This window comes from Trifolium pratense, linkage group LG2 (assembly GCF_020283565.1).
Source record: "Trifolium pratense cultivar HEN17-A07 linkage group LG2, ARS_RC_1.1, whole genome shotgun sequence".
NCBI classification, from domain to species: domain Eukaryota; kingdom Viridiplantae; phylum Streptophyta; class Magnoliopsida; order Fabales; family Fabaceae; genus Trifolium; species Trifolium pratense.
Window position 1 is genome coordinate 44,948,687 of NC_060060.1, and position 144,179 is coordinate 45,092,865.

Genomic DNA, 144,179 nt, shown 5'->3' on the forward strand with positions numbered 1-144,179 from the left:
CTCTTACTTTTTTTTGAGTTAAAAATAATTTTTACTATAATAAAAATTAAATAATAAATGTAATATTTGCATAAAATTTATTTAAAAATAATGAATTCATCTTTGGATTGGGTTCATATTAGATATCCTCCATTTAATTTTCTATTTTGTTGGAAAATTACAAGAAAAAATCTCCAAACAAATAGAAAAACATGCAGAAAAGAAGCTAAAAAAAGAAAAAAATATAATTTACTAATTGATTGTGGTTAGGCACTTTATATCTACTCCACAATCTCTAAACAAAATATTTTATTATTCGATCTACGATTTTTATTAGGACAGAAATGACAAACATTTCAAACTTTCGCAAAATTGCAATTTTTACAAAAGACAAAAATACAAATCGTGCACCGCACTCAAAGACCACCTGTTGAATAAAGTGGTCAAATAGATTTTGAGATTCCACGACGTAAAGTCAATCCAAGATCGAATTAATGACTAAAGAGAAACAAAAGTACTGCATAGGAGAAATAAATGTTGAGCCGATTCGAAGCCTTCATATTCTGACACGCAAAAGTAAACTTCTGGTGAAATAATGCCTCGAGTTAAGTTTGCTTTCGTCGACAACCTGTAACACAAGAGTTTCCACACGAATATGGAAACTTCTAGTCATTTGGGTGTAATGAGGCTTGGATAGTTGAATGTAGCTTAAGAAGATTTTTTTTTAACAGCGAAAGGTATATATATATATATATATATAATGAAAGGATAAAGTACAAGTGGTACTATACACACAAATCGAGATTAAGTATAAGGGGTACTTGACCCGAAACGAAGAAGAAAAAAAACAGAGAGGAAAATAAACACAAAAAACCACTCAACAAAGAAGGTGCAAACAAGTTCAAACTTTACTCCTATTGATTGTTGAAGACGACGAATATTAATTTAGTTTTAAACTACCATTGTTGGTGGTTGATCCCGTTGTTTTGTTTGGGTACTGACTAATTTTGTTATTCATGGTGTTTCTCTGGTTGATTCTTATGTAAACTCTCGTAGTCTATCTAGGTTATAGGAACATCCGAGCGATTGCCTTCGCGGATCCAGATGCACTCACAAGGCGCACAATAAGATTAAGACCAATATATAGAGACTTCATAAGAGATCATTTGAGCTGCAGATCGTAATACCCCTAGAAAGGCTCGATTTCTTATATATATATATATATATATATATATATATATATATATATATATATATATAATCAAGCGTTTTTTTAAAAAATGATAATCAGAAATGAATGAACCATGTTTAATTTAACATATTTTTCTTTTTCAAAATAATTACCAAAGATAATTTTAACATAAAATAAGTTAACATTACTTTATATAATTTTTTTAATGCAAAATACTATATGTTATTTAAATTTTAAGTTGTTAATAGAGATAGGTCTTTTAAGTTTTTCAAATAATAAATAGGTCTTTTTATGTTTTACGTTTGTAACATATATGTTCTTTAAACTCTCTTGGGTTCGTCTTGTGGTATTGGCTTGGGACCTGAGAGTGTGCTCCTCCTTAAGATTTCAAGTTCGAATGTCTCTAGTGTCAATTTGGGTGGGTTAATTTAGCTTCTTAAAAAAAACATATATGTTCTTTAAGTTTTTTAAATAACATTTAGGTGCTTCAAGTTATCCTCTCTTACTTAAAAAATAGGACTTAAATGTTACAAACTTACAAACTTTTTTTTTTGGTACATACAAACTTACAAACTTAAAGGACTTATCTGTTATAACGTAAAACTTAAATGACATATTTGTTATTTAAAAAATTTAAATGATCTATATATTTCAAATGTAAAACTTAATTAAAGGATGTATAAATGCATTTTGGCTTTTTTTAACTATGTTATTGATGCAAAAAATTAATCGATTTTAAGCCACTAGGTTTGGTCTAGTAGTGAGGGGTTTGGGTAGTACGTTATAAGTCCTGAGTTCGATCCCCAGCTCATTATAAATAAATAAAAAATAATCGATTTTATAATTGATTAATTCCGGAAAGAAAATTTGACCGACCACTTTTAATGGAGTTTCTTTTTATAATTATATTTTTTATATCCACATTAATATTCGAACACAAAAAATTGTTGCTAAAAATATTGAATTTAAGTGATTAACGAGTTCCCGTTATGACGAATCATTTGAAATAACTACTCTTTTCCGAGGTCAAGTCTATGGTGCACAAATGAGATAAATCTTTCACCGTATTCAAATAATATGTGATGTTTCTAGCCGATAAAATCTTGTATCACTTGTGATTATTAGTTAGACAAAGCCATTCTTCAGATGTTTGTCTGTCCTTCTTACCACAAACAAACAAAAATTCCATTATTAGTTATTTGTCGTTCCTACTTCATTCCCATCAGTTTCACTTAAAGCAAACACGCTATTATTTGTGGCTCCTGCTTCTTTCACATCAATTTCCGTTAAATCAAACGCGTTATTTCTGAGAAAATTTATTCTTCCTTCCACTCGTTTTCTTTCCCAGCGCACGTAAGTTCTCAACCACCAAAATTTTTCAATTGTTTTTGTTTTATTCTTCTACTTTTTGTCCACGTCTACACAACACTTTTCACTTGAACACTTTCAGCTTTTACTATTCACACTTTCTTCTTCATTGTTCTGAATTGCCTTTTCAATTTCAACTTATATCTTAAAATTGAAAGTTGACTCCAACACAATCTTACAAAGTCGGCATGTAAAGTGGAGACATTTAAATCGTGTGTCGCCTGATTAGAAACTTGATAGTAGATAGCTCAACGGATCATGGAGAGACTCATAAAATTGATTTGTAAGGTGATGCTTGTCTTCACTTATCAACATATATTCAGGTCATCTCACAATCAATCTGGACTCTTAACACTATAAATGAAGACTCCATACTACTAATAAAAAGTTGTAGTACAAACAATTTCCATTCTACAATCCAAAAGTAATTCAAACCAAGCAGAACAAATTAAGAAATTCCATTATTCTTCCTAAAAAAATATTAAAAATTCCATAGTGATACCTCTTCATCTTGAAAGTCTTGTGTATTATCTTGATAATGATACTCAAAGCTATGTGTAGGAGACAGAAGCGCCATATTCCTCCACATCTCTTGCATGTTCATTTCTCCCACATCTTCCTCTTCCGGACAAAGCATACTCTGTTCCTCTGTGGCAGCGGCAGCAACTACCGCCATGTTATTGTTATTGTCATTGTCATTAGTCATTAAAGTCTTCTCTGGTCTGAATAGCTCGGCGGCTTCAGTAGCAGCCTTTTGTATATCTTTTACCTCATTGGTGACAGGTTTAGGGAGCCGCCACACTGAGTCTGCAAAATTGAGACAGGCGTAGCGGCCCCTTAATGCCATTGAGGCAACATCATGTGCCCGGGCTGCCATCTCGACCGTTGGAAAAGTGCCTAACCAAATCTTAGTCTTCTTGTTAGGCTCCCTCATTTCACAAACCCATTTATCATTGTTCCTCTTCCTCACACCCCTATAGATTGGGTGGCGAGTCTCCTTGAACTTCTTCCTCCCTGCACGCTTCTTCGGGGTAGTCGCAGCTAACTGCATCTCCTCATTAGGAACTGTCATCCAATGAGAGCCCTCGGAATTCGACAATGACATGTCTGAGGAAGAGGAAGAGTTGTTAGTTGGAAACATATCAATGTGGTAGAGAGAGTGAGAAATAGTTTTGAGAGAGTGAAAGGTGGAATTGAAGATAAAAGTTGGTTATGGAAGTTAAGAGGTTGGGATTTTGGTTTGTTAAGATTTAAAGAGTCAAAGAGTAAGATGTGTTATATATATAGTGAAGCATGGTTGAAGAAAGTGGTAACTTAACAGTGAGAGTGTGTGTTTTTGTAGTGTAGTGACTAGTGAGCCTGAGCCAGCTCGTTTGTCTAGTTGGAGACAAGAGTGAAAAAGTATGCGTTTTTCTAGAGGGACACCACACCACCAAAAAATAGTATCTTCTAAAAGATACTAAATAATATATGATAATGGGAATATAAGATTTACCTCTTTGTAATTAATTTTTAAGATAATTAATCACAATAAGTTGGTAAAATCAATCCATTTAGTTCCATAAGTCCTAGCTGGTAAAAAATGTGAACGTAATTTCAACATTAAATACAAAGGGTAACTTATACTAATATTCACACACATTTCAGATAAATTTATTACCTTGAATAAAGATTTATATATTAAAAGGAAGGAGGGCGTAGTTATTTTTGTGTGACAAGCACAACCAAAACAATATGCGCGCATAAGCAAATCGCAGCTTTGCAAAAGTAAGGCTTAAACTTAAGTAAATGTGTATAACTTAATAATATCGATATTACCAATCAAATTAATTCTATAGACTAGCTAACAAAAAAATAGTTAACATTATTTTAAACTTTTTTTGATAATATCAAATTAGTTCTATAGACTAGCTAACAAAAAAATAGTTAACATTATTTTAAACTTTTTTTTATAACGATATTATTGAATCAAAACAGAGATACAATTTTCCCGCTTAATCATATTATTTTTATCAACAATTCTCAAATTCAGAGTTTATTTAACATATTTGAAACTAAGTTCATGCGACAAAAAAATGGAGAATTATTCTATTTTTCATATATTCGTCGTTCCTACTTTTTTGAAAGAGTCTTGCTAACAAATATTTTCTTAAATTTTGTGTAATTAATTTGTGATCAAGTTTAAAAAATGAATTAGATACATAAATTATAATAAAACATTTCATTTTATGAATCACTGATATGTGCCTTTAGGACAAATAAAGGGGGTAAAAGTTAAAAAATGACATTCAGAAAATATTAGAAGCAATATTCCATTTTTCAATTATTTGTCACTCCTACTTCTTTCACGGCAGTTGCCTCTAAAACAAACGTGTTATTATGGAGAAAATATCTTATTCCTTCCACTCGTTTTCTTTCTTAGCGTGTAAGTTCTGAGCCCACCATAAAACAAACACGGCATTTATGAGAAAATATCCTATTCCTTCCACTCATTTTCATTAAACAAACACGTCTAAGCCCCACCAAATTTTCACATGAACCTTTTTCACTTTCCAGCTACTTTCCAAGTTTTCTTCTTACATATGTTCTAAAACCTTCCATTATCATACATTTTCCGACGGAACCAACCACCGTGGCGGAACTCTCCTTCCGCCGTAATCTTCTTCTCCTTCTCCTCTATTGCTTTATTATTTTGTTCATTTCATTCTTCAAAATTATCACCTTGCTTATAATTTTGTGTTACTTCAAAATCATCAAAGACTGGTTTTTATTTGATAATCCGAAAAAAATACCCTTGCCTTGTGTTGTGATATGATGAATGTTTTTCTTTCCTTGTATATAATTTTTATTTTAGAGTTATCATTTTTTTTCTCACATTTGTTCTATCATGTTCTCATTTTAATTTTTAGATCTTAGCATATTTGTTTTAACAGCATTCATGTTCAACTATTTGTTCATTTCTTTTATTATATTAAATTAATTTGGGTTAGCAAATATGTGATAAAATCTTTCAATTTTTTTTGAGGAAGTTGTTATTGTGGACTTTTGTTGCAAGCAGCTTTTAAATGTTTTCATGGCTAAAGCTTTAGACAACACACTCATGTGTTCTATACCTTCCTTTCATCAGCCCAAAGGTGTGGTGCGGATTGTTATGATGGCTAGGTGTGAAAGAGTGTTCTTTCTAATACAACACTCACTCCTGCGCGACAATTCAACGTGTTATTAGTTCGATTTTTGAAATATAGATCAAGGAGACGATCAAGGAGACACTCTCATGTGTAAAGAGTGCCCTGTCTAATACAATGTTCTCTCTTATCGAATAATTCAGCGGAGTACCATCTTTTGTTTTTCTTTTGAATAAGCAAATATATTATAGAATCAACAATTATAAGACATACAAATGACGTGAATGGGTACAAAACTGCAAATAAATGCAGCAGAACAACAACTCCAACTGACACAATTAAAATCAAGTACACAATAATGCCATACACAAACCAACTCCATCCCCTGCCCAAAACATTGCTGAGTTGAAGTAGAAACAAAAACTCTCCCACGAAAAAACACCCTTTCTTGATCAGATCCTTCCGGGCAAAGAGACAGCGCCGGCAACCAAACACACTCCATACAGATATGAGTAAACTGCAACCACACCACACCAAGACAACCGGCTCAATGAAGGCTGCCAGAAACCACTGGTCTAGGTAAAAGGTCTACGTTTGCAATCTGATTGTATGGCGACCGGGAAAGCCTCGAAAAGAAATCATTATGGAGGAAAGGATTTTGACTGAGAGATAACATTCTTGAACCACAACAAAACAGCAACCGAGTTGCTGCCAACAAACGGCTGCAGCGATTAATATTTTATCGGTTAATGAAGTACTATATATAAATGATTAATGACATAAGTTGATATCTGTGTTGCAAAAGTATCCCACTATATATAATTATCTTCTTGAGGAAAATAAAACCTCTAAGGTATTTATACAACACACCATGTGTCCCGTATTTGTGTCACATTTAAATGTCAAAACATTTATCGATACATAGAAATTTTGACATGGCAAAATTATATTCTTCTTTCATCTATACATCACAAATGAGAGATGCACTTTATGCTTGATATGTGACTACATTAAAAAAAAGTGTCTACATTAAGAGAAAAGAATACAAAAAGAATTTCCTTTTCAATTTCAATTTCAACCTATAAATTAATATGAATAATCCGTACTACTAATAAAAAGGGTTGTAGTACAAAGACAATTTCCATTCTACAATCCACAATTAAATAAATGTGAACAAAACAGATCAAATTAAAAAATTCTATTACTCCTAATGAAAATTAAAAATTCCATAGTGATATCTCAGCATCTTGAAAGTCTTCATTAACATATTCATAGTCATAATACTCCAAGCTATGTGTAGGGGACATTAGTGCCATATTTCTCCACAACTCTGCTTCTTCATAGAATGAGTTCTCCAAGCTATGCACAGAAGACATTAGTGCCATATTACTCATCAATTCTGGCATGTCGTCCCTACAAAGCATAGGTTGTTCTTCTGGGGCGGCGACAACTACAGTCATGTCGTTGTCATTAGTCAATAAAGTCTTCTTTGGCCTAAATGCCTCGGCGGCTAGTGTTGCTGCCTTTTGTATATCTTTTGCTTGAGCGGTGGCAGGTTTAGGGAGCCGCCACACTGAGTCAGCAAAGTTGAGACAGGCGTAGCAGCCCCTTAATGCCATTGCAGCAACATCATGGGCTCGAGCTGCCATCTCGACCGTTGGAAAAGTCCCTAGCCAAATCTTAGTCTTTTTGTTAGGCTCCCTCATTTCACACACCCATTTATCGTTGTTCCTCCTCCTCACACCCCTATACACCGGGTGGCGAGTCTCCTTGAACTTCTTCCTTCCCGCACGCTTCTTAGGAGTAGTCGCGGCCAACCGCATCTCCTCGTTAGAAACTGGCATCCAATGAGAGCCATCTGAATTCGACAATGACATGTCGGACGAAGAGTTGTTAGTTGCAAACATGTTTATGTGATGGTGAGAGTGGGAAATTAAAAGGTCTTTTTGATACTTGATGGTGAAAGTTGGAAATGAAGATAAGAGTTTATTATGAAGCAAAAGAGATTGTTGTTTTTTTGGTGTTAAGATTTAAGAGAGTGAAGATTATGGTGTTATATAGGGAAGCGAGGTAGAAGGAAAGAGGTAACAGTGAGACTGTCAGTGACGTTGGATATTTTATAAGTGTAGTGTGCCAGCTGTTTGCCTAGTTGGAGACTTTGTGATTAAGTGTACGTGTTTCTATTGGGATATATACAACACCATTAAACTACTCATGGGAACATGCTATTTGTTTTTCATCTCTAAACTCTATAATTTTTATAAAATGGTTAAAGCTATACGGTGAACCAATTTAATAAGTTAGACCGTGGATCAATGATTAAAATCAAAAATTTTAATGATTGTTGATAATATTTTTTAAAAATAAAAATTACGACTCTTTTCATTTTTACAGTTAAAAAAATAATATTATTAACGTCAATTCAGTACGAGTCTTATTTTTATTATATGTTATTTTAATTAAATTGGTGTCAATTAAGTCATTATTTTAATTATTTAAATTAAAATAACCATTTTTTATCCCTAAATTAAAATAACCATTAAATTATATTTTTAAATATCAACATATAATATCGATAATATTTTAAATATTTTTTAGATACTGATCCACCATGGACCATTAATTTATTATTAGCTCAATTGAGAACGTTGATATTATTAAATTAAACTTCAGAGTTATATGTGTAAATTTTATGTGGTCTTTGTCACTTCCTTTTACCAACCATAAAAAAAAAAAAGTAGTGTTGGTATTATTTAAAGGCAAAATTATACCAATTCCTTATGTTTGACCATTTTTCTGCATCGATCTTTAAAAGAAAATAAAATTTTCTGTAAATTTAATCTAGTTGGTAGAAATATCACATTTTACATGTAGGAGTTTAAGTTTGAACGGAAGACACTCCACTTATTCATCTTAAAAGTGGAATTTCAGTCGTTAGACTACTTAACAACAAAAATCTATCTATATCTATCTATCTATATCTATCTATCTGATAACATGCGTCATTACATGAAAATAAGACCATTTTCAAGTGTTTTTAGAAGAATTGTAACCTATTTCATGGAGGAATAATGCACTAGTTTGAAGATATTTGCAAAGGAAGTAAGTAGCTGAAGAATGCAGAAAAATCAGCCAATATCTTGTTTTCACGCGTCAGGCGAAAATTTTGTGCCTGGGGCGAAAATTTTCCTGCGAAAATCTGCCTGTCTATTGTTTTGCCGCCCCAGGTGGAAGTTTCAGTTCCTGGGGCGAAAATTTTACTCAAAAAGTCTTCCTGCTGCTGTTTTGCCGCCTGGGGCGGAATTATTGGTGCCCGGGGCGAAATTCCTGCAACCTGGGGCGAAAATGTTCGTGCCTAGGGCGAAAATCTCATTTATTGACCCCAGTTATAAAAGGAAGTTGCAGATCTGAGATTAGGGATCGAAAAAATAGCATTGGAAACATCAATTTGAAGAACTTTTGAAGATCTAGGAGCTTGGAGGCAAGAACTGAAGTGTGGAAACACATCAAGATCATCTTGTAATCATACTTTCTTTCATTTCTTTGATTGTAATGTCTTTTTATACTATGTGTAACTAAACTACCATGATTGGTCCTTAGGGGATTTTGATTATTATATCTCTAGAACTATGTGATTATAATATGTTATGATTAATGAATTACGAAGTTAGTTTATTCAATTATTCCTTGTGCTTAATGTTTTGCATGACTTGATCAATTGTGTAATGATTTCAATTGTTTGTTTTACTATGACGATAGGAATGAATGATCTATCTAGGATTGATTGATCAATTAACTTTCACTTAAGACATTTCGGATTGTTAATTGAGATTAAAAGATTCAAGGTTGTAAACCTCAATTGATCATAGATTACCTAAGACATTAGGAATCGATGATCAAAGGAGATGATTATGTTGCCAAGACATTGGGCATAATCATTTTTGATTTAATCTAATCGTGAAACTAAATTGAGTAATTTGTAATCATAGATGAAATTACAAAGAAAAGTAGTAATTAAATGAACCAAAAGGATCAATCGTTTTTCTTCTATTGATTTTAATCTTAAGTTATTTCCAATTCTTATGATTGAAATTTGAACCAAACAAATTACCCCCCCCCCCCCCCTTTACATTTAAATTTATGTGTTAAGTATGAATTCAATTCGTGTTTGAATTACAACAATCCCTGAGGATCGATAATTTTACTACTTGACAGCTATAATTGTATACTTGCAAAATACTCATCACTATCTATATCTATACATGTCACGGGTCTTCGGCAAAAAATAAATAAATTTTATACATGTCACGGGTCTTGAAAGCTCCACTATAAAATTCAGTGTGAAACTTTGATTAATTTGTTTTATTATGGCGCTCCCCAATTAGCCTCCAATCAAATATTCAGAGCATCCTAACACTAATATGTTTTAACAAATGAGTGGAATGTGATAGTTAAAATTAGGAATTGATAGTGTAAAAAAAAATTAGGAATTGCACTTTTGTCAAAAAAAATTAAAATAGGAATCAAACTCTCACACTTACAAGAATTTGTAAAATCATGCTATATTAATTCTCTCTTGATAAACCCATACCAATTACTCAAATATTATTGATAAAAATTTATAATTCATGATATTGAAAAATATTATAAAGCACGGGGAGATGACCATTTTCACCGTTCATAGTCATTTTATAATCACAATTACAAATTATTACTGATAAAAAAATTATAATTCAACGGGAGATGATAATTTTTATCGTTAACAAAAAACATTTAAATTACTATTACAAGTTTTTTTTTAAGGGTTTGTCTAACATGTGCAACATTGCACATGTTAAGTTAACTAAAAGTAGTAACTTTTTATTAAAAAACAATAATTATTTATTAAAATATTATACATTTAATATAAAATGCACAAGTTTCAATACAAATTTACTAATTTTAAATTTATTAACATGTGCAAATTTGCAAATTTGCACATGATAGAAAAATCTTTTTTTTAATAATACTATTACAAGTCATTACTACTAAAAATTTATAATTTATCGAGGAGATGACAATTTTGATCGCTGATAAAACTTTGAAGATCACTATTACAAGTTATTGCTGATTAAAAATTATCATTCACGGGAAAATGACAATTTTGATAGCTGATAAAAGTTTTAAAATCACTATTACAAATTATTACTGATAAAAAGTTATAGTTCACCGGGAGATGACAATTTTTAGCACTTATAAAAGTTTTAAAATAACTATTATAAATTAAAAGTAACTTATGTTTTAATAATAGGTTCTGCCTTTTTAAGGTAATCGTTAAAACTACGGGTTTAATAGAGATGTTTGAAGTATATATGGGGTGGGAAGATTAAATATCATATCTCTAATCCTCTTGATTGTGACGCATAATAATTCCAATTTATGTAATTATCTTAATGAAGTTTTCTTTTTAATCCGTTGATATTTGTCTTTTATAACCATATTAATTGCGCAAAAAAAATGGTAAAAAATAAATTTTATATATGTCACGGGTCTTTAAAGGCTTAACTATAAAAATCCAACATCATAGAAAATTTGACCAACTTAGTTTATATTATTTGAGATGCACACTTAATTTCGTTGTGCTTATGTCTAACCCGATTGATTGACAACATCCATGATTGACATATATATTTTGATGCTTAATCCATTTGATTAACAACTAGCATACATGATTGAAATATATTTGGCGTTCCTCCAAATCCGTAGGTGGTTGTTTTAATTTACCATGGTCAACAACATTCATGATTGATAACATCCATGATTGATATATAAATGGTGTTCCGCCGAACCCGTGCAACGCACGGGCAGCCGACTAGTCGTGAATAAAAGAATATTCTATTTTTAAGTAATATGTCACTCCTACTTCTTTCTTGGCAGTTTATATAAAACCAAACGCGTTATTTACGAGAAAATATCCTATTCCTTCCACTCGTTTTCTTTCTTAGCGTGTAAGTTCTGAGCCCACTTTACAGTTATTTATCACTCTGCTTCTTTCGCCGCAATTTCGCTAGAAACAAACACGGAATAACTAGAATATTCTATTCCTTCCACTCGTTTTCTTTAAACAAACACGGAATTTACGAGAAAATATCCTATTCCTTCCACTCGTTTTCTTTAAACAAACACGTGCTAAACTCCACCAACTTTTCACATGAACACTTTCACTTTCCACTTGCTTTTCACATTTTCTTCTTTCATGTTCTGAAATCTTCCATTTTCTTACATTTAACTCCGAACCAGAATTTTTTCATGACGGAACCACCGTGCCGGAACTCTTCTTCCGCCGTCATCTTCTTCTCCTTCTGATGTGAGTCTCCTATTAATTTTCTTTGTTCAATTCATGCTTCAAAACTATAAATTTTCAACAAAAATTTTATAGTGTAATTGTTAAATCTGAAAATTTGTTGTGTTGTTTGAAATTATCACCTTACTCAGTTTGTGTTACAAAATCAAGAGACCATTTGAAAATTCTCCACTTCCGTTTTCTATTTTTAATCTATGAAGCACAAATACCGGATACGACACAGACACTTACATGTCGATGCCAATAATATTTTAAGAAAATGACATAATTTGATGTAATTATATGTGCAGGTGTCAATGTGCAGGTGTGCGCGTGTTCGACACACGTAATCCAAGGAGTGTCCGTGTTTCATGGTTTGAGATGTATTTAATTTTTCCAAGCTATTCATTTTGATTTTGATATGGTCTCAATTCTGATTTTGGGATAGATTGAGTAAACTTTAATCTATATAAATTTAAGATAATTACACATAAAGACAAGTGGGCAACAAGCTCCGCTAATGTTGTGATTAATTTTTGGTTAAATCTGAAACTTAGCTCAATTTTGTTAAATATTGGTTAAATAATGTGATTAATTTCTGGTTTGGGTATATATGTTTGCTGTTGTTGGATTGTTATGTCATTTTTTGGACTGCTGATCATCCTCCCGTGCTGTTAGTCGGGAGCTTCACTACCTTAGGGAAGCTTTTTCGCGGTAGTTAGTCCTTCGCGGTTGTAAAGTGTGTTCTTGCAAACGCCGTTTTAGGTTAACACTTGATCAAAAATGCTCTGAAGTCAAGTCTTAGAGGTATAATGAATATGTAAAAAGTGGTGATCTGACCTAATGGCACTAGGGTCCTATATATAGGCCTTCATCTAACGGATATGGCTATCATTTTGCCTAATGGGTGAGGAGCGGTTATGATATGCTACTGTTTATTTGCAATTTAATTTATGCTATTATGATATGCTACTGTTTATTTGCAATTGTACATTTGTAAATAAACAGTAGCATATCAAAATAAGATGCAGTTTTTGTGGTCATTCTATTAATCTCAATCTCGATAAGAAAGAGCTTTCTCCTGTGATCACAAGGACCATATATCATTGTAAACGTCGGTAATGTGATTGTGAAGTGTATTTATTAATATGCTCTATGCTCTAAGTATAGCCCTTAAATCCGAGTTGTCTAATCCTACGTTTTTTCTGCAGTGTGATGGCATTAAACAATAGCCCAACTAAGCTTCAATTTCTAGCTTCTGTATTTTCACGGTGGGAGTGCCTTGGAACACGAGAAATAATTGGTACATGCTAAACCAAACATACATTAAGTAGTTAAGAACTTTTGTGTTATATGCATCTGTTTTCGGACTTTGATCCAAAAGTGTTGGAATTAGATTTCTAAAATTGGTATCAATTATATTCTCATGTTGGATCCAAGAAATTGTGAACTAATGGTTATTCCTTTATATATTCTAAATTTGTTTGTGAATTGAGTGTTAGATAATACACATTAGCAAGTCCTTTTGATAGAAATGATGACTAGGTTGCTTAACCTTGGTGATTTGATACTATTTGTGTAGTCTTTTGTTGATTTACATTTGTTTATTTGTATCCATGTTTTCTTTTCTTTATGCTATCTTTTCTTTATAATAATAATGAATGGAAATATAACCATGTTTGGTCTTACAACTCTGTCAGGTTCAACCTTCTACAATACATGAATTTATTTTGCTTCCTTTCAATTAAGAACAAATGAACTACTGATCATTTGATGACAGTAGCCATTTAACCTACCTGTTATTCATACTTTAGAGTTTGCAACAATATAGCACCCTTGAATTTCTTAGATACCATAGTGTTCGGTTTTAAGTGTGGCTGGTTAAGTGTGACAACGACTATAATGAGTAGAATGTTGAATGTATAAGATAAGTGATATCCATTAATCTAATGTATTAAGGTTTTGAGTAAAGATGTGGTGTCTCTCTCGTGGTCTTGGAGCATTTGGGCCTGTTGTTTCTCTCGTGCCCCCGCACTGTCCAACAAATAGATTCAGGAAAACATGTATATATACCCTATACTATCTTGACAAATCCCTTCAAGCACACCTATCTCACTGTAAACACTCCATCAAATTCAATAAAGGGCCTTAAGTAAATGATTGGCATACCATATAAAGAACAACATATGCACTTTTATACAAGGTAAGTATGACAACTTTTTGGATTCCATTGTATATGAAGTGCCTAAAATAAACACTCTTAATCCGTTTTAGTTTTTGAAGTTTGTATTTTCACTCATCTTTGCTAGGTTTCCTTTCTTTTTTTGTTTTCCAAACACAGCATCAAGATCCAAAGAGAAAAGAGTAGAGAAAAACACAACAAACCAAATCATACTAATATTTAAATAGATCTAAGATAGTAAATTGAAGCCAAATCATTAGTACGAGGTCTGATGCCGCCGCACACCCTACACACGGGTGTGGGCCGGGTCTGCATTCCATGAGTATTTTTGGCCCAAGATGAAGGCTAAATACATCTGGACTTCTCAAACAAGGTTCTTTAACCACTCCTAGCATATGCGGCATAAAAAATACCAGCTGTGAAATACCAACAGTGAAATCACCACATCATTTGCATGCATAATTTCTTGAACAAGCAGAAATCAAGATTGGCAGCTCATGTCATTGATTTGCCATAAAAACAACACTTAAACACAAGGGGAGCTAGAAGACAAGCTAGGAAATTAATTATACTACTCTTTATTTTTATTGTGACAGTTCAATTCATGGATTTGCAAAAAAAAAAAAAAAAAAAACAACACTTAACAAGCAAACACTTATGTATTTTGATGTTGTTGTTACATGAAATGAAAAGAAAATTAATAAACATCATTTGTACTTTGTGAACGTTGACGGAAGCGATTGAAACAACAGCGAACAGCGGCAGAGAGGATGGCGGCGCGGAGAGACACGGTGGAGCAGAGATAGACACGGTGGCGATTTGTTGAGAACGGGTCGGGCCCAAAGAAGGTATGGGTCGGGCACAAAAGAAGGCGGTGAACCAATATCTAGGAAGCACCGACAGTCCTCAGATTAGGCGTGTCTGTAGTGAGGTGTCCGTGTCCGACATCGATACCGACACTTATGATTACACTAAATTATGTTATTTTTCCAAATTTTTATCGGTGTCGACGTGTCAGTGTTCGTGTCGTATCCAGTGTCCGTGTCTGTGTCCGTGCTTCATAGACCAATATACATATACCCTGAATCCTGATTTTATTTTATAATAATTTTTTAAAGAAAATAAAAAAAGAACACTTGGCATGATCTGGAACCCACGATTGATCGGACGGCCTTAGATGGAGCAAAGTCAGGCTGCAGTTCCCGTGTAATTGTCCCATTGATACATATTATTGCAGAAGTTAAAATGGACAGATTTTGGGCTTAGGCTCCTTTTGTACCCAAAAAAAAAAAAAAATGGACAGATTTTATCTTAACTTTATATTATTAATAATTAGAGATTTTATTTTGCCACCCTGCTCATTCTGGAGCACGCCCTATGAATTTATTAAAATACCCCGTATGTTATTTAAGTAGTGGACACCCCCCAAAACACCCTACCTTTATAACGTCCGTCACTTAAATAGCAGACGACGTGTTTTAAAAATTCTTATTTTTATAATGTCTGTTACTTAAATAGCAAAAAGGTAAAAAGGGAATGACTTAGGAAGGACACGTGAGTAATCGGTAGGGTTGCAAAATAAATCCCTAATAATTACATGTGCAAAAGATTGTAAGAGGAGTCTACATATACGATAAGATCCTAGGTGTAGTACATTGTCTAGTCGGGACACCTGGTTTACCCTAGTTGGAGGCTTTGTGTTTTGGTAATTGGTTGGTTATAGTTGGAGAGAGAAAAATTGGAATAGGTTTTTATAGTAGTAGGACACCACACCACTAGGCTAAAAACGAATAATGATAATATCAAAATGTTTTTTTTTATTTGATGGTATTTATCCAACAATTAATAATGATAAATATAAATTACTTTTCATATGAAATAAAAATTAGTTTGTAGAAATTATTATATACAAATTTACTTATATGACTTATTTTCATTGAATATTGAATATATACATTCAACTCTTTAAAGAATAATGTATGTCTCACGTATCAAAATATTTCTTTTGTGATAAAATATAATCAAAATTTATCATTTTAGATAGATTAATATAGAATTTTTATAGTTCCCGCGAGCTTAGCTCAGTTGGTAGGGACATCGATTATATGTGCAGGAATTCGGGTTCGAACCCGAGACACTCCACTTATTCATCTTTATAATGAATTTTCTAGTCACTAAACTACTTAAACAAAACAAAAAAATAGAATTTTTACATAATTGATGTATTTGATCCATAATACTCCCTCCGTCTCAATATATAATTGACGGATGAAATATAAATTAGATATATTAATTATCCTATAAAAATAAAAAGATAATTTTTATTTATAGTTTATCTCATTAAGAGTATCTTCTAGAACACTCAATGATGCTTTTTATTCTCGACATAGTAGACTAAATAAGGTAATTAAAGCATTCAAAATAATATGCTATTTTTAGCTCTTTTTTCCTTAATTTGTTTAAAAAAAGCACTTTTATTTTAACAACTTATTGCGATTATATTTTTTTTCCTTTATTTGGTAGATATGTGACTGTGGAATTGTGTATGTACTAGGAGGAGCAGATAACTCACTGCAATTATTGTTATGTTATGGCTGTTTGTTGAGTTGAACTCGGGCGCGTAAGGAAAGCGATGCTTCTTGGATAATGTACTACATGACAGTTAAGTTGTTCCTCTCTTACAACCACATGTTTTTTCTTAATGTACTACTACTCCGTCCCAAAATATAAATAAAAGGAGGTCAACAAAAGTGAATGTATCTGGACTAAATTTTAAACCAAATACATCAATTTTTATTGACCAATTTTTGCTTATATTTTGGGACGGAGGGAGCCACATGTATGCCTTGCTTTTTAGAAATTAATTAACTTTTTGTTTATTTAATGGATTGATTTACACATTTTAAATATAAAAAATTGTTTCGAAAAAATAAATATAAAAAACTGTGAAATCTTAAATTCATTAAACTTGTATCTTTGTAAATTAACGTTCATGCAATTTTCGACTGAATTATACTTACGCTTAATTTATTTGTTGAATATCTAGTTAATAGGGTAAATTATGTTCATGTTTTGAGTTGGATTCCAAATGAATTGTAGACGGTTGCAGATCCACTGCCCAACCAGCCCGAATACTTATTCAGACTCTGGTCAATATTTTATTTAAAACTAATATTTTATCTAGACTTTATAAATTTTTTGTCTCAGTTACCGATTATAGACTCTTTTAATCAATACCATGTATGTTTTTTATTTTTTATTTCGGTTTTCATATAGGTTCTTTAATTAGAGAGTTAATCTATATTTGTGGTGTGTAAGATATTGACTAATGTCTATATATGTTGATTATAATTTATACACCGTTATGAATATATTAGTAGATGTCCATTAGTCTTGACCCATATTCATTGGCCCATATATTATCCTATAAATAGAGCATATGATACAATGTGTCATACACCTTGAATAGAACAATACAATAGTCTATTCCTTTCTCTTCTCTCTTTCTCTCCTTCTTCTCTATTCTAGTTATTCTCTAGAAATAGTTCATAACACGTTATCAGCACGATAGTCTCTCTCCCCTCTCTAGAAAGGTATAGCAACCATGAGAGGTGATAATTTTATTTCTTGTATTTTTTATTCTATTTTTTTTGTTTTTTTTTCATATTGATTCACAGCCTACGATCCAGAAGTATCGTAGTGAAATTTTTAAAATATGAATCCTGAAGATTCATAGGATGATGAAATTTTAAAATATGAATCCTGAAGATTCATAAACCTACGCTTCTAAAATATCAATCCCTGAAGGATTGAAAAAAATAATTGTTTTGATCTATTATATAGTTCTTAAAGAACTTAAAAATCCAAATTTTGTTCTCCATGAAATCTTGATGAATTCAATTTTGTTCTCCCTGAAGGATGTACAAAATAATTGATAAGATCTATTATATTTATAGAGTTTTTGAAGAACTCATGAATAATTCAATATATTTATGCATCCCTGAAGGATTGCACCAATATATGTATTCCTATTACATTATAATATATGTTATACAGTTCCTGAAGAACTCGATGTTGTATGCATTCCTGAAGAATTGCATAAATGATTAATTTTACATTATAATGATGTTATATAGTTCTTGAAGAACTTCTTATAAATTATTTCTTATGAATTCCAGAAGAATTCAAAATACATATACATGCATCCCTGAAGGATAGCTTTATCAATTTTTTTTAGAGTTTTGGCTATTTATAATTTTTATTGAATTTATTTTATTTATTGTTATAATAATAATAATTATAATAATAATAATAATAGTGTATAATCTATGCATATCATGCTGATTAAAAATAAATAATAATAATAATAATAATAATTTAATATGTATCATCATATTGTAAAGCTAAAACATAAAAATATTCCAATTTATTTTCAATAAGTTACTAATTAATCTCATTCATAGCATATGTTACATTATAATTATTATTAATTTCATTATGTTACTATTTAATTTGCATTATAAAATTTTAGTATGTTACATTATATTAGTATTAATAAAAAATAATTGGAATTATCTTTTATTAGACTGTGTTTAGTATGTTTATCTAATTATTTGCTTAATTTTATTATTTGATGATAGTATATATCAATGATAAATAAATGAAAAATCATTCCCAGAAGTGAATGAAATCTAACCCACTGATGTTACTCAATTCCCAGAAGTGAATGTAGTAACACACGATTACCATGAAAAAAAATTTGTGGTCATGGTCGTGGTAATAGTCATGACTTTGTTAATTTTAAAATTTCGGCTTCTCACTAGAAGTGAAAAAAAATAATGAAAAAAAGAGTAAAAAATGGGCAAATTAGTTCCTGAAGAACTAAAGAAGAAAAAGGGAAAATCCAATTGAATGCACAAGGAATAAATTATTCTTAATCATTATGAAGATCACTTGTGATATAGTTCTTGAAGAACTAATGCTTTAATAATAATGATCTCCGATGGATTACTCAAAGAATATGAATTTACCGAACCATTGTTAATGAAAAATTATTTGTATAGTTCTTGAAGAACTTAAAATTCAATATTAAAGCATTTCTTGTAGTATCGCTCAAGAACAATTTTTCATAATCAATGTTTATAAATATTGGTGGTATAATTCTTGAAGAATTAATATTTTAATTTCCCTAAAGATATGGTTCTTGAATAAGCAAAAGTTTAATATCAAGTATTCCAGAAGGATTGGAAAATTGTAATTTTCCATAGCCATTGTTGATAGAGATATATTGTTAAGTTCCTGAAGAACTTACAAAATTTTACAACATGATTACAATCTATATGATATATTTGATCTTGGTATAAGGTGAACCAAAATTAAAAGGAAATCAATAGAAGAATTATTTATGTCTCTTGAATATGCTCTTGAAGTAGCAACTTTGAAGAAAAAAAAAGTTCAAGAATATTTTGTATATCCATTGTTGTACATACATTGGATGGATATTATTGATATATTAAACTCGTGATTGAATGCATGGTTCAAACGTTTTTTTCTTCCTCTCATAATAATGATTATTCTTTGCTCTTAAAAAAAAAAAAACAAATTATTCCTTGCAAACATAAATTGATTTTAATTATTCGGTTACATATTTAAATCAATTGATTGATTTTAATTTTAAAATCTTTTAATTGTTACTATATTTTAATTTCTAATTCTACTGAAATCCACATAAACATTATTTTGTTATACTTTATTTTTACTCTTTTAATTCTCATACAAATAAATTATTACTATTTTTTTATTGAGTTCCACCGAAAAGATTTTTTTTGTAGAAACATATTTTTTTAGCTTGAAAATATTCATTGATACTACTATTCATGAAAAATTAAATTTTATATTTGGTAGTACGAAAATTATTGAAGGCTCCGGAAGAGACAATGCGTTATTATATCGAGAAGCAAAGTTGCACTTTGCTAATATATTTTATATTTTAAGTCTTAAAGAAATTTGTTACCGAAAGATATTCACATAAATGAATATCATATTGAAACAAGAAACGACGGAAATATTTTATCTCTATATTACGAGACATATTATCAACTTTTGTCTCTAGTTTGTGGTGTACTTATGATATTAGTGCAATTTAAGCACATGTTCAAGTAAACCAGAAGTTTACAAATAAATCATATTAATTTTATCATTGGCAAGATCAGTTGGGTCATTTCTGGTCTATTATGAAGCGAAAAATTTCTATGAATATGTATTGAATGGCCAGAAGTTCATTCAATCTAACACTTTTTGTGTATTACTAGTTCCTGAAGAAAATTGATAAATTTAGTAAACGAGCGTCTCTTATTTTATATATAAGGTGATATTTATAAATCAATACACCGATCATGTGGACCAATTAAATTTCTATAATTTAATTGATGCATCAACTAAATGGTCACATGTATGTTAGTTATCAACTCACAACCAAAAGTTTGTGAGATTATTTTTGAGAGCTCATTATGTATATATTATTCTAGAAAGTATTTGATAAGTATCATATGTTAATTGAAATTTATACCGAACATCTTGTAGAATATGTTCATACAAACAAAAATAATAATGGACTTGAAGATCCATTCTTTAGACGTCTAAAGTTAATTACATGATCGATACTTATGAGATCAATACTTCTATGTTCTATTTTATATTTTGGGAACATTTAAATATATATGTTGAGATATTGATTCGCTCAAGCCAATAAGTTATTATACGAAAGTCTTCCCCCTAACTTGCAATTAAGTTTAGTTTTATACTCTAATATTTTTCATATAAGCATTTTTGGATGTGTTGGTATGTTCCAATTGCTCCAATATAATGCAATACGATGAATTATTAAAGAATATTGAGAAAATATATTTGATACAACTCTTCATCCCTTATAAATTATATTGAGCCAATATGGACTTGTTTATAGCCCAGAAGGATAATTTTCAAGTGATGATGAATTAGTTTTCCCAATATTAGGGGGAGGGAATAAGCAGCTGAAAAATATGAACCTGAAGTTCAAATGAATCACTTGAAATAAATAGTTATTATTATCTCATCTTGATCCTCATATAAAATAGATTGAACCAGATGTTCAAAAGATGTATCATTTGCAAAGTTTATGAAATCAACTATCAGCTGCTAATGCTCCAATCAAAATGGATGTCCCTGTTGGACAATCTTATATTGCAAATGAATTTTAACCACCCTGTAGCGTGGTAGGTCAGTCGGTTCCAAAGATTAAAATCCTCAAATAAGAAAAGGAGCTAAAAAAAAAGATGACCCAAGTGAGAATATGAAAAGATTATTTGACATAATTAATTTTCTAGTTCCAGAAGAACTTATCAGGTACCTGAAATTTATGAAAATAAAGAGATCTCGACAAATTATGTCATGAATGGAATCCGATGAAACCGAAAGAAAATCAACGTTGACGGTGTTTATTTATATAATATAGCGCTATATATGATAAGAAATAACGAGGATCATAAATCAAAGTCTATTAAGGATTATAGACAATGAAATGATTGACTAAATAGATAGACGTAATTGATACAAAATTAAACTAGCTTTGCAAAGCAGAACGTTTTTGGACCAATAGTCCAATCCATCTGCAGATGGAAATAATTCGATATGAATAAATTTTCAAGAGAAAAATAATGAAAATAAAATATTTAGAGTTTGAATTGTTATTCAAGTATATTGATAAATGTCTATCATTGATTTTCAATAAGCATATTCACCTAAAGTGAATTCCAAAACTTCTTTGTAATTAATTAAGTTGAGTAGCATATGAAATACTCAATTTATGTGAAATATGTGTTTTAACGTATTTGACTGGCTCACTGGATAATGATGATTATATGAAAATCCCAGAAGAATTTAATTTTCGTAAGACACATATATATATTGGAGAGGTGACTTAATAAACATGAATAAGTCTCCTTATATACTCGAGCAACATCTATATGCATGTTGTATACTATTCTTGTTGCATTTTGGTTCTAATGGGGACAAATACATTGCTAACCTATTATTTGTTGTCAATATATCATCAAGTATATATTTTTGGTTTAGATATGCAGGTTATTTGTCTAATCCTTATAAGGGTACCGATCACAAACAAGTTGTTTGGTCATTACATGAGGAAGTACAATCACCCATGGAGATATGTGAACCAAACTATAATAACAATCTCATGAAATAAAATGATGCGGAAAGTTTAACACTATATGAAATAGATCAAGAATGTGATTTGTTTGAAGTACGCTATTCAACAGATACAAAGGGTTGTGATTTTTCTTACCGTTTTAATCTTTTTTCTGCTCTAATTTATCAATCAACAACTTTTTTTTTTTAAAAGGTGAAAATGAAATATATATATATATATATATATATATATATATATATATATATATATATATATATATATATATATATATATATAAGAACCAATCCAAGCCCGAACCATCGACCAGAGAGAACCAAAAAAACTGCAAGTGAGAAATAAGTGATATGCCGATTTGGCCTCTCCACATCCAGACACGCAATAGCGTGCATCCGCTGAAATAATACCTCGAGTAACCAAGTTTGTCTTCATTGGCAACCTATCCCTCAAAAGTCTCCATGCAAGAATCGACACATTCAAAGGAATTTGTCTAGGCTATATAAGATCGTGACCATCATCCAAATCAACCATGTCCTGAGAAGTCAATAACTGATATGCACCACGAACAGAGTAACCATGATAAGGATCTGGCAACCACTGTCATCTGTGTAAAGTACGTGTCTGCAAAGATATAGTAAGTAGTAAGGTCTGACACTCCCCCAACATCTCCTCCTCCCACACCCACAACCGCCTTCTCCAAGCCCACTCTTGTCCGCCAACCCCCCAACCTAACAAAGACATCTCAGCTACCGTAGCAGATTTGTTCTCTGTCAACTCAAACAAACGCCCAAACCTCACACACAAAGCACTATCTCCTAGCCATGAGTCTGTCCAAAACAAGGTATCAGACCCATCCTCCACCTTCTTTGAGACACTCTCCCGAAACCACCTCACACCATCAGCACACTCCCGAATTCTCACAATCTCCCTCCACCACGCAGACCATCGCCACCCTCCCTCTTTCACCCTACCTCCCTCCATCCCATACCTAGCTGCTAACACTCTAAACCATAAACTCTCTATATCCATCAATAACCTCCAACACCATTTACCCAATAAAGCTACGTTAAACTCCCTCAACTGCCTCACCCCTAACCCAACATACTTGTAACGACCCGATTTTTATTATTCGCTATTTAAGTATTTAATTAATTGTTGCGATAACTTTTAATTAAGTTAGTGACATAGTTATTTATCGAGAACATTAGTTAACGAGCGAGTTATGTGGCGTGTGAGTGTTGGGCCGAGTTAATGGGCCTTGCCCATTGGGCCTAAGTCACAATGAAAATGGGGAGAGCTTTAAATAGCTCAAAGTAGATAGAGAGAATCATTTTTGTGATTCAAGAGGAAGAGGTAGAGATAAGGAGGAGAAAAGCTAGGGAAAGAAGAAGAGAGAAAAGCTTGAGATTCGAAGAGGAAGCTCGAGATTTCGTCGGATCTAAGGTACGAGAGTTAGATTGCATATTCGTGAGTGGTCATAAAGATGTGAGGATGTCGATTCCTCCATTCCCAAACTCTTTCGCTCATTTTCATTTTTGGGTTGTGGAATTTTTCTTAATGAAAGTGAAATATATTGATCATAACATGTTTAATAAACTCTTAACAAGTTGTATGAACGAATTGGTGGGGTTTAAAATGAGAATTTGTAGATGTTTGCTCAAGAACATGTGGGTGTGTGTGAGTTTGAGTAAAATGTATAAATCTCATACTTTTTGATGTGTTTGTTGTGGATCCGAAAATCAAACCGTCCTTTGATGTTTATATACATGTTGTATGCGTGAAAATACTTTTTCTATGGATCTGGAACATCAAAAATGAAGTTTTGGGTCAAAATGAGCGGTTATTTGCTTATTTTCGTGAAAATCTGAGATACAGTCAGTTGCACTACGCCCCCGGCGTGACTTTCCACGCCCGATGTAATTGATTTAAGGGATTCATGTTTTTTTTGCTGGATATTACTTCTGGCGTGATCCCTTTCACGCCCGGCGTAGTTCATTTTGGACCTGCGTTGACCGTTGACTTTAGGGTTGACTTTTTGGTAGTTGTTGCACATAGAACCTATTTTACTCGGTTTTTCGCGTAGATTCCGATTCAGGAGTTTGTTTTGTGAGATAATGCATGCTTAATACAATTGAATTATATTATTAATATTGTGTTAAAATGTGAGTAAATGTATTGTATGTGATAATGATGTGTTGATGAATTGTTGATGGTATGTGTGGAATATAATTGTTGTTGATGATTGTTGATGATGTTTGTTTAAATATCAAAGAAGAATATTAAGGTGTAAATCAACTTAATAAAGAAGAATATTATGAATTGTATTATAATCCCAATAAAAAAGAATATTAGAATTATGTTATTCTAATAAAGATGAATATTAGGTATAGTGTTATCTAATAAAGACGAATGTTTGATAGTGTTTCACATTTATAATTGATGAGCTTAATGCTAAATCTATTTGTTGATGTGTCATAATAAATGAGCAGAGTCCATCATGACATAAATCTGAACACGAGTAGTGTCCTAAATGACTTAAAATTGTATGGATTATGTATCCGAAAATGAATGAATAAATGGTATCGCGTGCATTAGATATGTCTAGGGTGACATAGCATCAGTTGTGGCATTAGATTGCATTAGGATTATGTGTACATTACGTGATAATTGGTGTGTGACACATATTTGGAACTTGTTATGAATTGTCTATACTTGCTAAATGTTTGTTGTTTATAAATGATGTTTTGATTACAATTATCTTGTAATCAGATCTATTCTTGAATGAAGGTATTAATGTATAATATACGTGCCTATTTATTTTATTTATAAGTATTTGTCATATACATATAATAGATCACTATATATAGATCACTAATCACTTAGAAATTTACAAAAAAGAATAGAGAAAAATCTCAAGAGGATCTTATATTTAAAAACAGAGGTAATAATTTATATGAGAATCTATATTTCTACTCATATATTAACTAAGACAAGTGTTTATTTTATATAATTTCAACGGGACCTATATTTCTACTCATATAATAATACATGTGCCTATTTATTTTATCTATAAATATTTATCATTTTACGTAAAATAGATCACTAATCAAATATTTGTTATTTGATTAATATGAAGAACAGAGCAAGCCAAACATTTACTTTTGATACATAAATAGTTAAGGGAAAAAATATTTATTATTGATAATTACAACAATCTTGCAACGATGAGTAATTTCATAACGGGACTAATTTCGCAATGTACAATACTCGCCCTACCTTAAAAAAATCACGGCAACGCCACGACCCGTGTGTAGGCACAAGTATTATCCTAGTTGTTTTTATTAAAGCTATTGTCTCTAACACCGTTTGAACTATATATACACGTGAACCCACTTGGGGTTGGTCGAGTGGTGTTGGCTTGGGCCCTTGGAGTATGCTCCTCTAAAGATCTCAGGTTCGATTCTCATTGGTGCCAATTTCGGTGGGCTAAGTCCATACAGAACAAAAAAAAACCCTGGCTTTAAATGGGGCCCCCGCAAGTGGGCGGTGCACTACAAGAAAATATTCATTTACCGGCGAAAATTACTGGCGGTTTTGGCCCTCAGTAGCTTACTGGCGGCCTAAGCCCTCAATAATTAAACAAAACCGCCACAAACTAATCAAATAATATTTAAATAAAAAAATTTGAATTTATTGGCGGTCCTGGCCGTAAGTAATTCTCTTTTTAATTACCGGCGGTCCAGGCCGCCACTACCTAAGCAAAAATATAAAAAAAAAAAAAAAAAAACTAACGCCTTCAGACCTTACTGGCGGCCTAGGCCGCCACAAAATCTTGGGAATATAAAAAAGTAGCCGTTGGAGGACTTAGTGGCGGTTTTGACCGCCGGTAATGTTCTTGAAACTTGCCCAGCCATTAATGGCGGCCTGGGCCGCCGCAAAGTTGTTGGAATTTGAAAAAAAAATGACCGTTGGGGCTTAGTGGCGGCTTTGACCGCCAATAAGCTCCAAGTCCAGATTTTTACGAATTTCATCCCCCTCTATATATATCTTCCTTCACTTCACAACTCTCATTTCCTACAATCCTTACTCTATCTAAAATTTCTCCAACATCTCTCTAAAAATTCTTAACTCTTTATCATTTCAACTTTTATCATTTCACTCTCTAAAAATTCTCAAACTTTTTATCATTTCACTCTTGTTTTTCTTCATTTTGGTAAGTATTTCTCTAATATTCATGCAAGTTTAATATTTGATGTATATATTGATATGATAAATTGTGTTTAATATTTAAAAAAAATGTTTTTTTAAAACAAAATAATTAATTATTAAATTTTATATTTAAATAAATTAAAATGTTTTTTTAAAGCAATTAATATTTAAAAAAACGATTTTTTAAAACAAAATAATTAATTAAAAACGTTTTTTTTTTAAATTCGAAAAGGCTGTAGTGGCGGTCCAAACCGTCGCTAAATAGTCAAAATCTGGGCAAAATTAGTGGCGGTCCTGGCCGCCAGTAGCTCTGTCGCAACCTGCAAGTCTGTGGCGGTCTGGGCCGCCAGTAAGTCTCGTCAATTCAGTTTTCGACGGCTTTGGCTGGCAGTAGTGTTACCGTCGCCTTAATTACTGGCGTATCGTGGCCGCCAGTAATCTGCCACTAATTTGGCCGTTTCTGGCGGTTTTTGGCCGCCAATAATTGGCGTTTTTCTTGTAGTGGTGGGATTGGTCCCCTTGGATTAGTCGGTCCTAAGACCGGATACCAAGTTTTCAAAAAAAAAAAAAAAAAACTATATATACACGTGTCTAAGTGTCCGCATGTCTGTCCACATATGTAAATTGTTTCTTACATACGACAAAACTGACGGAAAGGACTAACTAATACAAACAGTAGAAGCATAAGGAACCAAATTGATACTTTTAAAAAGTCATAAATTATATTTGTGGTTAAAAGCTAACAAAAAATAAAACTAAAAATTTGAAGCTTAAAATTCATATACAAACCTAAAAACTGACTAAAATGATATAAAAAAATAAAGACTAAAATATTAATTAAAATTAGATTAAGGGATTAAACATGTAATTTTATATTTCAAAAAAAATATATATATATAAAATAAAAAAATAATAATATTCATTCCACTAGTTTTCTTTGCCAGCGCGTTATGAGCCCCACCAATTTTTCAATTATTTCTTTGTTTGTTTCTCTATTCTTTTTTTCCCCTACGTGTATATAACAAAACTCACTTTCCATTTTCGGCTTTCACTATTCATATTTTCTTCTTTTTCCATTATTTTCTTCTTACGTTTAGAACCAGAATATTTTCTCACGGAACCACCGTGCCGGAACTCTCCTCCGGCCGTCATCTTCTTCTCCTTCTAAGGTGAGTCTCTTATAATTTCATTTTTCAAAACTAAAATTCCTTAATCAAACAAAGCATCCATTATTATTTGGTAAAAAACATTAAATCTCCATTTTTTGGAATTAGAAAAAGCATCCATTGTTATTTGTTTTCTTCATCAAATGTTGCAGACTTGCACAGATAAGAATATCTCATGTTCGATTCTCTCTGATCTCAATTTAGGTGGGCTAATTTAACTTTTTAAAAAAACAATATGAACATATCAAAATTGTTTAGTTTATAAAAATGTCATTTCAAATCGGCTGTAGTAGCAAAATGAAAAGGGTGGTAAAAAATACGTTGACCATGAATTATCATCAATTTAGTCTATGAATTATAGCACTTATTAGCAAATAATTAGTCCATGAATTATATCGCTTATTCTCAAACTAGCTAGTCCTTACAAGTTAACAGAAAAACCAAGTTGCTAGTCATTCAAAATTGGAATATTTTTTTTTGGTCTATTAACAAGTTTCAGGGTGTAAATGCTCAACTGCAATTTTGGGGGTGAGTTATTGATTTACTCAAATAGTATATTTCTATATACTTGTTCTTAAATTGTCACATGCTGCATATTACCAATTTTTATGTCTCAAGTCTCAACTATGATGGTATATGTTATCTTCATGAGTATTCTTGTTTGGACTGCTGATCAACCTCCCCTATCCCTGCAGATTAATTCTTCGTGCAGTTCAGTCGCGGTTGTAATGCGAAATTAATCGGTAAGCTTAAGGTGGATGAAGGTATGTATATTAGGTGTGTAGAGTTTGGATTGATTCTTTTTTAGTATGTATGCTTGTGAACTGTGATATTGCAATATTAAAAAAGGATGAGATGCAGTTTATATCTGATTATTTACATATATTCACAGAAAAACTAAAAGAAAATAATATTTTTCAATTTTTACCTATGTTTATTTATACAATATATATTCGTAGTACTAAATGGCACAAATCTTCTTCAATATATATAAAATAAAAAATGGTACAGTAGAAACAATTTTCTATTCTAAAATACAAAAAAATGAAAGTAAACTAACCAAATCAAATTGAAAAACTCCATAATGACACCTCAACATCTTGAAAGTCTACATGATCAATATGTTCATACTCATGCCCTAAGCTATGTGTTGGGGACATTAGTGCCATATTCTTCAATGACTCTGGAATGTTCAACTCTCCCTCTTCTTCCTCTTCCATACTAAAAATAAGCCGCTCCGGCTCCTCTATAGCGGCGACAACTTCAATTGTGTCAGTGTCATTAACCATTAAAGTCTTGTTTGGTCTGAAAGCCTCCGCAGCTTCTGAAGCCGCCTTTTGAATATCTTTTGTCTTGGTAGTGGTAGGCATACGAAGCCGCCAAGCTGAGTCTGCAAAGTTGAGACAAGCATTGCGACCTCTCAATGCCAATGCGGCAACATCATGGGCTCGTGCTGCCATTTCGGCTGTTGGAAAAGTCCCTAGCCAAATCTTAGTCTTTTTGTTAGGCTCTCTCATTTCACATACCCATTTATCTAAGTTCCTCCTCCTCACACCCCTATACACCGGGTGGCGAGTCTCTTTGAACTTCTTTCTCCCTGCACGCTTCTTCGGGGTACTCGCAGCTAACCGCACCTCCTCGTTGGAAGTTGACATACCATGAGAGACATCTAAATAGGGAAGAGATATTTTGTGTGACGAAGAGGAAGGTATTGAAGAAATGGGGTGTGAAGAGGAAGAGTTGTTAGTTGGAAACATATGTATGTGTTAAAGAGAGTGAAAAAGTTTTAAAAGGGAAACTTGGAATTGAAGATAGGGCATGTTAAAGAGAGTAAAGAGTATGGTGTTGTATTTATAGGGAGGTGTCATGGTTGAAGGAATGGTAACAGTGAGAATACTGTTTTGTGAGTGTGTGTGTGTGTTTTTTTTGTGAGTGAATGAGAGAATGGACTACGGAGCTTCAAACACACCTCTTTTGGATTACTATTATAAAAGCTATCTATGTCATATCTTTAGTCAATGTGAGATTTTTAACACACTCCCTCACGTCCAGAACTGAACAAGCTGAAACGTGGACTCAATAACAATGGGTGGTCCAAATATGAGAGGTCTCCACAACAAACAACAAATGGATCTAACATAGGCTCTGATACCATATTAAAATTTGAGAGGCTCATACTGAACCACAAAAATTAGCTTGAGAGCTGAAGTTTACACTACTATTATAAAGATTATCTATGTCATATTTCTAGCCAATATGAGACTTCTAACATTACTGATATCGAATGCAAGAGTTTCTTTTTCTCGAAAGGCACAGTATTTACCTTAGAGAATAATGCTAGCAACACACTCTTTAACAAACACACTCCAACACACTTTTTTTTATTGGTTGAAATTCACATGGGTCCCATAAAAAAAGTGGACCCATATAACTTTTATGTGACCATATAAATTTTAACCAATAGAAGAGAGTATGTTAGAGTGTGTTTGTTAAAGAGTGTGTTGCTAGCACTCCTCTTGTTGACTGCTCTTGAGAAAAGAGACGTGTGCGTGTTTGTAGTGGAACCCCACACCAGGCTCAAAAAGTAGTAATAATGTTATCAAAATATCTTCAAAGACAGTAGATGATGTTTTTTATTCGTCGACAAAGAAGACTAAATAAGGTAAATAAAGCATTCATGAGAATGTGCTGTTTTTAGCATATTTATATTTATCTTCCTGTATAGTGTATACTATTTCATCCGTTATAAGTGGAAAATTCTTTCATAGACGCAAATATAAATATGAGGTGTTAGACACACTTACATAAAAAAGCAAAAATTAAAAAGAAAAAAAATAAAATAATATTGATTGATGTGATTATATTACTTTTGATTTAAATTTTTGAATTAGTGTGTGTGCGCCCAAATAAAATATGATTTGGGTTTGTGTCTATCCAAATCTTTCTCGTTATAAGTTAGGAAGCATGTACATCTTAAGTATGTCACGATGTCCAACACGTATCGGTGTCTGACACTCGTATGACACTTCTATGATACGTGTTGGATAACTCAGATCGATGTTCTAAAAAAAAACTCAATTTTGACACTTCTTTCATCGATGTCTGAACCTGTAAGACACTCGTATGACATGTGTCAGACAGGTGTCCCAAATTTTTTTATTTTTCTTTGCTTATACTCTTTTTAGACACATATCACACATATCTCTACAAGAGTTAACGATGTGTCGAAACAACAATATTGATCAATGAGAGATTGAAGAGATTACATTTTGATTACTATATTTTTAGATTTTTCAATAATAAATGGATAAATAAAGGTAAAATACTATCATATCTTGTTTTAAACTTTTTTTAAGAAATAATTTGCTCAACTTAGATTTATATGTATAGATATTTTGATTCTTAATTTATATCTTTTATAAATATGTAGTGATGTCTGTAACGACCCAAAATTTAGTATTCGTTATTTAATCATTTTATTACGCGAGGGCGTGATTTATAATTAAATGATTAAGCGGCAAATAATCATTTAGCGAGAACGTAAGTTAATGAGCAAGAAGTTATGTTGTTTGGGCTTTTGGGCGTGGAATAGGCATTGGGCCTAAGCCAAGTGGGCTTTGATCCATGAGAATGGAGAGAGCTATAAGTAGCATAAGTTTGGGTGAATAGTCTCATAAGTTACAATTCCATGAGAAGTTCAAGAGCTTAGCTAGGGCAAGGAGCTCATGAGGGAGAGGAAGAGCTCGTGGGAGAGAAAGAGAAGAGCAAGCTTGTGGATTCGTCGAGCTAAGGTACGAGAGTTAGATTACATATTCGTGAGTGATTCGAAAGAGGGGAGGATGTCGATTCCTCCATTCCCAAACTCTTTCCACTCTATTTTCTTGTGGGTTTTGTGGGTGATTTTCTTAATGAAAAATGGATTCTTTTGATCCTAACATGTGTAGTGAACTCATGGTAGATGAGGTAAACAACTTTGGGGAGTTGAAAATGGGAACATGTAGATGTTTGATCAATGATTTGCATGTTTATGCAACTTTGCTTATTTTGCAAGAAATTGGCATGATTTTGATTGTTTGATGTATTTGGATGTTTGGAAGGGATGATTAATGTTCCTTGATACCATATATGCTTGAATTAGCTGTTTATAAGAATTTATAACATGTCTAGATGAATTTTTGAGTTGATTTGAGGTTAAACCGCCTTAGATAACTCAAGAACAGATATTCTGTTCTGGTGTGGTTCGCTAAGCGACCAGGAGTTCGCTGTAGCGAACAGGTTCGCTGAAGCTCGCCGAAGCTCGCTATGGGCAGGTGATCCCCTGGTGAGGTTCGCCATGTCTCGCTAAGCCCTCGCTTAGCGAAGGCCTCTGTGACAGCAATTGTTGTTGATGTTTATAAGTGTAACTAGGCACTTGTAACATGGTTTAAGGGTATCATTACATGATTGTTGATACATGTTGATACTATTAATGCTTATTGTTGATCGTTATATGATTGATAAACGTGTATGCAATAAGTTGTAGCTTAAAGTGAGCAATGTGATGTCTTAGCATTAATTTGCAATGTTAAGGAAATGATGTGTGTTTTATAACATAAGTGTAAATGAAACTTTATGTGTATAAAAATGGTTAAGCAGATAATTATCATGTGAATAATTATGATTTGAGTGATAGGATATTGTGTTATCCTAATGTGTTAGATGTTGGAATTGTGTTTCCGCATTCATAATGAGTAGCTTCGAGCTAGAAATATCATATTGATGATATGTGCAAACATACATGCATTCATGTATATATATGTTGAAATTGGAAACTTGGGTTCCAATAGATTTAAATGGATTTTTGAGTCCATAAGGAAGCCGAGGATCGGATTAGATGAATCCATAAGATCTAGAGCTGCTATCCAGCAGGATATAAAACTGTTTAACTTATCCATGAGGGATATAAAGGTTTGGTAAGTTCCGAACAATCCGGCAAGATGTAAAACTGTTTAACTTATCCATGAGGGGTAAAAGGCAATTGGTACCACATGCATTAGTCGTGTCTAGGGATGACATGACATTGGATAATTGGCATTAGATGCATTAGGGTAAATGCACATGTATTTGATAATTGTTATGTGACATTATCTGATTGGATTGTAATGTGTTTTCCGTATGTGTTAAGCTTTGGTATTTACTAATTGTTTAATACTGTGATTGTTGCCATGTCTTGGTATATGAGCAGAGTCCGTCATGACTATAAAATGAACAAGAGTGGAGTCCGTCATGACTATAAAATGAACAAGAGTGGAGTCCGTCATGACTATAAAATGAACAAGTGTAGAGTCCGTCATGACTATAAAATGAACACTTTGGTAGTGTCCGAGAAGATGTGAAACTATATGATTGGTGTGTTTGTAAATGAATGATTAATTGGTAGTCGTATTTGACGATGTATGTGCGTGAGTTAGAAATGTATGATAGCGTGTGAAGTGTGTAGTATACTACTCACACTTATATTTATGTTTATGTTTTCTAACTCTCTGCTTTGTGTTAATTGCTGGACCTTTGGGGGTCCAGGTTGACAGGTTATGTGTTAGCCTCGTCCGAGTGCAATGGTGAAGCTCTGCTCTGATTGAGACACGGGAAAAAGGGGTTTTTTATATGTATATGCATGTAGTCCTCTTAGTATACTCTGTTGGTCTTAAGCTTTCATTTGAAAAGTATCCGTTTTGTATAACTAATAACGCATCGTTCGATGCGAGGTTTTGTTTTTAGTTCATTCGAATATTTTACTAGATAAATGTATTAGTATTATCTTTGAATGAAGTTTGTGATATTCAAACCAGCGCTTTATAAATCAGATTTTCAATTTTTCCGCTGCGTATTTTCGAAAAAGATTTTATATAGGCAGAGTTAATTAAATAACGGGTTTGGGTGTTACAATGTCGGTGTCCTATAATTTTTACTTTAGCGGTGCCGCCGTGTCCTTGTCGTGTCGCGGTGTCCGTGCTTCATAGGTTATAAGCAATATTTCAAAGATAAATTTATCCCTAAATATCTCTTTTCAATTTTTTAGACACATTTATTATTATTTTTCCAAAAATAACACTACTTTGCATTGGAATACGAAAAGTCAAATAAAAATATATTGTTTCACAAAGGACAATTTAATAATTATAATACTCAAAAAATACACATTTATTACACTACCAACTTTTCTTAATATGCGTAAAAAAAATTAATGGAGGCCTATATTAAGAGACAGAGGGAGTAGTATTCTATACTTTATAAAATGCGTTATTTTATATCTAATTAAGTGGTAAGGATCTTGATCCCATTAACTTTAAGCATATGGTTAGAGATTCGATGTTTGGCTCATGCGTATGGACAAAAACTTGATCTGGCCAGGAGAATCAACCTTGTGTTCCCACAAGTTACCCGACGGAGATTAGTCATCGCTAACTGCAGTGAAAACTTCGTATCAATATCATCGCTAACTGCAGTGATAACAATTAACTTTAAACTAATATTTTATGTTAAAAAATTTAAGTCATTATTAAAGAAATTAATTTTCTTTCTTTGAATATTTTATTATTTTAGAATCTAAATTTAATATATAATAGATTTTAATTGACTTTGGTAATTTATCCGAGAATTGTATTGCATTTTGTATAGTTTCATAATTATAAAAACATTTAACATTATATGTGAATGATGTGCGTAAAAAATAGTAGTAAAAATATTTGCATTTGAATTTTGATTATATTAAAATGGTCATTGAATTGTTTGTTATCACAAAAATATTTATTTTAGCTCAATTGTCAGTGGAAATGGATTAAATATGTACCTCAGGGTACGTGGTTCGATTCTAACAGAAGACAAAAATTCTACTAGAGAGGGGTATAAAAGATCGTGAGGTACAACGCCGAGTTTGTCTTCTAAATATGTAGAAAATGGGCCGAAGTTGTTACTTGGGAGTCAATATATTAACCCTTTAATTTTCAGAAGAAGAGATCCCGATAATCTAAACTTCGATCACGAGGTAAATAAAACCTGACAAAAATTGTTCCCACAAAAAATTGAGTGATAAAAAAGAGTAATAATGTTATCAAAATATCTTCTCTAAGACAATAGATGATGTTTTTTATTCGTCGACAAAGAAGACTTAATAAGGTATATAAAGCATTCGTAGGAATGTGCTGTTTTTAGCATTTATCATTTTTTTTTTTTACTAAGCATTTATCTTCTTTTATAACTCATTTTATAATTGTATTATATATTTTTTTTTATTAAAATTCTGATTTTTAAGGAATGAGTTTGATAATTTAGAGATCGACCACGAAATAAATAAAATTTTTGATTAATTATTTTCACTAACAATTTAATTTGGGTTCTTCCGAACAATTTATTCTATGAAGAGCTCAATAATGATTAACCACTTAAATTCAATGTCTTTGTTAATTGGATTTTATATTATTCAAATTTAAATATTTTTTTCCTTAAAAAAATTTAAATATATTTTTAGTTTCTATAAAATTATAAATTTTGTTATTCGTTTTCATAATTTTTTTTCTGTAAATTTAAATCTCACAAAATTATCCTGTAAACTATTTTAGTTTTTTTTTTTTTTTTTTGACAATAGTCATTGTTGTTAAGTTAGTTTATATTTTTGTATTTTTGTTGATGTATATAGAATATTATAAAAAGACCCCTCTAATGTTTTTTTATTATTAAATAAATTAAGTATAAATGTTTTAAATATTAAAAGCTGAAGATAAAAGTAATGAAAACTCACAAAAAAGAAATTTTAAGCTATTTTTTGTGGAGGAAAAATTTCTTTTCTCATCTACCTATTTTTCCTTTTCTATTTCTTGAGCTTGAATTCGACCGTAGTGATAGTGATACTTACATAGACATTTGAGTTCTGCTTACAGCCACATGTTTTTGGAAATCAATTTCGCTTAATGTATTTTTCTTTATTTGTATTTAGAATATTATTCTTTTTTGACACTAGAATATTATTCTATATATGGATAATATTTGTGATTTATAAAGGAATATATCAAACAAAATATGCACGTCACTAATTTTGGATAAAAATAACATCTATTTAATTTACCCGTTTTGTTAACGAGTGTCCCAATACTCTAAGCATTTCCTTTATAAAAATTATTTATTTTAAAAGTGAAACATTTCAATGTCCAATATGCTGATTTTACACATTTCTATAATAATTTTATAAAAATTTATTATATTTAAGATCAGTGGCGGCTTGCACACATGTGCGAGGTGTGCGACGGCATCGGACCTCAAAATTTTGAGGGTCTCAGCTCAAAATTTTGAGGTCCTATAATATTACTTATATATTATTTATACCTATAAAATATCAGATGTATATTAATAGATTAATTTTTAGGCCCTAAACTAATAGTTATATATTGTTAATGTTCATATAATATCATATGAGTATCAATATATTAGTTATCTATACTCGTAAATATAGTTTTAGTTCATTTTAATGTTTGCATAAAATTTAACATTAGATTAGGAGGTTCATTTTTGACGTTATATACAAAGATAATTACTTTATATTTCTTATCTCATTTGATTTAATGCAATCAGTTTAATATTGATAATCTATATGTTTACAAGAATAAAAATGATTTTTTTTATATTATACGCAATTTAAATCGACAATTTTTTTTATAAAAAAAATTAAATTTTTTATATTAAGGGGTCACTTTTATATTTTGCACAGAGCCTCCTAAAACTCAAAAACGTCCCTATTTAAGATGCTTATAGAGTACTCCAGATTCTAGCTCTTACACATATAATACAATATTTCTGAGGATTAATTCAATTCATGGGACAAATATAACATTATCTATTAGTCAAAAAAAGAAAATAACATTATCTATAGAGACTGGCACCCAAAACATACATTGTCTTTATTACTTATTATATGTAGTAGTACAACGTAGGACATGAACGACACCACTATAGCTCCATGGGGCCATGACCGACATGTCTGTAATTAGTATCGTTTGGCCTTATTAAGCATGTAACTGACATGCTCAAGTCAAAAACATAATACACCACACAGTACAATAATGAGTATGGGTGGAAAAAACCTACCCACAGATAACATCTGTCACGGATTCACATGGTTGTTTTATGGATACCACCATACTAAAAGATAAAATGAATGAATCATTTTTATTTTATTTTTGTTAAATATAGTTAAAATTTCATTTTTAAAATGGATAAATAAAGTATTTGAAATTCGAATTTTAACTCTATATAATATTTTCTCTGGTCTATTAATATATATCTCATTTTGACTTTTTCAAAATGAATCAAATGAAGTATAATGTCTCTTTCAAGTAGGGATTTAAATGGATATCCATGGAGACGGATAGTATGATATAACTGTTCACTCCGTTGAATAAATATGATATTCATTTTTACGGCTAATGTTACGGTGGACCTGGACCACCTTCAAAATAATAATAATAATAATATTAACTTTTGAAGGTATTTAATAAATCGTTAATCTTGATTTTCAAAATGAATCAAATGAAGTATAATGTCTCTTTCAAGTAGGGATTTAAATGGATATCCATGGAGACGGATAGTATGATATAACTGTTCACTCCGTTGAATAAATATGATATTCATTTTCACGGCTAATGTTGCGGTGGACCTGGACCACCTTCAAAATAATAATAATAATAATATTAACTTTTGAAGGTATTTAATAAATCGTTAATCTTGATGGGTCTCAATATAACATATCAAATTATTTTTAATTTTTCTAACTATTTTTATGAATGATCTATATAATATAAACTTTCAATCCAACGGTGGATTTTGTAAAATTCGTATTCGCTATAATGTTATTCGTGACTAGTCCACCATGAAGTGGTCTATGTTAGAATTTATCTCATATTCACTCTATATTTGTGCGGATAATCCACAAATTTTGAGGTACCCACGAATTGATATTTATAGATATCCATGGATAATGAATTATTTGAAAAAATTGTAATTTTTGTAAAATGTTTATTTTTACTTTAAATTTGTTCATCTTCTCTTAAAGAAACAAAAATAATAATATTAGCAGATAATAATATTTATACATTATTTAATATTTTTCTTGAACTAGTATCTACTGATCTACATCGGTTCAAAGTCTTTTTTTCTTCTTTTTCTTGAATATATATAATTGACACAATAATTTTTTTTATAGACGAAATTACAAAGTCATTGAAAACTCAACACCCAAAGTGGAGTGACCGGGATTTAAACCCCGGTCCTGAAGTCCAACGCTAACAATTTCGGTATTTATGCCAGTTGAGCTAGAATTTGTAGACAATAATACTTTTTTTTCTAAATGACACTTAAAAAAATGGATGTAGTATTAGAGACATTATTGGATGGATCGACATTCGATTCCAATTTTCACTTTTTGTTTTTTATGTTATATAGCTTAGTGACTAGAAATTTCACTCTTAAAATAGATAAATATGATTTTTGAAGTTCGAATCCGAATCCTTGTATATAAAATAAGATGTTTCTACCATCTGAACTAAACTCACAAAAATAAATTTCAACTTCTCGAAATTTAATGTGAGCTATTTGACTAAAAAAATAAATAAATTCATTTTTCACTTATTTGTTGCTCCTAATTCTTTCGCGGGTGTTTCCATTAAAGCAAACACGTTATTTGTTGACCCCACAAATTGTTTTGTAATTATTATTAATTTTTTCTCTCTTGTCTTATTCTCTTTTCCACGTGTATTCTTATATTAGCAACACTTCACTTCCACTTTCCACATTCACTATTCACTATTCACATTTTCTTCTTCTTTTTCCCAATTATGAGTTCTTCCATTTTCTTACTTTTCTAACAAGAATATTTTCTAACGGAACCACCGTGCCGGAACTCTCCTTCCGCCGTCGCCGCCTTCTTCTCCTTCTAAGGTGAGTTTCTTATTCCGCTGCTTTATTTTTTATTCAGTTCATTCTTTCAAACTAAAAATCCTGAATTTTTGTTGATAATCATAAACTTTATCCTCCTGTTAAACAAGTTAAATATTTGATTTGAGAAAATCCCCAATTTTTTGTTGAATTGAGTGTTTCCTTGTTATTTATTTTGATATTAATTTGGTTTTATTTCTGATTTTGGAACAGACTGAGTAAAAAATTGTGTAAAGATGTCATTTTTTCTGTGTTAACCCTGTTTCGGGGAAAACGTCTGATAATTTAGAATTCGACTATGACGTAAATAGACTCTAACAAAAAATTGTTCTTCTAAAAAATTGAACTTAGATTCTACCGAATGATTCGTCTTAATAGAAGCTCATTTGGGACCAATCACTTGATTAAAATTGGCCTTAGGAGCAAAATGCAATGGGTGGTAATAAATATATTGTCTGTTTGAGTTATTAATGTTGTGTTTAATTTCTGATTTGGGAATTTTGCTGTTGTTGCATTGTTGTGTTATTGTTTAGATTTCTGATCACTTTGCTGCCAGCTTTACTACCTCATGTGTTATATTTTCTTGCAAAAACACAATTGATTTAAAACAGGTTCTAAAATTGTTCTTTAGATAATACTCCAGCCTTAATTATAAACAAAATTTTTTTTTTTTCAGATTCATTGAATAACTAATGTATCTGATTTATAATATAGATGAGATACATCACGTATTCAATGAATCTGAAAAGTTGACATTTTCTTATAAATACGGCCGGAGTGAGTACACTATACAACTATTGACCAAAACTCAACTTGAAATCAGCTTAATGTGTCAACACACTTAATTCCATTTGACATTTCATATTATAACATAGACTGAAAAAATCATACTAGTAGCATAATCAGTTATGGAAATGGAATAATGAAATCACGTGATAGTAAAGGGATATTGATCTGTCATATTGCAATATTATAAAACGGATGAGATGCACTTTATACTTGTTTAGTTTCATTCACAGAAAAGCTATAAAAATATAATTTTTTCAACTTCCATTTATGTATATATACAATATCAGTACTACTGATAAAAAATGGTCCATTACAATCCAAAAATAACAGTAAACTTTATATAAAAATTCAATAAAACATAAACCAAACAAATAAAATACAACTGAAAAAACATTAAAAAAAGTAAAAAAATCAAATTGAAAAACTCCATAGTGACACCTCAACATCTTGAAAATCTTCATTAATATGCTCATGCTTATGCTCATGCTCTAAGCTATGTGTAGGGGACATTAGTGCCATATTCCTCAATGACTCTGGAATGTTCAACTCTCCCTCTTCTTCCTCTTCCAAACTAAACATAAGCGGCTCCTCTGTAGCGGCGGAAGCTTCAGCCGTGTCTTCAATGTCGGTAGTCATTAAAATATTGTTTGGTCTAAAAGCCTCAGCAGCTGCTGCAGCTGCCTTTTGTATATCTTTTGTCTCTGTAGTTGCAGGTATAGGAAGCCGCGTAGCCGAGTCTGCAAAGTTTAGACAAGCATAACGACCCCTCAATGCAAATGCTGCAACATCATGTGCTCTAGCTGCCATCTCGGCCGTTGGAAAAGTCCCTAGCCAAATCTTAGTCTTCTTGTTAGGCTCCCTCATTTCACATACCCATTTATCTAAGTTCCTCCTCCTGACACCCCTGTAAACCGGGTGGCGAGTCTCCTTGAACTTCTTTCTCCCTGCACGCTTCTTCGGGGTAGTTGCAGCTAACCGCACCTCCTCGTTGGAAAACGATATCTCATGAGATACCTCTAAATTCGGCAGTGATATCATGCGGGAGGAAGAGGATGGTTCCGACGAAATAGGTTGTGAAGAAGAAGAGCTGCTACTACTAGTAAACATATTTATGTGTTGGAGACTGGAGATGAAAATGGTTTTGAGATCAAGAGAAGTGAGAATTGAAAAGAGAGTTGGTGTAAAAAGATTGAAGAGTAAGGTAGTGTATATATAGTGAATCATCATGGTTGAAGAAATGAGGTAACCGTGAGAGTATTTGTGAGTGTGTGTGTTTTGTGTGGTGAGTTGGATATTTAACTATAATGAGATGATGAGATGAGACAACAGGTTTGCCTTGTTGGTTATTTTAGTGGCTATATTTGGTAAAGAGAAAGGGAAACTGATGAGGAAAGGGACAAGGAGAGAGAAGAAGTGTGCTTATTTAGAGAGGGACACCCCACAAGGCTCAAAAAGTGTACTGATGTTATCAAAATATCTTCTATGATACTAAATGATGTTTTTTATTCCTATAAAGAGATTAAATAAGGTTTTTAAAAGCAAACATAGAATATGCTATTTTTAGCTCTTATTTCCTTTGAGTCGAATAAAGCTCTTTACTCCTTTTATAGTAATTTTTGTTCTATATTAAAAAAGCAAATAGTGTATTTTTTGTCAAATAAATTAGTGGTGAGAAATTCATTCATTGATTTTTTATTTTATTTTTTTTACTAATTCATTCATTGATGTTAATAAGTGGAATCAGAGGTAATATTATTACGGGGAGTGTTATTTGAACACCCATTTTTCAGGAGTAAAGAGGTTTTTGAGAGTCTCATATTTAGGGGCGGAGTTGTTGATTTGTAATTCAATCCTGAGTGTAATTGAAGTTTGTTAGAGGAGTAGATTAAAATAACTAACTTGTAACAAGGTAACTAGTCTTGTGATGTAAAATATGTATCTCAATCTCTTATCAATAAAACACTATTTTTCAGGAGAGTAATTCCTTTCAAAGTGTGTGATGGTGCATAGGTGCAGGATAGCCGTGCACCATTGTTGCAGGATTTAGGCGCACGATAGGTGCAGAGAGTAGTAGATAAAGATAACTGATATATTTGGACTATATTTAAGACTAAATTATATAAGTTATTCAATTAATTTTTTAAAAAAACTATTTATTTATAATTAAGGCCAGAACAAATTTTAGGGTTAAATAAATATTTAGATCCTATAAATATCTTGACTTTTATTTTCAGTCCCTATAAAAAAAATTTAACAATTTTTTGTCCCTCAAATATTTTCGTTCACAACTTTTTGTCCATACTTTTAATCAACTTTACGTACTTTCATATTTTTTAATAGTTTTTTGTGTATTTATCTTTATAATATTATAAGAACTTTTTCCATAAAAATTTAGAATTAGAATTTTTGCAAGAGAGACTACTTATGAATTTAGAATTTTTTAACATAAGATAAATTACTTATAAATTTTTAAGCGTAAAAAACTAAAAAATCAATATATAATTCATCTCTTATTAAAAACAAATTCAAATTCAACTTTTGCAAGAGAGATTCTTATAATATACTAAACATGTCAGATAATTTTTTTAATTTTTTTTTGAATGATATACAGGAGTTAATTGAGAAGCAGGGATACAAAATTATGATAGAAAATATTTAAAGTACCAAAGTTTATTAAAAAAATGTATATAAATTAAATTCATAAATTAAAAATAAAATTTAAGAAATTTATAGAGAACAAAATTATAATAATTAATCCAAAATATTATACAGCGCGTTGTGTTGACTCGCTAGATTTCCTTTTCATTTAAGCTTGAATTCGCGTGTAGGGAAAGTGAAAGCGACGTCTGAATTATGTGTAAGGATATTTGTGTTCTTCTCTCGTAGCCACATGTTTTTTTCCTAACCGGAGAGCCACATGTTCTTAGAAATATTATTCTATGCACTTGGATTGGATTGGATTGGATTGGATAGTACTATGTATGCGCAATTTGCAATGCATTCCTTATGGGATACTTTTAAAAAACAATATGGAAAAAAGTTCTCATGAATATTATTGTCTAACTTTCTATATTTTATTTTCCCTAAACTACTGATTTATATAGATAACTGTGCATTCCAGTTCCTACTATCTTTTTACTTAATTATAAATTTTTAGGCAAAATAAAAATTAATTTTTGGACATTTTAAAGTAATTTTTTTTATGGGGCAAGATCCCCCATTCAATATATCTTTCATGCTTACAAATGAAGATTTTATGCGGTAACAGAAATTAAACTCACATTATTACATAGTATAAGTCAACTTTTTCAGTAATTATACCCACTTTTATTTTTATTTTTATAGATAGATGAAATAGCAAACACATAATAAACTCACATACATAAATGGAAAAATCGGGATTCACACCCTATATTAGACCAACCTTAATTTGGAAATGGATTTACTGCAGTTTTATATGGTGCAGTAATGGTGGAGTAATAGTTGTTACTTGTTGCCTATTTTATTTTGTTGGAGATGTATAGTTGTTACCTTTAAGGATAAGTATTAGGTAAATGTATATCAACTAGAGACGGGTCACCCAAGTTTACATTTTGGATTTCTTTACGGGTTAATGCTACGGTGGACCACCTTTACAAGTGGTTCACCGTGGACAAGTGATCTATCGAATAATTTTTTTACGAAATTCACTGTTTGATTGAAAAGTTTATATCGTATAGACCATCCATAAATTTTTTGAAAATAATTTGATATGTTATTGGGACCCATCAAGATTTACGTTATTTAATAAACTGTTAATCTTGATGTGTCTCAATAATATATCAAATGATTTTCAATTTTTCTAAATTTTTCTATGGATGATCTATATGTTATAAACTTTCAATTCAACGGTGGATTTTGTAAAATTCGTATTCGTTATAATGTTATTCATGACTGGTCCACCATGGACCACTTGATGAAGTGGTCCATATTAGAATTTACCTTTTTTACAATGTGAGACAACAATAGGGATGACAACGGGCGCCCATGGGTGCGAGTTTGACACTTACCAAACCCCCACCCGAAATCATCACCCAAACCCAAAGGCTGTTCGGGTGGCAAAACAACACTCACGCCTACACCCATTGGGTTCAGGTTTTTTTCACCCAAACCCGCATCACATTTGAAAATAATTTGCAAATTTAAGAAATTAAATTCCAACATAGACTTTGAATTAAATTACAACTAAAATTAAGATCTTCCAAGAAAATTCAAACATAGACTTTCAAGAAATTACAACATAGACTTTCAAGAAATTAAATTACAACTAAAATTAAGGTCTTCCAAGAAAATTGAGGGAGACTATGGGGGTAATTAGGTAATTATAAAATATTTCGAGTGGATGTATGGGTTTCGGGTGTGGGTTTGACTGATACCAAACTCACACCCATATTATCGGGTGTCACCCGAACCCAAACCCAAACCCAGTCAAATCGGATTTCGCCCATTGACTTGAGTTTGAGTTCGGGTGGATCTCTCATGTTTGAGTTTTTTTGTATCCCTAGACAACAACAATACTAGCCCTATACCCCACTACTTATATCATTTGGCCATACTAAGCACGAAAATGACATACTCAAGCAAAAAAACATTATAGACCCATCCTATGATGGGTGGCATTTAGCATGGGTAAGAGCATCCCATCCACAATGGAGCTCCCCATTTTATGGTATCTAATTGGACCCCACATGTACACATCACACATTTATTATTTTTTAATGATAGTACCTAATAAGAACTCAATCGCTCTAACCAAACACCTCTTAAAAAATTCTAAATGGATCCTACCAATAACACATTTAACCAATAACTATATATCTTTATAAATGGGTCCCACCAAAATAATATAGGTACTAATGCTTATTTGAGAACTAGTACCTATTATGTACTCATTTGTATTTTGCTCCAATGAGAATACCTATTAGGTACCAATTCTTAAGAAATAGGTACTCACCATTAGAGATGGTCTAAGTGCTAAAGTTTCCCACCATGGGCAAATTAACATTTGACCATTAGATCAGATGAAGAACGCATTTTTAGTATAGTCTCTCAATACTAGATCTCACCACTGCCTTTTGCAACCCATCTCCTTCTTGGCCCCATCATCTAACCGGACTTCTCCCTCCACCCCCTATCAACAGCTCCTAAGGTTACCTCCAGTCCTCCACCATCGCAGATTGAAGAATCAAAGAATGAAAAATCAGACAAATCTACTTCATATTTTCATCAAATTTTATAATAATAATTTCATTCTCAAAGATTGAAGATTTATATGGATGTTATTCCAGATTCTAACAAGTTGGAATTTTTCCGTTTAATAATTATATAAGCTTAATCTAAGTTGTAACAATGGTTTTGAAAACTTTTGGTTCAAATATAATGATAACATTTTGTTTGAAATATGAGTTTTTCACAAATTTGGTAATTTTGAGATTGATTTAGGATGAAAATATGTATTACTTTTCACTATCTTGTTCGGATTTATTTTATGGGTTATGTCATGTTGATTTGGATCAATTTTTAATTTAATTAATTTTTCTGGGTATCTTTGTTGTGTTTTGCTTATTTTGAGATTGAGTTATTCTTATTCTTATTTTAATTTATATTTTTTTTGGGTTTCTTTCTTGTGTTTCTTGGTTTTAAGTTATTGAGTTTAATGTAGGAACAATCACATTGAAAGCTATTGTGCAAGTGTTTTTGTAATTGTGGATTGTTAATGTAGAAGCATCCACATTGGAAGCCATGGATATTGCCGGCCAGTGTTGGAAGAGAGAGGAGAGAGAAAGATAAGGCAATGTGATATACAAAATACAATATGGTGGAGGGAGAAGGTGAGATGGTGGGGCCAAGAAGAAAATGGGTTACAAAGGGTAGTGGTGAAATCTTGTGTTGAGAGACTATAATAAAATTGTATTCTTCATTTGATCTAATGGTTAAAACTTAACTTGCTCATGGTGGGAAATTTTAGCACTTGACCATGCTAAATGTCACCCCTATGATGATCATTGGTACCATAAATGTGTTGATGTTTTAAATGTGACTTAAAAAATTCACATCAAATGAAAATTAAAATATTGAGCGACCTATAAGTGAGATTACTAATATCGTGACACAGTTACAGTTCTGAACCGTTTGATTTTAATGGACAGTTGATATTGATTTACTGTGTGAATGATCTGAGTCGTCCAATCTCTAATCAATAGCCGAGATTCCTTACTGCGTGAAACAACGTGATAATAGGACAACATGCAATCCTGGCCCATTAAAAAGTACCTATCGAAGAAGTTCCACATTGATTAGTATGGTGAAGAAAGGGGAGAACAAAACTATATGTTGGACCTAGGTTTTTTGCTTTTAGATACACAAATTAATAACACTTTAAGTTTATATCTGACTTATTTTAGATATTTGTTTTGTGAGAATGTGGTTGTACTCGAGTATCGGGATGAGAGTGAGAGAAGTTTTGTAAAAAATTTCACCTAGTAATAATTCTTTGATGTCGGTTTAGATAACATTCATGATTTTTTTTTCCGGTTGTAGAGTTTTCACGTTATATTCTAGTATTGTGATTGTGTTTATTTTTCTTCTTCAACTCTGTTATTTACTAACACTAACAAGGTTTGTATAAAAATATAAAAATATAAAAGTGATAATATAATAACATTATTATCGCCAAGTGAAAATTTGAAGTCTGAAAATTAAACACTACATTTTATAATATCCAAAAAATTAAACACACTTCAATATTTACCTTTTCTTTAATGAAATACTTAAATATTTACTAATTAAATTTTTTCAATGTGTCTTCATATTTTGCATTTGTTGTATAAATACATCTGTCAAAAACACACTAAATATATATTTTTTCTTTATGAGATCAAAGAATTATTAAACAATTTATCTCCCATAATGTTACATATTTTTTTGATAGAAAAGAGGGCTAATGCCCAAAAATAAAGTTTAACCATTAGAGCATGTACTTCAATTGTTCCATAATGTTACATATTTGATTGTTCACAAATAAAATTCTTTAATATGTTTTAGTGGGCACTAATTATGTTTTAGTAGGAATAATAATAAAAAATTATTTAATAGCTATCAACAAAATAAATTAGGGAAAAATCGAAAAATTGAAGATACATTGTTTTAAATTTGTAGAAGGATACAAAAAGTTCTTATATTCTATTTTATATTATTTTAATATAATTTATTATCAAAATTAATGTAATTAATACAATTTTAATTAGCTAAAATAACTCAAATAAATAAATTATTTGAATTGATTTATTTATTTATTTTGAGTAATTGAATTGATTTATTTTAGCTTAAATAATTTAAAAAAATTTAAAAGAAGATTTAGTTTAATAAAATTAATTTAAATTTAATTTTAATAAATTATTAAATACTACTCTATTTTGTTAAAAAAAAACTTTATTATAGGAGGAGGTACTCCAATTTGAGTAGGAGGTACTTCAGTGCTTTTGTAATTACAATAAAACTGTTTTCCATTAGCTATTTATCATCACATTCAATCTATTTTTCTAATTACAATAAATAATTAATAATATTATTAAAAAAACAATTTTTTTTTGATAAATTAAAAGCATCTAGATATCATGATAGAGATATACCAACTATGGTGGCGCACCATCCTCTATCTATATCTCATATTATTAAATAAAATAAATAAATAATTACAAGGGGGGACTAGGCCTTACCCCAAAGAATTTTTTTGGGGTAAAAACAATAAAAATTTAACGATGTATTAACATATAAAAACCACAAGAATTACTATTCTACAAATGCGACAATTTAGTAGAAATATTGTGACCAATAATGAATTAATTTAAGAGTTAAGGGATATGAACCTTTTGAATAATTTTGTATATTTTTTTTACTCATTTTTTTTTTGCAAGATTTTTTACTTACTTTTTGGAAACTGGTCATTGATAGAATGAAATCTGAATTGTCAGCAAGTATCATAATTTGTTGATGAGGATCGTTTGGTTCTTCTCAAAGTTGTCTTGTCTTCTCTTTCGGTTTATTTTTTCTTTCATCAAGGTTCCCACATGTATTACTTCTATGATCAGATCTTTCTTTAAATCTTTTTTATGGGTCGGGGATGAGGAATCCCGAAAGGTCCATTAAATATATACAATGAGACAAGATGTGCCTAGAGCGAGGTCAAGGGGGTCTTGGGGTTAGGAGGATAAATGAGTTTAATGTAGCTTTTTTAGGTAAATGGTGCTGGAGACTGAGGACAGAGGAGGGTGGACTATGGCGTCGGGTCTTAGAGCATAATTAAGGTGTGAGCATAATAAGTGTAGTTGGCGAGGGTGGGCATAAGGGATCAAAGTGGTGGAAGAACATCTTAGTACACAAAAGGGTGTGTACTTTAATTGGATTGATAGGTGTTTTGGGAATTCTTTATTTTGGGATGATCCTTGGCTAGAATAAGGGGTGTCAATGCAGGATCAATTCCCTAGGCTAGCAGGGTGTGACAATGGGTGAGATTTAGCAGAGGGGTTAGGGTGTAGGTGAAGGGGTGGAGCTGGAGGCGACCTCTGTTTGTGTAGGAAGAGGAACTGATGGAAGGGTGTCGTGGTCTTTTAAATAATGTTATTTTGAAGACTAATATGCTTGACAGGTGGCTTTGGAGGTCATGTCTTTGAAGTATTTATTGTTAAGGGTGCTTATCAATCTTTAAAAACAAAGAGAGGAAGCAATGAGTTTAGAGTGGAATTGTAATGCTCTGGTTTGGAATAAAGTGGCACAGGTAAAAGTATCAATGTTTGCATGGCATGTCTTGGCAAATCGGATTCCTACTCGTGAGAATCTTTTAATTAGAAGGGGCATTTTGAATTTTGATGCTCAACAATGTGTTCTTGGTTGTGGATTGAGTGAATCTTTATCCCATCTTTTATTTTTTTGCAATCTCTCACATAAGGTGTGTTGTGATGTTCTTTCGTGGTTAGGGGTGCAAAGTTCTCTTCATAATAATCAAGTTATTCATGCACAATAATTCAACGGCTTACATGTCCATTTTTGAAGTATAAAATTGCTTCCAGGTCATATGATTGGCATCGGAGGGCTTGCAGTGATTTCTTTTTTAATAAAGCTTTTGATGTGGATTCGGTGGTTTCTCTAATAAAAATTAATGTTTGAGGGTAGTTCAAGGTAAAGTTTAAAGGTTTCTATTGTGCTTTTAATTTATGGTTGTACAACACTTTACTTTGTTTTAGTTCGCGAGACTTTTAATTATGTTTCTGTTTTGGGGTGTTATGTTACTCCATTGTATTTTGACATTTGTTTAGCCTCTACATTAAGCACATCTTGTGCTAATTTAGAGTGTTTTTAATTTTTAATAAATGGTTCTTTGTTTGTTTAAAAAAAAAAAAGAATTCATGATGAAAAGATAAATTCCTAGAACCTTTGTTAAGCTTTATTTTATTATCATTGACTAAATGAGTATGGATCTACTTAAAACATCTTCAACAGAAAAGAGGTGAAAGTGAGTCACTTTGCCTTACCCTTCTCTTACAAGAGAAATAATCTCTTTGCTTACCATTTATGGAAACTAAGAACAAGCTGAATGGAGAATAACTTCTATCCACTTACAAAACTTATCATCAAAACCAAATTTTTTGAAAACTTTAAGCAGGAAAGATCAATTAAGGGTGCCAAAAGTTTTGGATATATCAACCTTCATTGTCACATTACCACCATAACTTTGATTATGAGGAAGGATTTGTGTAAGCCTATCTACCAGAATCTTAGTGATTATCTTATGATTGAAATTTGCTAAAGCTATGTGCACTATCTCTTTTAAGCTAGATTGCAATTGAAACTCTATGAACAAAGTAAAAGATCTGATATATTTTTTACCAATGCAGAACAAGCTAGAGACCGAAAAGCAATGATCTATCAATTGTTGATTGCAAATAACTCTATCTAACCTCTTCTCGGTGTGACAAACTCTTTTTCTACCATTAGACCATGTATATATAGTAAGCACCAAAAGTTTGAAGATGTATCAACTATCTAGAATATGACCAATCTAAAATTTCTAGCATGCATTTTCAATCTAACTAACCACCTTTGAGGAAAAGAGTTGAAAGACACCCAAGGTTCAGTAACAACAATAAAGCTTAGTTTATTCTGAATTATCAATCTTTTTAAAGCAAATTTTATAGAAGAGTTGGCTAATCCTCTCACATTCCAAAACAAACACTTGATAAGGAAAAAGTTACCAACTTTTGATACACGGTGATATAGGTGTTTCTTACCTTTCAACAACCACTAATTGAGTGGCATCAACAAATTCTAATTCCATTGACGAGTTATCCTCCCTCTCATGATCAACTATTCCGAAATTCTCGTGTGCTGACTTGCATTAACATTTGAAATGTCAGCTTCATTAGTAGCTTTGTTAATTTATTCATCCACTTTGGCTCCACTAGTCTCTCTTCTAGGATTATTCTAGTGCAGATTAGCTAGTTATTGCCTCTCAATATCATGAGCATTCTTTGCATTGGTACGTGTTGATTACTTCCTTAGTAATCTACCAAGTTCACTATCTCAGCTTCCTTACTTTAGTTCTTGTTCTTGTGAGTGACTGAGGCAAATATTTACTTTGTTTGTCTTATATCTTGCCTTGAGCATTCTCTTGGTGCCTTTCTTTTGCGCATATCAACAATGTCCGATACAATTGCAAAAGATGCAAAATCGGGCATATTCTCATATTCTAGTTCAACAAAGAAAGCAAACCCTTTTCTTTCTACTAAGACCTTGTACCTCAATTCACTTGTAATTTCCATATCCACAAGGAATCTCACATAATGACCAAAATGAAGATCAAAACATATCTTATTTGTAGCTGAATAAGTTCAAAGGGGGAGTACCTATATTACTTTCAATAACAAACATAATCTTAGGTCTCTAATACTCTTGTGCCAAACCATAAATCTTAATCCATACATGAGCTGAGGTTTGCTTGACAATCATAGGGTTAAAATCCATAGTCCATGGGAATAATTTCAGAAAAATGGGGTTAAGGTTCCACGAATTTACCGACCTAACCCTTCTCACATCTTCTAATGTGGAGAAAGAAAATTCAGAGTAACCCTTACCAAGAAAGGTGATGCCCCGTCTTCCTACGGACTTCCAAAGTGCTGATAACTTGTTCTTCAAGGCAACCACAGTTATCGGTGTAGAACCTTTTGGCTAAATAACTCTCCCATGCAAATTGTTCTTGCATGCCTCCACACCAAGTTGATATTCATCCTCATGGATAGTAATAGCAAGCCTATCTCCTTTAACATAGGGTTTGGGAAGCTGACTTAAAGGTATATTTTAAATGTAGTTGATGACATCATCGATGATTTTTGTTGCTTCGGAGTTGGCGGATTAACAATCATGGGTGAATTTTGTTGTTTTGGTTCGTTAGCTACAAGAGAAGGCCAAGGAACAATGGGTTCAACCATTGTTTGACTAGACAAGACGATGAAACAATGGTGGTAGGTAGGATTGCTTCTAGGCGAAGGAAATGTGTATTCGTCAGAGTTTCTCTCTCTAACAATCACGGCAATTTATTAAATTTACTTTTCTTTAAACGTAAAAGTAAATATAACCATAAATAAGTCATCTCGAATGTTCTAATTAATATTTTATTTTTCGCTCTTTTTAAAAGAATTGGTAAAAAGTGAAAGAATAAAGAGAAATGAAATATATATAGTGAAATCTTCTATAGAAGGAACACACTATAAACCATCCCATACTTAATGACAACTTTCCACATATATAATTGCTTATATAAACTCTCAACTCACTCACTTCCTTTTAAAAAAAATCCTTTCAACTCACTTCTTAGAGTGGTATTCTCGAGTGATAAAAGAAATATCACAAGAGAAAATGGATTGTGAAAGATCTAACATCAATGTTTTGGTTGTGGACCATGATAAGTGGTATTTGGCACTTCTTGCTAATATACTCATGGCATGGCAATACAAAGGTATGTCTCTCTTGTTTATTTAAATATATTTTATAATTGAAGTATTTTATTTTTATTGAGAATTCATGGATTTTGATCTTTTACAAATGTATAAAATTTGGTAGAAATTCTTATAAATTTTTTTTTGGTAGAAATTAAAAAAAATTCAAAAAACGTAGGAGTATACTCTTAATTATTGATCGATCATTTTGTAGGAGTTGAAAAATCTCGAAAGTTATTCAATTTGCATGATTGCGGAGTAAATCTAGTTATATTAACGAGTGTGTCATGCAAATAGTTTTTTTTTTTCAACGGTGTGTGTGTGTGTTATTTTTTTTTTAATCTTAACTCTCTAACTCTTGATTTTTTTTTTATCCTAGCTCTCTAATTCTTAAGAGAATGAATCCATGATAATTCAGAATTTTGACCAATAGATAAATAAAATACTTTTGACTAATGATCTTCTAGCAATTATTCAAACTCGATTAATGTGTTAACAAAGACATGATTTTATGTGTTAACAAAACATGATTTTTGTGTTTGATCCCCTTATATGCGTTCATCAAGTCTTTATACAAATTAAATCCTAGTTTTAACTTTCGTCAAAAAAATCATAGTTTTAACCGATAAAAATATTGAAATTGTTAGGTCGGAAGCTATCATCGGAGTTCGAACTCCTGTTCCTCCACATTGTATGTTTTAATTTCCAATGACCGGACATTTCGTCTAACTAAAAAATTTAAAATAAAAATAAAAATAAAACATATGTAGCAAGATTTATGTTGTTTTGTTTTACTGGATTAATATAAAGTGAATTTTTTATATTTGATAGAAATTCATGTAAATAATGTGTGGCTTACTTACCGTAATATTACAAGTAGTCACCGTGATTTTGACATACTCACGTTAGTATTCTAATTTAATAATGTATCTTCTTTGATACAAGACATGCATAAAAAATGTTCCTTTTCGTGACATCAAGGAAAAATGTATATTTCATGGTGCTAACATTTAATTGTATTTTACAATTTTCAATGAGCTTATATCTTCTATTTGATTTTGAATTTCAGTTCAAACTGCCGAAGATGCTCATCAAGCTTTGGTCATACTTCGAGACTCTCAAAGCACAATTGATGTCATTATCATAGACTTATACATCTTAGGAATGATTGGCTTTGATTTTCAAAAGTTTATTCAAGATCAATTTCAGATACCTATAATAAGTAAGTGACATTCTAATTAGATATTAAATCTACCTTGCAAACTTTTCTTAGTTTCTTTTTTGAAATGTATAGGATTTTTTATGTTTTAAATATTCTCTTTAAATTATATTATGCACTCAATGTATTTAAGGATTTGGGTTTTGACTTCTGTCTCTTGTATCGAACAGTAATTTTTGAAGATAAATGGCCAAGTTTAATCTCCAAGAGTTTAGAAATTGGACCAACACATTTTATTAGTAAACCCTTTGGTGCCGAAGACTTCAAAGACTTCAAAGACATATGGAAGTATGCTATTGAAGCAAAGAGAAAGAAAATTGAAAGTTTATTGGTAAGAAGTGAAGAATTACAAGAGACTGAGCACCCCAAGAAGAAGAAGAAGAAGAAAGAGTATCAAGGAGAAGGAGAGTTTGAAGTTGCTAAGAAGTCGAAGTTTGTTTGGACAACTTATCTTCATAATCTTTTTCTACTTGCTATTAAACAAATCGGATTGGATAGTAAGTTTTTTCTTTCTTTCTTTCTTGAATAGAGTTATTTATTATTATTATTTTTTGACGAAATAGAATAGAGTTAATTTTAAATATAAATAATTGATGTATTTTGATCTGTATATGTTTGCAATGTTTTCCATTGCACATATGATTCGTACTCCATCCATCTTTAATTATAAGAAAAAGTGAATGTGAATTATGTGATTTTTTTTTTATTACAGTGCTTTTTGTATGCTAAGTTAATATGTTAAATTTCATGCCATTGATAAAAATTTAATTATTATTCACAATTTATTTATTGCTAATAATACACACTTTTCATATGTATTATACTTTTGTTCCTATGACATTAAGTTTCTGGCTCTTCCATTATATATATAGCTAATTACTATGAGTTTATTGTTGTTATTTTTTCTCTCATCCAGAGGCTGTTCCAAAGAAAATTCTGGAAATCATGAATGTACCCAACCTTACCAGAGCAAATGTAGCAAGTCACTTACAGGTTTTTCTTCTAAATTTACTTTAAATATTTCTGTAATATGTCAAAATCTTATTAATAATCAATGTTCTATATGTATGTACAATTTTTTTTTAAAAAAATCATATATTTCAATTAGTGACTAATTTCATTTTTCACGTCTCAAGTTTCGGTTAGTTATCTCAACTGTTTCTACTATATTTTACAAGTTCTAAAGATTTACGTGACATAACAATGGCAGAAGTATCGCATATTTCTGCGTAATGTTGCAGAGGAAAGAATTGTTGAAGGAGTATCTCAAAGAAACAATACAGAATTCCCTTATGTGAAAAATGGGTTGGCTTTTCAAGATTGTGATCAAGTTAGGCTTGGAAAATCAAGATTGGAAACAAGTGATTTTATGGACAATAATGGTGCTTCAACTAGTTTTTCGTCATATGATGTTGGTCAAGGATTGATGGCCTCTTCTTTTTCTTCTTCAAGTTTATTAACAAGAGATTTTGAATTTGGTGAAACTAGTTACCAAAATTATGGCTCAATTGGAAATGACCCTTTTAATCACATCAATCATGGTGTGAAAAATTGGAGTAGCTCTAGTATTCTACCTCAAAATGTTTCTTGTGATACAAGAAACAACAACCCTTTTGGAATTCAAATCAATAACGAATCTGAAATAGTTCGAATTGGAACTATGAATAATGAAGGGTTTAATAGTGATGATATAAGTGATGATATTGTCAATAGCAATAACTCTTGGTTCAATGCTGGGGATCAAAATGCAAATATGAATTTTAGACCTTTCGTGAATGAAAACTTTGGCTTGGTTCGAGGAGAGTTTGGTTTTGGTTTTGGTTCTGGTTCTGATGTTAGAGGCGGGAGTGGAAGTAAGTTTCAAACAAGTTTGGTTAATAATGAAGGAAATGTTTTTGAGAACAGAGATTTTCCTCTGCATAAATTAGATGGAAATGATATGGAATTCGATAATGGTGCTACTTCCATGAATGAGATTGAGAGTAATCAAATGGAATTCAACATTTCTAATTACTTGATGGCTGATGACATGAATCTTCTTAATGAGGTAGGAAAACTTTAGAGAAAATTATTTATTCTAAATATACAATTCTTTATAGACATACTTATTTGCATTTCCTTAGATACTTTTCGGATGGTTTTTAAAATAATAAACACTTTTGTGGTTGCAACAAACTTTAAGAAAATTAGGGATTTGAGGAAATCATATTTACTTAATTCACCTATGTTTTGTTGTTTTATTATATTTGATTTGATATATACCTATACAAATTTTTCAATGTTGCTGACATATTTTTTGTTTTGAATCAGATGAATGAGAACCATGATGCAAGTGATTTTTTCAAATCTAACCTCTTCAATTCCTTTCAAGATGTGCAACCCCATGATAAGGTAATGTTATATAAGTCATTTTAGGCCTAATGTTTTTGCACCATAAACTGAATTTTAAAACATCTTGTATTTCATGTTGTATATTAAATCCAATTTATTGATGTTAGACACAATATGTTTAATCTTTATACAATGATTGAGATCTATTGGCATAGGGGTATCATACCCCAAAAGTAATATTTTTCTATGATTGAAATACTTTCCTTATCACAATTAATGGAATTTCCTAAATGGAATTTCCTAAAATTGCTTTTACATACAATTTTCCATAGAACACAAGATTTTAAGTTATGTTTATATCTTCTTTTTTGTGTGTGTGGTGAATAGTTATGTTTATATCTACATCTTTAATAACAAGTATTTGATTCAAAATACCTCATTTCACCAGTTATATAAAGGTGCTGATGGTATCTATCCTCTAACTGGAATCACACAATGTGTGTTGAATGAGTCACTAGAAAGTTCAAACAAAAACTTTAATCAGGTAAGTCTGCTTGGTCATCACACTCTCCGTTTAAAATATATTTTCTAATACATTGTCTTTTATGATTTATAATTGAAGAACTTCTATAGGTGTGTTAACTCTTGCAGAACACAGAATGTTTCTAAAGTTTTAGTTTTTATTATGTGATTTTTAGTTACAAGGAACCGAAGGATTTTCAAATGGGGAACCATATGATAAATTCATGGGAGAAAAATTGTCTACAGAAAATACCTCAACTACTCACCCGGTAAGTCAGCTTGTTAAAATATATGTTTGTTTATTGAAATATACTTTGGGAATATTTCTAATATAAGGCTATTTTACCTAAAATTAATTAATGCAGGAGTTTGATATGGATCTTATTGAAGCCTTGTTTGGTACTCTTGAAGAGTAGAGGAATTGAGAAGGTTGTGGTGTATGTACCTTGAGGGTTTGTTCAGTTGCTACCATAAGTTATTTTGCCTCCAATATTTGTATATCTCATACCCTTCATGCTGAGCTTATTTGTGTTGTGATGGCCATTGAGATTGCATTCAAGAGAAGTTGTCTTTCTTTTTTTTTCCCGCATTGAAGCTATAACTCCTTGTGAAATTAGTTTTCAAGAATTATGCTATTGTTTGATTCTCATTGGTGGGATATTATTATTTCTCCTAGTATTTGTAATGAATTCACTAGCAATAGATTTGGTTTTCTTTAGTATAGATTTTGTTAATATTTGGATTGAAGCACTACTCTTTTTTATTCACCTGGTTTTTTCCTCGAGTTTTATAGGTAAGATTTTTAATAAGACGGTTCTTTTTGTATTTAGCTCCTACAATCTATCACAGCAAAAAAAAATCTGGTACATCCTTTTTTTTTATAAGAAATGGTTAACGTAGAAAGAGGCAAATAACTGATCTTTTACCACAATGGTTACAGTAAAATAATGACGACGACAAAGTGAACAAATCAAACAAACACATTTCATCAAGACTCAGTCGAAAATAATATGCATAAATGTACCTTATGAATTACCTAGTTTGAAGAAACTGCACTTTCTAACCATTCTTTTCATTCTGCATATGCATTTATTAAAAATATCACCTGGACTTGTATCTCAGTTGTATGAACAACCCAAAAGACTCATCTAAATGTGACATATCATGCCAGTAATGATATTTTCTTTTGAATGCATTAATACAATATGATAAAACAATCAAGTGGAACTATTTTTAATATAAGTAAAAACAAATATACCAGACACAATTTTAGCTCTGTTGACTCAAATAAAATGCTAGTCTGTGACAAGTGTAAAACCACTCACACTTTCAACCATTTACAATGCATTGTAAATTGCAGCCTAAAACACATGTCTAGACTAGATTAAATTCAAAACCATATCCTAAATGGAACAGAACATAAACAAACAAAAAATTCATGTCTCACAAGTCATGTTTTGTAAAACAATTTCAATAAAAACATTTCAAAAAAAATCTTTTACTCCCTCTATCCCTAATTATAAGGTTCATCTATAACATTTGTTTGTTCCTAAATATAAGACCTTGTACAAATTCTAGATGCATTTCTTACTTTTTTCTAAATATATCTCTTATTTATAGCTGGCTATAACAGGTTCTATTATTTATAGCTGGATATAACAGTAACAGTCTAACTAACTGAATATTATCAGACTAATAAAATGATAACAGGGCTGATATTAACAGACTGTAGCTGCAATATGTCGAGACTAGAAAAAAATAGAAAACAGATTAACCACCACTATTCTTTCAATATCAATATGAACCGAAAAACATGTAACTTCAATAAAAACAAAATTGCAAGTGAAGTCCATGTGTGACATTAAAAGGAAATAAACATAGGGCGGTAGTCATGAAAATTGAAATAACTTAGTTTGTAAATAGAAAGCATCTCACCTTGTTGTACTCTTATAATAGACCTCTAGCAATCGTTTCACAAAGAAGAATATCTATCTTCCCTTTTCCAAATAGAGCTTGGAAAATATACTTCATCAAACAAGCCCTCTTTACAAAGGCCATTGATCATAGCATTATACGTCAAGAAGACATCTAGATGATAACCATTAATTAAAAGTCTCTTGAAAACCTTGAGTGCATTCTTAAGTCTTCCATCTTTGTACATCCCGTCAATCACTACTGTGTCTGCTTGAATACTCTGACCCTTCATTTTCGTAAACAGTGCAATTGCCTTGTCAAGATGATAGTTTGTGCACAAACTGTATTACGGAAGTGTAGGTGATCACGTTAGCTGATTGACCACAATCGTGCATCTCAGCCAAAAGATCCCAAACAGCATTATAGTGAATAAGCAATTATTTAAGCCCTTAAATGTGTGAGACGTCACAATAGTCCGTAAATGTATCAAAAATACATAAAAATGCAAAAATGTGTTTTTCGCCAATCAACTTGGTCCTACAATGTGTCTTCCATTAGTTTTATCCTTGAAAGTATCTTCTGTTGTCAATTTGGTCCATAAAATTACTAACAAAAGACACACTTAGGTATGTTTATGTAATTTGATATATTTGACAGCACCTTTACACATTTAAGGATCAAAATTATTATTTTTTTTATTGTGAAGGATCAAAATTATTGTTTACTCAATTATAGCATATATGCATAATGCTTTACATTATAGTATATACACATTCTACATGCATGAGTTCTACATTTGGCTTCCTATGTGAAATGAAGGAAAAATCGGCAAGGAAAAGAAGGCTGAAGGAAGGGGACAGACATCACAAAGTAGGGTTGGAGAGGAAATAATAATCTTTGCTAAAATTTAAAATGCACTATGTGTCATACCCTAAATTTTGCCCCTCTTTCACTATCATATGGATTTTTGTCGCATTTATTTTTCGAATATGTGAATTAGCCAATTTGGTAGGGAGGAGAGTGTTTGAGGAGTTACAAGTGCATGGTCATGGGTATGGTCACGGGTTCGAATCTCACTTGTGTGTTTTTTTCATTTTTTTATTATTAATATCATCATTATTAAAAACAAAAAAATCAAAAAGAGATAAGGGTCACAACTTGCGCGTGAATCAGTCCTGAAGAAGAAATGTTCAATCTTGTTCATTGAAGTAGATTAAACACGGAGGAGCAGATCAAAATCAAAAAGGAAACTCATAATTCCATCATCAAAAACATTGAAGCAGTTTAAGTGAGGATTATTACAGACAGATCAAGACAGGATTGAAATTTGTGATTTCAATCATAAAACAGAATTAATCTGTTTAATTGTCTTCCAAAAATATGAACTAAACTCCTCTACTATAAATAGAGGTAGTCACACAAAGAGAAGGGGGAGAAATCAGACACCAAAAAAGAAAAATCAGCAGCCACAGAAATTACACATAAAAGATCTGACGCAGAAAAACACACAGAACAGAGAAACATAAAACCATAAAAATTCCAATCCAAATCCTAGCCTCCAAATCCAGAGCAATAACCTTGCATAAAGTCCAAAAGAAGGAAGCAGAGAGCAGGAGAACGGGAGGAAAATAATAAAAAGAAGGAATTGAGAGGAATCTTACTCTGTTGGAATTCACGGCACACCAGGTTCTTTTTTCACAAATAAGGTTTTTTTGTTACTTGAATATTTATTTTCAGTGTTATGTTCAAACACGCAGTAATTTCTTATTATAATTTTATTTTCAGTGTTATGTTCAAACACGTAGTAATTTCTGTGGCTTTGGATTTTTCTTTTTTGGTGTCTGATATTTACCCTTCTCTTTGTGTGACTACCTCTATTTATAGTAGAGGAGTTGAGTTCATATTTTTGGAAAACAATTAAACAGATTAATTCTGTTTTATGATTGAAATCACAAATTCCAATCCTGTCTTGATCTGTAATAATCCACACTTAAACTGCTTCAATGTTCTTGATGATGAAATTATGAGTTTCCTTTTTTATTTTGATTTGTTGCTGTGTTTAATCTACTTAAATGAACAAGATTCAAAATTTCTTCTTCAGGACTGATATACGCGCCTTATCTATTTTTATTTGTTTTTAATAATGATGATATTAATAATAAAAAAATGAAATAAAATAAAATAAAAAAAACACACTAGTGAGATTCGAACCCATGACCATGCACTTGTAACTCCTCAAACACTCTCCTCCCTACCAAATTGGCTAATTCACATATTCGAAAATAAATGCGACAAAAATCCATATGATAGTGAAAGACGGGCAAAATTTAGGGTATGACACTATGGTAATAAAACATATAAAATAAACTTCTTAAAGAACAAGATAAAGAAACCTTTGTTCATTGTGCAAGTCTACAAATCTAGTATACAGGTGTTCACTGTGTTTGAATCAAAACTTACTAGGTTAGGAGACATGTATCAACAAAGAAGTGTTTCCTTCACTGTATCATCTGCCGCATCCGCTACTCAAACACAACATAACGAGGTTTCACACAGCGTCTAGGGGCCTCTACGCATCGCCACTATAGTTGCCTCTGTTAACTACAGAGTGGCCACATGTCAGTATGACGTTTTCTAGATCATGATAACATAATAGTCAATTATTAGATAAAAAGTACTGCCAAGAGATGCACTAAGATCAAGAGAAGAATAAAAAAATCCTTAAATTCATATGTTAAATCAAATACTACAACGACAGAAACGATAATTGTATATATCAAAGCTCACAACAATTCTAGGAGAAGAAGTTTGAGCACACTATTAATTATTAAAAAATATCAAACTAGAAATAATAGAATTTACCAAGTATTTAGCTCAGGAAATAAAGTATTTAAAAACGATTGTAGAATAGCATTACAAGATATGTTAAAAATCATTTAGTTTGAGAAATGGATAGATTGGAATTCTCAGTATTACATCGCTACCTCAAACACATGAAGCTTGTTTGATCTCTACTATTAGGATACTCTAAAATCTACTAAGCACAAACGTATAACAAATTATTAGCAATGCACAAAGGAGAAGATAATGAATTGCAACAATTCTTTGAAATGTATGGTCATACATCTTAATAAACCAGCTTTCTAGCATCATCTTTGGTCAATTTTCATCTCAATTACAAACTCAAGTTTTGAAATGGGGGAGTGTATGGTTTTCACAGTATACATTTGACAAACCATGAAAGTAAGGTTCCATTATTGTCGGAAATCACAAGCATAACAAAGACATACAGAACCTAGTGAACTTAGTTATCTTTCCGATGTTTCATTTGGTGCTTTCAACAAAGTTTCCTCGTGATGAACTATCTAGGTAAGTGAAGATCAAACTCTTCAGTTGTATGCATGTAATTGTTCCAGCATATGAAGAGCACGGAACTGGTTTAATTTTACACATGCTACCAACGTAAGTTCTATCTCTTTCATTTTCAATGTATAAACGTAAGATAATTATTATATTCAGAAGGACAAAGAAGAGGAAGTGAAACAAGCATTATAGGCATTTATTACAACAAATCATCATGTAGATCTAAAAGACACGAGACATTAAGACCTTTGAAACAGGAAAAACAGAAGCTTATTATCAATAACTTGATTTATGTCCTGCTACCCGTTTCAACCGGGAAAATGAAAAACTAGTATATGCAAGCTTGCTCCGGAATCTAATCATAAAGTTGCAAAAGACCAAAAATGAACCAAGTACCTCGCAACTAGCTAAAGGTGCAGCCTGCTAGACACAAACCATTGTTTATAGGGTAAAATATTTGGACCTGATCCTCTGCAGCATTTGCAGAGATGTTGTAGATCCAACTGCACTTCCTTGCACCTAGATCCAACAGCTCTACCATACCTGTTCAACAGCAGATGATTGAACAGTAGAGGGCCTTCTTTATCTACAAATCATAATAGAATTCGGTTATAGTGAGATTGATCAGAGAGAAAAATCATAATAGAATTCGGTTATAGTGAGATTGATCAAAGAGAATGTTCTCGACTGAGGGAACCATTTGGCTAGGCTGGTAGTGATCCTATCAGATTTTCTTTTCCTTTCTGTTTGCATTGTAATTACCCTTCCATATTCTGCAATATAACAGTGTAACAACATCTTTCATTTCATCGATTCTATTAAATATAAATTGAACTCCAACAATTACAGTGATTGAAAAAAATCCTTGAAAAATATGATGTAGATTCACAGAAAATTGGGAAGAAAAGGATAGTTATTATTAAGGAATAAAAAAAGTCAACCACAATTGTTATTACGACTATCATAATGAAAATACCAAAGTATAATTTTTAAATAAAATTAAAAAAAATGTAATCGTGAGCCAAATGCATTAACCATCTTTTATGACTATGTAAAGAAATAAAGAGTAGATGGTCGATTTGAAATTCAAAATAACAAATCGTGACTTGAAAGCATCTCACCTAGTTTTACTATTATAAAAGACCTCTAGAAATCATTTCATGAAGAAGTTTCTCCGCCTTATCATTCTTGTCGTCTTCGGACAAAGCACGAATAAGAGTTTCGTAAGTAACAGCATCAGGGGTGCAACCGTTTTCTTCCATTTTTGACACCAAGGACAATGCTTCATCAAACAAGCCCTCCTTACAAAGCCCATTAATCATAACAGTATACATCTTCACATCAAAATTATAGCCTTTAATCAAAAGATCCTGATAAATCTCTTGTGCATCCTTAAGTCTTCCATTTTTGCATAGCCCATCAATAAGTATTGTGTATGTATACATATCTAGCTGAATTCCTTGGTCTTTGATCTTCCTCAATAATTCAATCGCATTGTCAACCTGATGATTTTTGCACAAAGCATCCAATAAAGAACTATAAGTGATCACATTAGCAGGTTTGCCTCTATCATGCATCTCATCAAGAAGATCCCAAACATCAGATATTCTCCCTGATTTGCAAAGTCCATCAATAAGTGAATTGTATGTTACAGTATTAGGAGCCATGTTTTTCAAATGCATTTCTTTGAAGAGACTCACGGCTTCATCCACCATTTTATTTTTGCATAATCCATTAATCATGACATTGTAGCTATGAACATTAGGTTTCACTTCCCTTCGAGCAATAGTGTTGAATACATATGTAGCCTTGTTCACTTCTTTAACCAAGAAATACCCATATATTAAAGAAGTATACGTAGCAACATCTGGTTTAAAACCTTGTTTTATCATAACAGCTAAGACATTTCTAGCTATTTCAATCTCTCCTTCCTTACATAAACCATCAACCAACTCAGTAAAAGTATGAACATTCGGGCTAATATTTTTCAACAACATTTCATTTAACAAACCAACCGCTTCGTTCAATTGACCCACACTGCAAAGACCATATATTAAAGTAGTGTACGTAACAACATCCGGAGCAATTTTCTTGACAATCATTTCAGAATATAAATGAAAGGCATCACTCACAAGTTTATCCTTGCACAGACTATTAATGACCGTGTTGTACATTACCACGTTTGGTTTAACCATTAACTCTTCAATCTTTCTAAGAATCTCTAGGGCAGCTTTTGTTTCTCCGGTTTTACATAACGCGTTAATCAAGATGTTATAACTAACTCGATCAAGGTGAAATCCCTTTGATATAACATCGTCATGAAAATGCAATGCTTTATTAACCTGACCACTAAGACACATGCCATTGATAAGTGTAGTCATTGTTACTGTATCAGGTTGATAACCTAATTTGATAATTTTTCCCAATACAGAAAATGCAAAATTGAGTTGATGAAGTTGGCAAAAACAATTGATTAAGATGTTTAAAGTAACAATATTAGGTTGAATTTGTTTGAGTTCCATTTGATGAGAGAGAGAAATAACAGTATGAAAATGATTGATTTTAACAAGAGAACCTAAAATCTTACCAAATTTGATAATGGATGGTGTAGGTTTGATATATAGCATTTGATTGAATGAAGAAACTGCATCATCAACATCAACAATAAGATTGTGATGTAATGGTTGGGAATGAGCGTTGTGAGAGTAAAACCGGCGAGGATGATTGAAATTGTTGGGAATGGAAAGAGAGATAGCACCGAAACCGTGAGTTAGCACTGAAAATGACATTTTAACGGCGGCAGAAGCGTTGCAACGAAGGCCGGGGTCGGTAAGGGATCGACGGTCGGAGGCGGCAAAGTGAGGTTAGAGAATTTATGGGTTGGGTTGTGTACATATCTTCCTTTTTGTTATGAATATATTAGTAGGAAAATTTGTTTTTCTCCTACATTTATCCCTCTACCCCTACAAACTATTCAATATTCCTATTTTATCCCTTGTATCATTTAACTTTACCTTACAAAAGTATTCCGGTACATAATTATTCAATGTTCCGGTAACTTTAGTTTGTTCATAAAAATTTCTGAAGTTTTCCGGTATACAGAAATCATATGTGCAACTTTACCGGACAACTTAAAAATTTAGTCCCGGTTTGTTGTTTCTTCAACAATAGCTTTGTTTCACCTCACAACTTATTCTCTCCTCCTCAATCTCATCTGCCTCAACCCTTCACTCAAAACAACAACAACCTTCTCCCACCACTCCACCACCACCCTTCAAGCACAGTCATAACAAAAGCATTGATGACGAAGCTCGCCGCAAAAACATCTTCTAACATCTCTTCTCCGCCAAATAAGCCAATCGATTTCTACCAAACCTACTCCCTCGACGACGTCGTTTATCTATCTCGATCCTTTACCAGAGAAGAGGAATGGATTGATTTGGACTTTACTTGGATTATGTTTTTAATCATATTGGAGAAGATGAATGGATTGATTTGTATTTACAAGATTATATGAAAAGAATGGTTTACTTTTTACAGAGCCGAAGAATTGGAAAAATATTTTGTGGTTGAAGATGGAGACTTGGATTTAATCTGAGAAGGGCCATTAATATTTATTTTGGAGACTTGGTTGAAGATGGAGACTTGGATTTAACCGAGGAGACTTGGATCTTGAACTCGAATTGTTTTGGTACATACCGGAACAAACCAAAGTTACACATACCGGAACATTGGATAATTTTTTTATGTACCGGAATAGTTTTGTAGGGTAAAGTTAAATGATACAAGGGATAAAATAGGAATATTGAATAGTTTGTAGGGGTAAAGGGATAAATGTAGGGGTAAAAAAAAATTTCCTATTAGTAGATGTCCATTAGTCTTGGCCCATATTCATTGGCCCATATATTGTCCTATAAATAGAGCATATGATACAATGTGATACACAGTTGTGAATAGAATAATAACAATGTTCTATTCCTTTCTCTTCTCTCTTTCTCTTCTCCTTCTATATTCTTGCTATTCTTTAGAAATAGTTCATAACACGTTATCAGCACCATAGTCTCTCCTCTTTCAAAAAAGGTATAACAACAATGGGAATTGACAATTTTATTTTATGTATGAATTTTTTTTATTCTATTTTTTCAGATCATTTTGTTCTTCTCGTTTTTTTTTAACAAACCTACGATCCAGAAGTATCGTGGTGATATGAATCCTGAAGATTCATAGTGTGATGAAATTTTAAAATATGAATCCTGAAGATTCATAGTATGATGAAATTTTAAAGTATAATCCTGAAGATTCATAAGCATACGCTTATAAAAGTAACGTAAAATATCTTTTAAAATATGAATCCCGAAGATTCATAGATATAATATGATGAAATTTTAAAATATGAATCCCGAAGATTCATAGATATAAGTAAAATCAATATCTTGTTAATCTTTTAGAAGAATTCAAAAACATCAATCCCTGAAGGATTGGATAAATAATTGATTTGATTTGTTATACAATTCTTGAACAATTTAAGAACCAATTTTTATTCTCCATAATTCTTGAAGAATTCATTACGGATACATCTATGAAGGATCGTACAATTAGATCTATTATATAGTTCTCAAAGAACTTAAAAATTCAAATTTTGTCCTCCATGAAATCTTGATGAATTCAATTGTGACACATCCCTGAAGGATGTACAAAATAATTGATAAGATCTATTATAGAGGTTTTGAAGAACTTATGAATGATTCAATATATATGCATCCTAAAGGATTGTACACAAAAAAAGAAAGATTATTCTTACATTATATTATATAGTTCTTGAAGAACTTCCTATACATGCATCCCTGAAGGATGGCTTTATCAATTTATAATTTTCATTGGATTTATTTATTTACTGTAATAATAATAAAAACAAACTAAAGATACATATATCATGCGCCATTTTTTTTAGAATACTTCATGTATGTTGCTCATAATCTATACATATCATGTTGGAATTTTTAGTTAAAAAAAAAAAAAGAAAAAAAAAAGTACAATCATATGCTAATTTACGTTACCTATTCTATGCATATGCCAATTTTTTTTCAATAACTTACTAATTAATATATGTTACATTATAATTATTATTATAGGTTACATTATAATTATTATTAATTTCATTATGTTACTATTTAATTTGCATTATAAACTTTTATGTTACATTATATTAATATTAATAAAGATAATTGGAATTTTTTATTTGACTGTGTTTACTATGTTTATCTAATTATTTGCTTAATTTTATTATTTGATGATGGTATATATCAATGATAAATGAATGAAAAATTATTCCCAGAAGTGAATGAAATCCGATCCACTGATGTTACTCCATTCCCAGAAGTGAATGTAGTAACACAAGATTACCATGAAAAAAAAATTGTGGTCATGGTAATAGTCATGACCGTGTTAATTTTAAAATTAAAGTGGGCAAATTAGTTTCCGAAGAACTAAGGAAGAAAAAGGGAAAATCCAATTGAATGCACAAGGAATAAATTATTCATAATCATTATGAAGATCACTTGTGATATAGTTCTTGAAGAATTAATGTTTTAATAATAATGATCTCCGATGGATTACTCAAAAAATATGGATTTCCCGAACCATTGTTAATGAAAAATTATTTGTATAGTTCTTGAAGAACTTAAAATTCAATATTAAAGCATTTCTTGTAGTATTGCTCAAGAACAATTTTTCATAATCAATGTTTATGAATATTGGTGGTATAATTCTTGAAGAACTAATATTTTAATATAATATCCCTAAAGATATAGTTCTTGAATAAGTAAAAATTTAATATCAAGTATTCTAGAAGGATTGGAAAATTGTAATTTTCCATAGCCATTGTTGATAGAGATATATTGTTAAGTTCCTGAAGAACTTATAAAATTTTACAACATGATTACAATCTATATGATATATTTGAACTTGGTATAAGATAGACCAAAATTAAAGGAAATCAATAGAAAAATTATTTATGTCTCTTGAATATGCTCTTGAAGTAGCAACTTTGAAAAGAAAAAAAAAAGTTCAAAAATATTTTGTATATCCATTGTTGTACATACATTGGATGGATATTATTGATATATTAAACTCATGATTGAATGCATGGTTCATACGTTTTTTTTTCCTCTCATAATAATGATTATTCTTTGCTCTTAAAAAAAAAAAAACAAATTATTCTTTGCAAACATAAACTGACTTTAATTATTCGGTTACATATTTAAATCAATTGATTGATTTGAATTTTAAAATCTTTTAATTGTTACTATATTTTAATTTCTAATTCTACTGAAATCCACATAAGCATTATTTTGTTATACTTTATTTTTACTCTTTTAATTCTCATACAAATAAATTATTACTATTTTTTTTTATTGTGTTCCACCGAAAAGATTTTTTTGTAGAAACATATTTGTTTAGCTTGAAAATATTCATTGATTCTACTATTCATGAAAAATTAAATTTTATATTTGGTAGTACGAAAATTATTGAAGGCTCCAGAAGAATCAATGCATTGTTATATCGAGAAACGAAGTTGCACTTTGCTAATGTATTTTATATTTTAAGTCTTAAAGAAATTTGTTACCGAAGGATATTCACATAAATGAATATCATATTGAAACAAGAAACGACGGAGATATTTTATCTCTATATTACGAGACATATTATCAACTTTTGTCTCTAGTTTGTGGTGTACTTATGATATTAGTGCAACTTAAGCACATGTTCAAGTAAACCAGAAGTTTACAAATAAATCATATTATTTTTGTCATTGGCAAGATCAGTTGGGTCATTTCTGGTCTATTATGATGCGAAAAAATTTCTATGGATATGTATTGAATGGCCAGAAGTTCATTCAATCTAACACTTTTTGTGTATTACTAGTTCCCGAAGAAAATTGATAAATTTAGTAAACGAGCGTCTCTTATTTTATATATAAGGTGATATTTATAAATCAATACACCGATCATGTGGACCAATTAAATTTCTATAATTTTAATTGATGCATAAACTAAATGGTCACATGTATGTTAGTTATCAACTCACAACCAAAAGTTTGTGAGATTATTTTTAAGAGCTCATTATATATATATATATATATATTATTCTAGAAAGTATTTGATAAGTATCATATGTTAATTGAAATTTATACCGAACATCTTGTAGAATATGTTCATACAAACAAAAATAATAATGGACTTGAAGATCCATTTTTTAGACGTCTAAAGTTAATTACATGATCGATACTTATGAGATCAATATTTCTAAGTTCTATTTTATATTTTGGGAACATTTAAATATATATGTTGAGATATTGATTCGCTCAAGCCAATAAGTTATTATACGAAAGTCTTCCCCTTAACTTGCAATTAAGTTTAGTTTTATACTCTAATATTTTTCATATAAGCATTTTTGGATGTGTTGGTATATTCTAATTGTTCCAATATAATGCAGTACGATGAATTATTAAAGAATATTGGGAAAATATATTTGATACAACTCTTCATCCCTTATAAATTATATTGAGCCAATAGGGACTTGTTTATAGCCCAGAAGGATAATTTTCAAGTGATGATGAATTAGTTTTCCCAATATTATGGGGAGGGAATAAGCAGCTGAAAAATATGAACCTGAAGTTCAAATGAATCACTTGAAATAAATAGTTATTATTATCTCATCTTGATCCGCATATAAAATAGATTGAACCAGATGTTCAAAAGATATATCATTTGCAAAGTTTTTGAAACCAAACTATCAGCTGCTAATACTCCAATCAAAATGGATGTCCCTGTTGGACAATCTTATATTGCAAATGAATTTTAACCACCCTGTAGCGTGGTAGGTCAGTCGGTTCCAAAGATAAAAATCCTCAAATAAGAAAAGGAGCTAAAAAGAAAGATGACTCAAGTGAGGATATGAAAAGATTATTTGACATAATTAATTTTCTAGTTCCATAAGAACTTATAAGGTACCTGAAATTTATGAAAATAAAGAGATCTCGACGAATTATGTCATGAATGGAATACGATGAAACCGAAAGAAAATCAACGTTGACGATGTTTATTTATATAATATAGCGCTATATATGATAAGAAATAATGAGGATCATAAATCAAAGTCTATTAAGGATTATAGACAATGAAATGATTGAATAAATAGATAGACGTAATTGATACAAAATTAAACTAGCTTTGCAAAGCGGAACGTTTTTGGACCAATAGTCCATTCCATCTGCAGATGGAAATAATTCGATATGAATAAATTTTCAAGAGAAAAATAATGAAAATAAAATATTTAGAGTTTGAATTGTTATTCAAGTATATTGATAAATGTCTATCATTGATTTTCAATAAGCATATTCACCTGAAGTGAATTCCAAAACTTCTTTGTAATTAATTAAGTTGAGTAGCATATGAAATACTCAATTTATGTGAAATATGTGTTTTAACGTATTTGACTGGCTCACTGGATAATGATGATTATATGAAAATCCCAGAAGGATTTAATTTTCGTAAGACACATATATTGGAGAGGTGACTTAATAAACATGAATAAGTCTCCTTATATACTCGAGCAACATCTATATGCATGTTGTATAATATTCTTGTTGAATATTTCCAAGTGAGAAATATGAAAATGACAATTTGTTCATTTTAAGAAAATATTTGGCAATGAATTTGATATATTTAAGATTTATGTCGATGATAAAAATATGATCAAGACACTCCTGAAGAGCTTGAGATATTGTCATTTCTTACAAAATAAGTATTTGAAGAATATTTTGTGAATCATGAAGTTTATATACAGAAGGTTCTAAAATGATTCTATATGAAAGATAAAATCAATTACGTTTTGTAAGATCACCGATGTAAACAAATGTCATTTTAGAGTTTGAGTAAATGATGAAGAACTAATTGGTCTTGAAGTACCACATTTTGGTTCTAATGGGGACAAATACATTGCTAACCTATTATTTGTTGTCAATATATCATCAAGTATATATTTTTGGTTTAGATATGCAGGTTAATTGTCTAATCCTTATAAGGGCACCGATCACAAACAAGTTGTTTGGTCATTACATGAGGAAGTACAATCACCCATGGAGATATGTGAACCAAACTATAATAACAATCTCATGAAATAAAATGATGCGGAAAGTTTAGTACTATATGAAATAGATCAAGAATGTGATTTGTTTGAAGTACGATATTCAACAGATACAAGGGGTTGTGATTTTTCTTATAAAGGGTTTTTGCTACAATTCAACATGAAGATCATATCACAAACACTGCTAATTTGAAGAATATAATAACGAAGATATAAGATTGTCAACATGTCATCACCAATTGTCAAAGCTTTGGAGCAAATAATATTGAAGATTATTTGACATTTTTCTTCTTAGATATATTTGTATTTATCAGGGGGAGATATAAATATGTTCTGCACTCTTTTTCCCTTCACCATGGTTTTATCCCACTGGGTTTTCCTAATAAGGTTTTTAATGAGGCAGTTCACACACAAAAGACTATGTACTCTTTTTCCTTCACTATGATTTTTTCCCAATAGGTTTTTCTCTAGTAAGGTTTTAATGAGGCATATCCTCAATGGACATCTAAGGGGGAGTGTTATGAATATATTAGTAGATGTCCATTAGTCTTGGCCCATATTCATTGACCCATATATTGTCCTATAAATAGAGCATATGATACAATGTGATACACACTTGTGAATAGAATAATAACAATGGTCTATTCCTTTCTCTTCTCTCTTTCTCTTCTCCTTCTATATTCTTGCTATTCTTTATAAATAGTTCATAACACTTTTTCTGTTTTTTATTTTTATTTTATTTTTATAAAACTGTTTTTATTTATTGAATTAATCGCATGGTCAGTTATGTTTATTTTAATTTTTAATTTGTTCATTTTTATTTTTCTTTTACCATCAGTTTAATTTAGTTCTGGATTAGTTTTGGGTGGTTTCGGTTTTCTTCCAACCAATCGCAGTTGTGGGCGATTGAATTGCAATCCTCGCTATAATTTAGTCTTTTAAAAAGTTTTAAGTTAGTCTTTTAGTTAAATTTTAAATTAGTCTTTTTAGTCAACTAGTAAAGTTGCATATGTGAATATGTCGATAACTTAGGAAAGTATTATGCGAAAGTTTTAGATGTAATTAATTCAAAATTTAATGAAAAGTTAGACAAAATTAACTGAAAATTTAACCGAAATGATGAACTTATATTAACATCAGTAACGTAAAGACCAACTTGAAACTTTTTAAAAATATACGATCAACTTGAAATCTAAAATAAAAGTAAGAGATTATATCATCAATCCTCAAAGATGGTTAAATATGGACTAACTAATTCAAATTTTAGAAATTTGAAGGACCAACCTGAAACATTTAATATATAAGAGACCAACTTAAAACTTTTAAAATATAAATGACCAACTTAAAACCTAAGATAAACGTAAAAGACCAAAATGTTCCATTAAGACTAAGGCCCCGTTTGGATTAGCTTATTTTTGAGCTTATGCAAATGGCTTATGCAATTTTTATGTATTATTATAAGTTTGTCAATGTAGTTTATGATAAAAATAACTAATAAAAATACAATTTTCACTAGTGTTAACTTATAAAATATCATAAAATCTAAATTATATTGCATAAACTGTTTGTATAAGCTCACAAATAAACTAATCCAAACTGGGCCTAAGTATATATAATATATATTTTGGGGAAGACTCGTTTTTGTTTTTTTTGAAGGGGAAAAACTTTATTAAAATCAATCTGAAACAAGAGTAATATTGCCTTTATCTTTTTGGATAAAGGGCCAAATACAAGGTGAGATGTTATCAGTCAATTCTTTGTTGGGTTCAGATTCGGGGCATAAGTTATGGTGCATAAGCAAGGTGCATAAGCAAGGCTTATGCACACCATGCGTAAGTACCCCAGATTGCTTAACGCGCCCCCAGTTTGCTTAATGCGCCCCCCATATTGCTTAGCGTACCCCTCAGATTGCTTATCGCGCCCCTAGTTTATTTAGCGCGCCCCCCAAATTGTTTAGTGCGCCCCCAAATTGCTTTGTGCACCCCTCAAATTGCTAAGCGCACCCCCCACCCCCAACATAAATAACACACAAAACCATTTCACAAGCAGAATGATTTTGGATTACAACCTTCTAAGACCATTCGACAGTAAAAATGATTTTGGCATTATAAGTACATCTAATGTGAAACCATTCCACAACAAAAATGGTTTCGGGGGGCGTGCGAGAAAATTTGGGGGTGCGCTAAGTATTTGGGGGGCGCTAAGCAATTTGGGGGGTGCGTTAAGCAATTTTCATTATTTATGCATGGTGCATAAGGAAAAAGTTTATGCACCATAACCACCCAGATTCGGTCCATTTTGCCATTTCATGAGCGGCTTGATTTGCTTCCCTTGGAACCCATTCAATCGCTGAGTTAGGGTTATTCCGGAGGAACTATTTGCAGCGTCGAATAATGCTTCCCCAGCTCTTGCGAATCACGTTCTTTCCTTTGACAACGTTTACCATAATTTGCGAGTCGAGTTCAAACATCACCTTCCTTTCCCCCATCCTTTCGATCCAATCAATTGCATCCATTAAACCCATAGCTTCACCTGTTATTACATCTGTAGTCCCTTTATAGCCCTGGTTGCAACTCCGATGGCGCTCCCATCCGACCTCCTTAGAACCAACCATGTTAACCAATGGCCATCACTGCTTAGGTGAGCATCCACATTGATCTTCAGGATGCCCCTAAGTGGTGGACTCCAGCTTATATCGTTATTGCAACCTTTTGTTCTCACGCAAGGATTTTGGATTTGCTGCTCAAATCCATGGTACTGATATTCCTGGATCTAGTTCAACGCGGTGGAGCTGATGTCTTGAGGAGGTAAGTACTTGTTCTGAAAAACTAGCATGTTTCTGGCATACCATATTCCATAGGTGATAGCTGTAATCTTCTCCATATATTCTTTATCTGTGTTGTTTTTCATAAAATTGATCCAATCAAAGAATTCAGTAATTTGATTCAGCCCTAGGTTTAGATTCAAGGATGAGGCAGACCAAACTTGATTTGCCCATTTGCATTTTAAGAACACATGATTGATTGTTTCTGTAGTATTTGAGCATCGAGGGCATAAGGGTTCACATCTGACCCCTCACTTGAATAAATTGTCCTTCACTGGTAAGACATTTTTTAGAGCTCTCCAAAGCAGGTGACTGTGCTTAGGGGGCACATTTAGCTTCCAAAGAGCGCTCCAAATATGTTGAGTGTTATTGTCAGAAGTAGCATTTGATAGACAACCCCAATTCATGATAGCATGATAGTCAGACTTAACTGAATATTGCCCATATTGTGTACCTGGGGAAGACTCGTTTGAGCAAAAGAGTTAAAGATTTTCTTATAAAAAAAGTTAAAGATTTAAGGTTCAAGAAAAAAGTATGTTTATGGACCGAGAGAGGAGGTGGATATGCTTTCTTCACACACACACAACACACGTGGCAGAAGCAAAAGAAGAAGTTTATCATCAATGGATGGTTCATGGCAACTCACACACACAACACACATGGCAGAAGCAAAAGAAGAAGAAGATGAAACAGAGATAAAAATGAAATCACATAATGAAGAGTGAGTACCTTGCGATGAGTGAGCCTAGCGCGCCTAAAAGTTCGGGTTGAGTTGGAATGAATCTACAGTTTATCAACAGTTTGTGAGCAGAATTGCGTTAGGGTTTGCATCTTTGAACAAATGATCTGAGTGAACCTTAAATCGTTAGAGAAGAATATATTTATTATGAATTTTGCTATCTTTATTCCATTCACTTAGATGGTTATATAAAGCTAACAAACTCTATCGATCATATCATAGCAATGGGAAAATAATAACTACTTTAACTAAGATAATAACAAGATAATAAAATCATTGAATCTAACTAAGGAAAATAGGGAAAATAGCAACAACTTAAAACTAATCTAATATTTAAAATAAACTATAATATCTAATACTTAATTTTGTGACATTATCAAGATTTTGTGAGCAGCAGAATCGCATTAGGGTTCATTTGGGGAGAATCGATTTTGAGAAGAAGAGAAATTTATGAGAATCAATGGGGATGAACGGATTCGTTTGGGGAGAATCAATTTTGGGAAGAAGAAATTTAGGGATGAACAAATATGAGAATGAAATTTGGGAGAATGAGTGGTACAATGAAAATATTACGCGCTAATAGCTTAAGACAACGGGAACGATTCTATTTGTATTTCATCCGATCTTATAAAGAACGATTTTACACCTATATTTTTATTATACTCACTCTGTTGTGATTTTAGATTTCTGCATATACGACAATACACAATTTTTTTTTTTGAACCAACGACAATACACAACTTTAATCACTAATATATTGTCAAAAAAAACTTTGATCACTAATATATTTAATTATCTTTTATAAAAAATATGAAAATTTTATATTTTGAAAATACTCGTCGAGATAAATATTGAACAACATATGCTAATATTTATTTTTATATATTAGTTTCAGGATCAAATAACATCAACTAGTTTGACACCAAATGTTATACCTCTCAATAATGTTTTACCCAATATAAATTTTATAAAATCCACCGTTGGATTGAAAATTTATATCATATAGATCATATGTATAAAATTCCATACGAATCCAAAATCATTTGATATGCTATTGCGACACATAAAGATTAACGGCACATAAAAAAGACGCAACCGTTAATTTTGATGTATCTCAATAACATATCAAATGATTTTGGATTTGTCTGAAGTTTTATATAAATGATCTATATGATATAAACTTTCAATCCAACGGTGGATTTTATAAAATTTATATCGGTTAAAACGTTATCGAGTGGTGTAACATTTGATGTTAAACTAGTTGGTGTCATTTGATCCTGACTCTAGTAATAAAATTACGAGCAAAGTAAATTATATGAATAGTGCGCACGATTCCCAAACGACAAATAAAAAGGAACGGAGGGAGTAAAAATTAAAAATCATTTCAAAACGGTTCTTAACTGTTTGTTGTAGAGAACAGTTTTCCACCGTTGCATAAAATTGGCGAAAATTCAATATACTACCGCAACAGAATGTTGAAATAGTTGCCTTTGACGCTCTACGAGAACGGTTTTTTTTACATCTCAGAATTAGGCGTTGCAGTAGACCCAAAATGTTGTCGCGGAGGTATGATTATATGAATATAAACAAGAACAAACATAAAATAAACTAATGAACTTTTATTTGATAATTTTTTATTTTTATTTTTTATAAATTAAGAGCATCTAGGCATCAAAGATTGAGTAGATATTCCAACGAAGTTGGCACACCTAAACACTCTCATCCTATACCTATATCTCATATTATTATAAATAAAAATAGAAAAAAAATATGTACATGAGGGCTAGACCTTACCCCAAAAGTAAAACAAATAAAGTAGTACAAACTAGTCATCCCGATAGAGGGAATTCACAAAGGGCTCGAGTTTTCGGTTTTCAAAAACCACCTCCCATTTATTGGGACCTGTGAGATGTTCCACCCCTAAAACGAGTGTTATATGGCTTCCCAACACTCCGAGCCAATTGTTTTATCTTCTTCGCTTTACTTTTAGAAATAACAAGGGTGAACTTCTCTCCATTCGCCGCTGAGGCCCAAGCTTGTTTAATTAGTCGAAGGTATGCTTGGACCACCTCATCAAACTCCTCATCCGGCAATATCACAATCTTTTGCGTTGTATCGGGTATAGCACGAGCGGAGGCATCAAAATCGTTAGCCGTCGTGACTGTAATATCTACCGGGGTGAAAGAATTTTCAATTTCTACCGCATCAGCTTGCTTCACTGGCTGCATATCTGGAACACTCGATGAGTTATCAGTTGTTTCCTCCGCTTCTTGGTCCAACTCATGTTTAGTAACAGTAACACCATCCACATCATCAGTGGTCACTTGTTGCAACACTAGATCATCAGTTTGAATATCTCCAAGAACAATGTCATCATAAACATTATGTAGCGTCATACTAAAGGAGGTTGAATATTGGACAACTACACCATCATTAGCATTCGGAGTTGCGCCAATATCCTTACTTGGAATTTTATATATATATATATATATATCTGTGTGTGTGTGTATCCTTCAAACTGACTAGAAAATGTAATTAACGGTTTAAACGTTTTTATTGAATACCGTTGATCTTGATCTTCCTCAATAACATATCAAATAATTTTAGAATTTTGTAAAACTTAGCATAAATGATCTATATGATATAAACTTTCAATCTAACGATGAATTTTGTAAAATTCGTATTCATTAAATCGTTATTGAGCGGTGTAACATTACTCAAATGTTACACCGGTGTAATTTGATCTCTCTCTCTCTCTCTCTCTCTCTCTCTCTATATATATATATATATATATCCTTCAAACGGACTAGAAAACGTACACATGGAGATAATAAGGATGGCATACCTACACATTAGTGCCATAAAAATTGGAATACAAAGAGGCAAAACTGTCAAATGCTGACTTCAATATCTGTCACGGTCGTGACGGTGCTTCCAGACACAATCTTCTCATTTTTTGGGTATGTCACAGCCGTGTAAGGGTTTAAGTCTCACGAGAATAATATTCTACAACCAGCAATTCATTCATTTTCAAACCAACTGGTTTACTATCTATTATTTGATTGACCAACCCGTTTAAGTCTGAGGAGCTATATATATATATATATATATGGGTGCCCCTAATATGGTCCCTAAAAAAAAAGGTCCACCGGTGATCCTTTAATTTTGACCTGCAAATACAGGTTACATCTTTTTTTGGCTTTTCCTTTTTATTTTTTATTATTTCATTCAACTTTATCTTGTTACATGTGTTCTTACGTTTATGCCCTGACTCAAATCTATCCGTTAGATGTATCTCACGCTTCACACCATGTAAAATGTCAAAGTTTTCAGAAAAATTAAAACACAAAAAAGTAAGCACAAAGATCTTCTTTGCATAACAAAATAAGCTTGTTCTTTGAAGCCATGGTGAACTTCTTCAACCATAGCATATATGGCGCCGCCACCGACCACCACCAACCTACCAAATTTCACTCTTTGAAGGGCGGCAGTAACAAGACGGTGGCGTGCGGGATGACGGCAGAGATGTAGTACGACGGTGGCGTGCGGGATGACGGCGGTTGTGTGCTGGACGACGACAGGTTGCAAGGTTTATTAGATGCAATGAACTTCATTATCTTTTTCTTTCTTCATACATTCATCTTTGAGAAATTTTAGGTTCCCAATTTTGCAGAAAGTCGTCATATTTAATTTTCAATGAGACCTTAAATACTAAAATCATCTCAGTTTCAAAATTTCTCAATCAATTGAATTTCTTATATTTAATTCAACCATATTCAAGTACACCATAACACTAATTATGTGATCGCAAGGGATTCCAATGGACTCCATCCTAAGGCAAGAGCATTTTATTTCCATACTCGACGGCCAGTAAGAAACATGCCACTCACTCCCAGATTTGCAGTATTTAGTAACAATATATATATAAAATGTGGCAGTTTGTTTACAACTAATCACCTTCACAACAGATGACCTTTGCAGAATAGACCGAAAAAGGAAAAACATGTTTTTTGTGTACAACTTTGATGCTGATTTCTCCAATTTGTGAAATTCTGTTTGCAACACACGGTCACCGTGCATTGAAGAAAAATCAGCTTCAAGCTCTTTGAACCTTAAGTATTCTGAGCATTGGTTGAAATGTTGTAAAAACTCAGTCAAGTTGTTGCGGTAATTTACAAATTGACCTATTTTAGCATGCAAGCCCTCACAACGGGACGTTGTTCTAAATCCACCAAAAAACTTGCCGCGTATATGTGCTGTTGCCCACATATCTTTCTTTTCATACATATCTAAAACCCAAGGGTTATCCTCAACGCCACACTCTTTTACCATTTCATTCCACTTTCTTTCAAAATCAACAATTTCATAATCAAACAACATACATTTCTTAAACAAGGCTGTGAATCGGGGATTCTTGACATTGCAAGTAGCATTTCTTGCAAGGTGCCACGCACACAATCTATGATGAGCTTTGGGAAAGACTCTTCTAATAGCATTCCGCATTGCTAAATCTCCGTCAGTTATCACAGAAATTGGCATCTTCCCTTGCATTGCTTCTAAGAATGTCTCAAGCAACCACACATATGTGTCTTCAATCTCATTTGCAACAATAGCAATACCAAACACAATTGTTTGGTTGTGATGATTTACTCCAGAAAATACAACAACCGGACACAAATAACGATTTTTCTTGTATGTTGCATCAAAAGCCAAAACATCACCAAATAATTTATAGTCAATTTGACTTCTGCCATCACACCAGAATAAATGTTCCAATCTTCCTTCTTTATCAACAGTATGTTTCCAGAACAATGTTGGATCATCATTCTTCAAAGAGCGTAAATATGATAATGCAGCTCTTGAATCAGTACCTTTACTACGCCTTTCTTTATCAACTTCATTGTACATGTTCTGGACCGAAAAGGTGAGATTTTGATAACCTCCAGCTTGACCAGCAAATGAACCAAAAATTTGAGAAGTTCTAATGCCAGACTTCCTAAAAGAATGCATTTGGAGTATCTCATCATCATCCATACCCCTATGACCAGATAGAAAGGAAATAAACTCTTGTTCAACAAAATTGTGATTGTGCACGTTGTTAATGTACCTAATATACCAGCGTTGATTGTGATTATCAATGTGCACAACACAATTAGCCTCACATCCGCAACGTGTGTCTGCTCTAGCTTCACGTTTACGAATTTTATTATTCTGAAACCTATCTTCTCTAAACCCTTGTCTGTAGCAAACAAAATTTTGCTGCACAACTTCTTTATGCTTATTTCTTCTAACCTTGCTTTTGCGGGCAGAAAATCCATTCATTCTAGCATACCAATTATAGAATGTAAAAGCCACCTCAAGGTTTGGAAAATGGTACTTCTTCATATCATCTTCAGTTATCATCTTGAAATTAACACCACCCATATCTTCTAACCCATTTACAGAAATCCCTACATTATATCCTTCAAATCGATTTTCACCTTTCATGAAATCCTGCAGCAACAACAACAATGAGTTGTCAGATAAATTGAAATCCTTCAAAACACAATTAACATAAACAATATTGATTCACTCATGGTTAAAAATAATTTTAAAAAAAAAAAACCAAAATTATTAAAAATCACAACGTAAACTATGAAGATGGAAACAATTAAAAAAATAAATTTCAATTATGAAGATGCAAAACCCAAACCACAGCTACCCAAAATTATTGTAAAATTAACATTTTTTTTAAGGCAAAAAGAAAATATAATTATATCATAAACCACAACACAAGGGGTGTTAAAGGTTTAGTAAACCAGAGGGAGGGACCGATCACCCAAATCCAAAACACAAAAAAAGGCCAAACTCAACAACCAAACAACATTCCATCTAAAAACAGAAAACTACAACACAGAGGACAAAATAGAAAGCAGCAGCAAAAACAATCCTGCAGCGAGCTATAACATAAGCCGAAGCAAACACTCGAACCATCACCGGGGTTCCACCGCCATTCATACAAGAGACAGGGGCCTTTGGCCATGCGCCCAATAAACCAATTGTAAAATTAACATTGTTTGAATGAAAAACAAGATGGAAATACTCACTTGTTAGAAAGCGACGAAATTATGCAAACGTTGGCGGTGAAACACGGTGAAATTATGTAGAAGAAGCTTTTTCAGTATTTGTGGTGGTTAGATCTATAGCCATATCAGTTACCACCATCTCGTTCAAATCGGTTGCAGTAGTTAGATTCAAATGGCGACGGTGGTTTGTGACTTTTGTTGAGTGGGTATGAAAGAGGTCGGCGACTGAGGCTTCAAAGAGAAACTCTGTTACTTTTGGTTATGAAGAAGAAGATCGTTTTTGATTTTCTGTGTTTTAATCAATAAACGTTGACATATGGCATGGTGTGAAGCGTGAGATATATCTAATGGGTAGATTTGAGTTAAGGGCATAAATGTAAAAACAAAAGATATACAAATAAGAAGATAAAGTTGAATGAAATAAAAATAAATAAAAAAGAAAAGCCAAAAAAGGTGTAACCTGTAGTTGCAGGTCAAAACTAAAGGACCACCGGTGGACCTTTTATTTTGGGGACCATATTAGGGGCACCCTATATATATATATATATATATATATATATATATATATATATATATATATATATATATATATATATATATATATATATATATATCCTTCAAACTGACTAGAAAACGTACACATGGAGAAAATAAGGATGTCAGAATAACCAGCAGCGGACCTAGGGGTGGGCTGAGGTGGGCCGCGGCCCACCCCCACCTCCAAAAAATAATTTTTTTTTATATGTAGGGTATTAATTTAAATATATTATTAATGATTTTAAGTCACCCGGTATATATATGTACAAATATAAATATTAATTTAGAGTATATTATTGATGACTATAAGTAATTCGGTACACATATTAGTTCAAGTATTAGTGTAAATGTTAGTTCATAATTAATTGAATTTAGAATAATAGATAAAATTAACAGTTGAACTAGCGTATATAAATATGAAATGACATAAAAAATATGTTTAATTAATATTAAATTTTTAAAGTCCAATATTTTCACATTTGTTGCAATTTTAGTCCTATCTAAATATTTTTTTTATTACTTTTTTACTGTAAAATTAGCGAATTTTAATTGGAAAAAATTGTGAATTTTGGTCTCAAATTTGATATTTCATCTTTAGATTCAATGTTGGAGACAATAAATCACCTTTATAGCCAAAAATCACAATTTTTAGAGTAAAAATATAGTTTGTTGGTACCAAAATAGTAACATGTGAAAATAGAAGAGCAAAAAATTCAATTTGAAAATAGATTGACTATTTTTCGGCCCACCCACGATATTTTTTCTAGTTCCGCCACTGATAATAACTACACATTAGTGCCATAAAAATTGGAATACAAAGAGGCAAAACTGTCGAATGTTGACTTAAGTGTCTATCATGACCGTGTAAGGGCTTAAGTCTGACGAGAATAATATTCTACAATCAGCAATTCATTCATTTTCAAACCAATCCGTTTATTATTTATTATTTGATTGACTAATCCTTTATATTAATGGAGTGGATCAAGAGTCAAATGGGTTAGCTTTCGCAAATCTTCGCCCTTTGCTGTAATAATATCTTGGCACTTGTCACAGCCGTGACTGGTCTTCAGAATCTTGATCTTTGATTTTCCACCTTCTTAAAGCAAAGTGTAACGACTAGGAAGGCCATAATGCACGAAACATCCTTAGCTTCATTTTCATAAAGGATGTGTCCCTCTAAAGCACATATGATGTCATGATTGAATATCCATCAAATTGGACCTAACAATCTTATTTCCATTTGCTCATGTATTTGGATCTACAAAATGCAAAACAAGAGACAAATAGACCTCCTCTAATTTAACATTAAACAGAATATTCAACGTTTGTTTTGTAAGAGCAATTTTCATAGCATATAGATTCATTTCAACACACACGAATGATTGCATAAATTGAGTATAAAAGCATATAAATGTGTTGCATAAATGAGGCATACAAAAAACATGGAAATAAAAATATTTAATTGGAAATGATGTGGTATGGTAAAGGGATATAATTGGAGGTAAGTGGATGATGTGGTTAAATGAAAGATTATCATTGGTTAAATAGATTAGGATTTAGCTTTGGTGGTGGCTTGACTATTTAGGATTTATAATATAGATAGATAGATATAGATGAATTGAAATACATAATAACCAAGTTTGATATTTTAATTTTAATTTTTTTTACAATTGGTATTTTCATAAAGAAAATATTAAATCTTGAATTAAAATAACACATATTTCAATTGAACTTAATAAATATATAATTATTTGAATTTTATTTTTGGAAACAAATTTTATTGTTGATTAAATAGTAAATATTGATTAGTAAAATATTTTTAATGAATTTCTATAAAAATATTTAATAATAATTTTCATGAAATAAATTTATTTTATTCGATTAAATTAAGGTAATAATTAATAAAAATTATTTTTTGAAAATGGGTAGGGTACTATGGTGCACATCCTCATACTCGTAGTTTGAAAAAATATACGTACCCATGCTCAAACCCTCTAGATACCTAATTAACCATACCCGTAACCGTTACCCGCATTTTTGTAAAAAATAAATCGATCAATTATAAAATATTATATTAATAGAATTAAATTTTTTTTAAATATCTTAATGTTGACTTATGAAAATTATAAACAATATTTTTACTAATCTCATGCCAAAGTTCAATATTTTTGTTGACATATTTACAGTGTGTTTGCATTATGTTATAAATAAATATTTTTATTAAAAATGTGTAATAGTTTAATAGTGTTCTTTTTTTTAAAATTGATGTTCGTGTATTTTTTTTTTGTAAGGGAAATTGATGTTCATATATTATTATATAATAATATAAATAAAATAAATAAATATATATCATATGGATATATGGCGCTACTAAGGAACCCATACCCACATCCATACCTGCTCATTTTTGCGGGTAATTATTCATACTCGTGCTCGTACCCAAAATGTTGGTTTTTTAACGTACCCATTGTGAATATTTTTTGCGAGTACCCACTGAATATGGGTCCAATTGTCATCCCTAACTGAAAATATAGTTTGTCTCTTGAGGGTTCGAATCAAGCAGTAGAAATGTAGGGTGGGAAGGGTAGTTCAACTGATTGAACTAATTGAGCTAAGTGTTAAAGGGTGCTCGCGGTTCGGTTTGGATCGGTTTTCAGGCAAAAACTCATCCGATCCAAAAATAAATTCATTTGCGGTTTGGTTCGGTTTTGGATGACAAATCAAAAAAATACGATCCAATCCGATCCAATATTATTCGGTTTAATTTGGATCGGTTTTTGGATATCCAAATTATAAATTGTAATTTTTTTAATAAATATAAATATTATAAAAAAACGCTACAAAATAGTAGTTTGACATATTTGACAAAATAAATATTAAGTTTGATGTAAAATATAACATATAATATATTGAAAATTAATATTTTGGAATGACAATTACCAATTATATTCGAAACATATAAAAAGTAAAAAAAAAATTAAATTAAACTAACATATAGTATTATCAAAATTTAAAATAGATTAAATTAAACTAACATATAGCATTAACAAAATTTAAAATGAAAAAAAAAAGTTAATGCAATATATATATATATATATATATATATATATATATATATATATATATATATATATATATATATATATATATTTATAGGGGTTTTCTAACTTAGACCCTAGTTAGGTCTAAGTTAGCAAGGTGCACCTTTTCAATTGGACCAAAATACCCATTCTTTTAATTTTTGAAAGAATAGAGCAACAGAGGCATTTCTGTAATTTTACATAAAAAAAAATAACAACACGCGCCCCACCTTCTTAAACAATTAATAGACGTGGATCCAGTGTCGCGCGCGTACGGAAGGACCATGGTTACAGACCGTTGATTTCCATCAGACAGCCAAGATGTGATCTCATTAAGACTGTCTGATCAATCAGACAGCCCAGATCATCCTGATCTATCAGATCATCCTGTCTGCGCCACACTAGATTATAAGCTGGAGAGAGAAAATTTTGCTTTTGAAAAAGGCAGCCACGTGTCAGCATATGAATGGGTCTGCGTGATTTTTTTCATTTTATACTTTAAACTCGATTATTTCGTCGTAAATTAATTTTTTATTTTTTATTTTTTATACCAAAATTCATAATTTTTTTTTCTCTACAAATAGAGACTTGGTTCGTTTGATTTGGACACCGAAAAAAAAACGCAATTTTTCACTACTTTAAACTCGATTATTTCGTCGTAAATTAATTTTTTATTTTTTATTTTTTATACCAAAATTCATAATTTTTTTTTCCCTACAAATAGAGACTTGGTTCGTTTGATTTGGACACCGAAATCCTTCTGAAACCATTTATATGGTAGAATGGTTTCAGAGAGTTGTAATCTGAAACCATTTTGCTGGTAGAATGGTTTCAGTAAGTTGATTATTAGTTATTTGCTTCTGAAACCATTTAGCTTGTAGAATGGTTGCACATAGTTGTATTCTGAAACCATTTTACTGGTAGAATGGTTTCAGTGAGTAATTTATTAATTGTGTTTGCTTCTGAAACCATTTATCTGGTACAATGGTTTCAGAGAGTTGTAATCTGAAACCATTTTGCTGGTAGAATGGTTTCACATAGTTGTAATCTGAGACTTGCTTCTGAAACCATTTAATTGGTAGAATGGTTGCACATAGTTGTATTCTGAAACCATTTTACTGGTAGAATGGTTTCAATGGGTAATTTATTAATTGTGTTTGCTTCTGAAACCATTTATCTGGTACAATGGTTTCAGAGAGTTGTAATCTGAAACCATTTTGCTGGTAGAATGATTTCAGTAAGTTGATTATTAGTTATTTGCTTCTGAAACCATTTAGCTTGTAGAATGGTTGCACATAGTTGTATTCTGAAACCATTTTACTGGTAGAATGGTTTCAGTGAGTAATTTATTAATTGTGTTTGCTTCTGAAACCATTTATCTGGTAGAATGGTTTCAGAGAGTTGTAATCTGAAACCATTTTGCTGGTAAAATGGTTTCAGTAAGTTGATTATTAGTTATTTGTTTCTGAAACCATTTAGCTTGTAGAATGGTTTCAGAGATTTGTACTCCGAAACCATTTTTCTGGTAGAATGGTTTCAGTGAGTTGATGTAAGGTAGTGAAAAATGAGATTAAGGTAGTGAAAAATTGCGTTTTTTTTTTCTGTGTCCAAATCAAACGAACCAAGTCTCTATTTGTAGAGAAAAAAAAATTATGAATTCTGGTATAAAAAATAAAAAATAAAAAATTAATTTACGACGAAATAATGAGATTAAGGTAGTGAAAAATGAGATTAAGGTAGTGAAAAATTGCGTTTTTTTTTCGGTGTCCAAATCAAACGAACCAAGTCTCTATTTGTAGAGAAAAAAAAATTATGAATTTTGGTATAAAAATTAAAAAATAAAAAATTAATTTACGACGAAATAATCGAGTTTAAAGTATTAAATGAAAAAAAATTAACGCAGCCAATCAGCTTCTGACACGTGGCCTGCCTTTTTAAAAAGGTTTCTCTCTCCGCGTTTGGGCTTCACCCACTCGCGCCTGTCGGCGCGTGTGGTGCACGCGCTTTGGTTTTGGCAAATAACAGCGTGACACGTGTCCTGGGGGGGAAAAAGAAGTGGGGGGCGCGCGTAAAATTGCAGAAAATTACAGAAATGCCCCTGTTGCTCTATTCTTTCAAAAATTAAAAAAATGGGTATTTTTGTCCAACTCAAAAGGTGCACCTTGCTAACTTAGACCCAACTGGGTCTAAGTTAGCAGCCCCCATATTTATACTAATAAAAAGATAAATAAATACTAAAATATATGTATGCGGTTTGGTTCGGTTTGGTTCGGTTTTAAGAAATCAATCCGAAATCCGATCCGATCCAGCGGTTTTCACAAAAGAACATCAAAACACATCCAAAAAATTTTGGTTTTTTGCGGTTTTCGGTTTTTTTGAATCGGTTTTCGGTTTTTATTTGGATTGGTTTGGATTTGAGCACCCCTAGTTGGAAGTTCAAGATTCAAAACAAAATAATTAACATACTACTAATTTGCAATTCAAAAAAATAAAAAAATAGGAGAAATGTAGCATTGTTAAATTCTTTTGAGAGAGAGTTTATTGATTGCATAAGACAATATTGAGAATATACGGCATGACCAAAAATTATTTTCATCAGGAATCGAACTCAAATTTTCTAAAACAATTTGCGTTATAAAGAAGCTCATTAACCACTAACCACTATGTCTTTGTTATGCTATAAACAATATTTCTTTAATAACACATTTATAAACATTCTAAATTGTTCGTCGTAATGAATATTTAATTAAATTTAAACAATAAATTTATAATTTTAGGTATATATTGCATACATTTTTTTTTTTTTTTTGCAACTTTCAATCAAGATTCGAAATATTATATATATACAACACACAAACATATCATCATTAAATTAATATTATGGCAATATTAATAATATCATAATTAATTATAATAAACTATTTCCTTTATATATATCAATTTTTTATATATTTTTAATTTGTAACTACTTAGCAATTATGAACAATTTTTTATTAAAAATATGTTGATTATTATTTTAAAGTAGTCTATAGTTAGAAGTTTCCCTTCCGGGCTGGAACTCTTACCATGCATATAAAATACAATATTCCTACCAATTATGCTGTTATGGATCGGCTAAAGTCCAATACGCGTCAAGGGCCGTCATCATTGGATAAGAACAACAAGTGGCACAAATGACCACAAAGCCAATATATGAGAACAAATAAAAGACTCCATACTCCTACCATCCGAAACATTCTCCAAGTAAAGGACAATCCAAGTGTTATATGTGGCAGATTCTCTACACATAGAGGACTCCACTATACTGTAAACCCTAATATTCTCCCATATATGCATTCATACATCAATCCCTATGTATGACATTTGCATGTCCAATTTACACTATTTTAATTTTTCACCTCATTCAAATACCGACTTGAGTGTTGGAGTCATAACATTTTTGCAGGTACCTTTTTCCCCATAATGACCAAAAAACCATCTCATTATCACCACCCACAACTCCTACCAGATCAATTATCATCATCTAAGACAATCATTTCTCAACAACAGGTTGATAAGCTATACTCACGGGGCAAAATAAGTTGATTTTAATTACATAAAAAGTAGAATAAAATATTCATTCTTAAAAAATTATGTTGCATAAATTGTCATAAGTTGTTAACATATTATCCCATTCATTTCTTTTTTTTTCCTAGTAGTTTAGTGGTTAGAAATTTCACCTTTAAAGGTGAAGAAGTGGAGTGTTCGGGGTTCGAACTCTGACTCTGCATAATATATGGGATGTCCCTACCAATTGCGCTAAGCTCAGAGAGACTTATCCCATTCATTTCTATTAGTTCTAAATATATGCATATATAACTTATCAAATGATATTAATTGTCTCTAGTACTTACATATGCTACAATAAGCTTTTTAAATAAATAAGAAAAATCTTATTATTTTTTATCTACTATATGTCAAATGATATATAATATCAATTTGATCTCTACCAATAATGAGTTTTTATTTAAGGAAAATAAATTAATCATAACTGTATTCCAAAAAAAAAAATGATATTGTCATAACAATAAGGTTTAAATACAGTTTTGACCCCTCAAATTTTAATTGTGCGATTTTAACCTCATAAGAAAAAGAAAAGAATATATTGCTTCAAAATATATATATATATATATATATATATATATATATATATATATATATATATATATATATATATATATATATATGCTTAAGAGGGTTTTGTTTGGTCCCCATTTATCTGCACTCTTTTTTCAAAAGAAAAAAAAAATTATATACATCAAAAGTGTAAAAAAAAATTATATAGTTATCAATCATAATCGGTTTGATTCGGAACTCTGACGGGGCGTGGGTGCACGGTTTTGTTGGAAATATAGGCTTTTCGAATATCCTTCATGCGGAATTATTGGCAGTGTATCATGGTTTAGTTTTGGCGTGGGAGCTGGACATTAAGGATTTGTGGTGCTATTCTGACTCCAAAATCGTGATTAAGCTGTTATCTAATCATGTAAATGAGTGGCACCACTATGCAGCGATTATCTATAACATAAAGGATCTTCTCACTAGAAACTGGAGGGTTAGATTGGTGCATACTCTTCGGGAGGGGAACACTTGTGCAGATTTCTTAGCCAAGTTTGGAGCTCGCAACCCTGAAGCTTATTCTCCAATAGCTGTTCCGCCGGATGAAATGAGTCTTCTCCTGCTAGCTGATGCTAGTGAGACTATTTTTTCTAGATAATTTTCTTTTTGTGTTTTCCTTTTTTCTTCATCTTGTACCAAAAAAAATCATAATCATTAAATTATTAAAAACTCTAAAATTACACATGATTAATTGTGATTAATTAATTGAAAGTTTATAAAATAAATATAATAAAAGATTATGAATTAGTCCCTACCTCTTGTATAGATAATCAGTGTTGAATGGCAGTGAAAATTCCATAGTAAAGCATTGTAATAAAATAAAAATAATATAATCAACATAGTGTGACACAAGATACTTGAGTCCCTTAACTATTTGGTCCTGAATTCGATCCCTGGCTGGTGCGTATGGAGAAGCATTTGTTGAGAGATGTCAACCCCTTAAATGAATCTCAGTTACCTCGAGAGGATTAGTCTCTGTAGTTGCACGCGGAGGATACCTTTGGTTTAAAAAAAATAAAAATAATAAATTTATCATGAATATTCTAACATTTTATTATCTTCTCAATTTTAAAGAATTTGTTTAAAAGGCAAGATTAAAGAGAAATTAAAAATAGTGAAATTTTCCATATAAGGAACATACGATGAACCTACCCATACTTTAGCAAAAGGAATGAAAAATGTCCACATAATTATTATTTTTTTCTACATAATTACTAATAAATAAAAAGTAGGATAAATACAAATCTGACGAAATAAAAGATACATTCTCTTCAATTATATATACACCTCTTCTTTTCTTTTTTTGGTCACTCTCTAGTTGTGTAACATTTGTAAAACATCATAGCACTAAAAAAGTGAAAAAAATTGCTTATATAAATTCAACTCTCATCTTAGAGTGGTATTCTTGAGTACTTTAGTAGATCAAAAAACAACATTACAAGACAATGGATTGTGAGAGATCTAATTTCAATGTTTTGATTGTAGACCATGATGATGCTTCTTTGAAATATCTTGCTAATGTACTCATGGAATGGCAATGCATAGGTATGTGTCTCTATTAATTTATTTGGTTATTCATATATATAGCTATTGATATTTTATGGATTTGGACCCTTTTCAAATCTATAAAAATTTGATTGAAATTCATTTTTTTTTTTATTTATTTTTACTAAAATCAGTATACCAATGCTTATTTTTCGAACCTTTTGTATGCCATGATAATCTCCAAAGATATTCAATTACAATGGTTGTTGAGTAAATTTAAGTATATTAATGAGTTTTCGGGCAAATATTTATTTTCTCAATATTGGTTTTTTTTTTTTTTTTTTTTTTTTTTTGACAATTACTCAATAGTGTTTTGTTTCTTAGAGAAATGGATCTCTAGTAATCGACTAGAATTTAGTTGAGGTGAATAAAATCTAATAAATTATTGTTTCAATCATGATTCGAATTTAAATCATATTAAATTTTTCTACTCCGTCCGTTCCTTTTAATTTATCGTTTTAAATTTCTGTACATATGTCAATCCACAACTATAATCACTAATATCTTTAATTATCTTTTATAAATAATTATGAAAATTTTATATTTTGAAAATACGCGTCGAGATAAATTGAACATCTTATATGCTAATATTTATTTTTATATATTACTAGAAAATTACGGTCAAAGTAGATTTTGTGAATAGTGCACACGATTCCCAAACGACAAATAAAATGGAACGGATGAAGTAATATATATGTACAAATGTTATATTAATAAAGCCAAAAAAAAAAAAAATTCTATTCAAATTGATGTTATAGAAAGATGTAAATACAAGGTTTTGTTATGCTATTTTAAAGATTAAATATCAAATAATAAAAAAATGTTTGATGGAAATTTATCTATATTATATATATATATATATATATATATATATATATATATATATATATATATATATATATATATATATATATATATATATATATATATATATATACCGTAATTAATAAAGAGAATACATAAGTTTTGATGTGAATTATAATACCAACAATATCCTTGATTTTTTCTTTAGTAGCAACAAAAATCTTTTATTAACAAACTCGTCATAACATAAGACACATTTTTTTTATCAGCCAAAATCTTTTATTAACAAACTCACCATAATATAAGACATTTTTTTTGGACATAAGTTAAATACAGCATGCGCGGAACGCGCTTGCCTGACGCGCTAGTATAAATAATTATGATAAATTTTATTATGATAGGGGTGCCAACACAGTTGAAAAAAAAAAAAAGGATTGAATTAGCTTTTATTTTATCATCTTTCTTCTCTATTTGTTGACTCGACTCATTGGAAGAATATATATTTTTTCTCCAGAAATTGAAATATATGAAATACAAGCATTGAATTTCTAACTTGTAATATTCCAATTCAAGTTTATCTCTATTCAAGTTTTTGAGCATTGATCTACTCACCAATCTTAATCAGAGTAACCATACACTCTTGCCTTTTTAGTGCTCTTCTGTTTTGGCATAATTAAGAACACCATGATCAATTGTGCCCTTTATTTATCTCATGCTTCTCTTGGCTGCAAGTGCTTTTTTTGTTACAAGTTATTGGCAAAAACTACCTTTCTTACAAGTCGTTGGCAAAACTACCCTTTCTTCTAGAAAGGTAGTTTTTGCCAACAACTTGTAAAAAAAAAAAGACGCTGCCAAAAATCAAATTTATTGTAGGTGGCAAACTCTAGGTTGTTCCATAAATCTACTCACCAATCCAACATTATTACTTATGTCAAGTCTAGTGTTACAGATATATCTCAAAAGATCTGCTTGTATAGTGTAGTATCTACAAATTCACCACTTGAATTTTTGCTAAGTTTTGAACCTGTCTCCAATGGTGTGATGGTTGCATTACAATTAACCATTTTGAACCTTTTCAAAATTTCTTTGGCATATTTCTTCTAATGCAAGAAAACTCCTCTATCAGTGTGTTTGAATTCCATTCCTAGATCTGACATTTCAAACTCTTGCATCAAGCTGAATTTGAAGTTCATGATCTCTTTCTCATTAGCACTTATGATTAAGTAGGTCATCAACATAAAGACACCGAATAATATGATCAAGCTTGCTTGAGCCTTTCACATATATGTTCTGAAACACACTTAATTTTGCTTCCTAACCATTATACTTCTATTCTTCCACTCATCTATTCCATTATGTTGTGGTGTGTAAGGAACAATAATTTCATGAACTATATATACCCTCTTGTTCACAGAATTTTGCAAATTCATTAGAGATATATTCACATCAACCATCAGTTCTCAAAATTTCTTAATGCTACACTCACTTTCTTTTTCAACTAGTAGCTTAAATTTCTTGAACTCAGTTAACACATCACTCTTTTTCTCAATCATATAAATCCAAACAAACTATGAATGTGACAAAATAGCAGTTACCTCCCTTACTGACTTGGCCATGCAAAATTCTTTACAAAGTTGGCTATGCACATTTTTCTTCAAATTCAACAAGTTTAAGCTTCTGAAATTTAAATGACCATATCTGTGATGCCAAATTCATTTTTTATCTGCAAATCTAACACCTCTATAGCGACTGATTCTTCAATTGTGTAATAGCCATCAAAATCACTATAAGCCAACTGAGCCTCATATTTGTCAACCTCATAGAATATTTATTGTAGGGACAATTCCTTGTATAATGGCCAAACTTCTCAAAACAATAGCACGATCACTTTCTTCATATTCACCTTCTTCTTTGAATTCTTGTTAGTTACACGCAATTAGGCTCAACTTGCGCGTATCTCACGGGCCAAGTTATGCTAGCTTTGAGCCTAAGTTACGCTTAACCTGCGCCTAACTGCTGACAAGCTCTAACTAACAAACTAACAACATGTAACTAACATTATCGTTATTAAGCTTGCTAGACAGCAATACTAAAACATGTATCACAAACAACAATTTCAACCCTAGGAGTATTTATGAAACATTTACTTTTTATGTTGTTGAGTGTTTTTTTTAATGGCTTTTATATTGTTGAATGTATTGCCTTCCGCTCTATATTTGACAAGAAAGGTAGTTTTTGCCAACGACTTGTCACAAAAAAATGCGCTTCCAAAAATCAAATTTCTTGTATTTGATTTTATATTCAAGTTAAAAGTACCACTATTCTCTTTGAATTCATATTGCGAATAAAAGTTATTCCTTATGCATAAGTTGTTGGGTTTTTGTATGTTGGCTACATTTTGCAAAAACATCATTTAGCCAAGTGTTGAGACAGATGTGTATACATGTGACTCCTTATATTGTTTTAATGATCTTGTTTCTTCTATTTGGTTTTGAATTTCAGTTAAAACTGCTAAAGATGCTCAACAGGCTTTGGTCACTCTTCATGCCAATGAAGGCCTTTATGATCTCATAATTTCAGAGTTCCATCTACTAGGAATGAATGGATTAGATTTTCAAAAACATATACAAGATCAATTCCATATACCTATAATAAGTAAGTGTCAATTCTTCAAAATTAAATCAATTATTCTCACTATTTTTATTTCAATTATTCTGTAATATAATCATATATAATTTGGATAGATGATTTGGAAATTAATTATTTGAATTAAAAAATAGTGAGCATTAAAAAATAGATCACCTTAGTAGTGAGCATTAATTAACCAAATTTTCCCATTTTATAAAAAGTAAGTATAAGGTATGATATGTTTATATTGGATTGGATTGGAGAGTTTGTGCGGAGACAAACAAATGAAGTTGCCCATTGTCTAGCTAAGGCGGCAACATTAGCGGCAACATTAACCGACGTGGAAAGTCCATAATTTTAAATAAAATTTCTGAAGAAATTAGGATACCATGTCGGGTATTAAACGACCCGACGTGGAAAGTACATACTTACAACGACGCCTGCATTTACTACTGGCCACAGCCAGTAGTGGAAAGTCCCTTTGGCCAGTAGTGGAAACCCCTTTCTGCACTAGTGGCTCTAAGTTGTATTGAATACATTTTAATTAATGATATGCTATAAGAACCCTTTTGTCAAAAAAAAAAGTTTATATTGGATTTTTCTCTCTTGTTTTAAACAGTGATGTCTTTAGACAACAGACACCATTTGATCTCGAAGACTTTAAAAAATGGAGCAGCACACTTTATAATAAAGCCCTTTTGTGCTGAAGATTTCAGAAACATTTGGAAGTATGTTATAGAAGCAAAAAAACGTAAATTATGTCGTAAGAGAAACAATATTGAAGAATACCAAGGAGATGGAGAATTTCAAGTTGTTAAGAAACCAAGGCTTGTTTGGACAAGATATCTTCACAATATGTTTCTTCTTGCAATAAAACAAATTGGATTGGAAAGTAAGTAATAATATTTTTCAAAGCACATGCAAATATCACTTTTCATGTAGGCCTAAACAAATACACTTATCACAATTTAAACATGACACATAAAATATTTCTAAAATATAAAATAAAGTGCAATTGAATTTTTATATGATCATATACTTATTATGAATTTTCTTGTGCTTATTTTTTTTTTCTCTCACTCAGATGCTAAGCCAAAGAAAATTCGAGAGATAATGAATATACCAAACTTGACAACAACACATATAGCAAGTCACTTACAGGTTGTTCTGCTAAATTACTTAATATATTTCTATAAATTATTATATGATATATTATTTTTATGTGGCACATAAGTCCTCTTAGTCAATCCTTTAAATATTATGTAAAATAGTTATTGTCAATGTTGATTATAGTGAAAATAGGTTTAGATTATTTAGTGTCTCTATTTTGTTGATAAATACAATTTGCTTGACATAAAAGACCTAAATAAGGATTAGAGATGCCAAATTTGGTGACCAATTTGATTTTTTCCCTCTAATTTTTATCGTTATTTCAACTTTTTCTAATATAACTTACAAGTTCTAATGCTTTAGTATAACGACACAACAATTGCAGAAGTATCTCATATTTCAACGGGATGTCGCCGTTAAAGGAAGGGTTGGGGATATATCCGATAAAACGTTGAAATCAAAATTTGCTTCGGATCTTCCAATATCGGTGGTAAAAGAAATTAAGGCAATGAGAGCAAACAAAAATCGCGAGCCGACAAATGAAAATTTGCAAGCATTATCAAATCAAATGGAACATGATAACAATGTTCTTAACTTTGATTGTGCTTCCGACAATGAGGTTGAGTTCAACCAAATGAAATCTAACCTTTCTAATTTTTTGATGGCTGATGACATGAATCTTTTGAATGAGGTATGAAAACTATAGAAACTTATTCAATGCATTACTTACAAATATTTAAATATTGCTTACTAACATTTTTTTGTCCTAAAAACAGATGAATGTGAACCATGATGGGAGTGAATTGAAATCATACATGTTCAATTTCTTTCAAGATGTGCTACCTCTTGAGCAAGTAATGTTGTATCTGTCATTTCATAATTGTCGCAATCACCATTTTTTTGTTCTTAGATGTAGTTCAAATGTCTTATTTTTCAAGTTGAATTTTAAATCTATAATCTATTGAAGTTAAAAACAATGGAATTGATCTTCATTCAACGGCTTGAGATATACTAACTTAAACGACTACTAACTTTTGAAAATATAGAATTGGGGTAGATACATCACAAAACTTATTATGTATTTCTACTTTTCTTTGATTAAATTACTAAAACTTTAACAATGAAGAGTTTATTTTCCTAAAATAGCTTTATATACGATTTTCAAAAGAATTCAGGTTTTCTTTAACTTATATTTATATCTACCTCTTTTATTATAATAAATATTTGACTCAAAATTTTTCACATCACCAGTTATATAAAGGTTGTGATGATGTATCTCCTTCGACTGAAAATACAACATGTGTGTGGAACGAGTCACCAAAAACTTCAAGCCAAAACTCTAATCAGGTAAGTCACATTCACATTGGTGATTATTATGTAGTATCTTGTTGAAGCATATTTTTATTGTGTTTATTATGATTGACTAGTTTCTATAATATTTTAATATATGTACAATTTTATGTTTAATATTTTATAAATTTAGAGTCAATTGATAAAATAAAAAGTATTTGTATATCCCTTTTCTATTTCTATAAATTATATAAAAAAAGGATAACATTTATGATGTGCCTTATTTTATAAGAATTACTTTACTCAAAATTCCTTATTGTATAACAGTTATATAATGGTGGTAATAATTTCGTCTCTCCTCTAACTGGAATCACATCATGTGTGTGGAACGAGTCACTGAAAAGTTCAAACCATAACTCTATTCAAGTAAGTCGCATTAATCATTATAGTATCTTGTTGAAGCATATTTCTTTTGTGTTTGTGATAATTGACAAATTTTTACATCTTTTAATATATACACAATTTTATGTTTAATATTTTATAAATTTAGAGCCAATTTGATAAAATATATATATTTGTCTCCCTTTTCTAAAAATTATTTAGAAAAGGATAGCATTTATGATGTGCCTTATTTTATAAGAATTACTTGACTAAAAATTCATCATTGTATAACAGTTATATAATGATGATAATAATGTTGTCTCTCCTTTAACTGGAATCACATCATATGTGTGGAACAAGTCATCAAAAGGTTCAAGTCAAAACTCTAATCAGGTACTCCCTCCGTCCAAAATTATAAGGGAAAAAAACCCATTTTTTTGTCCCAAATTATAAGAGAGAAAATCATTTTCAAGAATGTTTTTTCCTTATTTTCATAAAATTAAATGCAAATTGCATTTAATTTCTTCTCTCTCTCATTTTCTCAATAAACAACAACCAATAAAAATTGTTTTTACATCTTCCTATGCAACTTATTCCAAGGAAAACCCACAAAAACATACTTCAAATTCTCATGTTTTACTTTTTCTTAATAAGTGTGATTTTTTTATTTTCCCTTATAATTTGGGACGGAGGGAGTATGTCCCAATTGTCATTAGTTGAAGCATATTTTTGACAAATTTCTATAAATTTTTAATGTACACACAATTTTATGTTTAATGTTTTATAAATTTAGAATCAATTTCATAAAATAAAAATTATTTATATTCCTCATTGTATAATAGTTATTTAATGGTGGTAATAAAATGTTGTATATCCTCTAACTGAATTCACATCATGTGTGTGGAACCAGTCACCAAAAATGTCAAGCCAAAACACTAATCAGGTAAGTCACATTGGTCATTATAGCATCTTATTGAAACATATATTTTTTTTGTGTTTATGATAATTGACAAATTACTATAATCTTTTAATATATACACAATTTTATATTTATTATTTTATAAATTTAGAAACAATTTGATAAAATAAAAACTATTTGGGATAACATTTATGATGTGCCTTGTTTTATAAGAATAACTTGACTCGAAATTCCTCATTATATAACAGTTATATAACAGTGGTAATAATGTTGTCTCTCCTCTAAGTGGAATCACATCATGTGTGTGGAACGAGTCAACAAATAGTTCAAGTCAAAACTCTAATCCGGTAAGTCTCATTGTCATTATATTATCTTATTGAAACATATTTTTATTGTGTTATGATAATTGACAAATTTCTATAATTTTTTAAATTTTCCACAATTTTATGTCTAATATTTTATAAATTTAGAACCAGTTTCATAAAATAAAAAGTATTTGTGATATTGTATTCCTCGTTGAATAACAGTTGTATAATGGTGGTAATAATGTTGTCTCTCTAACTAAAACAACATCTTGTGTGTGGAACAAGTCACCAAAAATTTCAAGCCAAAAATCTAATTTAGTAAGTCGCATTGGTCATTATAGTATCTTGTCGACACATTGTTTTTTGTGTTTATGATAATTGACAAATTTCTATAATCTTCTAATTTATACACAATTTTATGTTTGTTATTTTATAAATTTAGAGACAATTTGATAAAATAAAAAGTATTTGGGAAAACATTTATGATGTGCCTTGTTTTATAAGAATAACTTGACTAAAAATTCCTCATTGTATAACAGTTATATGACGGTGGTAATAATGTTGTCTCTCCTCTAAGTGGAATCACATCATGTGTGTGGAACGAGTCAACAAGTAGTTCAAGTCAAAACTCTAACCAGGTAAGTCTCATTGGTAATTATATTATCTTGTTGAAGCATATTTTTATTGTGTTTATGATAATTGACAAATTTCAATAATTTTTTAATTTATGCACAATTTTATGTTTAATATTTTACAAATCTAGAACCAATTTCATAAAATAAAAAGTATTTGTAATATTGTTTTCCTCATTGTATAGCAGTTGTATAATGGTGGTAATAATGTTGTCTCTCCTCCAACTGAAATCACATCTTGTGTATGGAACAAATCACCAAAAATTTCAAGCCAAAACTCTAATCAAGTAAGTCGTATTGGTCATTATAGTATCTTGTTGAAGCATTTTTTTGTTTATGATAATTGACAATTTTCTATAATCTTTTAATATATATACACAATTTTATGTTTATTAATTTATAAATTTATAGCCAATTTGATAAAATAAAAAGTATTTGGGATAACATTTGTGATGTGCCTTGTTTTATAAGAATAACTTGACTCAAAATTCCTCATTGTATAATAGATATATAAAGGTGGTAATAATGTTGTGTATCCTCTAAGTGGAACCACATCATGTGTGTGGAACGAGTCAACAAATAGTTCAAGCCAAAACTTTAATCAGGTAAGTCCAATTGGTCATCTTGCAGAATATTTTATTGTGTTTATGATAATTGACAAATTTCTATAATTTTTTAATATATGCACTATTTTATGTTTAATATTTTATAAATTTAGAACCAATTTCATAAAATAAAAAGTAGTTGTATTCCTCATTGTATAACAATTGTATAATGGTGGTAATAATGTTGTCTCTCCTCTAACTGAAACCACACAATTTTATGTTTAATATTTTATAAATTTAGAGCCAATTTGATAAAATATAAAGTATTTGGGATAACATTTATGATGTGCGTTGTTTTATAAGAATTACTTGACTCAAAATTCCTCATTGTATTACAGTTATACAACAGTGTTAATAATGTTGTCTCTCCACTAAGTGGAATCACATCATGTATGTGGAACGACTCTCCAAGTATTTCAAGCCATAACTCTAATCAAGTAAGTTTTATTGGTCATTATAGTATCTTGTTGAAGCTTATTTTTCATGTGTTTATGTTAATTAATTAACAAATTTCTATAATCTTTTAATTTATACACTATTTTATGTTTAATATTTTATAAATTTAGAGCAAATTTGATAAAATAAAAAGTATGTGTATTCCTTTTCTATAAATTATGTAGAACATGATAACATGTATTATGTGTCTTATTTTATAAGAGATACTTGATTGAAAATTCCTCGTTGTATAACAGTTATATAATGGTGGTAATAATGTTTTCTCTCCTCTAACTGGAATCACATCATGTGTGTTAAGAGAGTCACCAAATTCAAACCGAATCTCGATACAGGTAAGTCTCATTGATCGCCACACTCTCTAATTTACGAATATTTTTATTGTGTTTACTTCTGCTAATAATTGGCAAATTCTCCTGTTATTTCAATATACACATTTTGTTTGTTTAATATTTCATAAGTTTAGATCTAGTTTGATAAAATTGTTTATTTATTTAATTATTTATTTAGTTTCTATAAACTTTTATTTAAGAAGCCAAACATAACTATTCTAGAAATGAAATTTATGATTTACAATTGAATAACTTCTCTAGGTTAGCTCTTAAGGGACCAACAAAATGTTACTAAGCATTTATTTTATGCTTAATAGATAGAATAAATTTACTTGATTAAGATTTTTTCAATCCAACTCATCTGTTTATGGGATATATATTTAGTTGCAAGGAAATGAAAGATTTTCAAATGGGGAAGCATCTAATAGGTTCATGGAGGACAACATGTCTAAAGCAAGCACCTCAGCTGCTACTGATCTGGCAAGTCTACTTGTTAAAATAAATGTTTGTCTATTGAAATTAATTTTGGAATGTTTTCTGATATGAGGTTTTATTTTACCTAATATTAATGCAGGAATTTGATATGGATCTTATTGAAGCTTTGTTGGGTACTATGGAAGATTAGAGGAATAGGAAGTTACTGTGTATCATACATTGTTGCGTGATGATCACATAATGAACTATTCTTTTGTCTTTTACTAAAGAATACATTGTGCGATATAATTTGGTCTTGATTGAAAGCCATGTATGGTCTTTAAGGATCTTGGCCAGACTTGTTTCAATTGACTTTTTTTTATGTAAAATAATTTATGCAGTTTTATATATTATTATAAGTTTATCAAGTTAGTTTATGAAAAAATAACTTATCAAGATACAACTTTTATTAACGAAAATTTATGAATTAACATAAAAATTTATTTATTTGCATAAGCTATTTTTCATAACCTAAAAAATAAGTCGTTGCATAATCAAATTATATATGAAAATTTCCTAATATATATATATGTATTACTGCTAAACTATTCTTTTTTTTTTTTGGTAGATACTGCTAAACTATTCTATTATATGTAAAATCCTCGATCGATGAATAATCACATTTTCTTTGAACAAACACATGTTTTATCGTTATTTTATACTCATTTTTTCAACACTTACAATAGATTTGCAAATTTAGATTTCATATATTTTCATGTACTTTGTTTTTTAATGAGCTATACTATAGATTTGCATATCTATATTTTTCTTGTTCTTAATTAAACAGTTTACTAGTCAACTTCCAAAGTTACTCTTATATATATGAAGTGTAATAAGTTCTTTTTTTTTTTGGGTTACAGAAGTGTAATAAGTTCTAATTGCATATATAAATACTATTTATTCGTCCAATTCCTCAATGTATTTGCAACAAATCACTCCTCTTTGTTTCATTTTTCCACGTCTGTTTAACTTCGAGAGATTTCATGGGGTATCCGTAGCCGATCATGGTCTGTGGGAGGAAGATAGATGGCGATGGATATGATATTGGACGACTGAGTTGAACACCGCGAGGAGGCTGCAGACTTGATAGAACTGGAAGGCATATTAAACATAAAATTGAAGAAGAGGACAAACGACGTTGGATAGCAGGTACATCAGGTACTTTCATTGTTAGTTCATGTTATGATTATGTGGCTGCAGCTGTTCCTCAAAGATCTGCTGCATGATAACACAGTGAAGGCAATTCAAGAATTATGGCTAAAATTAGGATATTTGGTTGGATATTGCTTCAAAATAAATTAGCCACTAGAGAACTACTCTTCAACAGAGGTATTATCTTAGATCCTATAAACAAAACCTGCGTACGTATTTTGCTTCTGTTTGGCAGAAAACTGTGACCACCTCTTCTTCTTATGTCCCTTCACGCAAAGGATATGAAACAAGGTTTTGAGTGGTTGGGCTTTGATTATAATATGCAGAATGTTGGTTGTGCCCATTTCATAATATTTGGATAATTGTTACAGCCTTGTAGACTCAAGAAAGTGAGGCACTTAATATGGTGTGCAACAACATGGTGTATTTGGTCTTTGAGAAACAATTTTATTGTTGAATATGCCTTGAAATCTCGGTAACAAGAAGTCAGAAGTTTTTCTCAAGAGGACCGTCGATTCTGCCAGTTGCGCATGAGGCGCAAGAAGCAGTGCATGATGCGCAAAACACAAGGCAGCCACTGCCTTTTGCGCATGATGCGCAGGAACGGGCGCATGAGGCGCCAGTACGGGCTGACAGATTTGATTTGTTGATTTTTTGTGGAAAAAAAATCTTTTTTTGGAAGACACTCTGACTTGGATTTGTTTTATTTTAAAATAGATTTGTTACTAGTTTTTTGTCATATATTTTTCTATAAATAGGGATCACTTTATTCATAGTGAAGAGTGAAAGGAACAATAAGGATTTGTCACCATCAAAGGCTAGGGTTTTAGAGAGAGAACAAAGGAATTTTCTTTTTGGTATAATTCTAGGGCAAAAGTTTATTGTTGGCTTTGTTCACCTTGGGTAGACTAGGTCAAATCAAGTTTCTTCATCACGGGAAGGAATTAGGGATTTGGGTAGAGTTAGGGTTTTCTAATTCTTGTAAGTGACTTATTTGATTCTAGTGGAACGGATGGGTTGCTCTCTCCCCCAGACTAGGTTATTTTAACCGAACTGGGTAAACAAAGTTTTGTGTCTCTTATCTCTTTTATTTGTCTACTTGCTTTGGGATTATTATCGTCGTCTCTATACTCTTTGATATTGCTTGCTTGATTCAATTGCTCTACACATCAAGTTTCGTATTAGTATAATTTTATTGACGAATTCACAACAGTTATCTTTAGAGGAGCTTCAATTTGTATTAACAATTTGATGGAGAAGATAATTAAAGATACATTCATGGCTTTGGTTTATTAGTCGGAGAGGGCGAACTTAAGCTATGTATTTTTCGATTGGTGCATCAATCTAATAGCATGTCTAGAAAGTATATAACATTCTAATGCATTTTTGTAAGGGTTGAAGTACCCATTGTACTACTTCTCTTATTTTAATAATAATATAACATTCTAATTTCACATTATTTGATAAAATTACCAATGGTTTGAAGAGTGGGAAAATTACACAATTTTTTTTTGTCAAATAGTCTACTGATTAGAAACACCGTTCAATAATAAGAGTGATACGTACCGAGATTCAAACTTTTATCTGTACCAACAAAATTATAATCATCGTGGAACTCAATATGATTTTATACTCATTGAACTCTAGTACTTGCAAGAATTTTAGCAGTCCAACTCTCAAGTCGATCAGTAAGTACTCAAGATGAGAGTATATGAAATGGGTGAAATATGTGTACCTTGATAATGAATGCAGATGTATATATCTAGAAAATGATGTGAATAAATTTTTTATGGATCCCATTAGGTGAGTGAAATGAATCATAAATATCTTCTGATAGCGGTCATTTATCAGCCATAGAAAGTATATCATATGGTTAAGGTGAGTCTGTAAAGGGGTAATGGTGGTACACTATGAGAATGGTACACCTTAGTCCAAGGTAATTGGAAATGCTATTGGGCTCAAGAGATGTATGTGGGTTGCTAGTTTTGTGGGCCTTGGCCATTCAGGAACACATAATTCATGGATTAATGAGAAGTGTCATTATAATTGATATAAGTAAAATTGGTTGGAATAGTAAACCTTTATAATTACAATTGAATCTGAACTTTTGGTTGTATATATAGGAACTTGACAAATCTAATATTCTCTATCAGAAAGCTACAACTGTTGTCTTTGTGGTCTTAGCTCAGCTGGTAGGATATCAGATTATATACGTAGGGACTAAGATTCAAATTCTAAACACTCCATTAGGATACATGCCAAAAAAATAAAACTATTACACGGAAAGCATAAAGAGAGTTAAAAGAAAAGATATATAAAATAAAATGTTTCATTCATTTTGGATGATTTGTAAAGTGTCACCAGGACAAAACGTATAGTGTTTGTAATGGAAAATTACCTACAAGGTCCGAATGATTAAAAGTCAGTTAAATAATAATTCAAATATAAGGCTAACTAATATAAACTCTAAACTAACTTAAATTCCTAAATTATATATATATATATATATATATATATATATATATATATTATGGTATCGTTTATCAGAGATTCCTTTATTCTTCTGTCATTAAGTCAAATCATACTCTGATATCACTGTTCGACCATGAAGAAAACCTCATTTGATTGGATCAACAATTATTGGGCCAAGAGGAGATGTCTCACAAGGTTGGATGAACAAATTAGGCTAAGAGCGACCACACAAGTGATCTTAACACCACAACTTTATTCAAAGCCTTAAGACCTTGTATTTATGAGTAATCTCACTTATTGTTATGTATGACACTTTGAATTCGTTTCAAAAGAACCACAACCTCTAGTGCTAGGAATCCAAAAGTTTTAAATGCAAAAGGAATAAAAACATGGTTGGTATCACAACATTTTTTCGCATGTTTGACCATTTTGCATGAAGTAGCTTTGAGAGTTGTCTGCCACATAGTAAAAACCCAGTCATCAATCCCACAAGTGGGGAAACTCCAATCAAGTCAATACGTGCATGTTTTTTTCTTACCCACTCGTACACCAGAACATTTCTTCACCTGAATGTAGATCTCTCTTCTTATGAGTCCGTTTAGAAGTACACATGTGTCTATTTCTTCACAGATACTGATGCTCTCCTAAAAACATCAAAAATGACATCCCAAATAAAGTAGTGTCTGTATTTAATATTTGAAGACTTAATTAAGCTCCTTTTAATCGTCAAACAATACATAAATAAATGAATCAAAATTCGAACTCCAATCACAACATCTGACCTATCAAATTTTAATATTTTTATCGATTGAACTAGAAACTTCATACTACAAAATTATATTCTGAAATATACTATGTAATCAGATATCATGTCCTATATATATGTCAAATAGTTTGGTTATTCATGCTGAGATATTAATTCCTATAGTTGTGGAAGGATAATAAAGTGTACAAGGTCCCCTACCTCAAAGTTCAAGGCTGTTTTGTGAAAGGAAACAATGATATAGTGGACCACACTACCCTCAGTAGGGAAAGCCTTTGACCCTGTTCCACTGGACACGTGTCTCAACCGCTATGCAAGGATCCATGTCCCCCAATGACCCGTACGTGCACTATCATTCGGGTCTCTCGTTTGTTTTCATGGTTTTGTACGTTTAGTTTAGGGCCAATGCTAGGGTGGGAGACCATGACATGTCTCTCACCGGTGCACCATATGATATGTGGATTGGATTGAATGTGTACATGATATTATGGTGTACTGTCAGTATTATATTATTTATATTTTTTTGAAAAAAAAAAGTTTTAAATTTTTCTGGAAAAAAGTTTTCTATCTTTTTTTCGGGCACAAAATTTTCGATTTTTTCTTTTGGAAAAAAAGTTCCTGATTTTTGGGGGAAAAAATTTCGATTTCACATAAAAGCAATTCCAGAGTTTTTCTGGGAAAAAAATTTTCCGTTCTTTTTTCGGGAAAAAAGTTTCGGATATTTTTCAAAAAAAAAAAGTTTTTGTTTTTTTATGGAAAAAGTTCAGATTTTTCCCAAAAAAAGTTTCCGATTTTTTGGGAAAAATAGTTTCGAAATGTTCACCTAAAAATTATTGTCGATACAAAAAAGAGTAAAAAAATAGAAAATATTTGAAACTTTTTTTTCCGAATAAAATATTGGATCTTTTTCAGAAAAAAAATCGGAAACTTTATTTTCGGAAAATATCCGAAACTTTTTTTTTTGAAAAAAGAACGAAAACTTTTTTGTTCAGCAAAGACTCCGGAATTGTTTTTTTCTAAAATCGAAACTTTTTTCCTTAAAAATTTGGAACTTTTTTTTCGAAAAAAAAAAACCGAAATTTTTTTTCCAAAAAAAAATAGAAAAATTTTATCCGGAAAAATTGAAAACTTTTTTTTTCAAAAAAATTAATAAATAATATAATACTGACAGTACACCATAATATCATGTACACATTCAATCCAATCCACATATCATATGGTGCACCGGTGAGAGACATGTAATGGTCTCCCACCCTAGCATTGGCCTTAGTTTAGTACGTTACTCGTTTCGAGTTACTATTACTTTTGAGTTTTTTTTTTTTCTAAATCAAAGATATTCTCTGTGTGTAATTGGAGGGACTAATCCCCTCGATATAATTGAGATTCATTTAAGGGTTGACTTCTCTCAACAAATGTTTTTCCATATGTACTGGCTGAGAATCGAATCCAAGACCAAATAGTTAAGGAACCCAAGTATCTACCACTTGTGTTACACGAGTTTTTTTTATTTAATTACATTTTGTTCTCTTATACATAATATTTTACTTTTTAGATTTATGGAATAATCGATGCATTTGGTCTAAAAATGAACTAAATACATAAATCATTCTATGAATTAAAAAACAAAAGTTTTCTTATAGTATAAGGGACTAGAGGGAGTATGTATTTATTTTTTTAAAAAATTTAATCTTATATTTATTTTAAATTTTTAGTTGATCTTTTATGTTTAAAAAATTTCAAATTAATCTCTTACATATTTAATGTCGGTACAAATTTGACCTTTCTTATTCTTTAAGTTAATTTTGTTCAAAACTTCTACGAGACAACCTTCAAAATTATTCATTTATGCAATTATATTTGACATGTAGACAAATTTAAAAAGAAAGTTGACAATGACTAATATAAAATAACGTTAGTAATATAAGGATGAACTTTAAACTTTTTAAACAAAGATAATCAAATTGAAACATATATAAAATAAACGTAATTGCGTAAACGTGCAATTAAGTCTTGTTTTTTTATTGCCATAAAAATTTGTGAGTAGTTTTCGTAACAAAAAATATTAACCACATATACAAATTTGCAAATGTTAGTTTGTGACCTACAATAGTTTAAAGGGTAACTTATGTCTGACATTTTTAGGTATAAGTATGATATCTTGAGCTGTCAAAAAGGGCGGGATGATGGGTCGGCTTGATGGGCCGGCCCATTAGCCCAAGGTCTTGGATGGGCTTGGCATCAAAAACATAGTTCAAAATGTATTTGGGATTTTTTGGGCCAAACCCATTTAGTCCATATGGACATCGGGCTGGGCTGGTCTAGCCCACCGGAATTTGGGCTGGCCCATTAGCCCATCGTTTAATTGATAAAAACACTTTTTAGTGTTGATGTAAAAATTATTTACACTTACATCAAATAATATCTCAATAAAATTGATAATTATGAAGAACTAATACATTAAAATCATATAAAAAATATTGAATAAAAAGAAAAGAAAAAAGTAAAATGAAATGGGTCGGGCTGGCCAACTAGCCCAATTGGCCCACAAGGGCCGGGCCGGAATTGATAGTTGCTAGCCCAATAATAATCAGGTCGGGCCAGTCTAGCCAATTTATTTTGACTGGCACCGGACCGGATCGGGTTGGGCCGGGCCAGCCCATTTGACAGCTCTAATGATATCTCTGCACATAACTGCTTTATTAATTAATCCCTCAAATTATTCGGAACTCAAATAGATGGCAATTTTTTTAAATATTTTTAATGTAATTAACCCGGATTTGGATCTTCTAGCATCCATCACTACACTTTATAGTAGCTTTTTATTGTTAATCTTCGAGCTCCTTGAAAAAAATATTACTTTCATAAATATTAACTCATGATCTTCTGAACAGTTTATTCTTTGGTCGAACTTATTAACTTCTTGAATTTAATCAGTTAATTTAATTTCACACTAGCTGTTCTAAGGTGCGGACTAAATTAACCGTGGTCAATTTTTTTATTTTTTTTTTATAGTACATAGGTAAAATGACAAGTCATTAAAAATTTACACATACAAAATAGAGTGACCGGAGAGTTTAGACTCAAACCATAACGTCCGACCTATAAATCATCCTGAGTCTAATATTTGAAGAAAAAGAAAAAGCATTTGAATTTAAAATCAAAAGGTACTGTGTTTTAATATTTTCCAGGGTATAGGGATGTATGTGGGGTTGTGGGGTGGGCGAGACGTGGGAAAAATTCAAGGTAACTAATAGTAGCTATGCTATTCCAATACAAAATTAAACTTTGGCCCGATACTAATATCTTGTGAAAAATATAACAGAAAGCCCAAAACAATGAAATACACTTTGTAGATAATATAGCATTATTGAGTCAAAAAAAAAAAGAGAAGATAATATAGCATTAGTCCAAAAAACATTGTAGATATAGGAGTATAGCTCTATAATTGAAATTATTATTTTTAGCATAATAAAAGTCGAATTTCACCGATAACATGAATTGATTCAAGTGATGGTAGCAGTTTTGGGCTTCTTAAGCAGATGGTACTTAAATGTTCAATTTCTGACTATGTAAGGAAAAAATTCAACTGGGAGGAGAGTAGGGTTGGGAATAGGTCAGGCGGCCTACAGGGGCCTTCGGCCTGGCCTGTATAAGCCTGGCCTGGCCTGGCCTGGTTATTAAAAATGCCAGGCTTAGGCTTTGAAAACGGCCTGTTTACATAAATAGGTCAGGCTTAGGCTTCTAAAAAGGCCTACGAAGCCTGATAGGCCGGTCTGTTTATAATAATAATTATTTATATAATATTATTATTTATATCTTATAAAAAAATATTATTTATATAAATATTATTAGCTTTTAATTATTGCGACTTTTCGTAATCGTATTTGTTATTTTATTAGTTTTTAATTATTATGTTAATCATATTATTAGCTTTTTCTTAATGTTGTAGAAATTATAAAAATTTAAATGTGAACTTTTTAAGGCCTGTTTAGCCTATTTAAAAAAACTATATAGAGAAGCTTTAATGTAACACAGGCTTTTAAACAGGCTACAAGGCCAGGCCAGGCTTTTAAAAGGCACAGGCCAGGCCAAAAAAAATAACATTTGATAGGCCACAGGCCAGGCTCAGGCCTGAAAAAAATCATAGGCCAGGCTCAGGCCTGTCAAGGCCTGGCCTGGCCTGTTCCCAACCCTAGAGGAGAGAACTCACTTTGTTTGCTCCACAGATTTTCTGACGGAGATTCATCATAGCTAAGAGCAGTGGATACCTTGTAAGACAAAATTCCTTGTCGAATAAGTAGCAACCTGCACGAATAGTGTAACAATTGCCTCGCTGTCTCCGACATTATATAGAGTATATCCACAGATAGTGAAAACTTTGTACCTATATCATATTAACTCAAAAAAATCAAAATTTGGATGCTACGTTTCTATCTAGTGTTCAATTTTTTTCCCCGATATACATTAAACGTAAAATAAATGTAAGGGAGCAAATTGATACTTTTTAAACGTAAGAGACCAAATTGAAACCTAAAATAAACGTACGGGACCAAATATGTAGTTAAGCCTAAGATGAAAATTGTCTCTACTTACCATTAATTCATTCTCCTTCTTGAAAGATAAAATTATATAAAAAAAAAAACACTAATTTTCAACAAATTTAATATGGAAATCAACTTTCTTAATCTCCATTATTTTTTCAATGGAGTCACAACTTCTATGGTACATTCACAAATTAAATGAATTGTTGAGTATGCCTTGAAATCTTGGTCACACAAAGTCAGAAAAACAGGTTAGGAGCTGTGGCTTGCGCCAGGCGCAATTGTTTTGCAAAATTGGGGATTCTTTCTGGATGCTGCGCTAGGCGCATGTGCGCTGCCAACAGGATACTTTTTTGTTGATTTTGTGGAAAAAAATTAGTTTCTTTTGACTCAGATTTGATTTATTGTAAAGTAGTTTTGTTTAAAATAAAAAGGCATATATTTTTTATAAATATGGATCACTTTATTCATAGAAAAATAAAAATGAAATGAACAATAATGATTTGCCAACAACAAAGGCTAGGGTTTTAGAGAGAGAACAAAAGAGTTTTCTTTTGGTATAATTCTAGGGCAAAGATTTATTGTTTGTTCTTCACCTTGGGTGGACTAGGTCAAATTGAGTCTCTTGATCACGGTAAGAGATTCGGGTTTTTGGGTAAAACTAGGTTTATTCCTTGTAACCCAATTGAGAATTTCTTGTAAGGTGACTCTTTGATTATAGTGGAACGGATGGACTGCTCTCTCCCCCAGACTAGGTTATTTTGACCGAACTTGGTAAGCAAAGATTTGTTGTCTCTCCTCTTTTATTTGTTTACTTGCTCTTTGGATTATTTATTATCATCATATCTATCTACTTCATATATATTGGTTGCTTGATTAATTTTGCTCCACACATCAAGTTTCGTATTGGTGTGATTTATTAACGAATTCACAACATGAATGATTTTTGAGATGATGTCCAGTGGACTGAATACTGATGGTTAAAACCAAAAACTAAATATAAAAATGAGTATAATGCTTATAAACAATCAAATTATGTTTTTCTTATGAAATGATTTCTCAAAAATACAATAATCGACTAATAACTTTTAAAGTCATAAAAATAATCTATTATTTATTAAATTATAAGTGAAAAATATATCGATACACTTCAATTTATCAATGTAACATAAAAATTCTCGCTACATTAAAAATACAACAAACAATAAATAAGAATAGTAGTCTACAAATTCAAACTTAACTGATAAAAACACTAAGAATAGTAGAATCATATCTTTTATATATATATATATATTTTGTTTTTAATCCTTACAAAATGTCAAATACGACTATTATAGTTCGATGAAGATAGTAATATATGTCCAAAGGAGAATGTGATTTTTCTTTCAAGACAAACGACTGTAAAGTGAGTGACCGTCAAAGAAATGAGACAACAAATTAAAGTGGCATGAGAAATGACTTTTTTGAAGGAGACAAAGTCAACAAAGTAGTCAGGATTTATCATCTTGCAAGTATTATTATCCTTTAATCAACACAAACGACAAAAGTTACATAAGATTTAAACTATGACAAAATGACTGAAAGTTTAAGAAGTGATGATAACTTTGGTTACATCTTTTACTTTTATTGACCAATAAATATGTGATACAAAAGTCCTAGTAAGTCTAACTCAGTTGGTAAGAGACATCGTATTTTATATGTAGACGTCGATGTTCGAATTCCGAACATCTCATTTATCCGCTTTAAGAGTGGAATTTCTAGCCACTATGATATTTAATAAAAAAAAATTGTGACACAAAATTCATAGTTACAAAAAAAAAACCACGTTTAAAATCGTTCTTTTTGGAAAACTAGAGTAAACAAATTTGCAATGATAAAGTCGTTAATTCATGAAGCTTATCATGATCTACTTTGGATTTGTATTTTTTCGGCTTAATTAGTAAAATGGTCTCTTAAAGACATTTTTGGTTTTACATTGGTCCCTTAAAGAAAAAAATGTCTGAATAGGTCCCTTAAAGAAAAAAATGTCCGAATAGGTCACTTAAAGACATATCCGTTAATCAGTTTGGTCCTATTCAGACCTCTTTTTAGGGACCAAACTGATTAACGGAGATGTCTTTAAGGGACCTATTCAGACCTTTTTTTCTTTAAGGACCTATTTGGACCTTTTTTTCTTTAAGGGACCAACCTTAAACCAAAAATATCTTTAAGGGACCATTTTACTAATTAAGCCTATCTTTTCTCTCGTTAAACACAAAGATCTTTTTAATTGTTTTGACTAATAAACGATTCTCTAATTTGCATGCACTCGTGAGGCAAGTTACTTTAACTTGGTCAAGTCTTGAATTATATAGTTTGGATAATTAGGTTGACACATATGCAAATGATGATTGTGATGTTGGTAATCATCCGTCCATATACACTACTATGATGTTATTATGAACCAATTAATAACTACATAATTTACAAGAGCTTACTGTGTCAAAAAAAAAATTACAAGAGCTTATCCCTACTAATTGGTACTCCTTAATTACAAAATAAAGTGACGATGGCTTAGTTAAAAATCTTTAATTAGCGTTAAAAATAAAGTGACGATGGCTTAAGTTGCTTTCACTAAGATTCTCATACAAAAAGTATATGATTTCGTGTTATTAATTTTAAACGGGCATTTTTTCTTTTCCCTAGATTTTCCTTACAAAAAATTAATTCGTACTTCGTAGGTCTGTAGTTATCCCTACCATTGGTACTTGTTGGATTGAAAAAAAAATGGGTTTAGTTGGTGAATTTGGAAAGATTTATGGAAAAAACCTATCGACACATGCGTCACTGTTCTAAACTACAGATAGAATTGAATGATTCTTTTGGTGAGATTAGGTACTGCTGCTAACGGTGGTGATGAAGCTCATATATGATGGGGAAGGGTACTTGCAAAAATGTAAACAATCTAATGTTCAAGTCAGTGTATACGAAATGAGCAAAATGTGTATACCTTAAGGATGAGTGCGAAGATAGTGGGAATAACCGTCTTGTGGGTTCAATAGTGTGAGTGCAATCAATAACAAATATCTCACGACAGAGGTCATTTATCCACTATATGGACAATGTATCATAAGAGAATGATACACCTTAGCTTTGGACGAGGGTGAGTTATCTTTGGCCTAAAATGTAAATGGGTTGCCAACATTGTGGATATTGGTCCAGTCTGAAAAACATTTAATAAATTAATAAAAATTATGTTTAGGGATAAATCTTTTTATTTAAGAAGACTTATAATTTCATCAAAAAGAAGACTTATATAATTAATTAAAGACGAAAGGACTACATTTTACAGGCCAATTCTAGCATGGGAGACCTGGACATGTCTTCTATTGGTGGGAGACTAACTTTTAACTGTGCGATGGAGAGAAAAACACTTAAGCGGAAATCTTTTACTGAAATCTTTTTCAAAATACGTAATGGAAAATCACAATTCAATTTATAGAATATCAGTCCGAGTATTACATTTTTCAACCAAAATAATACTAATGTGGTTAATTAGTAAAAACAGTGTTTGTACAAATAATCCTCTTTATAAAAAGATATTGTTTTCCGAATAAATACCATAAGCCATAAGGGCTCTATACCCTAAGTACACTATTTTCCCGTGTCACAATCAGAGCGGAGCTTTACCGACGACTTAACATCGATATACACAAAACCTGTGAATCTGGACCCCTAAAGGTTCATCACATAATACATAAAGAGAGTTAGATAACATACTCAAAAATATACAAGTGTAAGTAAAACTATACTTAAACACTTCATTACAATTCAAGCATATTCATATATCATAATTATACATCACCATTCATACCAATCATAGTATTCAAGAGATTGAAGCCAATTACATTTATAATCATCGGACAATCAACACATAAAGCAAGTCTAACACACATAGACAATTATCACAAATTCTAAACATATGTGTCACATATCAAATATCAAATAATGTACACATATCCTAATGCAATCTAATGCCACAATCTTCATGCTATGTCCCCTAGACATATCTAATACATGTGGTATCATCGTCTTTATTAAAGTATCTCACATCTAATATCCTTCTTTATCGGATAAATATAATCCGATATCCTTCTTTATTGGAATATCCAATATCACATATAATTCATGAATTCATGTATGTATTTCATGAATTCACTCACAATCAATAGCATTAAGCTCTTCATTTATAATGTGGAACACTATCCAACATTTCATCTTTATTAAGATAACACTATACCTTAATATCCTTCTTTATTAGAATAGCATAATTCTAATATCCTTCTTTATTAAGTTGATTAACACCTTAATATACTTCTTTGATATTTAAACAAACATCATCAAACAACATCAACAACCATTAACAATTGCATACAAACACAATTAATTCATGCTATCGGCATACATCGATTATCACATACAATGTATTTATTTCGCATTTTAACACAATACAAAAATATAATTCAATTGTATTAAACATGCATTATCTCACAAAACAACCTCCGGAATCGGAATCTACGCGAAAAACTGGGTAAAATAGGTTTCGGGTGCATAAACTATCAAAAGGTCAAAATTCAACGGTCAACCAAAAGTTAAAAGTCAACACAGGTCTGAAATGAACTACGCCGGGGGCGTGAAAGGGTCACGCCGCGCGTAGTGCAAGGCTACGCCGCACGTGGGAATAGGCATGGCAATGGGGCGGGGATGGGTTTTGCCCTCCCCAAACCCAAACCCATAAAGTTCGGGTTTCCCCAAACCCATCCCAAATTCGAGTGGGGATAAAAATGATAACCCCAAAGCCATACCCAACGGGGATCGGGTATCCCCATCGGGTTTCGAGTATCCCCATTACGCCTCTTTCCACATGAATTTAGATTATATTTTAGTATTTTTTTATAAAAAAAAAAGTTAAATGTCCAAAATTGTTTTCTCTCAACAATATTTTTTTAAATAAAGAAAAAAATAATAGAGAAAGTGGTTTGTTTAATACTCAAATTAAAATAAAAAATAAATATATGAACGTAATTTAAGAGATTGTTTAAGCGTTTCTAATTTAAAAGAGGTGAAATCTAATTTTTAGTATAAGTGGGGCAGGTTCGGGGACGGGTTCGGGGTGGGTATCAATGTACCCATTACCCGCCCCAAACCCATCTTTTGAAATCGGGGAAAACCCAAAACCAGTCAACTTGGGTTTTCCCCGTCAAAGCGGGTATGGTTTGGGTGGGTACCCGCAAGTATGAGTTTTATTGCCATGCCTACGTGGGAAGGGTCACGCCGCGCGTGACAGCCAGCGAAAAACTCAGGAAACATTGCGCCGCGCGTGAACAAGATCACACCGCGCGTGATGTCCAGAAAAATTGTCACGCCAGGGGCGTGAAAGATCACGCCACGCATGATAGCAAGATAAACAACTACGCCGGGCGTGGGAAAAGCTACGCCGCGCGTAGTGCAACTGACAGCTCTACTTGTTCATACGAAAATGATCAAATAATCACACATTTGACCCAAAAACTTCATTTTTGATGTTCCAGATCCAAAAAGATGTTGTTTTCAAGTGTAATACATACATATAAACACAAAAGGACGGTTCATTTAACCGATCTACCATTTTTACTATGAAAAAGTAGAGATTTACCAAATTTGGCTCAAAAGCTCGAGAACACTACAACTCATTCAAAACATAACAAATTCCCACTTTTAACCCACAAATTCGTTTGTATAACATGTTAAGAGTGTAATATACATGTTTTAGTCATTAGATTTTACTTTGGTTTAGAAAATACCCCTCAACCCAAAACAAAATGGAGTGGAGAAAGTTCGGGTACGGGGAAATCGACATTCTCCCCTTTCTCGAGTCACTCACGAATATGAAATATACTCTCTTACCTTAGCTCTCCCTAAGGTCTCCCTTCTCTCTTCCTCCTTCACAATGTTGAGAAAATGAGTTTATCTCTCTAACAAGGCCATAAGTAGCGCCCCTCCACACATGAGACAAGGCCCATTGGGCCTCAAGCCCAATTGCTCGACCCAACTCGCGTTAACTCTCACAAACTCGCGCGTTAACTTAATTGCTCGATAAATAACTATTCGCCACTAACTTAATTAAAAGTCATCGCAACAATTAATTAAACACTTAAATAGGGAATAACAAAATCGGGTCGTTACAATCTTCTAGGTATAATGTCTATGTGCACTATACATTTTGCCATACACCCACATCTTGTTGTGGTCTTTTGTTCATGTTGTAGATCATCCGGATTTAAAGCCTTCGAATCTCTAAATCCTTCACGGGAACATAAAAATGTTTGCTGTAAAACATGCCTCTCCCGATTCCTAATGACATGACCTTTGCGAAAAGAGAACCCAAACATTATGGCAAACCAACAGTAAAACTTGTAGGCCACATCCAAGTTCACAAATTCGTATTTTGATATATCTTCTAAATGTCTTCTTCAACAGTATAATTTCCAGCATCATGTTCACTACCGTCACTTACAACGTCCTGTGTTATAATATACGTTTAGAGAAAAACCACAATGATTTAATTGAGATTCAAACTGGAAAATAACCCTAGATCTATAACTTACCGTTTCAGATCCAAGTTGGTAGCCTCTGGATTTTCACAGCTTAATTCTCCCTCCATTATTTTATCGATGATAAGTCTTGGTAAAAAGTGAATAATTACACTTCTAATTTCTATTAATAAAGTATTGTATTTAATAATTATATTTATATAAATTTGTCAAATTTGAAACATTATTTATTTTGTAAAAAACTAAATAGTAAAATAAATAAAAAATATATTCCTATTACCGGTTCCACCTACTTTCATAGGTATCTTAATCTCCCACCATTGGGAGACATGTCCAGGTCTCTCATGCTAGAATTCACCCATTATACAATCATACAATGCATGCATTAAAAAAAAATTTTTTTTTACTCTTTCAACCTAACATGAGTTTTTGTTGTTTACAATTAGCGCATGAAACTTGCTTAATTTATCACATAATAATTCTGTCTAACTGTGCAACAGCATGTCGTCCAAGCAGCGTCATGCTTCTTTTCCATGGTATATCTTTTTTAAACCTCCACGTATTGATTAATGTCACTTCTATCTAGGTGGCTAAATATTTTCAGAGCCGGGAGGTTCGACCTTAAAAATAAAATATAAATTTTTTAATTAAAAAACGCAAATTTTTTATAAAGAATAATCCTCATTTAAATTATAATTATATAATAGAAGAAAAATATAAAGAAATAGTCATATTTGTAATTGACATATAAAATTTACTTATTCTTGCACAAAAAATTTCTAATTAATAACAACAAATACTTTCTAACTACGTACAAGCCATTAGCTCTTTTTTTTTTTTTTATCATAGTAGAGCACAAAAAAAACTTCAAATTAAAATCTACTATTATTTTTATTTTGTGAAATCAACCTGTTTACTTTTATAAAGACCTAATACCATGTAATTTTTTCTTAGACCCACTACAAGAAAACATTCATTTACTGACGGAAATTACTGGCGGTTTAGGCCCTCTGTAGGTTACTGGCGGCCTAAGCCCCCAATAAGTATAAAAAACCGCCAAAAACTAAACAAATATTATTTCAACAACAAACTTTAAACTTACTGGCGGTCCTGGCCGCCAGAAACTTGCTTTTATTAGTGGCGGTCCATGCCGCCAGAAACGTGGGGAAACGAAACATTTACTGGCAGTCCTGACCGTCTATAATTGTCTTTTCAATTAGTGACGGTCTAGGCCGCCATAAAGTATGCAAGAATTCAAAATAAAAAAGCTGTACGCGCCTTGAAAACTGCCCAACAATTACTGTCGGCCTTGGCCGTCACAAAATTGTTGTGAATTTTTTTAAAAAAATAACTGTTGCTGTCGTCTTTGAGCTTTGTGGCGGCTTTGACCGCCAATAAACTCCAAGACCAGCTTTGACCGGTTGCCTTCCCCATCTATATATATTTTCATTCACTTCACAACTCTCATTTCCACAATCCATTCTCTATCTAAATTTTCTCCAACATCTCTCTAAATATTCTCCAACTCTTTATCATTTCACTCTTGTTCTTCTTCACTTTTATAAGTATTTCTCTAATATTTATGCAAGTTTAAAAGTTTAATATTTGATGTTTATATTGAGATGATAAATTATGTTTATGCTAATAGTTATTTTTAAAATTTTAATGTAGGAAGTGTTTGTTTGGCGATTTGCACATGAGAGTGTAATGTAGACACCACTCTTCCTCTGCATAATGTAAGTTCAATTTTTTTTTATTTGAACTTTATGAGTTGTTTTTTAATGTTATGTATATTTTTATTAATAGTTGTTTTTCTATTTTTTATTTAGAGATTCATGGTTGGTTCGTCGGTTGCCGTGGTTGGGAGCTTAGTCTAAATAACTCCAAGTCAGACACTACCCGACACAACAAGTAAGTAATATTATTAAGTTTGTATTATATATATGTTTGTGTGATCTTTTAAGCTTAGTAATTTTTTTGTTATTATTAAAATATATTGTTGGTTAATATGTTTAATGTGACGTTTTTGAAGTTATTCTTGCCGGTTATATTGTTGGTCAATTAGTTATTCTTTTTTAATTTTTATTTAAAAAAAAAGTTAAATATTTTTAAAAATAATATATAATTATGTTTTATAAATTAATAAACAAAATACTTAAAACAATTATATTTTTCATTTAAATAAAAAAAATGTAATTTAAAATAAATAAATAATGATGTTTTATATATTAATAAAATAAACACATGTCATATAGTTAATGTACTTTTTAATTGAATTTTTTTAAAGTCATATAATAATTCTGTTTTAATTTTTGTTTAAGTGAAAAATGTTACATTTTTTTTAAAACAATAAAAAATTATGTTTTATATATTAATAAACGAAATAGTAACAATTTAATTTTTTATTTAAATAAAAATTGTTTTTAAAATAATAAATAATTATGTTTCATAAAATAATAAAATAAACATGTCATATAATTAATGTTCTTATTAATTGAAATTTTTTTAAAGTCATATAATAATTCTGTTTTATTTTTTATTTTAATAATTAAATGTTACATGGTTTTTAAAAATAATAAATGATTATGTTTTATATGTTAATAACCAAAATACTTATAAATACTTATAACAATTTAAATTTTTATTTCAATAAAAAAACGTTTTTATAAATAAATGATTATGTTTCATAAAATAATAAAAAAAACATGTCATATAATAATTCTGTTTGAATTTTTATTTAAATAAAAAAATGTGACTTATTTTTTAAAATAATAAATTATTATGTTTTATATGTTAATAAAATAAATAATTATAAATACTTATAACAATTTAATTTTTTATTTCAATAAAAAAAACATTTTTATAAGTAAATGATTATGTTTCATAAAATAACAAAATAAACATGTCATATAATAATTCTGTTTTATTTTTATTTAAATAAAAAAACGTGACATATTTTTTAAAATAATAAATGATTATGTTTTATATGTGAATAAACAGAATACTTATAAATACTTATAACAATTTAATTTTTTATTTCAATAAAAAAAACGTTTTTATTAATAAATGATTATGTTTCATAAAATAATAAAATAAACATGTCATATAATAATTTTGTTTTAATTTTTATTTAAATAAAAAAATGTGACATATTTTTAACAATAATAAATGATTATGTTTTATATGTTAATAAACAAAATACTTGAAATAAATTTTTTATATTTAAATAAAAAAATATGTTTTAAAATAACGAATAATTAATGTATAATAATGTATTTAACGTAGTTTTTATTTATGTATTTATTAAACTCGTATTTTTCGTGACTAAACTTGATATATATACTCATATATCATGGAAGTCGCTACCCCCTAATTGTAGATCTAATATGAAATAGATCTAAAATATAATAGTCGTGTTGATATTGTATATTTATCCAGACATGGATCGTAGGTGGATGTATGATCGTTATGAAGATGGAAAAAGAGGGCAAGTTAAAGAAGTTTTCAAACTTGGGGTTCAGTTGTTTATTGATGCAGTTAAACAAAAGCCCGTTGTTATTAGGGAAGGGGGAATTAGGTGTCCTTGTGTGGTCTGTCAATGTAGACGTATTCGCAGCATAGATGAATTAAGTTTCATTTACATACTAAAGGATTTCAGCCGAATTATTGGGTTTGGACAAGTCATGGTGAATCTTTTACATCGGAGCAAGGTGCTTCATCAAGCAATACTGTGTTACCTTCGCAAAATTATCAGCATAATTACCCGGCGGAATTACCTTCACAAAGTTATCAGCAATACCCGTTCAACATGATGAACAATATGATAAGTGATGATATTGGGTATAAAGTGGTGAACGATGAGTTTGAAGATGAATATGAAGCAGATGAAGAGCCGAATGACGAAGCTCAGAGATTTTTTGATCTTTTAAAAGAGACCAATGTACCGTTGTTTGAAGGTTCTACAGACTCGAAGTTAATAGTTTGTGTTAGACTTTTGGGTCTGAAGTCTCAATATCTAGTTCCAGAATTAGCATGCCTACTAGTCGATCTCAATGTGTGGAAAGTATTGAAGAAATGGAACAACGATTGAGAGCTGAACAACAACAATCAATTACAGCTAAGAGAGAAGAGGTGATGACACAACTCAGGGCAGAATTCTCTAGGGGGATACAAGGTTAATCAAACCAACAACAGTTTCAGGCTTTCAGCAGAATCAACAATTTCAGCACCAACCATTTCAACAGCAGCAGCAACCATTTCAGCAATAGTATCAACGTCCAAATCAGTTACAACGTCAGCGAAATTCCAACCATTTCAATTATATGACATGTGTGAACTATGCAGTTCAACAGATTCAGAGCGTTGGAAGGAACTCACAAACGTCCTACCAACCTGCAAGTCATCATGAGGACCAGGCGGAAAAGGAGGGGTATCGACCTGGTGAAGTTGATTTGAATCTATCGTCTGACCCGGATGAAAATTTCTTTAGTGGTCTCCAAAATGATACTTTATTGCAAGGGATGCTTGGGCAGCAGGGGCAGGCGATTCTTGGAGACTTAGAAATTCCCGGTTTTACAGTTAGTCGTGATTCCACTTCTCTGAATCAAGGCGGCAGAAGTCCACTTGTCCAAAGTGGTGGAAATAGTCAAGGCAGAGGGGTAGGTTCAACTGAAATTTCTATGGGCGGTGGTAGGGCAAGCGCCGGAAGGGCAAGTGTGGGAAGGGCAAACGCCGGAAGGGCAATCGTGGGAAGGGGAAGCGCCGGAAGAACAAGTGCCGGAAGAACAAAAAAAGGAAGGGGAAATTGTCAAAATGCATAACCTCCATTTGTGTTGTCGTATTAATTATTTTGGTAGTTGAATTTGTGAAAGTACTTTAAGACAATTATCGTATTTGGTTTGTAACTTAAGACAAATGATCGGGTATTTCGTTTGTGTTGTATGACAATTATCATATTTCGTCGTTTATTATTGAATTTTAAATTTATGTTGTTATTTTTGGGTCAACAAATTAATTTATGTTTAATTATTTATATTTTAGATAATTCAGTCTTATTTTTAAATTAAATAAAAATAGTTTTTTTAAAATAAATATAAACAAAATAATTAAAACTATTAAATTTTATATTTAAATAAAATAAAATGTTTTTTAAAGCAATTAATATTTTAAAACAACAAAATAATTAATTAAAAACGTTTTTTTTTTTAAATTCGAATAAGCATTAGTGGCGGCTCAGGCCGTCTCTAACTAGTCAAACCTGGGAATTACTAGTGGCGGTCCTGGCCGCCAGTAATTCTGCTGCAACCTGCCACGCTCAGCAGAGAACAGTGGTTCTGACACAACATCGGTTTGCGGCGGTCTAGGCCGCCAGTACGTCCTGTGGTTTTGAATTGACCGTTGCTGGCTTGTGGCGGTCTGGGCCGCCAGTATGTTTTGCCAAGCTAGTTTGCGACAGCTTTGGCCGCCAAGAACGTTACCGACGTCTTATTTATTGGCGTAACGTGGCCGCCAGTTGGCCACCACTAATTAGTCCGTTTCTGGCGGTTTTTGCCTCTTCCTGAGGACTTTTGGCCGCCAATAAATGGTGGTTTTCTTGTAGTGACCTCAAAAATTGAAGGTTCGACTGCGCAACTCACCCTGCACTTATCAAAGGCGGGCCATGTATATTTTAATAAAAATAATGCATGCTTTTAGTACTTCAAAATCAATTTGTAGTATTTGCATTAAAAAAATCGTGATATATATTTTTATAAAAAGAATAATAAAAGTGTGTAAAAATTTGCATAGTTTTTATTTAGGGTTGTCTCAAAATTAGTTCAAATGACGATCCTTTACGATTTTTAATAAAGTTAAGTTTTATAATGATAAAAGAAAAACTGAAATAATAAGTTTTATTAAAGTTATTAAAAATAGTAATGTTCAATTTTTCTTGTAAAAAAACAAAAGTAATGTTCACATTTTGACTAATATTAGACCGCCCATATATTTAAGGACAAACAAATGTTTCAAAAGGGGTATCATGAGTAGCATATTTTTGTCCTTGTTCTCCCGTGTACTAAATTGGGGTACTATTGTTCAAACTTTGATGCTAAAGTCCTAGCTAAGGTAATATTGCTTCTTCAAAAATTAGGGAATTTTCAAAAGGGAAAGCACCGAAAGTACTCTTTTCTAATTAAATGGTATGACAAATTTATACAAAGATCAAAGAAAGGGACAAAACATACGAGCATGCATGTTTTTTTTTTTTTGAAACACGAGCATGCATGTTTAATACCTGCCAAAGTGGAAATAGTGACAATATTGACAAAATGTAGATTGATTAAGTATATGACTAATTAGTTTATTACATTGAGTTAGTTGGTTAAACTTGTAAGACAAATTAGTTAGAGTTTGTTAGATAAATTGGTTATTCAGTTTTGTAACTAACTATTCTATATAAACTCTACACACACTTGTAATTGACCATTCATTCAATATTCAATACAATCTACTTCTCCACATTTTATCTTCTTCTTCCCTCTCTTTGTTCTTCGAGCTCTGTCAATGGAGTTTGTTCTTGTTTGTTTGGTATCAGTTTATTACTTTGTTATGGTATCAGAGCGTCTCAATTGAGCGTTCTGCTGCGCCATTTCTGTTTCCTTTCCTTCTTTTCTTTGCCATTTCATCCGTTTTTTTGCTTCTTTCGCTTTGCACAATGGTGCGTCCTCGTGCTAGTTCAAGCAATACAGATGAAATGCCTGCGTTTCCTACACTTTCTGATCCTTCACAGAATCCTTGCCACTGCAACACTTGTTGCGCCTTTGCTTGATGGCAAGAATTATCATGCGTGGTCAAGATCCATGATGAAAGCTGTGATTATGAAGAATAAGCTTCGTTTCTTGGATGGATCTTGCCCTATGCCAGATCGTTTTGGACTAGCTTATTCGAAATAAAATCACTATGAATTGATAACTAGGAGTAGTCTTCCTTCGGATTAGCCAACAAAGTCCATAAGTTCGTAACATTTACCTGCAAGTTATCCAAACAAAAAAACAACACTCGACCAATAACTTCTCCTGATCCCATGTAAAAACAACCTCATAAATGCCATCTCTGGTACTCATCACATTCAACACTCCATCTATGAAGTCCTGATACGGCGATACGATACGACACTGATATAGAAAAATTTTCAAAATTCCCGATACGATACGTCCGGGATACATTATTTAAAAATTAAATTTTAAATTAAATATATAAATGCACAATATAAAAACATAACTAAAATCGATAATGATAAAAATTAACATTCAAATTACTCAAAATAAGAAAACAAGTGACAATTACATATATTAAGTTAAGTACTACCCAAAACGGGGGTGGGATGGGTAGCTTAACTGTTTAAGCTATTTGAGCTTATAGTTAAGGAGTTTGAGGTACAGAGTTCAAGTCACGGCAAGGAGAAAAACTAATAAAGACATAGTTGGTAACATCATACTCTAACATTCAATACTTAAGAGAAAATACGAATTGTATCAGTCTCCTCTCCTACGTTTCTATCATCAAAGAGCATTAATTGCCCAATACTTTTTTGATCGATACGCGTATCAGAGAAGTATCCGACAAGTATTGTTTATATTTTATTTTAAAAAATAATATTAATTGCCGATACTTCTTCAGTACGATACTTCTCCGATACGTGTATTGGAAAGTATCAGATGAGTATCGGTATCGAGTACGTATCGGACACGATACTTTGTCATTTTTGGAGTATCGGAGCTTCACAACACTCCATCCTAAATTACAATGTAGATACATTATACTTTTTGTCCATCAATTATTAGCATATTATTTATCACCACTATTTAAATAGGAACATATTTTCACATAATTTATATGTAGTTTTGGTTTATCTTAGTTTTGCGATACAAATACATTACTAAAATTGATTTATTTGACCAAGATGAATATTGGAACTTGGTAGGGAGGATCACGGTTCGATCCCCGCAACTGCAATCGGGAGGGAGTTGAAACAACTTAATGCCAAAACTGATCCCCGAACCAGATTAAACTGATGTTGAAAAAAAATTGATTTATTTGACAGAACTACTTAATAGATTCATTATATCATAAAATTCGGAGATTAAGGATGCGACTTATTCTAGATTTTAAAAATTGGTTTTGTTTTAAATAAATTAATGTTTTTATAGAATTTTTTAAGAAAATATAATATTAATTTATGTTTTGTTTACCAAAAAGATAATTTAAAAATTAAATATATTTTTTCGTTTCTATACAATTTAACTTTCATTCTTAGTCTTGGTAAGATTCTTTTTCAACTTTTAATCCCTAAAAATATCATCTTGTACTCCCTATGAGTAACAATGTTTAATGATCTTTTAAATATTTAATTTTGAAATGATTTTTTAATCTATTTTAAAAACATTATAAAATATTTTTGTAAAAAAATTTCCGTCAAATTTTTAAGAATTTTTTAAAATGATTTAAGCATGTCTAAATAAAATTATTCAAAAATTATGTGGTTTAACTAAAACTGCTTATATAATAATTTTATAAGATCTAAAAGTTAAAGAATAAAAGTGACAAGGACTAAAAATAAAATGTTGAAATTTTGTACTATGAAAAATATGCTTAACTATAATTTTTAATATAAAGTTAATTTGATTTATTGACAAATAGATAGTATACTGCTACACGTATGAAGATCTCTTTTTTCTTTTTTTACAAAAAGGGGAGCAATGCCCTGTGAAGATCTCATTTTATTTGGTTACGGCCGAAATTTGAATACATATGGTCAAATGTCAATAATCAAAAAGGTTCTTTTTCTATGAGCATATGCACGCCCATATATTTTCTAATGTTCATAAACCTTAGCCTAAAAGCGACCAATCCACCTAATGGTGTTGCACAGTGACTTCCATTCATTTGGCAATGACAAATTTTATAAGTTTGTATATTTTTCTAAGTCGAAGTGACGATTACCATTAGAAACTCGTGTATATAGTTATGTGATTGTACCTCATCAATATCGATGTAGTTGATGGGCTCCTCTTCAGTATGATGGTGGTGAATTAAGGGAGTTGCATGTACCTACAAACATTTTGCGTCAAATGAAGGTTTTAGAGATAGTAAAAGTACTGGAGCCTTCTACATGAGAAGGGTTTTGTTCTGGATTGGGCCTAGAGCCCAATATTAGAGGAAGATTTCTTGGACCGTCGAGCAGACGCCCAATTGAGGAGCAGCCCATAAAAATGCCTACGAGGAAAAAATTATTTGATGAATTCAAAAGCTCTATGGAAAGAAATTTTGCAATGACTGATCTAGGAAAAATGAGATATTTCCTTGGTGTAGAAGTGAAGCAGGATAGTAATGGAATCTTTTTGCATCAACAAAAATATGCAATTGAAATATTGCAAAGATTTGGAATGTATTATTGTAACAATGTAAGTAATCCCATTGTGCCTAGAAGCAGACTGCAGAAAGATGAAACAGGACAAGCTAGCAATGCAACGATATATAAACAAATGGTGGGTTGCTTGATGTATTTGCTTACCACTGGGCCTGATCTTGCCTTCTTTGTATGCTTAGTAGCCAGATACATGGAAAGGCCTACTGAGATTCATATGGCTGCTGTGAAAAGAATACTCAGATATTTTAAAGGGACTGCTAGCTATGGTCTCTGGTATGAAAGAGGCAAGGGAGAAGAGTTAGTTGGCTGGTCTGACTCTGATTATGCTGGAGACATTGATGACAGAATGAGCACATCTGGTTATGTGTTCATGATTGACACTAAGGCAGTTTCACGGTCATCTAAAAAGCAACCAATTGTAACATTGTCCACCACTGAGACAGAATTTATTGCTGCAACTAGCAGTGCTTGTCAAGGAATATGGTTGTCCAGGATTTTGGCTCAAATTTACACAAAAGGAAAAGACTTCATTACCATTTACTGTGACAATAGCTCATCAATAAAGCTATCTAAGAACCCTGTGATGCATGGCAGGAGTAAACATATAGATGTGAGGTTCCATTTTTTAAGAGATTTGACTAAAGATGGAACAATTCAACTAGTTCACTGCTCATCCTTTGAGCAAGTTGCAGACATAATGACCAAGACATTGAGCTTTGAAAATTTTAGCAGGAATAGAGACAAGTTGGGCCTGTGCACTCTGGAGCTGGTAAATTGATCTCAAATGGTGTTCAATTTAGGGGAGCATATGTTAAGAGTCTATATTGTATAAGTGTTGTAGTGTTGTCTTGAGTATATAGTGTTGTGGCTTGTGTTGCGTGGGCCTTAAGTAATGCCTAGCGCGCGTGTGTCAAGGCCTTGCCTGCGTGCTTGGCTTGTGTGTATATGCATTGTATTGTTGCCTGGCCTGTATAAGGCTTGTACTGTTATCCATAATGAATGAGAAGCACGTTTTGCTCCAACATGTTTGTCGGGTCCTTTAAATGGTCCATGTTTAAGTTTTGTTTTTTTTACTTATTGGAGAAAATGTAATATTCTTCAATAAGTAATATTATCATTTAAAGGGTCCGATAAATAAAATACGTTTTAATAAAATATAAAATCGAAACCGGAACAATGTATATTTCATAATTAAAATACAAAATCGAAACACTTTGACGAATGTTCCCAAAGAACCATAGAAACCGGAACAATGTATGAGTGGTTTCAGAAAACATTACAGAATCGAAATAAAATTGACGAATGTTCCAAAAAAAAATAATCAAAACCAGGACACTTTTAATGTATGTTCCAATAAAATACACAAAACGGGAATACTCAAATGTTATTCCGGTATAAATATGTGAACCGGAACACTATAACATTGTTTTGATAACAATGTGCAAAACGAAACTCATACAAAGTATTTCAGTTTGGGTTTCAAACCACCTTCGCTCTCTTTTTCTCTCAATCAAACCAAATAGATTTTAGTGAAATGTGTGAAAAGTGAAAAAATTAATGATTTTAGTTTATATAGAAAGGAAAAATAGACAATTCAATTAGATTCGTAGAAGTGAAGGATTAAATATAGAGATGGAAGTGAAATTTTTCATTCAATACGTCTCATCATTTGATCAATATGTCGTATCACATATCATTTTATTCAATGGTAAGATTTATTAATTTAATAATTAAAATAAATTTGTGCGTGATAAAAAACTTGTTTCACTTGCGCATGATAAACTTGGCTATATATATGGATCTTTCTGATTGGTGAAATAATCAACCGACCCATTTGATCAATTGAGGTAAATTTTGTCCATTTGTCCCCTGTATATCTCATTGATAAAATCGGTGACATACACTTAATTTGATGATGTTATTCTCTTTGGACTTTTGAAAGAAATAGAAAGTAATATGGCATAAGGTCAAAAACCCATGTGTCCTTCAATAGAAGTTTTCTATGTCACTCGCCACATCTCAAATTCAAAGTTTATATATCTTCAGTCTTGGTTGCTTTTATGCCTAATAATGGCAAAATATGTCTCTTGGATATTAGGCATCACATGCCTCAAAATTTTCGTCATGTAGGTAGAGCCATTACTCAAGTTAGAATGCATATGGTTGAAATTTCTAAATTCAACCAAATCAATGTATGCCAAAAATTGTAATTACTTTTCTCCTATCCTTTTTATAAGGGTTATATAAGTAAAAAGATAAGTTTATTATTCATCTTCTTAAATTATTAGGAGATATATGTTAATTAAATTAATAAATCTAATTAATGGTGATTGGTGATTGATAGTGATAAGACTCAAGATAATCTGTTGGGGATTAATTAATTAATTAATTAATTAATTAATTACATGGTATACAAAACAAAAACACAATGTTATCTTTTCATTTTTATTTTTTTATACAGACGAGATTACAAATCATCATAAATCACACACATAAATAAGAGAACCGGTGTTTTAATCTCAATAATAACGTTCGATCTAATAATTTTCGATCTAATAATTTTGATATTTTTTGTCTGTTGAACTATAACTTCTCAACGGTATCTTTTTATGTCTCAAGCTAATTTGACAAGCTATTTTAGTTGTTTTATACTCGTTAGCAATAAATATGTAATTGTAGGTTGGCGTTATAAAGAATTAATTTATTTATTTTACTTTAAATTGAATAAATGGAATGTCGAGAGTTCGGACATTAACTCCTGAATATAAAATGTGATGTTTCTACCAACTGAGATAAGCTCACTAAGACAAAAAAATTAATTTATAACCATAGAATTTATACAAAATTCTTTATATTTCAAGACAAACCTTGAAGGATTCTAATGATACTGAAATAACTATCTCACTCTTGTCTACAACATAATTTTTTATTATTCTCTCTCTCTATACTTTAATTTAATCTAGGATCATAATTAGACTCATAATCAACCTGTACAAACTAATTTAATCTCTAGGTACATAATAATGTGATTAATAACTTGATGCCAGAACTGATGCCACTTGATGTCAGAACTGACCCCCGAACCAGATTCAACTGATGGTGAAAGCCAAAAAAAAATATTAATGTGCTTAATAAATTCATTTGCATTTCAAAAAAAAAAAAAGACTCATAATCAACCTGTACCAGTAAACCCTAGGGAAATATTCTAGTATGTAAAAAGGTATTATAAGTTGTTATGTGAGTTGTGAGCTTTAAATATTCTAATATTTAAAGCTTCATTTAATATTTGGTTTTGTTAAAATGATTTTACAAGTTAATAGAGATTAAAAAATGTAGGAAAAACCCCTAGTTGAAGAAAACCCTAATTTTGAGGGACATGCAAATATTTTTACATCTTTAAAAGGTTAATGTGATTGTGAATTAGAACTAACCTCTTTATCTCAAAGAATGAGACTTTAAAGTTTGTGTCAATTTGGATATAAAAGTTTTTATGTTATGTTTCTTTGAAGAAACATTTTGATCTATAAGTTGTTAAGGAAAGTATTAGGATTGAATTTCAATAATTATGAAAGTATCGAATCAAGTCATTGGGTTCAACTAGTTAATGAGCTTCACCAAAAAGGAGGGATTTCGGGAGAACCCGGGTTCGATTTTCTGGGTAGAACAATTTTTTGGCCAGACTTTACTTACCTCGTGGTCGAACTCTGGACTACTAGGACCCCTTTCTCCTAGGAACCAGAGGGTTATGAAAAAAAATTATGAAAGTATCAAAATTTTAAAAGTGTTGCATTTCTTTATAAGAAAATACTAAACAATATCACGAGACACTAGTTAAACATGTTAATAAGAAAATTTCGTCTTGAAACTTGTGCATTCAATACCTTAAAAATGTAAAAGTTATTTCACAACATTAATTTTATCATTAGCTAGCGGCCAGACAGAGCGTGTTTCGCGTCTATCTGTGTCTATTATGCAAATTTATGTTAAAAAAAATAAAATTAGACATGCATTATGGTGAGTTTGTTAGTAAAATATTTTTGCCGCTAAAAAAACAAAAAAATTGCTTATGTTATGATGAGTTTGTTAATTAAAGATTTTTGTTGTTAAAAAAATAAAATAAAAAAATCAAGAATAATGTTGATATTATGAAAAGTCTACACCAAAATAATTTATATCCTCTTTATATATAGGTATAGATTTCCTTTTTTGATAAGTATTTAGTCAAAAGTTCGATCTTCAATTAATGTGAATTAAATAATATTGGGTAGAATACACCTACCACCACCAAAAACCGGCATTTCGCGAGCAAGCCGCAGTGCAAGATGCGAAAACAGAACCAACATGCGAGCAATCGGCGGTGCAAGATCTAGAACCAGAATCAACACAATTACACCACCAACCCTAAAGAGGTGAAAATGTGGCGCGAAAAGTCTACACCAAAAAAATTTTATATCCTCTTTATATATAGGTATAAATTTCCTTTTTTGATAAGTATTTAGTCAAAAGTTCGATCTTCAATTAATGTGAATAAAATAATATTGGGTAGAATACACCTACCGCCACCCAAAACCGGCATTTCGCGAGCAAGCTACGGTGCAAGATGCAAAAATAGAACCAACATGCGAGCAACCAGCGGTGCAAGATCTAGAACCAGAATCAACACAATTACACCACCAACCCTAAAGAGGCGAAAATGTGGCGCGGAGGAGGGGTCGCATCGTACCGCCAACCACCAAGTCTACATTAGAAAGAGGGAGGATTGGATTTGAAGGAGAAGTGAACACGCGGTGTTTGCTTTAGAGAGAGTACAAAAAAGATGTTTATAAGACATCGGTTGCTGTTATCGTCACGTGAGTTAATACATTACAACAAATATACGAAGTCAATTCTAGCGCATGTGAGTTAATATCTTCATTTAGTAGGAGTCTAAAATGTATCATCTTTGGGACACACAACACAACTCCAATATACGTGTAATTAAAAGTATTTTTAATAAAATATCAAATAATTCTTTAAATACTATACCAATAAATAAATAATAATAATAATTCATTAAGTATTACTCCCTCCGTCCCAAAATATAAGAACTCATTGATCACTGCACATATGTTAATACATAATTTTGATTACAAATATCTTTAGTTCTCTACTAGTAAAAATTATAGAAATTTGATATTTTAAAAATATTCATCGAAACAAATCAAACAAGATCTTATATGATAATATTTACATTTATATACTTTTAAAAAAATACGGTCAAAACAAGACATATGAATAGTGGATTTAGTCAAAGAAGGTCTTATAAAATGAGACGGATGGAGTATCATTTCTTTTTTTATCTTTACACAAATAAACACTAAATGTAGTCATTTTCACGAGCAGCTTCTGTTGGAGTCTCTGATTGGTTCAAAAGCAATTTTTGGAAGTTGTCGTTGATTCTTATTCTGATCAATTTCGTCGAATTGATTGTTTCCGGAATGTTTGGCTAGAAATGGATGTTGTTGTTTGATGTTAGATTGATACAATGAGTTGTTGGTGTGTATTCATGTCTCAGTGTTGACGGTCGAGATCAGTCACCACTCTCAAAATCTGGATTCAGTGCTCTCCGCACCATTGTTGATTTTAGACTATTTTTACAATCCTCGTCATTCTTCTATTTGACATTAGGCTGATTGGCTTAAAAGAGTAATTGATTGTCTGTAGATTTTTGGACTCGTTATGTGTTGATTGTCGGTCTGTGCACCAATGTCTACCTCCTACTAGTGTTAGGCTGAAATAGAGGTTGGACATTAATTGTGTTGTGTTAAAGCATTTTTTGTGATCATGACATAGATACAAAGTTTAATTTTCATTGTCGTAGGCAATGAATAATTTCCGTTAGAAAACTCTATGGGGCACACAAGGTAAATTTCAATCTAATGTACATATATGTATGTGCATATATACATATTTAATTAATGCTCACCCGGAGAACACCGAAGCTCTAAACTAGTACTTCCTCCGTCCCAAATTATAAAAACAAAAAAACAAAAATCACACTTATTAAGAAAAAGTAAAACATGATAATTTGAAATATGTTTTTGTGGATTTTTCTTGAAATAAGTTGCATGAGAAGATGTAAAAGCAATTCTTATCGGTTGTTGTTTATTGAAAAAATGTAAGAGAAAAAAAATTAAATGCAATTTGCATATAATTTTATGAGATTAAGAAAAAAATATTATTGAAAATAGTTTTTCCCTCATAATTTGAGACAAAAAAATGAATATTTTTCCTTATAATTTGGGACGTAGAGTATATTATTAAAAGGGGTATAAACTTTTCAAATAATTCATATGTTTTGTTTTTTGACAATGTGTTGCTTATTCCGCTACAATTTCATAAAGTTCTTTTTTCTAATAAGCTTATCCTAAAGAACAAATTTATACCCTTATTTGAATTAAATTGACATGTTTGGATGGTTGATCATTTAGGATCGATTCCTCATAGCTTTTTTTTTTCTTCTGTACCATCATAAGCCAACGGAAAATGAATTTGGATATACTATATAATTTTCTCTCATTTCTTTTCGTAGTTATAAATTTTCACTAATTTTTTTAATTACAATTTTATGAACAAATAATTGACTATAAAGGCCAATTATATTGAACAAGAATATATGCCAAATATGTGCACGATTATTATGACTTCGAATGTCAATTATTCTTGAGTTTATCGAAAGTCACAGATTATTATCTAAATGTTGCTATTGTTTATCGAATTCTCTTAATTATGTCGATCACTGTTACATCTGCAAAAACATTCTAACAATGTCTCTTATAAAATTACCTACTGTGGAAGAAACTTTTGGAAAAATAAAATAACCATTTGTTTATAAGTCAATTTCAAAATCAAGAATTACATATTGAGTGTAGCACATTTTACAGATTAATCATGTCTCTTAAACATGTGAACTAGGGTACGTTGTGTCTCTTATCGATGTTTTAAGTATAATTGTTTTTTTGTTATGAGAAATCAACAATTTCATTTTATTGAACATTTGTATACCTAATGAACGATATCCTAAATTCAACCCAAAAATAAAAACATCAAATACATTGTATCATAATTATAAGGCAATTCTAACATATATGAGTTAATATATTTATAATGCGCGTTAAAAATATATATTTAAAACACGCGTATTAAATGATCGAGAAATAAAACAAAAAAAATTTATTAAGAAAATACATAGATATTGAATATATTTCATTAAATACTATTTTTTTTTTAAATATATCTTTATTAATTTTTAGTCTTTTGATGTACCATAAAAAATAAAAAAATTTAGTCTTTTGACAAATAGTAAATACTCTTAGTATTCATGAACATGAACGTGTACTCCTTTCGTCTCAAAATATAAGTAAAAATTAATCAATAAAATTGATGTATTTAATTTAGAATTTAGACTAGATACATTAATAACTTTTGACCTATTTTTATTTATATTTTGAGACGGAATGAAGATTCATATTTTCAACTCTAAATTTAATACCACCTTTCACTGTACTTCATCTGTCCTAAAATATAAGCAAAAAATTGTCAACAAAATTGGATGTATTTAGTTCAAATCTTTAATTAAATACATCAAATTTCTTTAATCCATTTTTGCTTACAATTTTGGGAAAGAGTAAGACATAAATGTTTCAAATATCAATCCCAAATTTTTTTTAGCTTTTGCCAAACTTCCTCAAAGTCAGAGTTTTCAAAGACCTTGGTCCCCTCAAGAAAATCACTATAAAACCCCCAACAACAATCCTTTCAATACTCATTCCTCAAACACACTCTCTCTCTCTCTCTCTCTCTACATCTCTCCCCTGTTTTGACACTCTGTTTCACCTCTATTCAAACCCATATTTTCTCCCTAAAAAGAGACACAAAAAAAAAAAATCAAACACCATGTGTGAAACAAATCAAGAACAAACCAACATGATTTTCACCAACCCTTTAATCCCAAAACAAAAAAAAAACCAAACTTTTCATCGCCATCTCTCTCATACCTTCAAAGAAATGACATCCATTTCAAAGATAGCTTTTCCAATGATCCTAACTTGTGTTCTCTTATATTTTAGATCCATGATTTCAATGTTTTTTCTTGGTCATCTCAATGAACTTGCTCTTGCTGGTGGTTCCCTTGCTGTTGGTTTTGCCAACATCACTGGTTACTCCATTCTTTCTGGTCTTTCTGTTGGTATGGAACCAATTTGTGGTCAAGCTTTTGGTGCTAAAAAGTTTACACTTCTTGGTCTTTGTCTTCAAAGAACCATTCTTTTACTCCTTTTGGTTTCAATACCAATATCAATTTCATGGCTTTACATGAAAAAACTTCTTTTGTTTTTTAACCAAGATGAAGAAATCGCAACAATGGCTCAAATATATTTACTTTATTCAATTCCTGATCTTGTTGCACAATCCTTCATTCACCCTTTGAGAATTTACCTTAGGACTCAATCCATTACTCTTCCTCTTACCCTTTGTGCAACTTTCTCAATTATTCTTCACATACCCATTAATTATTTTCTTGTTTTTTATCTTGATTTGGGTATAAAGGGTGTTGCTTTAAGTGGGGTATGGACAAATTTCAACCTTCTTGGTTCTTTGATTTTATACATTTATTTTTCCGGCACACACGAAAAAACGTGGGCCGGGTTTTCTTTAGAATGTTTCAAAGAATGGAAGACACTTCTTAACCTCGCCATTCCAAGCTGCGTTTCTGTCTGCTTGGAATGGTGGTGGTATGAATTTATGATAATCTTTTGTGGATACTTAAGTAATCCAAAAACAAGTGTTGCATCAATGGGGGTGTTAATCCAAATTACTTCATTGATGTACATTTTACCTTATTCACTAAGCAATAGTGTTTCAACAAGAGTTGGTAATATGATAGGTGCACAAAAGCCATCAAAAGCTAAACTTTCTGCAATTTCAGGACTTTCTTTCAGTTTCATTTGTGGGGTATTGGCATTTATTTTCACTCTTTGTGTAAGAAACATGTGGGCTAGTATATTTACAAAAGACCAAAGAATCATTGATTTAACATCAATGGTTTTGCCAATTATAGGTTTATGTGAATTAGGTAATTGTCCTCAAACAACAGGTTGTGGTGTTCTTAGAGGAACAGCAAGGCCTAAAGTTGGTGCTAATATCAACTTAGGTTGTTTTTATCTCATTGGAATGCCGGTTTCGATTTGGTTAGCTTTTTATGGTGGTTATGATTTTAAAGGTCTTTGGCTTGGTTTACTTGCTGCTCAGGCATCATGTGCTGTTACTATGTTGATTGTTCTTTATAAAACTGATTGGAAATTTGAAGCTTTAAGAGCAAGGAAACTTACTGGTGAGAATGAGAACAATCAAATTGATGAAGAGAAGTCACTTGTTTATGTAAACAATGAAGATTGTTTGTCATTTTTTGATGATGTTTCTGATGAAGAAGAAGAAGATGATGATAATGATGAGGATGATGAAGGGTGTTTATGTTTGGTTTAATAAATCTCTTTTGTAAAGAGAAAAAATAGATAGTAATAATAATACCATTTATGAAACTTGTCTTTAACTGTATATAGAGTAGTAGCAGGTAGAGACATATTATGACTTTTATATAAATATGAGATTAATTTTCGTCCTATGGTGGATTTGGATTTGACGCAGTAACTCGTCCTGATTGTCGGATCTTTAATCGACGTCTTAGATCTTAAAATCAATATTTGAAATCTTAAACAACATGTTACTGCTTAAGATCTTATATGACTACTGCATAGAAAACAACTATTAATATAAGACAGCTCAGATAACACAACCGTTGATTTTAAGCAAAAATGCACTTTATAAAATGTTATAGGACTACTGCATAGAATTTGCATCCTACAATGTCACCGTAATTTTTTTTAACTCAATCGACAATTTACAATCAATCATATATATAACTTTAGAAATAATTATTGTTTATGTCAAATATTTTTGATAATATCGTGAATATAATTGATTGATACAGGAAAAACTTTTACGGTGGTGACAGTGTATATAAATTAAATTAAATCATAAATATATCTATTGTGGAAATTTTAGATAGAAAAGGGGGACCAAATTCGCTGCTCTAGCTGCATCACGCAATTACATGTGGTAAACAATCTCAAGCGTAAACTTATGGTCGAACAGATCAAATTGATTTACTTTTCATTTAATATTTGATCTTATCCATTCGTTTTTTATTAGACGGCCTACACCAGTTATTGTGTTAACATAGTAATCGTGTAATATTCAATCCCGCAAAAGGGTGTGTTGTTGGGAAAAATTTTACATGGTCCATGGCCCTTCTTAGGCTATGTTCTGATAACTTTTCTGTGAAATTCAATGGCAATTTTGCAGTGCATTGAATGTCATGGGAAAGTAGAAAAAACGTGTTGTGCTAAAGATAGGTACTATTTTCTTTAATGTGTGTACCCTCTGTTCGTTTATCTGTTTCTATCAGCTACACACAGAAAATGAGACAATCATTTCCTTACTTCTCTGATTTGTACTGTCTTTTTTTAGTTCCTTTTAATTTTAACATGTAATTAAATCTCATTTTGTCTTATTTTCCATTTGTTGTTTTGTCCTTCAAATGAAGGGTATTCATAAAAAGCTAAGAACAAATAATATTCTAAATTTATATGAGAATAATATATAGTCAAACAACTTTACATTATCTAAGATTATATATATTAAGTTATTCAACATGGTTTCAGTTCAACGATAAGAATTTGACTTTATAATCTCGAGAAATATGTTCATATTTCACATTATATATACTTCCAATTCAAATATGTATCCTTAAGCAAAGTCTTGAGAATCCTCACTCCACATTAAAGAGTTTAAGATCCACTAAAAATGTTACTTTGAGAAATTCTATTTATGAGAGAATTGACATAAATGAGAAAAATTGTGGAATATCCATTTTCAAACATATTTTGAAAAAAAAAAAAGTTAGTGCTATACATAGCGAATTATTGGCTCGTGAAAGTTCACATACTTGTTTGTTTTTTACGTTTTAGGAAAGCATGAAAATGATATTTTTGTCATTCATAAAAATCAGGTCAGGTCGATGTTTAACCGACGTCCACAAAGCTCTACTTATGAGAGAGAATAAATACAAATGAGAAAATAGTTGAATCAATTTTCAAATAAATTTTATGAAATATTAGTGTTACATACTGAATCATTATATTGGCTCGTGAAAGTTCACGATACTTGCGTGTATTTTATTTTTTGAGTTGAAAGTAATGAATATAAATGTTACTTTTGTCTTTCACGAAAATCAGGTTTAGTCAATGTTTGACCGATGACCAATCGAAATTCTACGTGATACATTGCCTCCCGATATCATTTCCCTTTAAGAAATGAGTTTCATTAATTTTTCATGCATGTTTATCTGTCTTATAAATAAAATCATCTATTTACTTTAAGAAATGATAAGGATTTCAACTCTCACATTAAAAAAATCATTGAAATTGATGAAAATAAATATTTCTAAATGCATCAAAACCAATGCATTTCATTGAATAATATGTTTCAAATACAAAGAGAAAAATTTCTAAAAAATTCCAAATAGCAACATTAGCTTCCCCCTTTGTTATAAAGTATGATCATTATCATTTGCTTTCAAAATGGAAAACAAATAAACTTTAACAAGATTCACTCTCAAGTATAAGAATTTGTTAATGTATTCAAATTGACATAGGAGTTTAGAGCTTCAATTTAAGCATAGTAGCCAGCCTATACAATTAAATTAATGTTGTCACTTATTCATTCCCAAAAAAATATGTTGTTCACTTATTATATATGTTAGTGGATATAAAATAAGGAAAATACTAAACAGTGTCTCTGGGACAATGTTTAAGAAAACATATTTAATTATATCACATTGAAACTTAGTCAACTCCTCGAAAATTTAAAAAATGTTATTTTTAACTTAAAAATTTCTTTTTTTTGTTTCCTTAACCAGTACCCCCGAGACACCGGTTAGCATGACCCATAAAATAATACATTATCTTACCCTCATGAATTGAAACTAAGTAAACTACTAGCTGTCTTTGTTTATGTCTTACTATTCACACTATTGAATTTTTTTATTTATAAATATATTACTATACTAAACTAAGATCTTCGGTCCTATCATTGAATAACCATAGCACTTTCAAGCTATATACCAAATTGACACACTATCTTATTGTCTGAATTTGATTAGGTAATAATTTGATAAGAGTTCCTTTTAGCAATTTCCAAGTGACAATCAATTTTCATTTTTTAGTTTTGAATTAGAGATTAAGACATTTTTATAATTATTACAAAATCAACTATCAATTTCATGATCTTCACGTTGACCAAAACTTGCAAAGTTACTAGTTTTGTGACTTCAACATTTCCTTATCATAGGGTAGAAAAGATTAAAAAAAAATATGCACCAATCCATGTTGGTATTGTACTAAGAAAGATCTTGATCAACAATAGTATCTAGTTTGCCAAAAACAAGAAGAGGATCATAACAAACGTTGAATCAAATAGCAATTGAGATCACAAGATCACTAACTCATGGGGTACGGTTTGAACAATTTGATATATATTGAGTTTCCATTTGTTCAAGGACAACATTAAATGAATGATATGTGACAATCTATGTTTTAATGCTCAAGTGGTGGAAATTTGTCGTGAAGTTAGCAAGTACAAGGCAGTCTTACTTAAGCATGGAGGGTCGGTCCAACATACTCTTCCGTTTATAAGCAAAAAGGCTTCTTTTAGGTTCATCGTATATTTGATAAATCTGATATATATATATATATATATATATATATATATATATATATATATATATATATATAATTAATATAAAAGATGTATTTTTGCTTATAATGTATTACGGAGGAAGGAAGCAATAAACAAATTTTGCTTATAAATGGTTAGGACTATTGATGACATGTGTCATTACATGAAAATAAAGACTAATTGCAAGTGTTTTTAGAAGAATTTTGACCTATTTCATGGAGGAATAATGCTCTAGTTTGAGAATATTTGCAATGGAAGAAAGTAGTTGAAGCTTGGTAAAAAAGAAGCAAAAGTATTGTTTTCACGCCACAGGCGAAATTTTGGTGCCTGGGGCGAAATTTTCATCAGAAATCAAGCCAGTCTGTTGTTTTGTCGCCTGGGGCGGAACTTCTGCAGCCTGGGGCGGAAATGTTCGTGCCTGGGGCGAAAATCTCATTTATTGGCCTCACTTATAAAAGGAAGTGGTAGATCTGAGATTATGGATCGAAAATTGACATTGGAAACATCATTTTGAAGAACATTTGGAGATCTAGGAACTTGGAGGCAAGGATTGAAGTGTGGAAACACATCAAGATTATCTTGTAATCATGCTTTCTTTCATTTCTTTGATTGTAATGTCTCTTTCTACTATGTGTAACTAAATTCTCATGATTGTTCCTTAGGGGATTCTGATTATTATTTCTCTTGAACCATGTGATTATCATATGTTATGATCAATGAATTACGAAGTTAGTTTCTTTAATTATTCCTCATGCTTAAAGCTTTATATGAATTAGCTATTTATATGATGATTTCAATGATTTGTTTTACTATGACGATAGGAATGAATCATCGATCTAGGAATAATTGATCAATTAACTTTCACTTAAGACATTTCGGATTGTTAATTGAGATTAAAATATTAAAGTTTGTAATCCTCAATTGATCATAGATTACCTAAGACATTAGGAATCGATGATCAAGGGAGATGATTATGTTACCAAGACATTGGGCATAATTACTTGATATTTAATCTAATCGTGAAACTAAATTGAGTAATTTGTAATCATACATGAAATTACCAAGAGAAGTATAGTAATTAGATGAACCAAAATGATCATTCACTTTTCTTCCATTGATTTTAACCCTAAGTCAATTTTAAAGTTTATGATCAACTTTGAACCAAACAAATCCCCCCCCCCCCCCCCTTTTTACATTCAAATTTATGTGTTTAAGTATGAATTCAATTTGTGTTTGAATTATAACAATCCCTGAGAATCGATAATTTTTACTACTTGCGATAATTTTGTGCACTTGCAAAATATTCATCAACTATCATTACAAAGGGGAGTCGAAGGACATAATCATTTCTTATTGTTTGGTGATCTCTTTAAAGTGAAAGATAAAGGACACATGCGCCATTTGATTTAGTTAGCTACCACTTGGAGTATGTGGAAACTTCGTAATAGTGTAATTTTCAAAGGCCACATACTGGATGCCTCGATGTTATTAGAGGAAGTCAGGATTACATCTTGGGTTTGGATCCTATATATGTCTTGTATTCAAAGCTCTTCATCATGAGCTTTTCTTTGTAAGGTATTGAGTACCCCTTGTACTCCCTTATATTATATCTTTTGCTTATAAAAAAAAAATAAAAAATTTCAGGAGAGATATTTTTGAAGTCAACAACATTAATATTATATATAAGGTCTTGTATATATCATTATGGCTGTTGGATTATGCCTTTGAAAATGATGCAGAAAAATCAGTTTTGTTATGTTTTTTGCGCCAGGCATGGAGCAGGGGGCGCCAAGCTCAATGCTCCTTGTTCTACTGGCAGTTGCGCCAGCTTGGGCTGTGTTGCGCCCAGCTTAGGCTTGCAGTATATATATATATACTTTGTTTTATTCTTACAACCGCTGTGAGAGAGAAAGGTGTGGAATTTTAGGGTTCTTTCATCATCAATCAAGCTAGGGTTCAAAAGGGTTTCTTTTGGGTAGACTCTAGGGATTCGGAACTCATTTATTTCACCTTGTAAACGTACACTTATTGATTGAATCTCTTTGTCACGGGGAGAGATTCGGGAAAAGGGTAGAAATTAGGAAAAACTTTAATTCTTGCAACTCTTTGTGGTTGAATCTTTTGTAATCAAGATTTTCTATTGATAGTGGAACGGAGAGTGGCTCTATCCCTAGAGTAGGTTGTTATAACTGAACTGGGTAAACAATTTATTCGTGTCTTTTATCGCTTTTGGTAGTTCTAGTTTTGTCTTGAAAAATGAAGAAAGTAGTTTTCTGGTTGTTGTTGCTGGACATCACGCCAGGCTTGATGCCTCTGTGTCTGGCTCAATGTTTTGCAGGTTTGGGTGATGGTCTCTGGCCTCTGCGCCAGGCTTGGGACGAGATTATATATATCCCCTGTTTTCTTTTGTTCAGCCGCTAGTTTGAGTAAGAAAGAGAAAAACTGATTTTTTTTCTAGGGTTCTTCAACATCTGCTTATTCTCATTCATTTTGATTTGATTGCTTCAATTCATTTGTCCCACACATCAAAGGGTTTATTGGTGTGGTTTTATCTTCGTATTCACAACAATTGGCGCCTACCGTGGGGCAAAGGGTTAAACGGATTAAGCACCATGGGTTCAAAATGGGAAATTGAGAAGTTCACCGGGAATAACGACTTTGGGTTGTGGAAGGTGAAGGTGAGGGCAATATTGACACAACAGAAGTGTGCTGAAGCGTTGTTGGGAATAGCGAATATGCCGAATATTCTCTCGGCAGCGGAGAAGACCGAGATGAATGATAAGGCATTGAGTGTCATTATCTCGTGCCTCGCAGATAACATGTTGAGGGAAGTAGCTAAGGAAATGACTGTTGCGGCTATGTGGACCAAGCTTTATGCGTTGTACATGAGGAAGTTTTTGCCATATAAGCAGTGTTTGAAAGAACGGTTGTTTTTCTTTTGTATGGTGGAGAACAAGTCTGTGGTGGAGCAACTTGCGGAGTTTAACAAGATCATCAACGACTTGGCAATTATTGATGTGAATTTGGAAGACGAGGACAAGGCTTTTCATTTGTTGTGTGCTTTACCCAAGTCGCTTGAAAATCTCAAGGATGCACTGCTTTATGGCAAAGAAGGCACTATCACCTTGGATGAAGTTCAATCGGCTTTGAGGACCAAGGAGTTGACAAAGTTGAGAGACTTGAGGGTTGGTGATGGTGCGGAAGGTTTGAATGTGGCGAGGGGTAGAAGCGAGAACGAAGGCAAAGGGAAAGGAAAGAAATATGGGTCTAAGTCTAGGCCAAAGAGTGATAGTGGTGGCAAGTTCAAATGCTTCAATTGTCAAGAACCGGGTCACTTCAAGAAGAATTATCCTCATATGAGGGGCAATTGTAGTTCGTCGCCTCAGATTGCCGTTGATGACGAGGAAGACTATGAGAGTGTGGAAGCACTCATAGTCACAAGTTGGGAACCATATAGGCTTTATCGGTCTAGAGAGGCGGTGGAAGAATACTCAACATCAGCCTTGAGAGGCGGTGGAATAATACTCAACATCAGCTTGGAGAGGCGATGCTAAGAATACTCGGTTTACAAGGTGGAAGACATAGTGGATATACCGGTTTGGGGCTTTGGTGGAGGAATCTCGGTTTGAGGTGGAGGTACACCAAAGTGCTATGGCTATGGAGATCTTGTGTGAAAGCAACGTTGATCAAACTTGGTAATTTGTATGACTGCTGGAGGTAGTTGGATGCAAGGAGAGTTTGATGTTGCGGCTTGTGGAACCACCTAAAATTCCAAGGTTGTTTGGAGGCAAGCAAATCTTCAAGAGTACGGAAAGATACAATCCGGAGTTTGAAGAGGGTACGGTGTTAGCTTGTGGATTGTCCTAAAAATCCATGGGCAATTGGAGGCAAGCATTTTCGGGAGTACGGAGAGGTAGACTTCGGGGGCCGAAGAGGGTATGGTGTAAACAAGTGGAGCAGGGTGTTGGTTGGTGGGAAGTTGTTGGATTATGCCTTTGAAAATGATGCAGAAAAATCAGTTTGGTTATTGGAGATTGTTGGATTATGCCTTTGAAAATGATGCAGAAAAATCAGTTTTGTTATGTTCTTTGCACTAGGCTTGGAGCAGGTGGTGTCAGGCTCAATGCTCCTTGTTCTAATGGCAGTAGCGCCCAGCTTGGGATGTGCTGCGCCCAGCTTGGGCTCGTAGTATATATATACTCTGTTTTATTCTTGCAGCCGCTGTGAGAGAGGAAGGTGTGAAATTTTAAGGTTCTTTCATCATCAATCAAGCTAGGCTTCAAAAGGGTTTCTTTTGGGTACACTCTAGGGATTGGAAACTCATTTATTTCACCTTGTAAACACTTATTGATTGAATCTCTTGGTCACGGGGAGAGATTCGGGAAAAGGGTAGAATCAGGAAAAACTCTAATTTTTGCAACTCTTTGTGGTTGAATCTTTTGTAATCATGATTTTATATTGATGGTGGAACGGAGAGTGGCTCTCTCCCCCAGAGTAGGTTGTTATAACTGAAATGGGTAAACAATTTATTCGTGTCTTTTATCGCTTTTGGTAGTTCTAGTTTTTTGTTGATTTATTGCTTATTCTCATTCATTTTGATTTGGTTGCTTCAATTCATTTGTCCCACACATCAAAGGTTTTATTGGTGTGGTTTTATCTTCGGATTCATAACAATGGTTACACAAAAATCAAGGACTTTGAAAAATAAATGTGATTTTTACTTGAGCTATCATTGAACTTCATCCTCCAAAATAAACACGTACATATTAGTTAGATTTTCTTAGAGATAGGAAAGTGGATTTGCGGGATTTTCTATAAGTTTCTGATTGTTTTCAAATATATTAAGATTTGTAGTTTTTTTTGTATTTGGTTGATCTCTACCGCGTAGTTATTGACGGTTTGATGGCAGTGAGCGAGCTTAGACTGATCTGTCCAGGTTCTCATTCTACCATTTGCCCCAACAACTTTTTGACTCAAGGAGCTATTTCTTGGATTCTGATGGGCCGATCACTTTTGATTCAAGATCGGGATGATGTCTTCTCTGGTGGTCTGGAAGCTGAAGAATGTCTCTCTAAGAATGATATTAGAAGTATATCTCTATTAGGTGGTGTCTGTTTTGGTAATTTCATTGGTATTCCGCTTATATACGACGTCTTTATTTTATATTTCCTCTTTTATCAATCTATGTTCGTCTTGTGCAGAGACCTGATATTAATAATATATTTTCCTCTTTCAAGAAAGTCAAAAACATTATAGTGAATCATCACATTAAACTAAACACAATTTTACAAGACACAAGTGAATTTACACACTACATCATCACACAAAAAACTTCAAACATTTGAGTTAATAGATCAACATGCATGTTGATCGATATATTTTGTTCAACATGCATGTTTCCCTCCACTTGACACATCAATAAAAGATGCTTTGCTGGAGGTCTGAATTGAAATTAAATGCAACTATATTATAAAGGGTGTCATTATATTTTTCAAACCATCCAATATATAACTTCAACTTTTTCCAATAAAAATGAAAACAATGGTGAGTCTATAAGCCAGCTTCCATTAAAAGGTTGAACATTATGATTTTGTATTGTAAAAAATGGTTAGAATTTGAAATTCAAGTCAAAATCACGGGTATTACAACAAATAAAGGAGCAATTGAAGTTCCAAAATTGGATTGTCATTGCCTACTATATAAATGCCCTGAATTTGACTCAATCTTACTTTATGGTACCTTTTTAGTGAATATATGTGCTTGGTATCTTGACACAGTGTCCAAACTTTTGGTGGACATGATGTATTGTTTTATATTAAACAAGATATATAATAATTAAGATATATACAACAAAAATTAAAAACCATTAGTTTTAGCACAAAATAAGATGCGGTACTTTTTTTCAGATAAGTAGAAGAATTTATTCAAAATTTATTTTTTATCAAAATGAAAGAAAAAAAAAAAGTGTTGCAAGTTGCATATCAAGTTGCATGTTGATTTAATGGGTGAAACAGATTCTTATGAGGAGTCAGGTGTAAGACTTGTTTTTTGGGAGGGGGGCACAAAATTTTCATTATACATCTTTGCTAGCTTTTGTTGCTTTCATAATTATTTTTTTTTTGAAATGGTTGTTGCTTTCATAATTATTTGATAGAAATAATTAGGATGACACTGTTTTTGTTGGAAATCAACGTACAATCTAGGAATTTGGGAATCAAAGTTAAAAAGAGAATGAAGTTAAAAAGAATTTTTGGGAAAATAATATATATTCTCCTTGTAATTTAGGTTTAAGAATAGTTTTGGCACCCTTACAAAAAAAAATTATTTTTTGATCAAACTTTTAAATAATTTAAATTTAAAGTTGTTTGAATTTAGAAAACTAAATTATAATATATATTTTTTCAAATAGTATAGTGACTAGAATTTCACCTTTTAAAACGAATAAGTGGGAATATCGGGATTCGAACCTCAGTCTCTATAATAACATACAATATCCATGCTAACTACGAGATAAAACTGAACTATAAATTGTTCGCATATTCAGATATCCGAAAAAATTAGTCTTTTTAGTTCAGTACTTAACCTAAAACCAAATTATTTATAAATTTAGAGACTCAAATATATATATTAAGAAATTAGTCCAAGTACCTATTTATATATTACTGATTAATTAAGGGACTTCCAGAATAATTAAAACTTTAAAAAGATAAAAAGTTTTGACTATAATATACGATGGATTTTAGATGAAAATTTACATTTAGTTTTCTTAAAAAAAAATATTAATTATTAATTTAATTTTTGTGGATCATGTAGTTCATGGGAGTTTACATGCTTCAAAATTCAAATACAGCTATGACTTAGCGTATTTTTGTGAAGAAAGAGGCACCGGTGAATTTTTTGACTGACCCACAAAAAAAGATATTGACAATTTGTCCAGCATGTTCTGGTGTATGGATGAGTATGTGGTAAACATGCTTGTATAGATTTGACTGGATGAGTATGTGGGTCGAACAACTCTCAAAATTGTTTTAAGCAAATGGTCAAACATGAGAAAGCGTTCTCTAACAATCAATATATAGGTTTTTATACCATTTGCATTCGATACTTTATACATTTTAAAACTACTGGTTCAAAAGGTCATGCATCTTTAATTGGGTATAAAAGTTTTTGGGACATGTAATTTTTAGGTTATCATACGTAAGAAATTTTCATCTCTATTTACATGTGACTAATCTCTACTTATGGACATGCAATCTATTTCAAATAATCCATGTGTTGCTTATTTCCGCTACAATAGTTCTTTTTTCCAGTTGGGATCTGAGTGAAGATATTTATTAAGAGGGAAGTTGTGTAATCTATTAATTTCTCAATCCCTCTAGTCGAGTGGGTGTCGGCTGGTCTTTCGACCAGATGCCCTAAAAATCGTATGTGCAAGTCTCCCCGCATGTGGTTCACGCCATTCAAGGTGGCCCATCATTCATTCTGTCATACCGTTGACTCTATCTATTCATTGAATTTACTTGCCTTCATTTA

The 144,179-nt window shown here is 31.4% G+C and overlaps 6 protein-coding genes, 2 long non-coding RNA genes and 1 pseudogene across 19 annotated transcripts; 4 read left to right on the forward strand and 5 right to left on the reverse strand.

Annotated features, from left to right (window-relative positions):
* Positions 1-3,020: 3,020 nt before the first annotated feature.
* Positions 3,021-3,680, reverse strand: LOC123909011 (dehydration-responsive element-binding protein 1A-like). Its single transcript, XM_045959778.1, has one exon. It carries the CDS (start codon positions 3,678-3,680, stop codon positions 3,021-3,023), a length of 660 nt encoding a protein of 219 aa, XP_045815734.1.
* A 3,002-nt stretch (positions 3,681-6,682) lies between these two features.
* LOC123911027 (dehydration-responsive element-binding protein 1E-like) lies at positions 6,683-7,683 on the reverse strand. The gene has a single exon (XM_045962343.1). The coding sequence runs from the start codon at positions 7,569-7,571 to the stop codon at positions 6,882-6,884; it is 690 nt and encodes a 229-aa protein (XP_045818299.1). The 5' UTR covers positions 7,572-7,683; the 3' UTR covers positions 6,683-6,881.
* A 4,190-nt stretch (positions 7,684-11,873) lies between these two features.
* LOC123911028 lies at positions 11,874-13,521 on the forward strand. The gene is made up of 3 exons (XR_006810368.1): positions 11,874-12,010; positions 12,298-12,369; positions 13,198-13,521. It is a non-coding gene; the product is annotated as an uncharacterized LOC123911028 (long non-coding RNA).
* A 14,086-nt stretch (positions 13,522-27,607) lies between these two features.
* Positions 27,608-33,365, forward strand: LOC123908853. Its single transcript, XR_006809747.1, has 3 exons — positions 27,608-27,749; positions 28,442-28,510; positions 33,306-33,365. It is a non-coding gene; the product is annotated as an uncharacterized LOC123908853 (long non-coding RNA).
* On the reverse strand, positions 28,811-29,691 carry LOC123908852 (dehydration-responsive element-binding protein 1A-like). Its single transcript, XM_045959579.1, has one exon. It carries the CDS (start codon positions 29,501-29,503, stop codon positions 28,811-28,813), a length of 693 nt encoding a protein of 230 aa, XP_045815535.1. The 5' UTR covers positions 29,504-29,691.
* A 5,339-nt stretch (positions 33,366-38,704) lies between the features above and the next one.
* LOC123908851 (dehydration-responsive element-binding protein 1A-like) lies at positions 38,705-41,473 on the reverse strand. Its single transcript, XM_045959578.1, has one exon. The coding sequence runs from the start codon at positions 40,722-40,724 to the stop codon at positions 39,909-39,911; it is 816 nt and encodes a 271-aa protein (XP_045815534.1). The 5' UTR covers positions 40,725-41,473; the 3' UTR covers positions 38,705-39,908.
* Positions 41,474-51,446: 9,973 nt separating this feature from the next.
* On the forward strand, positions 51,447-99,105 carry LOC123904781 (annotated as a pseudogene).
* On the reverse strand, positions 56,808-64,729 carry LOC123908292 (pentatricopeptide repeat-containing protein At1g62930, chloroplastic-like). Of its 12 annotated transcripts, XM_045958893.1 has the most exons (6): positions 63,463-64,729; positions 61,997-63,217; positions 61,573-61,648; positions 61,272-61,461; positions 59,973-60,146; positions 56,808-57,853 (listed from the first exon to the last, which is right to left on the reverse strand). In XM_045958893.1, the coding sequence occupies exons 1-2, from the start codon at positions 63,532-63,534 to the stop codon at positions 62,009-62,011; spliced, it is 1,281 nt and encodes a 426-aa protein (XP_045814849.1). In that variant the 5' UTR covers positions 63,535-64,729; the 3' UTR covers positions 56,808-57,853; positions 59,973-60,146; positions 61,272-61,461; positions 61,573-61,648; positions 61,997-62,008. The 12 variants fall into 12 exon arrangements, with proteins under 12 accessions (XP_045814849.1, XP_045814848.1, XP_045814847.1 ...); XM_045958892.1 differs by having other exon boundaries at positions 56,808-57,798; positions 59,973-60,113; positions 61,272-61,648; XM_045958891.1 differs by having other exon boundaries at positions 59,973-60,113; positions 61,272-61,648.
* Positions 99,106-131,624: 32,519 nt separating the features above from the next.
* On the forward strand, positions 131,625-133,467 carry LOC123908809 (protein DETOXIFICATION 49-like). The gene has a single exon (XM_045959532.1). The coding sequence runs from the start codon at positions 131,748-131,750 to the stop codon at positions 133,332-133,334; it is 1,587 nt and encodes a 528-aa protein (XP_045815488.1). The 5' UTR covers positions 131,625-131,747; the 3' UTR covers positions 133,335-133,467.
* Positions 133,468-144,179: the final 10,712 nt, after the last annotated feature.

What these genes read in the sequence shown, in the direction of transcription:
- LOC123909011 (XM_045959778.1), bottom strand. Translation starts at nt 3,680, where the DNA reads ATGTTTCCAACTAACAACTCTTCCTCTTCCTCAGACATGTCATTGTCG.
- LOC123911027 (XM_045962343.1), bottom strand. Translation starts at nt 7,571, where the DNA reads ATGTTTGCAACTAACAACTCTTCGTCCGACATGTCATTGTCGAATTCA.
- LOC123908852 (XM_045959579.1), bottom strand. Translation starts at nt 29,503, where the DNA reads ATGTTTCCAACTAACAACTCTTCCTCTTCACACCCCATTTCTTCAATA.
- LOC123908851 (XM_045959578.1), bottom strand. Translation starts at nt 40,724, where the DNA reads ATGATGATTCACTATATATACACTACCTTACTCTTCAATCTTTTTACA.
- LOC123908292 (XM_045958888.1), bottom strand. Translation starts at nt 63,664, where the DNA reads ATGTCATTTTCAGTGCTAACTCACGGTTTCGGTGCTATCTCTCTTTCC.
- LOC123908809 (XM_045959532.1), top strand. Translation starts at nt 131,748, where the DNA reads ATGTGTGAAACAAATCAAGAACAAACCAACATGATTTTCACCAACCCT.